General features: G+C 41.6%; 15 protein-coding genes across 15 annotated transcripts; 5 read left to right on the top strand and 10 right to left on the bottom strand.

The window, feature by feature from the left end:
- Positions 1 to 8,525: 8,525 nt before the first annotated feature.
- MELLADRAFT_70914 (uncharacterized protein) lies at positions 8,526 to 10,567 on the top strand (the record flags this gene model as incomplete). Its single annotated transcript, XM_007405524.1, has 6 exons — positions 8,526 to 8,641; positions 8,721 to 9,046; positions 9,149 to 9,428; positions 9,495 to 9,540; positions 9,945 to 10,216; positions 10,289 to 10,567. 5 exons carry the CDS (start codon positions 8,597 to 8,599, stop codon positions 10,025 to 10,027), a joined length of 780 nt encoding a protein of 259 aa, XP_007405586.1.
- A 3,229-nt stretch (positions 10,568 to 13,796) lies between these two features.
- Positions 13,797 to 16,463, bottom strand: MELLADRAFT_92398 (uncharacterized protein; the record flags this gene model as incomplete). The annotated part of the gene is made up of 3 exons (XM_007405691.1): positions 13,797 to 15,698; positions 15,760 to 15,987; positions 16,044 to 16,463. The coding sequence occupies 3 exons, from the start codon at positions 16,461 to 16,463 to the stop codon at positions 13,797 to 13,799; spliced, it is 2,550 nt and encodes an 849-aa protein (XP_007405753.1).
- A 1,804-nt stretch (positions 16,464 to 18,267) lies between these two features.
- Positions 18,268 to 20,130, bottom strand: MELLADRAFT_115361 (uncharacterized protein; the record flags this gene model as incomplete). Its single annotated transcript, XM_007405690.1, has 3 exons — positions 18,268 to 19,110; positions 19,179 to 19,639; positions 19,704 to 20,130. 3 exons carry the CDS (start codon positions 19,882 to 19,884, stop codon positions 18,751 to 18,753), a joined length of 1,002 nt encoding a protein of 333 aa, XP_007405752.1.
- A 1,739-nt stretch (positions 20,131 to 21,869) lies between these two features.
- On the top strand, positions 21,870 to 24,811 carry MELLADRAFT_76773 (uncharacterized protein; the record flags this gene model as incomplete). Its single annotated transcript, XM_007405525.1, has 8 exons — positions 21,870 to 22,265; positions 22,345 to 23,007; positions 23,072 to 23,208; positions 23,293 to 23,425; positions 23,506 to 23,669; positions 23,735 to 23,896; positions 23,989 to 24,324; positions 24,411 to 24,811. 8 exons carry the CDS (start codon positions 21,915 to 21,917, stop codon positions 24,661 to 24,663), a joined length of 2,199 nt encoding a protein of 732 aa, XP_007405587.1.
- A 13,762-nt stretch (positions 24,812 to 38,573) lies between these two features.
- On the bottom strand, positions 38,574 to 39,110 carry MELLADRAFT_59976 (uncharacterized protein; the record flags this gene model as incomplete). Its single annotated transcript, XM_007405689.1, has 2 exons — positions 38,574 to 38,617; positions 38,750 to 39,110. The coding sequence occupies 2 exons, from the start codon at positions 39,108 to 39,110 to the stop codon at positions 38,574 to 38,576; spliced, it is 405 nt and encodes a 134-aa protein (XP_007405751.1).
- An 8,809-nt stretch (positions 39,111 to 47,919) lies between these two features.
- MELLADRAFT_70917 (uncharacterized protein) lies at positions 47,920 to 49,264 on the top strand (the record flags this gene model as incomplete). The annotated part of the gene is made up of 3 exons (XM_007405526.1): positions 47,920 to 48,417; positions 48,503 to 48,634; positions 48,722 to 49,264. The coding sequence occupies 3 exons, from the start codon at positions 47,986 to 47,988 to the stop codon at positions 48,920 to 48,922; spliced, it is 765 nt and encodes a 254-aa protein (XP_007405588.1).
- A 7,238-nt stretch (positions 49,265 to 56,502) lies between these two features.
- On the bottom strand, positions 56,503 to 56,886 carry MELLADRAFT_102825 (uncharacterized protein; the record flags this gene model as incomplete). The annotated part of the gene is made up of 1 exon (XM_007405688.1): positions 56,503 to 56,886. The coding sequence occupies one exon, from the start codon at positions 56,884 to 56,886 to the stop codon at positions 56,503 to 56,505; it is 384 nt and encodes a 127-aa protein (XP_007405750.1).
- An 8,187-nt stretch (positions 56,887 to 65,073) lies between these two features.
- MELLADRAFT_92402 (uncharacterized protein) lies at positions 65,074 to 65,938 on the bottom strand (the record flags this gene model as incomplete). The annotated part of the gene is made up of 5 exons (XM_007405687.1): positions 65,074 to 65,099; positions 65,171 to 65,284; positions 65,357 to 65,523; positions 65,594 to 65,808; positions 65,915 to 65,938. 5 exons carry the CDS (start codon positions 65,936 to 65,938, stop codon positions 65,074 to 65,076), a joined length of 546 nt encoding a protein of 181 aa, XP_007405749.1.
- Positions 65,939 to 67,309: 1,371 nt separating this feature from the next.
- Positions 67,310 to 67,933, bottom strand: MELLADRAFT_92403 (uncharacterized protein; the record flags this gene model as incomplete). Its single annotated transcript, XM_007405686.1, has 1 exon — positions 67,310 to 67,933. One exon carries the CDS (start codon positions 67,931 to 67,933, stop codon positions 67,310 to 67,312), a length of 624 nt encoding a protein of 207 aa, XP_007405748.1.
- A 2,250-nt stretch (positions 67,934 to 70,183) lies between these two features.
- On the bottom strand, positions 70,184 to 70,749 carry MELLADRAFT_59978 (uncharacterized protein; the record flags this gene model as incomplete). Its single annotated transcript, XM_007405685.1, has 3 exons — positions 70,184 to 70,200; positions 70,294 to 70,537; positions 70,603 to 70,749. 3 exons carry the CDS (start codon positions 70,747 to 70,749, stop codon positions 70,184 to 70,186), a joined length of 408 nt encoding a protein of 135 aa, XP_007405747.1.
- Positions 70,750 to 71,586: 837 nt separating this feature from the next.
- MELLADRAFT_92404 (uncharacterized protein) lies at positions 71,587 to 73,319 on the top strand (the record flags this gene model as incomplete). Its single annotated transcript, XM_007405527.1, has 5 exons — positions 71,587 to 72,065; positions 72,137 to 72,216; positions 72,275 to 72,657; positions 72,764 to 73,076; positions 73,153 to 73,319. The coding sequence occupies 5 exons, from the start codon at positions 71,587 to 71,589 to the stop codon at positions 73,317 to 73,319; spliced, it is 1,422 nt and encodes a 473-aa protein (XP_007405589.1).
- A 1,893-nt stretch (positions 73,320 to 75,212) lies between these two features.
- Positions 75,213 to 82,269, bottom strand: MELLADRAFT_102828 (uncharacterized protein; the record flags this gene model as incomplete). Its single annotated transcript, XM_007405684.1, has 16 exons — positions 75,213 to 75,462; positions 75,540 to 75,658; positions 75,727 to 75,822; positions 75,882 to 75,956; positions 76,047 to 76,193; positions 76,269 to 76,385; positions 76,486 to 76,596; positions 76,679 to 76,881; positions 77,001 to 77,184; positions 78,007 to 78,258; positions 78,409 to 78,594; positions 78,669 to 78,802; positions 78,874 to 78,993; positions 81,399 to 81,513; positions 81,591 to 82,117; positions 82,224 to 82,269. 16 exons carry the CDS (start codon positions 82,267 to 82,269, stop codon positions 75,213 to 75,215), a joined length of 2,682 nt encoding a protein of 893 aa, XP_007405746.1.
- Positions 82,270 to 88,144: 5,875 nt separating this feature from the next.
- Positions 88,145 to 88,916, top strand: MELLADRAFT_102829 (uncharacterized protein; the record flags this gene model as incomplete). Its single annotated transcript, XM_007405528.1, has 4 exons — positions 88,145 to 88,191; positions 88,281 to 88,410; positions 88,529 to 88,705; positions 88,902 to 88,916. The coding sequence occupies 4 exons, from the start codon at positions 88,145 to 88,147 to the stop codon at positions 88,914 to 88,916; spliced, it is 369 nt and encodes a 122-aa protein (XP_007405590.1).
- Positions 88,917 to 93,249: 4,333 nt separating this feature from the next.
- Positions 93,250 to 94,752, bottom strand: MELLADRAFT_102830 (uncharacterized protein; the record flags this gene model as incomplete). The annotated part of the gene is made up of 5 exons (XM_007405683.1): positions 93,250 to 93,362; positions 93,620 to 93,765; positions 93,896 to 93,951; positions 94,251 to 94,348; positions 94,584 to 94,752. 5 exons carry the CDS (start codon positions 94,750 to 94,752, stop codon positions 93,250 to 93,252), a joined length of 582 nt encoding a protein of 193 aa, XP_007405745.1.
- Positions 94,753 to 96,821: 2,069 nt separating this feature from the next.
- On the bottom strand, positions 96,822 to 98,553 carry MELLADRAFT_102831 (uncharacterized protein; the record flags this gene model as incomplete). Its single annotated transcript, XM_007405682.1, has 5 exons — positions 96,822 to 97,217; positions 97,274 to 97,404; positions 97,913 to 98,040; positions 98,090 to 98,145; positions 98,215 to 98,553. 5 exons carry the CDS (start codon positions 98,551 to 98,553, stop codon positions 96,822 to 96,824), a joined length of 1,050 nt encoding a protein of 349 aa, XP_007405744.1.
- Positions 98,554 to 106,566: the final 8,013 nt, after the last annotated feature.

Raw genomic sequence — 106,566 nt, forward strand, 5'->3', positions numbered from 1 at the left:
CCTATTATGAACTATTTGGAGGACAATTCCAGCTTACCAATGCACCCAAAATCGAGCGTTTTGGACCGGAATTGAAAAAGTTATGAGTATTTTCAGAAATCAAAAGTTTCTCTAAACACTAATGAGCCAAATCTCAGTGCTTGTTACAGGTTGTAATTGGATGATTGTGAAGGTTTATTGTTAGTACACTTATCAATACGGACTGTAAAAATATGGAAAAATATGGAGAGTGAAGCTCTCACCGCAGGGAACAAGATGCATATTTTTATTCATTTTTTGCCCTTCTCCTGGCCTCTCAATATTTTTGTGTATCAATAATTTAATTTTCTGCCCAGAAAATATTATCTTTCTTGTAGTGTAAAAAACCCAGTGGGAAAAAGCCATACCCTCACTTCTTTCTCCTCGTCCTTTTGTATCTAACTTCAGCATCTGGATACTTTCTATTAAAATCATTCATTAATTGTTTTGCATTCTTGAGACCTTCTTCTGGTTCCCATGAATCATGTTCTTCACCATATCCCTTCCAGTTATTAATACTCTAATTTTCTTCCTCTTTTTCTCTTATCAAGTATTTCATTAATTTCAAATTCATCTTCATTATTCATAACTATTGGTGGTGGCGGCATTTTGTGATGTCCTGGTATCTTGCTTTCTTCGAATTTTCTTAATAGGTTGACGTGAAAAACAGGGTGTACCTTACTCATAGATTTAGGTAACACAATCTTGTAAGCATTTTTAGACACACGCGCTGAAATAACAAATGGTCCTACCCATCTATGGGCAAACTTAGCTGTGGGCCGTGTTGTTGATAGGTGCTTGTTGTTGAGCCAGACCTTGTCTCCTTTCTTCCAATTAGGCGTATCTCGAACTTTGCTATCATGTTGCATCTTCATTAATTCTTGAGTTAGGCCCATTGCATCTTTTAATTCACGTTGAACATTTTTGATTTGATCAATTCTTTGTTCCACCAGCGGTAAACATTGTTCACTGGACGGAACATCGGTGAAGTTGACATTGAATCCATAATTAGCTTTGAACGGGGACACGCCTATCGCCAAGTGTTCACTGTTGTTATACGAAAATTCAGCAAATGGTAATAACGTCAGCCAGTCATCTTGCTTGTATGCGGTGAAGTGCCTGATATATAATTCAACCGCTTTGTTCGTAATTTCTGATTGGCCATCTGTTTGGGGATGATACGCCGTTGAGGATTGGGTCTTGATGCCTAGTCTTCTGTGGAAATCTTTAGTGATACGTGATATAAAGATATTTCCTCGATCAGATGTTACCGTTCGTGGAGTGCCGTGCAACCTCCAAACTTCCTTGATCATTAAATCAGCAAGCTCTTCGGATTTCATGCTCTTCCTACATGCAACAAAGTGCGCCATCTTTGTGAGTCTGTCAACAACAGTTAGGATACTGTCATAACCTCCAGATTTGGGTAAGTCTGTGATTAGGTCGTAGCAAATGTCGAGCCATGGTCCTTCCGGGATAGGTAAAGGTTGGAGACTTCCAAATGGCTTTTTGGTCCTAGATTTTACGTGTTGACATGATCCACATCCGTCCACGTATTTGTTGATGAATGCTTTCATTGACGGCCAGTGATATGCGCGCTTTACCAGTGCTAACGTTCGCATTCTCCCCGGATGACCTGCTAATCTGCTATCGTGTCTAGAACGAAGGATGTGTAATTTCAAATCAGTGTCAGACGGAATAACAGCCTTGTTTTTGAAATATAAAATGCCATCAATAGTTTGATAGTCCTTGATATGCTTCGACATTGGCATTTCAGCACAAAGCCTAATCATCTCATTGATTTTCGGGTCGGACTTGCTCTTCATCTTTATAATTTGTAATATTTCTCTGTCGGTCATAAGCATTTGATTGTTATCTTCTTCTTCACTGTTGTTCTCTTCATCTTGTTCCAGCAATTCTTCTTCTTCAAACCATTTATCAATAATCTCTAATTCATCAATAAATGCATCAGCAGGCAAATTTTCGGGTTTTAGTAGCTGTCCAAATGTGAGCTTTGTTCCTTCAGCTGGGACTAAATCCGGTCTCCGAGATAACGCATCTGGCTTGGTGGATTGTCTACCTGGTCGAAATCTAATTTCAAAATCAAAGCTGCCAAGAATTTCGGCCCACCTTGCTTGCCGCCGTGTCAGTTCTTTGGTTGTCATCAAGGATTGTAAATTCTTATGATCACTATACACAATAACATTGAGGCGGTTTGGATTCCCCTCGAGATACTGTCGCCATTCTTTGAAAGATGCTACTACTGCCAATAATTCCTTGTCGAATATTTCATAGTTCCGCTCTGCCTGAATCAGAGATCTTGATAAGTATGCAATAGGATGTAGTTCATTGTCATCATCAGACACTTGAGAAAGTACCGCTCCTAGCGCATAGTCAGAGCAATCACATTCCAATACAAAAGCTTTGTATGGATCCGCAATTTTCAATACCGGGGCGGTGGTGAACGCAGTCTTGAGTGTTTCGAATGCTCTCTGACGTTGTTCATTCCATTCAAACGCAACATTCTTTTGTGACAGCTCGTGCAGTGGTCGTGCGATCTTTGAGAACTGATCAATGAATCTTCTGTAAAAATTTGCAAATCCCAAAAAGGTCTGTACTTCAGATAAATTTTTTGGGGTTGGCCAGTCTTTTACTGCTTTGACTTTGCTTTCATCCATCCTAATTTGATTCTTTGAGATGATTAATCCTAAATACGAAATTTCTTTCTTTGAGAATTTACATTTTTCAGGTTTTAACCATACATTTTGACGTCTTAATATTTCCAAAACTTCTTTCACGACCTCTTGATGATTAACTCCTGGACCGGTGTAGATTAATATGTCATCCTGATACGCAGCCACATTTCGGCCTATATGAGCTTTCAGTATATCTTGAATGAAGTACTGAAAAAATCCAGGCGCTCCCGTTGGTCCAAAGGGCATTGTTCGCGGTTCAAATTGGCCAGATTTACATATAAATGCTAGTTTTGCTTTGTCGCCTTCCCTGACCCTTAGATTATTATACCCATTCCTCATATCTAAACTCGTGAATTCATCTGCATTTAGTAGGCTATCTATTAGTTCCATTGTCAGTGGAAGGGGGTATTTGTTCTTTACAGTTACGGCATTGAGTCGTCTGTAATCGAAACAGGGTCGTAAATTTCCGTCTTTCTTGCCGGTAAATAAGACAGGAGCTGCCCAAGGAGAAGTTGTACGGCGAATTGTTCCATTTTTCAGTCCTTTTTCAAGCATCTCATTAAGCACTTCAGTTTCTTTCGGTGATAAAGGAATAACTTTTCCTGCTTGTGGCGATGCTCCAGGTATCAAATCAACTCTGAAATCATATGGGCGATGAGGTGGTAAAACGTCAGAATTGCTCTTTTCGAACATAGGTAAATAGTCGTGATAGCATTCGGGTACGAGTTCAGCCGCGTTCTTAGTAGGTGAGTCCTTCACTTGATCTGCTGCTATCTTCGCAGACAGGTTCCATGACGTTTTCATTACATCAATCATTGATTTTGTCGGTTGTTGTAAAGTTCGTAGTTGATCCATCACTTTGTTTTGACGATTTAGGCTTGAGTTGAGTCGTTGGATAGCATGCTGTGGTTGAAAAGAAAAACGCTTGCCAGCATGTTCATTCACATTTGAGATTGAAGAATGTTTACACGTACTCTGCGGGGGCTGTGACGAACTCAACTTGAATTCAACCCCCTTGTCATGGTGCCTAGCTTGCCTCGTAGGATCCCGTCTTTCGTGGTCCTCCAAGGGGTTTTTCGGCACCAACAAAGCTGCCTTACGGTCAGCTGCAGTTTCATTTCGTTTCTCTTGTTCCGGCAGTTGAATGTGTTCGTTCGAATTCGTGTGTGTTAAGTTTTCTACATGATGTAATGGCTTGCTAGCTGCTTCTTTTTCGTCATTTGAATAATTAGAAATATACGCACATTGCGGGGGTGTTAATGAGTTTTCAGGCTCCACCCCCTCGTCAAGATTCCTAGCATGCCTCATAGGCTTCTCCTTGTGGTTCCTCGAGGCTTTGTCCGGTCTTGACGAAGTTGATTCTACAACTGCAATGAGTGAATGATTTTCCTTGAGTTGACCGTTTTTCCAATCAATCTTTTCAAAATTTTGTCGTATCCAAGGCATTCCAAGAATTATGTCGTACTTGTCGCGCAATTCAGTGATTATGAAGGTGGTTGGTGTTGATTCAATGGAGTTGACACAGAGGTCAACAGTATGGGTGATTCTTGACTCGTGACCACTAAAACCAGTTACACTTCTGGTTTGAGGTAATGGGTCCATCTTGAACTTGTTGGCAGAGACAAACCGGTGGCTCATTGCTTCATGTGTAGCACCGCTGTCTACTAAGGCTCTTGCAACAATGGGGGTGGCACTCTTAACTTTGAAAATAGTAACAAAATCAATGATTCGCGTATCTTTTATTTCAAGTGAATTTAAGCTACTACAATCTTCAGTTAAGTAATTACCGCTCGAGTGTGGCACCACTAGCACTCCCGAGCGCCTCCATTTTTTGAGGCTTCAGCTCTTCCATCGTCCTTCTCTTCTTCCTTGACACCATCCACTTCAGCAACTTTACTTTTGAATTTCCCATAACCTCCATATCCTCCTCTACCTCTCCAACCTCCTCTACCTCCACGTCTTTTTCTAGTTGGACAGTCTCTAATAAAATGATCATCTTTACCACAACTATAACACATTCCCATTGCTCCTCTCTTGTTATACTCCTCATTTGATATGTTAACACGATAAGCCGAACAATCCATTGCATCTGGATCAGTAATAGTGGTTGAGGTTGAAGTTGTGTTGGTCGAAACAATTGGGTGGTGCGTGTTGGAGTCTCTTTTATTAATTTCATTATCAAGTTTAATAGCTAACTTTGCCATTTCTTCAACTTCCTTGAATTTGTCCCGTACCATATGCACCGTGATTTCTTTCTTTAATCCTTGCTTAAATTGAGATAGTAATACATTCTCAGGCCATTTAACTATCAACGCTAATTCCGAAAACTTAATCCAATAATCTACCACTGCCTTTGTTTGAGTTAACGCCCTCATTTCTTTTTCTGCTTTAGCCAATCTTTCAGAGTCAAAGAACGTCGCTTTAAATGATTCAATGAATTTTTTCCAAGTAACTTGTTTCATTTTATCTTGGTCGAGTAGTTGATCGGTAAAATTTTGGCTCCAAATACTGGCTTTCCCATCAAGGTAAGATAACGCGAACGCAACTTGAGCTTGTTCGTTCACAAATGCAGCAGCATTCATTTGCATATATAAGCAGACCTGATTAACATAAACTTCGGCTTTCTGTCCTTTAGTACCATCATATTTATTCGGAGTGGCGATCTTAGGAGGCTTTATTTGACTAATCGTTTGCGGAACAGAGGTCTGAGCGATCGGGGCGGAGCTGTGAGGTAGTTGAGTGGAGGTAGTGCGGGTTGTTTCAAATTGACGTAGTCGTTGTTCTGCTTCGTCACTTCTTCTCTCAGCTTCTTCTCGTTTCTGCGATTCTTCAGCTAAGCTTGCTTTGACCTCTAAGAATTGAGTGTTTAATTCTCTCATTTGCCGTAAAATCTCGGCCATAGAGGGCTGTTCGTGTTCTGGATTCATTGCGGTCTCTTCTGTCTCGTAGAATTCTTTTTCCGATGACTCCGAGTCCGTTGAGTTAGAGGGAAGCTTAAAGTTTGGCGTTTTGGAAGGATGCAGTGGTGTTCGAGATTATGCGGGGTATAAGTTATCTTCTTTAAATGTTACTTCTGTGGTAATACTGAGTAATCAACTTTCTTCTAACTTTGCTTGCGGAGTGCAGATTAAGTTTATACTTTAATTTAACTTTATTAACTTTGAAAATCTTTCTTCTTAACTTCTTTTAACTTTCTTCTTAATCGTTCGTTTTGATTTCTTCTTACTTTTGGTGATTCTTCTCTTGGATCTCTTTTGATGAGACTTAGCAATATGTTGTAGCTTCGAGAGGGAGATGCAAGAGAAGCTTTAAGGGTGGTCTCGTGAATATAGTAGCACTACAAGAAACATAACATTTTCTGGGCAGAAAATTAAATTATTTGTATACAAAAATCTGGAAAGGTCAGAAACAGAGCAAAAAATATGAAAAAATGTGCATTCTGTTCCTTGTTACACTGCAAAGATAATATATTTTTCCATGGTGAAAAATGATTGAAACCAGCAATTGCAATGGCATGCTCCATATTGGTCCAAAAAATCTGAAAAAATCAGGTAAGTAAAATTGTGTGATGTTCTTTCTGGTGGGAGATTTTGGCGGATACAGAAAAATTCTAGCACTCCGTCTGTTAATTTCCCAGATTTTTCGGCAAGATAGACAGAGATGCAGAACTTGCGCACTCATTTAAGCCTCCAAAATTAACAAGAACAAGCCAGAAAAAAAATCATAAGTGAAGGACAGCATTCCCTTTGTTGAACGTTTTTTTCGGGATCTTGCTGGCTCAGTATGTATACCATCACATGTGTATTGTTACAACTATATATATTATGCTGACATATGTACAAGGCTCCAAAATCACCCAGAAAAAATTTTGCAACACAACAAAGGTTGTGCCATTATGTGGAAAAAAATTCAGGATAATCCGTCCACATTTGATACATTGGTGACCCAAAATACATTTACAATTTATTTGGCAAACAGAGAACAACTTTTGGTGTTATACCTTGCATATATCCAAGACAAAGGCACCAAAAAATATGAAAAAATCACCAAACATCACAAAGGGCATTTTTGATCTGTTCTGATTTTTCCGGATTTTTTGAACTGCTGTGAGCTTCCAAAAACCAGAAAAAGTATCAGGAATTGCTTGCCGAGTTACTTCTGAGTAAAACACTCTAAGCAAGTTGAAAAAAACGTTCAAGGACAAACAGCATTGTATCTCTCTGCAATCTGTTTTCCAAGAATTTTGGGCTAAAACTGGGCCCTAAATTTTAGAAACAATTTTTCATCAATCATTTTAAAATAAATGCAATCATTTTTCACCATGGAAAAATATATTATCTTTGCAGTGTTAAAAAGCCTGTCTGAAATTATAAGTTTCATTAACTTTTTTGAATGGGTAATCAACACTTCAGAAGATTCTGATCTTCACAAGCAAGCCAAAGTTTTGAAAGACTGTGTTTTGAAAGACTGGTTGCATAGATTTTAGGCAGGATAAGATTGCATATAATTAGGGGGGCTCAAGTCAAGATTTTCAAGGTGTTTACTTGAAAAATTGGGGAAATCTTTTTACAGTACCATTCCCCTGTAGACGTATTTCCTGTTTTGTAAAACAAGATAGTAAGCAGTGGGCAACAGAAATCAACAGCTTCTTAAGAAACCATCAATCCATACCCTGGTTTCTTTTGGGGGGGTTTGCTACTTATTGTATCAGTCTTGACAATGATGCCTTTCTTTTCTTTTTCACTTGTATGTCTAGGTTTCCTTGTTTGATAGACATTTGAGTTTTCTTATCACTGTAAGTTTGTGCACATTTTCTTCTCCTACAAATTTGGGATGTTATCAAAGAAATTCTGAATTCATAAAATTTATACAAAAATTTATGAATTTGGGATTTCTTTTTTATGGTCAAAGCTGCAAAATTGCTCGATGACCTGAGCCCCCCTCTATTATGCACAAACACTGAGCCTCAAGTCTTAATGGCCTAGCCTTTGATTTGTAGAATGAATAATTCTTTGTATATTGACATTTATGCATAATTTCATGTGTTTTAACCTATCCCTTAACTACCTGACTTTGGGTGATTTGTGGAATTGCATAGCCTGGGTGTTCCCCCTAAATATGCAATTGTGCAGGTTTGACTGTAGCTCACAAGTGTGCCTTTTCTGAATTCACCAAGGCATAAAACATAATGGTAGAGGAATTGTGAGAAGTCTGTTTGGTGCAATTGGTGTCATTGCCAACACCTTTTGGCTGAAGGCTCTAACACACCATTGAATTTCAACACTCAAACAGATGTTATATGATGTTTAATTAGTCAACAATACCTTGAGTCTGGGAAAAAGATTAAACAAGGTCTGAGATGCAAGAACACCATGAATTTCTCATTCCAAGATACTGGCTGTGTGGGGCAAAAATGATTGGACACCGTCAAGGGGACACTGTGCACATGAAGTTTTTTTGCACTACATATGCAAAATCATTCCAGTTGATGTCAGAAATTATCTCAGGTAATGTCAAATATATGATTAAAAATGCTACATTATGCAGCAAAAAGGGTGAGCCCTTTCGACCAAACATCAAGTGCAACATTCAGTTCTAGACTCGGCGTGCACTTTGAGAGTGACCGGGGCGGTTTTGTCAATTGACCACCATGGCTCGGTCGAGATGCCCGGTAACGCCCGTGGCCCGATCCAGCCCTCCTGGTTTTGACTGTGACTGTCACTTGGTTTCCATCTCGATTAGTTTCGAATCCCACGAGTCTTCCAGCTATAGTGGCTCTCAAACCTGCCCCGGTTTTCAAAAAACCCAGTTGACCCAGTTTACTATTTACTCTATCGAATCATCCCAAACATTCTTCCTGAAATCGAATTCAGAGTTTAAGCGATATGGATGCTAAAGAACTCGAAACTTACGAATATCAACTCAGTCAGGTTCGTTTGTCTCATCTCTTATCATCTTCCATTCCAAAAGCTAAAATCCAAGATGTTTTCTCGATTTTGATACATTTAGGTCAATCTCGCTTTAGAAAAAGATTCATCCAATGCCGAATTTCTAAGTCTGAAAGAAGAACTTGTCAATTTGATTAGCTTGACAAAAGATTTCTTAGCTGCTCAATCAAGTTCAAAGAATACAAATCAATCGAACGATGACGCTAAAGCTTCTCAAACAGATCCTTCATCTAATCCATCTAACAAGAATGGTACTCAAGCCAAATCAACAAAGGAAAAGGCTAAACCTTCTGCATCCGCTACTTCAAACGTTCTTTTAAATCCTGGTGACACTTGCATGGCCAAGTACGCTGGTGATGGCAAATACTATCCAGCCAAAATCACAACGTCAGTTTCTTTTCATTACTGTTCTCGTTTTCTAATGTATGCTGATAACGTTTTTCGCATCGAACACAACATCCTTCATTTTGTACTTTCCCTCTGATCCAGGATCGGTGGGTCGTCAGATACCCGAATCTATACGGTTGTCTTTAAGGGGTATGATACCACTGAATTGGTAACGGCATCCGAAATCAAACCTGTGACGGATCCTAAGAAACGATCCTTAGTAGAAAATGAACAAGAGTCAGACAAAGATCGTAAAAGGAAGAAAAACGAAAAGAAGACTGAAAGTAAAGCGGCCAAAGCAGCGGAACAGATGGAAAAACAAAAGTCTTGGCAAAGTTTTGCAAAGAAGAGTGTTAAGAAAGGTGTACATATTCCTGGAATCGTGAGTGTCTTTTCAACTATCTTTTAGATGGTTTTAATTCTAATGTTGTTGATGTTTGTCTCACAGGTAGGTGAATCGATGTTTGCCTCACCTGATAATCCGTTTGGAAAGGGTATGTGGTCTTTACCTTTATAGATTTTGCCTGGTTCTCGCTTCTATTAAATTCAGATATGATCAATTGAACCCACATATCAACAATACTTCATACGCTCTTGGATTATTTCTTGGCAGAAGCAGCAGCAGCAGCGAGGCTACTATCTATAATGTTTCTTGTGGGGTGTTCCTCTTCTCTTCTCTTGGAGACTAAGATGCTTTGCTGAGCTATTTCTTTCTACATGCGCTCTCAAAGCTCAATTGGCTTGCGGCTTGCACACGAAGCCTCTCACTTTTTGATATCGAACAGTCTGGTTATCACTTGCACTACCCATGATTTCGACCATATATCATTCATTGCCATTGTTTTTGTGAAGCAAATTGACTGATCATGATTCCTTGTTTACTATTCTCGTTCTCTAGTTGGTGTCGTTGGATCCGGTAAGGGTATGACACAGTATGGCACGAAACAACGACATAAATTCAACGGGAACGGTGCCGAGTGAAGATCCGTTCAACTACCACAATTGGGCATCAACAGGCACGATTGAACCGGTTCAAATGTGCCGGTTGCCAGTCCCTCGTGGTCACACTATTCAAGTCGAGACTCAAAGTCACGATGCTCAGCTAATGGATCCTCTTTTGTGTGGGACCGCGCTCTACCAAAACAAATCCTCTCCAGTTTCTCCTATATGGTTTGTATGCTTAGTCTTTCCCAATGTTAACACTATCTTCTTCTTTTTACATTGACCATCCTATGGCCTTAGATGCAATACTACTTCTTTGGTATAGGCCATCAAGTCTCTCTTCAATCAAAAAATCCTTTAAACAAACAGGAGGGCTGGTTTCATCTATCAGCTATTTATGAGTATGATACATCAAGATCTACAAGCTCTTTATATTGCAAAAAATAGGAATGGTGAAAAAACTTTTGAGGATGAGTCTTGTTTCTTTTCCTTTCTTTTACAATTATCCTATTATCTTTCATGAACTTATTGTAGATCACAATTTGAATTGAAGTCTTTTGACACATTTAGCTGCTATCTACTTATCTTTTCCATGTATGCTGATTGTTGACATGAAATTTTGAGAGTGAGATGGATTGAATCTGATTTGCGTTTTGGGTATTTATGGTCTTATAAACTCAATCAGACTTATGAGCTATTGAACTCAACTTTCTTTTTGTGAGCGTTTCATTGCGTCTGATCACTAACGTCAGGTAGGACCAAAGAGAATGCAGACTTAATTCTTGGCTTGAAGAAGCTGCAGAAGCTTGACGACATCAAGGTTTTCAAAGTCTTCACTAACGTAGACTTGGTGAGGCTAATCTGGTAATGTAAAACAAAGTACATTTGGTAACAGGCTTTGGGACCAACGGGTCCTTCAAGTCCAAATCCCTAAAAGTATTACAATTGTTCACTTCATTTACCTGAGATAGATTCAATCTATTCCTCTATTCACATTCCGTTAGAGTCATCTTTGGCTCGTAAAGGGACTTGACGCCTCCGAGTGGGACTCGCCTTCTGACTAGGGTCACTTTAGACTTGCTCGTGGAACACAGGGCCTATGTCGAAATGACTATGTAAATAAAAGTCCAGTCTCCCAATTTCATCACTTCTATGTACAAAATAATGGCTTGCAACGAAAAAGGAAGTGGTCACACTAGGAAGAAAACTTAGTCACATGACTACAAATAATCTGTCAAACACATCTCACTGTAGATATCCAACAGAGTCAAGTTCAACATGTGGCTATGTTGGATCATGACACGCTCTCCCTTGAGTCTCGTTGTGACCTCCCATGAATTGACTGTGCGAGCCTTTCTTACTCCCACCCAGACCACAAAACCTCTCAATTCGCAACACGTTATAACAATCTATTTATTTTTTATCTTACCAAATTCAAGTCTCCCGATGGCCTTCCTAAAGGCATTTGTTTTTGCGGCTTTGATGGGTGGGTAAACTACGTGTAACGACTCTCGCCCCTATCCTGCGTCTTAGTAGACCCACTAATGCCTTCATTCATGGGTACAACCGTGATTTCTACTGCTTTTATCCCAGTCTCACACGATGCCATGTAAGTACATAAATCGCAGGTCCTTTTTTCACTGAATCCAATTGCTGAATAACAGTAGCCAACGGGTCACAGGTATCATCTATTGTGCCATCCGACAAATACTTTGCAAGTGTAGTCTGTCCAAGTAAACCCAAGGAAATATCGTCAAGACTTACGGATAGATGAAACTGACACGCTAAAAGACGCTAGGCATAAACTTTGTATAAATTATCATGTCCTAAAACCAAACAACACCCTACGGGGTGGCTAGCGGTCCACAATAATAGTACAATATAAAAAACAAAACAAAAACTACTCATAAGCTAAAGAAAGATAAAAAATCACAATAAAAAACAGTTAAACAACTATTTTATGATGTACATTCTAGAATTAAGTGTCAAACATATGTTTACCTGTATAACACAACAAACATTAGGAATAAAAAAGTAAAATGAAAAAGTTTTTTATATTGTTTTCTTAGAGAACACTACTTTTTCGAACTAAATATGAAATTAATTTTACCCAAATAATCTCCCAGGGCGGGAAGGGTGGGATTTTTTCAAAAAATACTTGCTGTTGAAGATTGTAGTTTGACGATATAATGAGGAAAAAGGAAACTTGATAAAAAGTGGTCAACGAGTAATGGATGGAATTTCGATGGTAAACAGGAATGATGTCATTTTTCCAAAGGTAAAATAGCCATTCAAACCCGGACCCGACAATTACTAAACATCCAAAACTCGAAGTCCCTATTTCCCGATATTCCAATCAGTAAATAAGCAAGTTACCTACACCTAGAAATATCGTCAAGACTTACGGATAGATGAAACTGACACGCTAAAAGACGCTAGGCATAAACTTTGTATAAATTATCATGTCCTAAAACCAAACAACACCCTCTCCGACCCGCCTATTATAAAAGCGTATTTAAAGAGTGGTGAAGAAGGGAGGAGTAGAAAAAATTTAAAACAAAGAGCCAGAATCAATGTCAGTTCAAGAATCCGAAAAAGCTCAATAACAAAAAATTTCAAAAAAAAGATGTAACGTAGAAATATGCTCTTCTTGTTAAAAGAAATGAACAAAAATTTCTATTCAGACGTAACTAAGATTAAAAAATCTTTTCACTAAAAAATGCCAAAGAAAACTTCCTTAAGAAGAAATCTAAGAGACATGGCAGACAAACTGCATTACACACTTGAAAAGGTTCAAATGAAAACTCACATCAAATAAAAATAACTGAAGCACCGACATGCGCAGGCTGACCAATCACGTGATTTTGTGAGTCTGGCAATCTTAACGCAACATGTCCACGAACGTAGATACGAAAGGCCTCTGAAGACCATCTTCCTGCAGACTGAATAAACTCCATAGAAGCACCTGACTGTGCTAAAGCAGTTGCACCACCAGACCTAAGAGAATGCCCCGAAAAAGACTTGTCGAACAGAGAATGAAAACGTGATAAAAACCAAGATCTTGACGGAATGGAACCATTCGAAGTTAAAAACAATTCTGATTTTGATAAAAATAATAGATCTCGAGAGCGTAAATATGATTTCATTCGAATAATTGGACATGCAGATGAATTCTCAAAAAATTGAATGATCACTGAAACCCCCGTGAACCCAGAGTCGCATTTCGAATAAGGAAGAATGTATTTAAGGAACTTTCCACAGACTGAAAATTTTAGAGAACAACGGCGGATAATTTTCTTCTCATTAAATAACCTTTTCAAATCTGGAATAGTAAGTTCGCCCAAACGGTGTAAACCACCAAAGCCTATGCTTAGCAAAACTAGAAACAAACGGTTGTCATGAGAAACACCTAAACTTGAAACAGCATGTTCAATCTGATTAATTGTAAGAGGTTCTTTTCGATGAACTGGCTTCGATAAAGTTTTTAAACATCCTTTCAAAGTCTTGTTCACTAATTTGTTCTTCGTTTCGCATCTTACTTTTGGATATTTGAGATTAAAAACGAAGTAGATTCCAGTTAAATAGATTCGAACTGATCTAGGGGAAATTTTTCTGCAAGTATATGAAACGTATTCACAAAGAGTATCACAATTAGGATTAAAAAGATATCCGAATTGCAAACAAAAACGATAAAAACTTCTAAAAGCAGATTTGTACTTTTGATAAGTTGAGATATTAATGATAGCCTTCTGATCTTGTTTGACTAATAATTTGATGTGATTAACTGAAGATAGTGTCGATGGTTTTATCAAAGGTCCCGACGCCATGATAAAGCCGGGTTATTAAAATGTTCTAAGTTTATTTCGATACCACCTGCTCCTAGAACAGGATCGATTTTAAGAAGAGAAATAGACGAAGGATAAAATTCTCTTTTCACAGCGTCTGTTAACGAATGAGATAAAAGATCTGCGCAGGTATTTGTCAATCCAGCAATATGAGCGACCTTTACTTCCACTTGACAATCAACCATCCGTTGAACAATGTAACGAAAAAGAGGACGAATGAGTTGGTTAGGACGGTGTGAATTAAAAAGATGAAAAACGTTTTTGTTATCAGTTTGCACATAAATCCTTCTTGATCCTGCGTTGATTCCTAAATCAATGGCCGCCAAAACAGCTAACAACTCTGCCCAAAAGATATGACGAGAAGGTAGTGGTAACTTGTGATAATAAGCTTTCCTTGAACCAGGCTCCCACACTCCAATACCCGTTGGACATGCGTCGACATAGAATAACGAATCAGCTTGAAGAGCAGACCAAGTTGAGGATTTCAGGACCAAAACTCCGTTGCATGATTCAAAATAATCAATTAACCACCAAAGATCGCCCTGATTTTCCTTATTAAGATGAATAGAGAGAAACCGTTCCGTCTTTCCACCCGTCTTTTCATAAAGACTTTGCAATGCAAATCTACCTAAGGGCATTGAGTTAAAGCCCCAAGATATCCAGCCCTGCATGGATTGCCAATCTCTAAGCGAATGACTTGGAGTAGACACAAACTTTTTGATCAAATCTATCATTAATAGCTTCTTGTCCGCTTCTAAATACACACTCATCTTCTTAGAATCTACGATGTGACCAATAATCTCTAAGACCGAACCGTGAACTTGCTTTTTCCAAACCCAAGGTACCCCCAAGATGTCAAAAACCATGAGTAATTTAGCTTGGGGACCTGGAATCCTGTGATCCTTAAACGTGATCCAATCGTCGGCAGCCGCAGCGGACCAAACGTCGTCCATCATACAGTTAAGAGACTTGATATGAAAAATTTCTTCCGCTATCCAAAGGACAAGCGAGAAAACTCCACACCAGATGTGTGGAGAGGCTGAAGATCCAAAAGTGAGGTTGTGATCGATTCTGAATTTCTTTTTGATGCGTAGAACTTGTCGAATTTGGTATTGAAGATGAGCTGGAAGAGTCCTAAAAGCACCTTCCACGTTGGATTTGAAAATCGTAACGTCCCCGTGTTTTTTCTTCAACTCGATTAAGAAAGGCATCCACAATTGAAGTGAGTCGTACGAAACTTTGATTTTGTCTTTATCAATTAAATCATTTGGAGACGGTTTGCCAAAACTCATATTCGAACAAACTCTCATCTTGTCCGAATCTTTCTTTGAAGTCATCAACAGAGGAATGACTTTCATACCAGGTAACAACGTCAAAAATTCTTCGGAATAGCGACCTTTGGCAATTTCCTCCTCACATTGTTTTTCCAAAAGCTCTTGGTTTTCGAAACAAGTTTTGTGATTCGGAATGTCCACAATTTCTGACGACGGAAGACGAGATGAAGGCCAAAATCCTTCCCTAAGACCTTTTATTGCCGACTTCACAAACGGTTGATTAGGATGGAACTTCAGTAATTGTTCCATCTTATCAATATTAAAAGGTGTTTGAATTGTAAATAAATAATGAAACCGTTTCAAAGCAAATGCCGCATCTTCATCTTCTTCTAAAGAAGGAGCGTCCGGAAACGGTTCCGCAGTTAAACTAGATTCGATGGCTGCTGAGAAGCCAAGAGGGTTCATACCATCCCATTGATACCCCCTAAGATACCTCTCTGAAGTATATTCTTCAGGAGTGATTGCATCCGCGGTGTTTTGCACCACATCCCCGGACATTCTGTAAAATACTTTTTGGTCAGCCACAACTCTCTCAAAGACACATCAAAAACACCAGAGAAAACGAAGAAAAGTAAGAAGGAAAAATACCAACACAAAGGTGTAGCCTACTGCAATCCGCATCTGAGAACGAACAGTTCTCAGGAGAATTGTATGCAAAACAGTACTGTTCCGCATGCTTGACTCCCTTCGCGCTAGTAATCCCCAAACCATTCTTATGCTTAAACTCAGGTGTGTAATGAGCTCCAGGAGTAGCCGGTTTTGACGTTGAAGGACCTGCCTGAAGAGCTCCTTTTCTACGAGAAGGAGCTTGGACAGCAGGCTACTCCAAAAAGTAAGTCACACATCCAAAGAAATATATCAATAAAGATTACTTACTCGTGAAAACAAAGAAGAAGCAACCGGATTGACAAAAGGCTGATTATAACGAGCGAAAGAAGAAGGAGCCACCAGATTGCTAGAACGTTGATCGTATGCACTACCAAAAAATTGCGTCTTAAGGACGTCGAAATCTTTATGGTTCCAATCTGCAAAGCAAACATATCTTCGATCGGCCACTTGATTCCTAAACGCTGCGTTGTAATCCGCAATGTTTCTCCAATTTGCTCTAATGCCACCAGACCAGAACTGAGATTTAATATATTTAGAATACTCTGAAATAAATTTTCCACAGTCCGGAAAGGCCATCTTCGTAGCTTTCTTGAATATTCTGAAGTAATGCTCCCACTCTGCCAAATCATCGTTTTCTTGAGTAAGAAATTTTGACACTTCAAGACCTTTCTCTTTTCCCGACGCCATAAAAGTCGCGTCTCCCTTCTTCTTGTTAAGAAGCTCTCCTTTGATCCTCCGAAGATCAATGTATTTTCCCAGAAGTAGTTCTTTTCATAGAACTTCAGGAAAATAAGCCGGCTTTCCATTTCGATTGAAACCTCTAACGGCAGCCACAATGCTAGACTCATATCCTTTGACGTCAGCAGCAAAAAGACGGGCCCCCGGAGTAAACTCGATTTCATCTTCAGTGGTTTCCACCTTCTTCGTAATGAAGGCAAATTTTTTGTTGTCCTTTTCAGATTTCTAAGTTGAATCAGATGAATTAGAAGAACTTTTTTCACGACGACGGCGAGAACGTTTCTTCCCCTCAGATTTTCCTTGATTGTCGAGAAGCAAGTTGATTCGATTTTGAGCTTCCACATTTTTTCTTGGATAGGACAGCCATCCTGTCTTTGACTGAAAGCACACCTGACTGAGACGGCGGACGATCTCCAGAAGATCCTTGGATTTGATCACCAGAGTTCGTAGGATGCTGAACTCCAGAGTTCCCATGCTCAGCCGGTGAAGCATGTCTTGAAAGGTCGGGAGGATAAACCGGGTTCGTTGGAGGAGCAAAGATATATAATCTATCTTGGTCTGATCTTGGAGTAGACGTGGGTCTATCTCCTTGGTTCGCGAAAAACCGGTCTTTTAGCAGCACTGTCCTTTCTAACCAAGTCATATGCAAATTCCGACCAGTGTCTGTACCAGTTTTTTGAAGAGTAAGGCAGGATCTTCGCAAACTGGTTTCTAAGCTCCAACATTGACGTATTGTTCGATCCATCTGATGAGAGATATGATTCTCGAAGCTCATCAATCTTGGCCGCAACAGTAGCAGCTTCGTCATAAAGGACATCATCACTTGACATAATCTATATCGGTCAACGATGGAACCTCCGCAACAAATCTCCAAAAAACTACGGTCAACAGCTCCAAAAAATACCACTAAATGTCTAGAACTTTGATAACTTTTTTCTGCTAATGATACTTTTTAGAAAAACCTTCTCTTTTTCAAAAAATACTTGCTGTTGAAGATTGTAGTTTGACGATATAATGAGGAAAAAGGAAACTTGATAAAAAGTGGTCAACGAGTAATGGATGGAATTTCGATGGTAAACAGGAATGATGTCATTTTTCCAAAGGTAAAATAGCCATTCAAACCCGGACCCGACAATTACTAAACATCCAAAACTCGAAGTCCCTATTTCCCGATATTCCAATCAGTAAATAAGCAAGTTACCTACACCTATAAAATTTGCAAAATGGCCCTTAAGAACAGGAGCTTGATATATTGTAAAAGTTGTAGGATAGATCTGGACAGATGCTCCGGTTTAATGGCCGAACAAATGCTTCAGTGGTCTCATTATTGACGAGTCGTTTGAAAAATGCTCCGGTTGGATGATCTATACCTCAAGGAGATTTGGGAAGACGGGTATTTGTGTGGTAACATGGGTTCCCACGCCGCAAGGTCTCCATGGCGCAACTGGTTAGCGCGTCTGACTGTTACTTGCAACGCGATCAGGAGGTTGGCAGTTCAATCCTGCCTGGGGACGAACTTTTTTTGAGGTTAACAGCTCTTTTCAAACAGCTGGCGATGAACCACCTTTAGAAGCTTTAGAGGCGTCGATGCTTTTGTCGTGCTCATCAGGGAAGTGCGTGGCCGGGAGAAGACTTGGGTCGTGTTGTAGCTGGGTCCGGTAAATTGCGCAACTTTCACAGTTTCTTGACAGGCTCTTTCATTCGCCATCTGGATGGATCTCATTGGGAGAGGTCTCGAAGGCTTGTGTGATTCTTTTTTGGTGACAACGCACGATTAATCAGTATCATAGAAATGTCAATAGTCTGTTTCAGCATCGAGTTGAAAATTGCAAAGGAGGATACAACTCATATGATAGATACTTAGAGAGGTCAAACAAGTTTATATACAGGCCATTGATAATGGAAACAACAAAAACGATGGAGATAGATCAAAATCCTATGAAATGTGCTAGCAGTAACAACCTTTAAGTCCCTTCAATCCTAATATCGTTTTGCAAAACTTTATTTACGTTTCCCTAATTGATTCTGCTATCACCCAAAATGAAAAAAATCGAAACCCATTTGAAGTAATAAAAATAAAGATAACCATGAACCCCAGAAGTGAATCAAGAGAATGACGAGAGAAAACCATCGAAACAAGATAAAGGCCAGAGAGAGTGTGAGAAGATGGAGTAGAAGACAAGAGCAGACGCTAGATACGAGAACAAGAACCCAATATATTTCCAAGCGGAAAATCCTATGCGGCCGATGCCCTCAAATTACCATACCAAGACTTTGCCCGAGTGATCACAGTGGCAGTGGAATTGGCCGCTTCGACAAGTTTGGTCTTCTTGCGTTCGACCATGGGAACGAAGTTGGTGTCTGGAGCAAGTTCTATTTGGATAGCGATGGGGCTTGACTCTGGAGTGTGGATCTGGTCGACACCCTCGGACGAAGATGTACGTGAAGTGGCGCATGAAGTGAGTGATGGGATGTTGCGGTCCATATTCGTAACTCGCTCCACTGAAGAAGCAGGTAAGAAGGGAGCGCAGATCAAGATGAGGTCCTTTTCATCCACTCGGAGCTCGTGGTCGAGAAGCATTAACAGCTCTTGTTCCTGTGGTGATGAAGAATATAACAAGTGAATAAAAAGGCCTGTAAAATCTCTGAAGGATGAACACGTACCATGAGGTTGACTTCGTTCAAAGTAAAAAGACCACTCCATTTGACCCAGTGAACGTTGCGGGGGCAGCAGTCGTTACAGTATTTAGCTGCGGCGATTAGGCATGCTAAGAAAAGACGGTGATAGGTGCATTGCATGCCTTTTGCAGCCTTGGCACCTTTGAGTCGCTGGCGAAGTCTGTCAAGGTAGACAAGTGTCATAAGAAGGGTAGGAGCTTGGGCGTTAGAGCGTGCAGCGGTTAGCTTGATGAAGGTGGCCAGAGATGGGACATTTGATTTGTTGGTTTCGTTAGTAGGTTCTGTACTGGTGGATTCTGATGATAGCGCGTCAGGTGCGGCTTCTTTCAATTTACGTGACAAGGAGCGTCGAAAGCTAGATTTGATGGGGGTAGTGGGTGGTGTAGGCAATTGCGCTGGGTCAGATGGTGTGGCAACCACTGCCAAAGTGCGCTCGGCCACGTATGCTAAGATATAAAAGAACAGACGTTAGTGAAAGGGTTTTCGAAAGGTGATTTTCAAAAGACGTACAAATCAACTCGTCATTCAACGGTGCCTTCAAAAGGCTGAGCAGAACAGGGTCGTGCATATACCGCGGAATGAGTGACGCGGGATGTCTTCGCTGCATGCTGGCTGGAATGATAGAAGATGACGGCGCAGAATCGGAGCCGGCCGACGCGACAGGTGCAAAAGTTGATTGTGTAGAGCTCATCTTGTGATAGTCTTTGCTTTAAAGGCACAATAAGTTTAACAGTCACACACGAGGAGTAGAGAGGGTAAATAAGCAAAAGGATTGAACAGGTTTAGATCACGATACGAGAGAACGATGATGCGAAAAGATTGAAGTTAACGAGTTGCTAGAGGGGTTGATATGGCTGAGTAGTGCAAGCAAGGTTTTGAAGTTTTTGTGCAATGGCAGAAGAGTGTTAGTGTGACAGATGTTATGACTAAGTTTAATGTAGGAGCCGGCTCGAGGGAAAAAGAGAAAGCCGAAAAGGACAACGAACGGACGGCTATTTGTAGGTGTGAGAATCGATGATTGGAAGAGATGGCCAGGATCTGCTTTGAGGCCAATAGAAGCGCGATTTGCCCTCAATCGCAATTTGGACCCGCGAGTCGCTGATGTCCGTGTGCTGGTTTGCTTGTGAGGGCGCGTTGAGGAAGCAGGGACGTGAGGAAAGGCACTGCCCCAGAGTAAATGAGATGGCTGCAATGGGTGTGGCGGGTAGAGTCGAGATGTTGAGTGTGCGTTCTAGCCAGGGTGTAATCAAGAGTTCAGGCGTTTTAGCGCGGGTCTACAGTCCATAAATGGATCCGCTTGAGGGCATTTGCTGGGCTCCCTGAAGAGGTCTGAGCTGGGACCGTTATTGTTTCGCGAACGAGATGGAAAGATGGCTTTGATTGCAATCCTGACCGACCCGAAAAATGATGACGTTCTTATTGTTTGGTGAATCCGCTATGTTGGAAACGCGAGGAAATAATCAATGGTGAATATTTATCGAGATTGGCAATGGTGGGCAGGGGTAGGGGAAGCAAGCCAACCATTGGTTGTATGTATGTCAAGAGATGTCAAGTCTTTCCATATCTAGTGTGCATTGGCCAGTAATGCTCGAGACCAGATACCTTCTTGACATGGAAGACCGGGCTTGACCATCCATCATCGAGATACCTAACTGGCGCATAAGGCAAAATTCAGAAAGACGCTTCACTTTCATTTGAGGCAAACTGACCATGCCACTTTACTCGTGAAGTTTGCGGTCTCAACCACAAGACTGCCTCTCGTGGTTCCAGCCTTAGCCTTCCACGGACAAACCTGATCAGTGAGGCGAGATTGCATAACTACTTGTTTCGATCGCAAGCATATTTCTGGCACATCCATGACTGCCTAGTGTCCTGTCATGACGCGCGCCGCATCTGAGCTCTGATTCGATAAGAAGCATATTTCATATTAGCATAGGATTTGGTGTGACATCACCATGCTTATAAAGGGAACTCACTGTAACAAGTTTTGTTGTGGACCACTCCACGAATCCTTCGATGTAATAATGAATGAATGAAAAGTTCAGATACCTGATTTCTTCATTGAAAGGTCTCTAAAATCAAATCCGGCGCAAAGTCCCACATTTTCCTCATGTGCTCATCATCGGCAAATGTAAAAGCTGAAGCTTGCGTGGGTCTGTGTGGTTCATAGAAGCTTTGTTAGGGCCTGTTTACTGCTGCTGACTGATGCTGACTGATTGTGAATGGTTGGACGCGTTCTCAACTTCTCACCTCTCAAGATGATGTACAAATTAGTTTGATCAAGTCTATGCCGTTGATACCCGCTCGTGTGCTCGATAGTGTGCTTTTGCTGTTTCCCCACCCTTTGAGATCTTGGCTTGATTCTCAAGAGCGAGAGATTTAAATAGTCGATGCAAAGTACACACCACAGCGTTCACGGTTTGCAGACTTTGTTAAGTTTAGGTTTGCATGCCTTTCCATGCCTGTTGCGCTCAAGAAAAGCTCCTTGACTTTGGGCATCGGACGGCCTCAAATGACAAACATGGAGTCATTCTCCCAGGGGTCTTCTGCAATTACTGGGCCTGGAAAGACTTGCACATGAGATATCTTTCTCGAAATTGTTTCCGAAATACCCTTCGACTCGGCTATATAACAGGAGATAAGCCCTTCAGTAGTTGTTGCATTTTACCTCTTTTTACTTGTGATAAGTCCATACACTATAGTGAATCAATCGTATCCAACATGGAAAGTTCTCCGTCATACTTTGAAAAAATAAGGGCCGAATTTCCCGAATTCAAACGACCAGATCTGAACTTGAAGACCTACAATCCTAGCTCACTTGCTGAGTTTCATCCGCTTAACAATCCCAATTGTCCATTTGGTGTCTTGGCCGGATCAGAAGGGCACTCGTTACCACAAGATGTCGTTACTTGGAATGAGGTGGGAAGTGCAATGGTCAGCGCAGCGTCCAGCCTTTTGAAAGTTATCGACTACTTTCCAACTTCGCGTCCACCCGTCATTGGCTTGATCGCATCCAAAGACCCGCTGGTGTATTATACAATGCTTCTCTCAATCATCAGATTAGGCGCAATTGTAAGTCAAAGGTCTGGTACTTTCTGGGGTAGATTGGACTTTCCTCGTATCTGACAAAATTCTTTCAATCTCAACTCAGCCTCTATTGATTTCACCTAGAAACTCAGTTGTCGGAATTGCACATTTGATTCGAGCAAGCGGCTGCAAGCACGTATATGTAGAATTTTGCCCCGACAGAACACCTTCAGAATCTCCTAACATGTCAGTTTCAGAAAAGCTCAGCCGAGAACAGATGGATGAAGTCCTTAAAGAGTTATCGGATTTCAATCCAATTACATTACTTGAAATTCCTTCAGCTTTTGCTCTTTTCCCTCGATTGGCTGATGGTATATCTTATAAATTCAACCATAACTTGTCCGACGAACTCAAGGCCGTTCCAAAGTTTGAACACACCGAATTTGATCCTGTCCTGTTCTTCCATTCCTCCGGCACTACCGGGCTGCCAAAACTTGTTCCTATCAACCGAATTACGTTTCGTGGTTCCCTAATATCGCCTGATTATGGTGAATTTGCTTGGACGGGAGAATTGGTCTCGGCAATGGCCCTTCCGCCGTACCATGCATTGGGAGTTCATGTATCCTTCGTTCTAAGCCTTTCACGAGGCGTTGTAGGTGCATTCTTCCGTCCCGAGCTTGACCAGTATGGGCGTTGTACAGTGCGAACACCAAACCCAGTGACGATCATGCAGGGCATGCGTCTCTTAGGTTGTACAATCGTGGTACTAAGCCCGCTTACTATCAGTGTAAGAATTGATACTCAACTCATTCTTACCCCATTATACTAATGACTTTTGGACTATACTATAGGAATATGCTCATGAAGCGTCAAGTCTCATGTTTCTGCAAGGAGTCAAACGACTGTGTTTTGGCGGAGCCCCCTTGTCGATCGAAGTTGGAAATCTGCTTTATCAAAAAGGCGTTAAGATGTCTTCAATCTTTGGACTGTAAGTTTTGTTTTGTTCACTTGGAGACACTCTCTCGGATCCCACCCTCAAAACCTTTGATTCCGATATCCGCGACTTCAGTAGCGAAGCGGGCGTAGTGTCCGTATGTCTTCCTGATCCTTGCTATGGTCCAAACTGGGAATACTTTGGACTATCCTCACAAATGAAGGCGCAACTTGTTGAACAAGAGGATGGTTTGTATGAGTTGGTGATTATCGTAAGTCACGGAACAACTCTGAATCACAAAGATTGAGAATGAAATGAACTCGGATCACACCTATGTGTTGTTACCTGTAGGCATCGGATCATCACAGGTGTTCTTTGGGTTTCGAACAAGAATTTGGGCCGCAGGTATACCATACATCGGATCTATTGGAGAAGCATCCAAGACTCCCGTTATATCGCCATATGGGCAGGCTTGATGATCAGATTACACTCGTCAACTCCGAGAAAACAAACCCGTAAGTGCTCATGTTTGCCTTTCTGACATAGAGAACCAAAGCTAAAGTTTGTCATCTGTACTCAGTATCCCATTAGAAACCATTATAGCAGCCGATCCAGCGGTAGAGGGCGCTTTGCTATTTGGGCGCGGTAAACCGCAGGTCGGTGTGATTATTGAACCACAGCAAGACCATGTTATCGATACTCAAGACCCCTTGGCTGTTGAGCGTTACATCGACTTGATCTGGTATGAATCACTCTCGCTGAACATTAAAATTTTGTCTAAAGGTTGTAGGGACTTCACTTATGATAGCTTTCGAACCTTGTCGAAACATACAGGCCTTCCATCGAAGCAGCGAATAAGGTTGCATCAGCGCATAGTAGGTTAACAAGAAACTTGCTTCTCATCACTGATCCAAGAATTAAACCATTACCCAAGACATCAAAATCAGCGGTAGCACGTAAGCCGACCTTACAGCTGTTGGCTGCAGAGATTGATGCGATTTATGAGAGAAATCCCATAGAGGATCATTCAGCTTCCTACGTCCCTCTGACGGACCCTTCAGGTCAAATCTCAGAAGCTTCAATACACTCAATTATTGCAAAGATCTTGAAAAGTGTCATGGGCAGAGATATCAAAGAAGAAGAAGATATATTTCTTCAAGGATGTGATAGGTCAGTAAGATTATATTTCTCGAAGTTTTGTTTTTCTTTCAAGGGTCCATTTTTCTAAAAAGTGAATTCTATTGGATTTCTTTTAGTGTTCACGTCGCTTCAATTCGATCAAAGCTTATCAGTTTGATCAAGAAAGGTACCCAGAAATCAATCACTGTACCGACTAATTTAGTTTATCATCATCCAACTATCTCTCAACTGTCCAAATGGCTTACAACAGTGTTATCTGAGAGCAATCTGCAAAATGCCACAGATCACCTAGCTCCTATTAAGCTTATGATTGATAGATATTCACCTAAGCCTGTGCTTTTTACTTTGAACAATTCGATAACTGTTTAACGTGCACCATCTTACGAATATCTGCATCCTTATCAACCTCACTCCCATTGTAATCTTCTTTGTCTCCATTTCTGTCATCAATCAATATCTGTCAAGCTGTTTGACTTCTTTCTTGGATCAATCAACATTTATATGAATTTATTACTTCAGTTGTGAAGTGACAAGCCAAGAGGCTCAACACAATTGACAACAGTCACTTTTCTTGTGATGACTCACTCTACCATTGAGCTCTAAAGCGCCACTTGTTTCACGTCGGTCAAAATCGCAAGATTGACATGTCCCCCAAAAAGCCCTGCTGAACAAGTGCCGACCCAAGATGACGTCCCGTGGCAATCTTCCATCTCATGGTAGATTTTCATGTTTGCTTGATGGATTTTTTAAGGACTTTTTCAAAGACTTGAGAGAGAGAAAAGGTAAAATAACAGTGATGTCATTGATATGTCTATGAGAGTCTCATAAAAATCAAGCTCACAAACATCAAAAACCCATATGGAAAAACCTGTCCAAACCCATTTGGATTTCAAGATTTCCCTGCAAAAACCCAAAACTCAAATGGGTTGGAACAAATTTTTCATATGGGGTTTTCATACAGGTTTCTAATGTTTGTGTACCCTCAGTGACTGGGTTCCCAGAGCCTGCGGAGGTAGCAGAAGTCTATTTAGAGAGAGCACCATGTAATCCATTCTACTATTCATGAGAGAGGTTGAGTCTCGCGATGAGACTCTAAATAATACAATTCTCAATTGTTTATTACATTCAATCCTTCTCCTCATGACTATCTGAGATTTCCACTTCCTAGCGTGTTCTACCATTGATACCTACAGTCCTTGTCCTTGGACCAGTAAGCATTGTGGTGTGGGGGTAGTCCGAGGATAGGAGTAGTCTAGGATGGGGACTAAGCTCCAACCTAGATACTCTTACCCCCGGACGAGAACATGCCAGAGAAGGTGACTTCTCAACCCCCTAAACTCACGAAGGCTACGAGATGTGAGCCTTGAGAAGTCGAACCCCCACCCTCTACCTGAGTGGACCAATGGATGTTGGAAAGTTAACTTATGCTAATCTTAAATGTAGATCTTTTATACCACTCTTGAGTACTTTGTGTATTCTCTCGGCTTGCTCTCTCTATGGCCGAGATCTCAGAAGGCATCTACGTTAATGGCTGAACCATACCCTTAAGGTCTCGTTCCAGCCCCCTTACTTTGTGGCTGAGAGTTTGTCTGCTCACCTATGAATGAAACGTACACTACGGATCAAAAGATTTGTAATCGTGACATGTTTTCCATCACCTGTTTCCAGCATGTTGTCCTCATATGTTGAAAACATCCCCAGTAAAAATGTAACGTAAACATACGTGATTAAGTTTCAAATATGTACGTTGTACATCAGGGAATCGTCGTGGAAATGTTTTTCTTACATTATAAAACCTTGACTGAACATACACTCAGTTCAAAAAGGAGTCGATCCGATGGGGTTATTTTTTTGAAAAATTGGTTACTGCACCCGCCTGCACGTTGGGGAACTGGGCTCGTCACGAGTTTGGGCTCAAGAACTCATCAAGGTGAGATGGTGATGAGGATGCATTACATCTTTGCATGCAAGGGAAGTGAGTGTACATACAACTTGTGGAGATCACAAACGAGACAAGAAATGAACCACAGCTTTTTATGGATCGGTGTATATAAAGGAGGCAGACTGAAAGGGTATCAATGAATGGAAGCTTGATTCGCTAGCAATTGCGACGCGATTGATCGATTGATCCGATTCTAGGTGACTAAAAAATCAAAAATTGAAGTGATACTTAGAACTTCTATGTATGAGGTCGAGCTGAAGCAGGAGACAAGGTTTATTGACCAAAAGCAAACCAAACGCTGCAAATGAGAGCGATGGAAATGATTGAGCGAGATGGGAAATGCGAAATGGGGGACATGTCAGCATCCAATATTTCATGACTTCATCGACTTAACACAGGTCTGAATATGTGGAGAATGGTGATGAAGAGAAAGAGAGGTCTTACCTGAAGTCGTATAGAAAGAAAAAGGAGTCAAAGAGTGAACAGATGTGAAAAGCAAGCTATGACTTTGCTGAAAGGTTAGTGATGCGAATTCAGCAAAGGTTTTCATCACTTGGTTTTTCAAAGTCAAGCCTCAGGTCTTGGTGCAGGCTTTTCAATCCGTTGGGGCAGTTTATGTTCTGGTGAGGTATTGAGATACCTCAAGAATATATGTTTTCAAATTATGATAAGAAATACATCAGCCTTACATATTTTCTACAAAAACACAAAATCCACATCACGATTACAAAACAGATTTGTCACTGCTAAGTAAGTCCCATGTTTCTCAAATGTCATTACTGGAGGTGTTTTGAAGACATATTTGCCCTTAAAGTTTGGACCGTAGTGTACATAATAGGAGTTTCAATGGGGTATGCAGATCAATTCACAGTTTAATTCTCATTAAGGTTCCCACCGATCTGCCCTCACTCGCCACTGAACATACTGGAAGACAAACTCTATACAGACATCTCATTCTTAAGGGAGGATTCTTGAACTCACTTTCACTCTAATCGTTCTCGTTTTTCATCCTTCTTTCACTATTCACTCAATCTTTTCTCGCCTGTCGCGTGTCCGAATGGACGAAGGACCCCCTGACCCCGAATTGCAGGACTTCTCAACTGCTCGGGACGACCAGTCGACGAACAACGACGCGATGGACGCGTCAGTCGTGTCAGACCTGACGGGTCAAATGACTGAACAGACGCCTAAAACGCGCCAATCGACTTTGGTCACCCTCACCCCTCAGGCACTCACGGGACCCCTCTCGAGAACTCCAGTTTCACTGGAGGGCTCGAGGAAGCGTCATCGACAGCGTGCCTCATCGCCGAGTCCTCTCGAGGAGGCCGAAGATATCACTGGCACTCCTCGAACGACTCGGATCGCCAAGCTATTCCCAGGTGGATCCGGCGCCTCAGCCAAACCCCTTGGGGTCTTGGTTGAACGCTTACTAGAGGTATCCAAGGCCACTCTGGTTCCAAAAACGAAACGGACCAAATCGGTCAACGTGGACATCGAATCTGCAGCAGATATCCTAGTGCTGATCGGTCTGATCCAGGAACAGGCTAGCATCACCGAAGCCCGTAGAGTGGTTTTTGATCCAAGCCGCCAAACCGCTCCTACCCCTTCCTCATCATCCCTCGCAGCGAATGCCCAGTTTGAATTCAGAAGCGATACGTGGACTGAAAAGTTTGACGCGCTAGCGGCCCAAGTGGACAAGCTCGTGTCAGCTGTGAACCCGGGCAAACAGCAGTCACCACCCCAACAAACACCAGGGCAAGCACAAAGCTCATATGCTCTAGCTGCATCACGACATGCGCCAGGTGCCTCCAACCCCCCCAAACAGAACCCGTCGAGCCACCGTGCTCAACCAAAACAGAACGCTCGCCCGAAGTCGGAAGCGTCTCTCACACTCAATCAGACCGACCCAGCGATTATTGTAGGTGAGGGCAAAACTATCCCCGAACTTATAAGGATCCTCAACGCTGTTCTGAAAGACAACGAAATAAAAACAACGCCAGAGGACGAGAACACCATAGTGGTCCGTAACATTCACCGCCACCCGTCTAATGACTTGGTGGTGTACCTCGAGTCTCAGAAGCAGATACAAGCACTGAGAAGCCAAGCGGCGAACTGGCTTCCAAAAATTTCACCGCACCTAGCCTTGAAACAGGAAGTGCACTCCATCATTGTACATGGAATCCCTACAACCTTCAATCCGTCTCGTCCTGAGGATATTGAACTCCTAAAGACGTGTAATGGCGATATCCTCGACAATGCCCTCTTTGTGAGGTGGCTGAAGAAAGATACGGCTGATTCGTCAGAGAAACGTCATTCCTCCTTGCTCATCGGCTTCAAAACACTCACCGAAGCCAATCTTGCAGCGCGCACGAAAGTGTGGCATGGGAGAGGTAGACACAGAACAGAGCTAAGTGGGCCTCCTCCCACCCGTTGCTTCAACTGCCAAGGTGTGGGCCATACGGCGGCCGCTTGTAAATTAGCGCCAATGTGCCCTTACTGTTCAGAGGAACATCGCTCTCACAATTGTCCTGTGAAAGGAAACTTGGCCATGAAATGTACAGCCTGTGCGCGAGGCAAGTTGAAACTTGACCCCAGCACAAACCTCCCAAGGCTCTTCAAGGAAAATCACGCGGATTTCCTACATCATCCATTCGCGCCAACGTGTCCGGTGAGGATCTCTAGTCGATCCCCACCATACAACCCTAGCTCATCACCATATTTAAATGTGGTTAACCAAGAAAACACAGCTCAATCTCAATGTTAGAGCAAAAAATAAAAGAAACACTAAAAATTAACAACTCAGCTGGCATTCTCCAATTGAATTGCAAGCATTCAAAATACGTTACTCACTCACTTTTTAACTCAGATCTCACATCCCTCTTTTCCATCATCGCGGTCCAAGAACCGTATGTCAACCCTATTGATAATCTTCCACTCAATCAGTCCAACTGGACCCTTGTCTGTTCCTCTCCAAAATCCCTCACGGAGGAGGACAGACCTCGAGCCTGTCTTTACATTAGACAAGACTTACACCCCATAATAAACCCCATCCATTCCCAATCCCAAAACCTAGCGGCTTGCACCGTCACTCTACACGGTTGCGAGATATTACTTGCTAGCGTTTATAATCCACAAAAAACTCTTAGTGGTTTTGAAGCCTTCACAGATATGCTCAGGAAGGCGCCCCTAGCCACCCAGCTCCTGCCCATCATATGCACCACTGACTCGAATTTACACTCCCCCCTCTGGAATCCTAGCCACAGCAACATCGCAGACAAGGACGCGGAAAAATTGATTGAAATGCTAACAGACTGGGGTCTCAACCTGCGCTCTCCAAAGGGGATCCCAACCTTTGGAGTCCGATCAGCCAACACTGAGGGAACCTCCATTGACCAGGTATGGGTCAATGAGGACTTCGATGACCTCACAATCACCTGCTTTATCGACGAAGACGATATCCTCAATCACCAGTCCGACCATCAAGCGATAGTTACCTGTTTCTCGACAGCAGGTGGCAACAAAACAGTATCCAACTCACAATCCTCCGAAAAGAAGAACTGGAGCAAAGTGGACCACGCCCTCCTACAACTCGAAATCACATCATCACTTCCAAAACTCAGAGCACTCCTCACGCGAGAGGATGTGGAATCTTTCGACGAAGAAATCCGATCCACAATTGTCAAGGCTCTGAACAACAACTCACCTCGAAAAGCAACACATGGCAAACACAAAGCATGGTGGCGACCGGAACTCCTGGACCCCCTTCGAAAGGAGGCGAACAGATTACGACGCCTAGCAAAGAAACATCAAAACAACGAATCACATCAAGCCTACAAGAAGGCGAGAAACGGATTCAACCACGCTATTGACAAGGCCAAAGAAAGTTCGTGGCGTCAATTTCTTTCCGGAGTTGATCACACAAATCTCTTTCAAGCAAAACGCATAGCATCCGGACGAAAACCCTCCTCTTTGGTCAGTACTATTATCACTGAGGACGGACGAACTTGTTCAACAAACAATGAAAAGGCAGCGGCCCTTTTTTCCGCCACTTGTGTCGCCACGTGCCCCTGCAGACTCGACAACACCAACAATCTTCTCTTCCCTCTCGCCCAATCACAACGTCCGACGGCGGAGCTCACCAAACCATTCACTGAAATGATCACAAAAGAAGCTTTGAGCGCAATTGTCAACAACAGCCCTCCTAGAAAAGCACCAGGCGCAGACGGTATCCAGAACTGGGTCTGGAAACTCGTCTGGGACCAAGTCAAGACACACGTAAGGTTTCTTTTTCGATGTATCGCCATCACAGGCCTCATCCCACGTGCATGGAAAACGGCGGTCACTGTGATGATCCCAAAACCGGGAAAGGCTGATTACACACAGGCATCAGCTTACCGACCTATAGCACTCTTAGTGACACTCAGCAAACTCTTTGAGAAACTGCTCACAATCCATCTATCAGCTTACGCCGAGAACCTCAACATGCTACACAACGGCCATTACGGAGGACGTCCAGACAGGTCAAGCCAGGAAGCTTTAGTACACCTGGTGACGTGGATCAAAAAGGAATGGTCAAGGGGTAGAGTTGTTGGCGCTCTATTTGCAGACGTCAAATCAGCCTTCCCGTCGGTCCATCATCCACGTCTCCTTGACACCCTCGAGAGGAAGGGGTTCAACACCCAAACACTCAACATTATTCACGATTTCCTATCTGAGAGGTCAACGGTTCTAACATTTAACGGCTTCCAATCTCAACCTTTTGAACTCAACCACGGGCTACCACAAGGCTCACCCTTATCCCCTCTACTCTATCTCCTATACAACTCCTCCCTTCTTTCAATCACTGACAACATCCCGTCAGCTACCGCTCTAGGTTTCATCGATGACGTGGTACTGTTATCCACCGCCAACAATACTCACCAGCTCAAATCTCAGATGCAGACCTTATCCTTCCGACAACAGCAATGGGCGAAGAATCACGGTGCGATTTTCGACGTCAAGAAAACGTTCTGGGTTCTCTTCAGCCTCCAGACACCCAACATGATCCCAACGATTGACTTTGCCAATAGGAAAGGCATTGAGCCGGCCTCCTTCGCCAAATGGCTAGGGATAAAAATTGACAATAAACTTTCTTTCAAACAGCACCGCCTCGACGTCCTCGCAAAAGGACAGCAGAGAGCGGGGTTCCTGGCTGGCCTGTCCAAGACAGGTTGGGGGATTCCTCCAAAGCTCATGAGAACCCTCATCACGACCACCATACACGCAGCGACTGATTACGGAGCCATGGCATGGCTGCCGACGGAGCCTTCCGTTTTCGTCACCGAACAACTCACCCACATCGACAACACTTGTGTCAGAGCCGCGCTAGGCGCACTAAAAACAACACCTTCGATATTCCTACGCCACGATCTCAACATTACTCCTCCAAAGGCACGCCTTCAGAGTAAAGTCCTGAGTTTCATGGCGAGATCATTAGCAAAGAGCAAATCTCACCCCTTCTTCAACCTGATCCAACAAGCACAGCACACAAACCCCAAATCCCACAAAAACCCCTTTCACCACTTTTTCCAACACCCACTCCACAAAGAATTCGAGGAATTCGTGGTCCAGCTTCCGGTAGATCCCGCTACAACGCTCATCAGGCCGCCAAACTATTCAACAGTTCTTCAATCCGATGAAACCCGAGCAACATCTGACGCACTCAGACTCCAGCCAACAGAACACCACCTGCTCATCTTCACCGATGGATCAAGGATCCCCAAAAAGACGACTGCAGCTGCAGCGTGGTGCGTCAACACACAGACATCAAAAACCCTCCACCTAGGTCACTGCGCGATCCCAGGGGATCTACCAAGCTGAGTACAAGGGCGTGCAGCTAGGACTCAAAATAGCTCTAGAGACTGCCACTCCCGCTACCCACAAGACCACTATCGTCCTTGATAATCAAGGAGTGGTCCAAGACTTAAACTCAAATTCATCCTCACCTTCCTCCCTAGATAACCGATGCCAGACCTTCAAAATCCTCAGGTGCCTACACCACAGCTTCCCGAACATGCGCATCACCGTGTGATGGTGCCCTGGTCACAAAGGCATACCAGGTAATGAGGCAGCCGATAAATTGGCCAACTCGTTAACAAAACAATCCCTGCCTAGCACGTTCACCAACACCCAGAATACTGCCGCATTCCTCGCAGCTATCAAAGAATGGAAGAAGTCACAAACGGAAGCCTTCACCGACAGCGAAATCAAACGCCTGGGCCACAAACCACAACCCAAAAAACACTTAGATGGCCTCTCCGAACTGCTCAAACACGAGGTTGCAACACTCACACAGCTAAGATCAGGTCACGCTCCGCTCAACTCTTACCTCAACAGATTCAAACAACCGATAGACCCAGTATGCGATTGCCAAGAGGGCATTGAAACTGTTGACCATTTCCTCTTTATTTGCCAGAAGTATGTAGCCCCTCGAAACAAGCTCGAGCACGACCTCCACGAACACACAGCCAAACTGGACAAAAGAGTCCTATCAAACCCGAAGTGCTACAAACTTGTCACTCAATTCTGCAACTCCACGTGGAGATTTGCAAACCGCTGGATCTGGGCAAAAGCCACAGATCAACCCCTCCCACCCAACAGACACCAACCACTCGAATAAATTCCATTTATTTTCCCCATACTTCATCGCCCTATTTTACAACATACGCCTTTAATCATGTACCCTAGATGAAACAGCCAACAGCAACCCTTTCCCCTGACACAGCCAGAGGGGTTTTACAGGTGCTGGACATATTTCTAGAGTGTTTGATAGCCTGACGGCTAAAAAAGCACTTAAAACAATGAAATAAAAAAAAAAATCTCATTCTTAAACTAAACTCTAAGAGTTCGATCGACTATTCATCGCTACCTAAACCATCCCTCATTCTTCTAGACGCAATACCTTCAACCATTCCACCATTTCCTTCATCTCTTTGTCACTAAACTTCCTCAAGTAGATTTTGTATGCGTCGGAAGCCCAGCGACCATTTTTCTTGATCTCATCCCTAGATGCCCCGAGGTTCCACCTTAAAGACGCGCCTCCTATCCTAAACGAGTGGCCGTACAATAACTTATGCTTCACAGGTCGGTAGATGTTCCAAAAGTCTCTCAGCTTATTGATCACATACTGCTTCTTATAAACAATCGTCTTCTCTCCTTTCTCATTGGCAAAACCAAATACTGGATCTAATGCTCGTCTCGGCCGGAATTCATAGAGGCGCTTCAGTACTCGGACAGGGTCCAACTTCGATTTCTGGCGATGTATGTAGATTGTCTGTATTTCACCTGGCTTTGCCGTTTTTGCACCGTGGATCGCAATCTTCACATACAAGTAATCGACTGCCCAAAGGACATCACCCCAAATCGGCATTCGCTTTGATTCATCATCGGATACCAACTCGCCAAGCCTTGCAGTACCCCAGAACGCTACCAGTGCAATGGCAAAGATTGCTAGGTCTTTCTCTTCGTTGAAGTTGATGTGTTCTGATAAAATCGCTAAGTCCGAAACCAGTACTGGTGGACGTAGTTTCTCCTCTTCTAGCAATTTTTGTTCGACCGTTTCGGATGCCTTCAGTAAAAGAGCTACTGTATCATCTCTATCGTAAGGGAAATCGTTCTGGTGGAATTTATGCCAAGCTTTAAGTCCAGCAATGTACGATCGCAGTGTTGAAGCCTTGACCGACTCGTCATCTCCGGCGAATTCTTTGTCTTTTTTGGAACCCCATACCACAAAGCCTAGGAGGACGTTGGGCGCAATTGGTAATAGATCGGACTTGTCTATGCCCTTTACTACGGCGTATCTCAGTAATTTCACGACACCTGAATTATAATGTTTTAAAGTGCCGTCCATCCAAGCACCTCTCAAGAAATGTTTCTGTATCTCATCTGAGTCTGATCTATCAACACCGAATGCGTCTTTCTTGAACGAACCGTATGGTCTAGTAAGTCTTCTGAAATCGTCTTTCTTCTCTTTTTTTTCTAGTCTAATTTTCGTGTCTGCTTTGTCTACCTTCTTCTTCGTCATGTTGTCTCTTCTGTTGGGTTTGGTGTAATTTGGAATAAAAGTTGCCGTAGATCTATCGGGATTTCGATTTTTACTTCTTTAAACCAGAGCAGGTCGGGCGTCAATTTCCCTCGCGAAAGATCATCGGCTTTGTTATCTTTTGATGCTACACGTTTCTGACGTATGTTACAGCCTAACTCCATGAGTAACCGCTGTATCGCCTTCCATTCGTTGTTCACATCACGATCCTTCGACTTCCGCTTACGAATCGCGTGCTCTGTCGTGGTGTTGTCAGTATGCACCCAGAATCTCCTACCTTGGACGTTCATGACTTTATTCACCACCAGTAGGCCTAGTCTAATGGCTACAGTCTCGGCCCAGGCGATACGCCTTCTCCGTTCTTTCCTTCCTTCCACCTCCCATTCTTTCGCAAACTTAAAGCATGCCCAGAAACTTCCAACTAGAACTCCAATCCTGAATATGTTAGGTACAGTCAAGGTGAGTTAGAATTTCTTTGCATCAGACATTGTCTTTGGTAGTTAAACTCACCCGAACGAAGATGCTGCGTCTCCTACCCACCCCACTTCTTCTGTGGTCGGGTTAGGGACAATCCTGCACGCATCAAATTTTTCCAAGCATGACTCCCACTCTCTGAGGTCTTCCACCACGTCTTCTGGGGTCAACCTCGAGGCGTGCATATTCTTCCACGACTTCTTCCAGCGATATAAGGAATTAAGGTATGCCGCCATGTGCGGCACAATGTGGACTGTATGACATAGCCGTCCTACAAATTTCTCAACTTGGGAGTAAGTCCATTTACTATCTTTCTCTAGGAATTGTTTGATCTGTCCAAGTCGTTCATCTAATTTTTCTTTTGGGAGTCTGACCGTATGTCTCTTTCCGTTCCAGATAAACCCAAGAAATTTCTGTTCTTCTGCGAACTCGTGGTTTTTCCGCGGGTTTGTCATTACCCCCATTGAGTTGCTAAGGTGAGTAATGTCTTCCAATGACGTCTTCTCACCTGGTCTCCGGAGGATGAGATTGTCGTATACCCACCTAAAGATGGCCGGGAAGTTAAGTTTGCTAATCATGATCTGCTTCCAGGTTTCTGCTGGAGCTCCGAAAACCCCGCAACTTGCTACGCCGCCGAAACCAACCGCTAGGTCCACCCAAAGCCTACCTTCGAAATCCTTAATAATTAGGTATTTCCTCTGGCTGTGGTGTACTGGGAGCTGACGGTAAGCTTTAGCCCAGTCAAAGACCGCCAGTTGCCATTCCCCTGGATTGTCGCGAAAGAACTTGGCGACTCTTTTGAAATCGTCCCAGGAGGTTTCGTAGTTCATCTTATCTACGAAGGAGTTTACTGACGGGATTTCTTCATCTTGTTTTGGGAAGGACAGGTCATTTATCAATCTCACGGAGCCGTCTCCATTCGTCGCGCTTCCCATTGGGTTCGAGCGAAAGAAGCCAAATCTGTTGTACAGTTCTTCGTGTGAATACGGTCCAGCAATCCTACCCGCCTTCAGTTCTCTAGCCAGGGTCTTCTCAATCTCAACTTTGACCTCCAGCGCTGAAGTGTGGTTGTCGGGTGTGTACCATTTGCGGTTGCCTAGATAGTGTTGGGGGATGCCTAGGCAAAAACCTTCCATAAAGCCGTCCATGATGTATGGTATGTCCTCTTTAAGTCCGGCTTCTTCCATTAGTTGTTTCCATTTGTCTGTCACCATTTCGCAACTGACCGGTTTTGGCCACTCTGTGACTCCTTTTGCTTTAAACAGTTTCCTTTTGCTCAAAGGTAGCCTTGTCCTTTCGTTTATTGTGGAAGAGGATCCATCAGAGGAAACCGAGCTATTTTCGTCTTCGTCTTCTCTTTCCTCCACCACCTCGTTAGCTACTTCGATCAGGGGCTGTAGGTCGAACTCTTTATCTTGTCTTGAATTCTCTTCATCTGCAAGCTCCGGCCATGTTTCGTCGGGTAAGTTGTTGGTCTTCCAGACCAACTTGTCTCTCTCTAGCACCCATTGACGAGGACCTTGTGGACTAAGGGCTATCAACATAATAGAGGCAAGAGAGGTTTGTCATTTCATTGTACCATCTATCTTTTAGATCTGATTCACTGCACTTCATAACTTGTTATAGGTAAGAACGAAAGGAAAACAAAGGGTGTCTTCGTACCAGCAAGGATTGGTCGACGGAACAAGCATTAAGTCACAACAAGCATGGAAGATAAGTACAACAAATTGGAATTGATCCACGTTCCGACCGTATCAGCAATGGGCCGATGGTTGGGGGGGAGGGACAAAGTCACCGGTTGATAAGAAGAAAGTGTGTCACTATCGTCAGTCATTTCCTTTGTAAGTACGAGGTGGGATCCTACTCACCACACTCCGTTATCTTGGGCTTTCCCTTTCCCTTTCCCCGTTTGCTTATTCACATGCTGATGTCCATGTGCCACCCAGTCATGGCCGCTCTGGTTAGAATACGCCGTGTTGTTCGGGTAATGGGGGCCGTGTGCCTGGTAGTTCGGCTGATACATCGTGCTCCCCTGAAAACCTTGGAACTGGTTCCCGTAGTAAGTCCTAGGTGGGAAATACGGTTTCTTTTGATAGAAGTTTCCTCCTCTCTTCTGTTTATTAAGCTTCTCACTACCTCCTATACCTTCTCCTTCAAGGTCTGATCCGTGACTATCTGGCAATTTGGAGGTGCTTGCCGCTGGTTGCGTTCTCGCCACCGGTTGGCCCGTATAGAAGTCGTAGCCGTACTTCTTCTGGCCAGGGGCGTACGGGTTCCCCTCGTACCTCAAGTCGCCAGCCGATTCAGCATCCCACTTGGCTCTTCTCGCCGCTTCCATTTGAACTCCATCTGGTAACACCACCTTTTCCACTTTCTTCCCCCTCTTCCCATTCTTTGTCCTCCTATACATGATTTGAGAGCGCTTCCTGAAGATAAGTGCTCTGATGATTAGGTGGTACCTCAGCCCCACCATCCAACATTTATGTTGGACCATCAACTGGTTCACTACTTCTTTGTGCTTGGATATATATTTCGCGTAAGCTTCATGTCCATACAGTTCAGACGCGTAGCGGGTTTCCAGATCACAAGCTAATATGAAGTCACCATAATTCATTTGCCTCTCCAGGTCTCTCTCCGAAGTGGCCATAATGAATTCCTTTTTGCTCTTCTTCGAACCATCATCTACTGCTGAGTGATAGGCGTCAATGTAAGACCTCTTGAAGACAGATAACGGGACGTATCGTTTGAGTTTTTTGAAGCACTTGTCCCATTGGTCTGGGAGATCTGGTAAGTCCAGTCCGGCTATCGCATTTAGTTCGAACTGTACATTCGCCTTTGACATGAGGTCATCATCTATTTCAGTATCAGACGAAGAATCCAAGGAACTCGAAGATTCAGACCCTGACGAGGATGAATCTGAAGAGTCAGAGCTTGCCTCTGAAGACGAGGAGTCACTGTCCGAGCTAGATGACGTAGAGCCGTCAGATGACGGGGAGGATCGTCTCTTTTTCTTTTTGCTCTTTGATTCTTTACCGGGTTTGTCGTTCCCTTCCTCTATCTTGTCTTTCCGTCTCTTATTTGATTTGCCTTTCTTTTTCCCTTCTTTCTTCCCCTTCTTCGATTCCTCCTTCCTCTTCTCCTTCTCTAACCTCTTCACCTCTTGCTTCAGCGCCTTCAACTCCTCTTCTTTCACCATTTCCCTTCTCAAGGTTTGGATGAGATCCATGTCGACCCCGTCTATGGCCGCGGCCAATCTATCCACTAAAGGACGTGTGTCGATAGGAGCCGTAGGGGTCTTCTTCTTTGCTGCTGGGATCTCAGCATTCACTGGCGCCACCACGTGGGACTCGGTCGCCGATGTGCTCCCTGGCTGGTTCAACAATCCTACTATTAGACACGTGTATCCTAGATAAAGTCAGTCTGTGATTGAACCAGTGTGCCGCTCTAGCTCTCAGGATTGAGACGGTGGGGGGGGATTTGGATATAATGGACCTGCTGCGACAACTTTGTTGGAGCCTCCTGGATTCAATAGTCTTTCCCGAAGTAATAGTCGAGACATCTTTCTAGGCCCACTTCGTGTCGAGGAGACACTGGCTTCTTGATAGGCCACCTTTGTTTCAGGTGAGGTCTACTCATCTACCAAGTTGGATGGGATGCGCCTGGCTAACCCTACATTCCTAAAGGTATAAGTGGGAGCTTCCATGCTACTACCATCTATCATCACAGGAGCTCAATTAGGCTGCAACTTCCAACTCAATCTGGATATTGACTTTTTAGGAATCATTATGCATGGATTACGGGAGCCTTAATACGGGAGCCCTCGAGGGCTACAATCTTGGTAAATACAGGAGCTGTTCATCACAAGCTACGACCATTGGAATTGGAGGAGCTGGCCAACCATAAGGATAGGGGGGGGGTGGTTATGGGGATAAGAAGAACCGATCTCTGGAATAACTCACTGTGATCGTGCTCGATCAGCCCTTCATAGCGAGTCTTGTTCTTCTTCAAGACTTGATCATCGTTCAGTAAGTCATCCACCTCTGTGTTTTGTTTCCCCTTCTTTTTGGTCGATGCTTTCTTCTTCTTCTCCGAATCCTTCTTTCCTCTTTCCATTTCTCCATCCTCTACTGACGATGAGATACTGTCCCTCTCTTCATCATCACTCACTTCAAAGATCAACTTTGCTTCAACGCTCTGTCTTTCTACCATCTTGCCAGCGGAGCTAGGGTCCTCGGGGTCTTTTGAGTCGACGTTCTTATACGCGGAAGTCGGGCAGGTTGTTTCTTCGATCGTAGTCGTGTTGGTCTGAACTTCCGTCATTTGAGTGTTCAGGGTGGTCGGTGTGTTGTTGTTCAAGTTTAAATCTCTTGAACCTGCTCTCCTTTCCCTCTCCTCTGCTTGTTCTTTCAACCTCAAGGCATGAGCCTTTTTCTTCTCTTCTTCTATCTTCATTGCCTCTGACATCTTCTTAGATTGAATCAAATTTGTCGATTTTGGTTTGAGTTTTCTCCACATTCACGAGTTAATCTGCAACGAGGATTTGTATTTTAATTTCAACTTCTGTTTGAAATCTTGAGTTTTTCGAAATTATGAGCTTGGCAAAGAATTAACCTTGCAGGTTGACAGGACTCGGCAGCAGAGAGAAATTGGTAAGAGAGAGAGAGAGGAGAAAATTTCCTCTTCCTCTCCTTCCAAATTCGTGGGTGGAGTCTGTGACATTCCACCACCCGTGATATCTCTGCCTCGTCTGTCACCTCTCTCCTTCCTGTGAATGGAACTCATGGTACCGTCACGGGCTAGGAACAATATCTAATATCCTTGTAGCACGTTGACGTGCACACACAAAAGACTTTCCTTAGACCCTGTAACAACCCATCAAAGAGGTGCCACAACATGCACATCTTTCCCTTATCACCTGGGAGGTTGAAAGTCAGTTGACCCCTGCTGACAACAAAGGATTCTGCAAATCCTTTGAACAAATCACAAAGCACAAAGGGTGCTCAACAACAATCTCAGTCCAAATTCAACCAAAAGACTTGGATTTTTATTTCAAAACTCTTCGTGTGTGCACGTTGACGTGCCACGCGGATATTTACATGGTGGAGCACAGGAGAAAACCAGCGGTAAATCTGCAAGGTGTCACAAGAACTGTGTGAAACATAAAGGTTCACAGAGTGGTAGGTCCAGGACCCAGTGGCACCAAATTCAGAAGAATGTAATATTTCCTATCTTCCTCATCCTACCACCCTCTCACCTCGGAGCTATCTGCTATCTTTCTGAGTCTTTTAGCATCCTGCTACTTATTCCCTTTTTTCTAGTTAAAGATTCTCTTCTCAAATTTTGCAAGGCCGCCCACTTGCCCCGGGGTTGAGGAGTCATACCTCCTTGAGCCTTACTCTCATTCTCACAGGCAATTTGCCCCACTGTAGTCTAGAACTATATAGGTTTTCTTAGCCCGGAGACCCCCCACACCACACATACATCATACTTACTAGAATGTAGGTTGTGTAGTGGTAGAGTAATGATGTGGGGTGATAGTACTTGTGATCACATGTCACAGGTACCATACCACAGACAGGATAAAGGTTGAGACGGGAAAGCTAGTTGGTTTCCCCTTCCTGACCATGTTCAACACAAACAATAGAAGTGTACAATGATTGTTGATTCATATCTGAACATTTAGCAAAAGATCTCACTTGATGAATCTCAAGTATGCTATACTAATTTTCCAAATATAAAAGGTGAGGTCTAGCAAAGTTTGGGGAAGAGAAAGACCCATCATGCAAAAGGTCAGAGAAGAAGAAGAATTCCTGCAATGACTGTATTAAAAACTCCATCCACTTCCTATTGCACCATCCATACTAATCTGCCTGTTTCTGTCAAAATTCTTTTATGTATTGTGATCTCCTAATCAGCCTTTATTATCAGTATGATGGCATCATTTCATGACAATCAAGCATCTTTTTCTTGTTTTTAAAAAAAAGTGCAAGATTCATTGATTGAATATTGGCATTGCACTATCTAAACAAGTTAAAGCATGTAAGGAACTAGTCTAAAAGAATAGCCAGTCATCTAGTTGGTACAAGAGTTAGAGTTGTCTTGAGATCATTGCACAAAGGTATATCTATCTTCATTTTTTTCAACAGAGAGTAAGTGAAAATTTGGAGTCTCCAAGAATAAGGCAAAACAGGGTTGGCCAGATCCATGATGACTTGTGCAGTGGGGCTGTTCCCAAGGCCAGGAATGTCATTTTTCACAATTGTGACAATGTGACAAAAGTGGCACTTTATAGCCACCATACACAGATCACATATCTGAAGACAAAGGTACATCCAATTAGGGCTATGACCTGGCCCTGCCCCAATGAAAAGTTGACAAATGCCATTAGTTGAAAGTAATATAGAGTACTCTGTAAATGGAAAGCAGAAGGAGCAAGAACAGGAACAGATGTCCAGAGTACCAAAACTAACCAACCGGGTACATTGAATGTCTTCACACTGTGAACATTATATGCATTATCCCCGAGTGGAAATGAGAAAATGATCAAGATTTTAGTTTGTCATAGAAAGATCTATCACTTCACACCTGAGCCTTAACACCCATGCACTACATATGTGCATCAGGCTGAGACAATAGGTGGCTTTTGTGCACATACAGGTGTGCTCAGTTGTCTGCTCAACTAAATAAGTAAATCACATGTGATTCATCATCTAACTTTTTTCACTCTGAAAAATTGTCCAAAACATCAACTACATAGACCTCCATATCAGGTGGTGGGTGCAGTGCAAAAAACACGCCTTGGGTGCGCCTAGGTGTCAGAGAATTTGGAAAATCAGGGGTCAGTGTGCCTGTTCAGAAATCACACCAAATTTAAGAAATGCTACATCCTGTCACCAATATTGGTGTTGCTGACCTCAGCAGTAGGACTTGTATACAAACTGGGAACTCCAAAATCAACTGTTGCTCACCTTTACATGGCAAAACTGTTGTGGTAGGTGGCTACAGCAACTTGAAAATTAGAAAATATATTGAAAAAGAACAACATCTCGGTTCCCAACAAATTTCTTTGGAAAAAACACGCCCGGCGCGCCTCCAAGAATATAAGCACACCCACAACCTGACCTCCATAGCCAATCAGGATCTAGTCATTAAGATAAGAGTTAACTTATGAAAACTTCCTAATAACGCCAATATCAAACTTTTCTAGACTCCAGGCCATTCAGACATAGAATTAAACAAAAAAAGCAGATGAATTAGCTAAAGAAGCTGCATCCAACATAACTAATGCAATCACAATCCCCACGAGCTTGGGTAGCCTCAAGAAAAGAACCCACAAAAACTTTAACATCAAAAACTATATATTCAAACCAGGTAAAAATCAATTCATCACTCACCCAAAAGACATATCTAAAGGCCTTCAGAATATTGAAAAGGTGGTGCTGCAGCCATCTTTTAGCTGAGAGCAAAGTTGTTATGGACAGGCTCGGGGTGTTTGTCGACGAGAGTCAAGGGGGTTCAGCTGAGCGTTGTATCTATTACCAAGCTTCCTATGAGGATTGTCGGATGAAGAAGGAACTGTACAGGCTTTGTATCTACAAGTATAAGATGGGTCTCTAGCCTGTGACATGTACGGTAGCTATGTCACTCAAGTGAACCAAGATCAGTTCGTAACAAAAGTATAGCCCGCTAAATGAACATTTGTTCAGGAGAAATCTGATGGAATCACCAATGGGCCCATTGTGTGGTGTGAAAGAAAATGCTGAACATTATCTTTTGTATTGCAGAAAACACTCAAGAGCGAGGAAGAAATTCAGAACACGCCTACGTAAAGAAAAGATCAAAGTCAACTGGTGCAATGCAAAGGAGCTACTGGACAACCCTAAAGTTTTTCCTTTTCTAGCAGACTTCATTCTTCAAACTAAAAGATTTGTTCATGTTCACACATACACACAGGACAAAACCCTCAAGAAGGCAACCACAAAACAGAGATAGGAAGTGGCACAGGATGGACAAAGATACTGAGGACCTACCCAACGGGTTCCCTTTCAGGTCAGTGTTCAATCCCATACAGGTTCGTTAACCTCCAAGCTACGTCTTGGGCATATAGGTTCTCGAGATACTGCATCAAACAGTCCCAGGACTATAAATACCAACCAGTTCTAGTACAGAATCATGTTCAATCCCATATTGGGTTCAATAGCCTGCATGTGCTGCCATCAAGGCTGCCACTATACTATACTATACATACTGTGACTATACTTGGTATAGTATAGTACAACTATACTCATCTATACTATACTATACTATACTGTGCAGTATAGTTCAACATGCTAATGGAAAACTTGTGAAACCCTTGTCCATGTATAGTTGATCAATTGATACTATACTGAGTATAGTTGAGGAAAGTATAGTTTTAACTATACTATACTGAGTATAGTATAGTACAATTTAAACTATACTATACCCAACTATACTCATACCAGTATAGTTTAGTATAGTGGCACCCTTGCCACCATGGATCCACAGGCTATCAAGACATTTTTCAAACCAGTCGCAGTGGACTCTAGAACACAAGTAGTACAGAAGGATTATGTTCAATCCCAAAAGGGTTTGGCAACCTCCAAGCAACGTATTGGATCATAGGCGCACAAGACATACATCAAATGGTTCCTTTCTAGCTCTTAACCTCAACTTGGCTCGTTTCATATATGGAGTACGCAAGAAGTTCTAGAGTCTAATGACTTTATAAACGGTCTTTACAAAGCTAAAGCCAGTTAATAGAGGCCTATTGATTTCCTTCAGGTGAGCTAAATGCCTAAAGATGATTTTTTTTTTAAAAAAAAAGTGGAAAATCACTATAAGGGTTAATAAGCTACAAGCTTGGGCTCCATAAGGTTTCATTTGCCATTCTGCTGTTATTAAATGTCTCAAGTTTTGATTAGATGGCCGTTCTTCTAAGGTGTACTAGTCTTTTTTCAATTTATATGTGTTGATAGTGTTATATGCAATTAAGCCAAAAGCACTTTTAAAAAAAAGTGTTACAGCATGTATTACATATGGATTCCCTTATCCAGATGAGCAAATAACTGAGCACACCTGTATGTACACCAAAGCCACCTATTTACTCAGCCTGATGCACATAAGTAGTGTGGGTGTTATGGCTCAGGTGTGAAGTGATAGGTCTTTTTATGACAAATTACAATCTTAATCATCTTTCCATTGCCACTTGAGGATAATGTATTTTCACAGTGTTAGTTTTAAGATGTGACTTATTTATGTATCAAGAGTAGTCTTTTCCAATACAAAGTCTTACCTTGATTTGATTTGTTTGCTTTTATTCTTACAAGCATCATCAGATTTGATTTCAGAAAATTGACACTACTTATACATTTTAGAATCATTCTTTGTGATAAATATTTACATTTCAATCAACAAATGAACTTGTATATTCATATCCATAAATGAAGTGTGGTTTTGTAAGTTTCAGCTTGTATCAGTTTGCACTTGGAACCAGAAAGCAGGTAAAGTTTGAAATGATGTGTATCCAAAAAGCATTCAAGATGATTGAAAGTAAATGAAGAAATAAAGGGTTGATATATGAATTAATTCTTTTGAGTTTAAATAGATTGATAGGATAGGATAGATCAACAGATCAACCAAATGGATCAACTAATCAAGATATTTTCAAGATGATAAGTAATAGAAACTTCAAACTGTAATAGAAACTTCAAACAAAGTGTAAGAAGATCAAGAAGAAATGAAGTACAGAAAACTTAAGACCATGATTTGTAAAAGAGTATAAAACCTACATTCAGATTCAGATTCAGATTCAGATTGGAATGGAAATCGATTTGGGTTGGGTTTGAATTGATTTTTGACTTTTTTCGATTTCTTATCAATTCCCATTCTGATTCTGAGTCTGATTTTGATTCTAGAATTTATCAATCTTCTTGATCACAATAATGATAAACTCATCATTAACTTAAAACGAAAAAAATCAAGATGCCATTATTAGATGGAACTCAAGTATCTCCATTACCATTACCATCTAAACTGACTACCTTATCAGCTGATACTGAAGTTTGGTCAATCCATCAAACTGGTGAAATCTTTTTAGATTATGAGTTAAGAGTTTTCTTTATTTTGATCATTGACTTTCAAGATCGTTAACTAATCGATAATCTCTTTACCATAGGTCTTATGCTAATCGATATATCTTTTATTCTCAACCAATCTTTAAACCAAATCATCATGTTCAAGAACCACAAGAACAAGCATCAACCGATTTACTTACTTTCTTTGATGCATTACAATCTGAAGATCAAGAATTAGATCGATTAATTCAAACTGAATTCTCAGATTCACTTAAATCTAGAATCTTGGCTTGTATAACCACACCAGATGCTCGTAAGTGATTTGATTTCTATTTAAATTCATATCTAACAACACACAGATTCTGATGTTTGATTTGATTTGATTTGATCATCAGAACGTGAACATTCGATTGATAATCTAACCAATCATCTTTACAAATTACACTATAATCGATTTCATAAAGACGAAAAAGTGATTGTAGATTTAAGTTTTAATCAACCACCCAGTCCATCTTCCACAATCTATACAGCCAAGATTGTTAAAGTCTTTCCACCTAAACCATTAAGAGATTTAGTTAAATCAAAAGGTGTTCAATCGGATTTGATTCATTTACAATCGATTGATCAATTCAAATTAAATTTAACTGAGACTTTAAAGATTGATGATTCGAAATCTTATCTTTATACCATACAACTTATTGAAGATTCTCAATCCGCTCATCATGATCAAGAAGATGGATTCGGTGGTAGTTTTATGGAAGTCGAACCTAAGAAACTCAGGTGAGTGTTTTCATCATCACACTCTTTATCTTCTTCAATCAGATCAAAGATTGACATTTGACTTTAATTCTCATCTCCATTCTCTCTCCAATCCAAGTCGACATCCTAATTCATTTTCTAAATCACTCTTAAAGAAATTCATTCAATCATCTCTTTTACCAGTCTCTACAACCCAACCTAATCCACGATGGAGAGTACCAGATGAACTGATGCAAAAATATGGTCTCATCAACACACAACCACCCATACCCATACCAAACCTATCAGCTCATGTACCCAGATCAAGACCTAAACGAGGACCCCCTTCAACCCCTACTTCTCGTCTGATCGATCACCCAGAAATCACCGATCCGGAAACCAAAAGAACCATCAAGAAACGTAAACGGAATAAAATCTCATCTACGCCTCTTATGGTCCATCATCCACCTACATATGAAACCTATTTACATCCACAATGTTCAATCAATCCTAAACCTCAAGAAGATCCACCAGTTTTACATGCCATAAACTTAATGGAATGGAAACCCAGTGATTCGTTTTCGAAAATCATTTCAAAACCTTCACCTCCCTTAGAAACACCTGATCATAAAAAGAAAAAGAAATGGAGAATGAGTAGTAGTAAGCATCATATGAAAGAAGACTTACGAGTGATACCTAAATCTATGGAAAAAGAAGTACCTAGAAAACTTCATCTTGAACAACAAGCTTCGAATTCGAATTCGGAACCATCTCTTTCGACACCTGTTGTCACTGAGAATGGTGAACCACTTCAGAGATCGAACTCGGTGAAGAAAACAATTAAATATCCTAGTAGGTCTTTGATTTATGAACCTTGACTGTTTATCGATTGAAATTTTTTATGAAAGAGCTGGCTGACCTGAACCGTATCTTTGTTTGATTATTCTTTATCTTTTGTTGATTTGGTCTCTGATTGAATTAGTTGAAGATTTAGATTTAGATCCCTTGACGATGATAGATGGAAGATATTTAAGAAGATCCAGTGGATTGATCCCAAGTTTACCGATCAAACCGATTCCAAGTCAACCAAAAGACCCTAAAACCTTTGAAAAGAGTTTGATGATTTGGAGTTTTTTAAATATCTTTGAATTGATAGATTGTAAGATTGAAGAATTAAAAGATCAATTAGATTTGATTATTGAAAGATTAGTGAAAGAAATCCAAGTTGATTTGTCTTTGAGATATCCTACTTGTAAAAACGAAGGAAATGGTAGTAGGTTTAAATCTAGATCTGTTTTACCTTTTTTTTCAAATCAACCGATTCAAGAAACTAAAGTCATGAAGATTGAAGCAAGAGAGTATTGGATAAGGAAATCTATTAAGTTTTCGAATCTATGGAGATTAACTATTGATCAAACTTTGGTTAAAGAACAACAAATTCAAGAAAGTAGGAAAAAAAAGAAATCTAAAGAATCAAGTTCAAGTCATGAATTAAAGGAAGATTGGGTGATGGGATTAGTCGAGATTATGTGTCAGAGAGGTGGGATTGAACAGATTGGTTGTATGGGTAGATTAATGCAATATCTGTTTTCCAAAGATGGGACATTAACTTTATTACCAACTGAGTCAGGTATAAATCCCATCATTCAACCTCAAGAACATCATTCAACTAATTCGATCAATCTTCCAACATCAAATCATCATAACAAAATAGAAGTAGAAAATGGAATTAGAATTGAAGAAGAAGAAGAAGAAGCAGAAGAAGAAGAAATAGATGAGATGGGGATTGAAGAAATCCAACGATATGGAGAATCATTGATGAATCGAAGAAAGGATTATCAGTTTATGAAACAGATTTTGAAATCTAGGTTTAGTGAATGGGATTCCGATGAGAAATTAAGTTTGATTAGATTCTTATGTGATTTAGTGATTGAAGGACATTATATTCGAAATTATATTGAAGATTGTGATGAGAAATTAACGATTGTTAGGAAAGAGAAAGCAGATGTCAATAAAGAGAAGAGAAAAATGTAAAGTTTTGAATTTCGATTTTTTTATGAGTTTCTAAAAAGCTAACGTTCAAAGGGTTTGCTTTTTTTTGGGGGGGGCGCTTATGAATGGAATTTTAAAGACTTGAAGAACTTTCAAAACTTGGGAATGGAAGTAAACCTTTGAACGAAACATCATTGAAATCTACAGGAGGAGATGAGCTAGATCCGATTACCCATCAAAGTTCGACTGTGACCACACCGATCTTACCATCCCCGACCCAACCAATCAACCCAACTAATGAAACAGAAGATCCTCAATCCAGTACGACATGTACCATAACCGACATCACGAATCTAGAAACGCCAGTAAGGATGAACACCTTATTAAATTCGAAATCGATCAAAGCACCTAAGCTTTTGATGAAGAAGCAAGGGCATCAAGAATTGAAGGATCCGAAAGAAAAGTATGAAGTTGAATTGTTTCGATTGAATCTAAAAGAAATCTATTTGAACGAACGATTTCGAAAGTTTAATGGAGTGATGAAAACCAAACCGATTGGGATGGATCGATATTTTTGTAAGTATTGGTGGTTTGATGGGATAGGTGGTAATTCGAATTGCGTGGGACAATTGTTTGTTTCAGGTCCTAGTATAGATGAAATGGATTGGGTTTTAAATAAACTTCATCATCATCGGTTTCATCATCATCATCATTATTGTCAATCTGATGAAAATGGAAATGAAAAACAAATTGGAATCGGACTTGGGGTTGGGGGATGGGCAGTTTATGATACTGAAGTACAAGTTGAGTGTTTTTTTTTCAGAATTGAGACATGATTGATTTAATTGATGAAAAGATGGTATTTTCTTTGGCATGGGAATCGTTTAGATTCAAGGTTTGTTGAATTGGTTGAATCCTAAGGGAAATCGAGAATCGGTTTTAAGAATGAATTTAAAAGATTGGAAAGAATATATTTTTGAAAAGATTAAAAGTAGATGTGATGAATCAAATGATCAAAAGGTAAGAAAAGCATTTTCTTCAAAACCGCTTGAAATTTTCATGCCTTCAGAAATTGATTTGACTTTTTTTTCTTTTGGTTTGGATTAGCATGAAGGTAATGATGGTAAGAATGGAGAAGATCATGAAGATCGTATGGAAATTCAAACTGATTCTTCATTAAGTTCACAAGAAGATGAACCAGAAGAACCAGAAGAAGAAGAAATCGAATATAATCAAAGTAGTAGTGACGATGGTGATGATCAAAGTAGTGAGAGTGAAAGTGATAGTAGTAGTGAGAGTGATGATTAACGATCTATAGGTTTCTTTCATGTTTCATTGATTTTGATTTTTCTGGGAAACTTGTGCAAGATTTTTTTATGGATTTCTCTTACTCAGTTCAATTTGGATTTCTTTTCTTTTCTTTTTTAGGATTGGGTTTAAATATTTTTAGGATTTTTTTTTATTGATTGAAAAAATCGGTTTTAATATACATACATCAAATCATTTGTTTGGGGAAAAAAATGTTTATAATTTGTGGGTTTTTTTTTTGTGGAAATTGGGAAGGAAAGAAAAAGAAAGATTGGAAGAATGAGTTGGAAAGTTGAGGGTTTACTTTTTTTGATAATTAATATATGGAGAAAAAAATAAATGAAGAATGAGGATTTTGGTGAAGCAGTTTAACTTCAAATGATACCATAAACTAATTGAAGACCATACAAGAATTTTTGAAGAATATCAAACTCATCCACTACTTGGACACAGTAGAGGGGAGTATTGAGCTATGATGAGAACTTTTAGTCTTGGTGACAGCTTTGTTTCACAAGGATAAGTTTCTCCTGGAGGGGAAAGAGCTAATTCAGGCATTTTAACCATCCAATGAAACCTATCCTAGAAGGCTCAGGATAATCAGCTTGGGTATTGTTAGAATACATATAGATTATCAAACTCGTCAAACACATTACATCAAAATCATATTTACATACAGTACTCAAACCTAGTTTATATCAAACTTAAACCTAATTTAAATTTGTATCACATTTAAATAGTACCGCTCATCCACAATCGCCACTTTCTCCTCATCAGTTCACTGAGGAACAAAGTGGCGTGTAAGTGGTTTCATAGTCTGTATTCTTTCAATCCGGATAGATCAATTGTTAATCTCTTTCTCCATTTCTCTTCAGACTTTGTTGTTTTCTTTCACCCTTAATAGGTGTGATTCTTTATCTTTGTCTTCGGTGTTCAGAACCGTAAAGACTGACGCCCGTTTACTGGCATCCTAAGGTTAGACACTATTAACTATATGAAATATTATTATCAGTTCACTGAGGAACAAAGTGGCGTACTTTGTTGTTTTCTTTCACCCTTAATAGGTGTGATTCTTTATCTTTGTCTTCGGTGTTCAGAACCGTAAAGACTGACGCCCGTTTACTGGCATCCTAAGTTACCATTCTGGTGACTCGAGTTTCTTTAGATTCTTGCATGGTAGCGAGAGAAACTCGAATCATCTTATAATTTTATGTCATCACCTGCCGAAGCACCTTCACCTGCCAATACCTCCGACGATTCTATCGAGGATCAGAACGAGGAATCTTCTGAATCATCTTTTAATTCTACTCATACTTCTCATACCGAACTACCACCTAGAAATACCATCATCATGACACAACCATCTACACAAACTCCATTACTATCTTCACAAAAAGACTTTGCCGTCGCTCTAAACATCAGCTTAAGTAAAATTCCCACTACCATCATCTTAGGAAAATCAAACTATAAACATTGGGCAATTGGAATTAAACGATCACTAAGACCTTTAGGACTCGACAGATATCTCCAATCACCTAACAGACCCGACGATACTACTGAGGAAGAACACCTAGCAAACAAAGAATGCATCATGAATTTTCTACTTAGTCGCATGGACTCATCAATGTCAGCATATGTAGAATCAAAATTACAAATTCAAATTGATGAAGAAATTGATCTTGAATACGAACCATCTAAATTATGGAAGATAGTTCGAGAAAACAAGGCCCCAATTTCCGAAGCTGCTCAATTCCAACTCGATAATCAACTGGATGAATTCCGTCAAGATAATCGAACAACTTTAGAAGCTCATCTAGCAGAGTTCAGAGAATTGAAAGATGAATTAACTTTAGCTGGTGGAGATTTAAATGATGGTCAATTAGCTAGGAGACTTATCAAATCACTTCATCCCGATAATCAACTTATTTTATCGAATGTATTTGATATGGTAAAACCCCTTACTTATGATGGTGTAGAGCAGTACATATTGAAGAAAGAAAAGGAGTTACGAAACTTACCTCAATTCGCTAATCTTCACAAAAATCAATCTTTTCATCCTGGAGCTCATTTCGTGAATCGTAGTAATAACCAAAATCGCAACAATCAATTTACACGACCCAAATGTACTGCCGACCGATGTGTATGTAAGTATGGTAGAGATGAGTGTTTTGAAAACCCGAAGAATCAAGAGAAGAAGATCAGATGGCAGAAGGATCTAATCAAGAAAGGTAGATGGCGAGGTCAGATTCCGAATCACTTACAATCAAGTAGTCAGCCTAAAACGTTTCAACATCGAAGTTCATCAAATGTTCAGCCAGAGACCAATATCGATTGTGATTTAGATGAATTAACTGAAGCTATGAATTCCATGAACGTATGAACAGATGATAGTCAACCAACCGTGTTCCATATTGATTACTTCTGCAGTAATAAAGCTGTACAGGCTAAAGTTCCGAGTAACTCTTTTGGACTAGCTGATACGGGATCATCTCATCACATGTTCAATAATCTAAAACATTTCGATCAAAACTCGCTCACCCCAAATCCTGATCCAAGCAAGAGACTTAACTTAGCTGGTGGTAATGATACACTTGAGATTCAGAAGATCGGAACTGCATATTTATTAGACGCTGATGGAAATGTTATGAAGTTTGAAAATTCATTATACGTACCTCATCTGAACAAGAACTTGATTGCTGCTGGTGCTCTTATCAAAAAAGGAGTCGTTCCTTCCATTAATCCCACTAAACCTCATCTATTTGATCTGCTTCTTGGCAAGAAAACGCTCTTCCGAGGATTCTTTTCCGGCAACCTCATGATAGTCAAACTGATCGAATGCCCTGTACGTCTGATTCCCTTTCAGCAATCATCTTCAATATCAATCATTCAATCTGACACACTAATCAATCTTCACAATCGATTAGGTCATCCGAATTTCACCTACCTCCGAAAAATGATTAAAGATGAGATGATTGAAGGAGTTCCTAAGAATTTTGATTTTTCTAAATCTGTTGAATGTGTCGCTTGTATCAAATCAAAGAGTGAACGACCCCCTTTCTCCAATACCCGACCTCGTGCTGAAAATAAATTAGATAATGTTCATGTAGACTTGAGTGGAATTGTGAGAGGATATGTGAACAGTGGCTATCTATACTACATCCTTTTTACCGACGACTTAACTGGAATGCGTTTTGTGTACTTCTTGAAATCAAAAGATAAAAATTCAGTTTTTAATTCATTATGTGCATTTATTTCATTTGCCGAGCGCCAGAGCGAAAGAAAAGTCAAATGCTTCACATTAGATCAGGGTTCAGAATTTTTCAACTCTCTTTTCGTACCTTATTGTAAGGAGCATGGCATATGGCTACACGAAACCGCTGCCTACACACCTGAGGAAAACGGTGTCGCCGAGCGTTCGAACAAGACTATCACTTACAAAGCAAGAGCTCTACTCCAACACTCAAACGTACCACCTAGTTTCTGCTTTGAAGCCGTCAATACCGCTGTCTATCTTGATAATCGCACCGTATCTTTAGCGTACAACAAAGGTATCATGACACCTTTTGAAGGATGGTATGGAAGAAAACCGTCAGTATCTCATATCCGGACTTTTGGATGTGGTGTAGAATATATAGTCAGGAAGAGTCAACGTGACGGCAAGTTTCATGCTATCACTCGAACTGCTGTGCTCCTCGGTTTTGCAACTGACAACTTCAACTATCGATTATACGATCTTGAATCCAAGAAGATTCTCACATCTCATGACGTGAAATTCCGTGAAGACTTCTTCCCTTTTCGAAAATCAATCAAATTCCAATACAATCATTTATTTTCAAAGAAAGAATTGAATGAACTTGAAGACTCACATCCTGGATTAGAAACTGTCATAAACCTTGATGATGACGACTATCCTATCCTCCCTAATCCTCGGCCTGACGTGAATCCAGTTGTTACATCGGAGTCTGAACCTCCTGATGTTAACACTGATAATATTCCAGCGCCTCAATCTACCCCACCTGAAACAACCGAGGAGTCTGAACCTCCTTCGGATGCTTTACAGGATGCGGAACAAATCCCCAACCAACAACCAACTATCCGGAAATCAACTAGAGATAGAAAACCCCCTGATCGATATACGCCATCGAGTCAGCATACTTTCTGGGCAGACATCAACGCATTCATTACCGGAGAAGAAGAGGACTTATACGCCTACAGTACCATGCCAACCGTCAGACTTGTGAATGAACCGAAAACTTACAAACAAGCCATGAAATCATCAGAGAAGGAAGAATGGATCAAAGCCATGAACAAAGAAATCAACTCAATCAATGAAAGGAAGGTATGGACCATCGTAAAGCGACCAAAGAACAGATCAGTAGTTGGTGGCCGATGGGTATTTCGGATTAAGCCCAATCTTGATGGCTCAATAGCCAAATTCAAAGCCCGATATGTGGCCAAAGGTTTCTCTCAAGTTGCTGGAGTCGATTATCACGAGACGTATTCACCAACCGGTAAACCTGCATCGCTCCGTATCATGATCGCTATTGCTGCTTTGAATGGATGGCCTGTTCATTCAATGGACGCCATATGTGCTTTCTTAAACAACAAACTAGATTACGAAATCTATATGGAGCTACCGGATAATCTTAAAGAAATTTACGGAGCTGATATGGTTGCATGTTTAGGAAGTACAATCTACGGTCTCAAACAGTCAGCAAAATATTGGAGCGACGACGTTACCGAGTTTTTATTATCAATTGGGTTTGTTCAATCTGAAGCCGATGCATGCGTATTTATAAGAATCTCAATGAATGGAACAAAATTCTCGGCAATGTACGTTCATGTGGACGACATGGCTATTACCGGAAATGAAATTGAAGAAATCAAGCAGCTCATCTCGAAACGCTGGGAAATGGAAGACCTGGGTATCTCACACTGTATAGTAGGCATTCAAATTAGTAGAACCTCTGAATATTCATACGCCATTGGTCAACCTGCTATGATTGAAAGCATACTAGAAAGATTTGGAATGAATAACTGTAAACCAGCCAGCACCCCACTTCCAGCCGAACAGAAACTCACTCGAGCTAGCGACTTTGATGCTCAAGATTTCGCTCGTCAAAATCTTCCTTACAGGAACGGGGTTGGATCATTGATGTACTTATCTCAATGTACTCGACCTGATATTGCATACGCTGTTGGTGTTTTATCTCAACACCTCGACCGACCCTCACGTGCGCATTGGAACGCCCTCATCCATGTCTTACGATACCTTCGAGGAACCACTCACCTATTTATTGAATACAGTGCTGATGATAATGGACTATCTGGCAACCAATCCTGGGATTGCCCATATGGATTCTCAGACGCTGACTGGGCCGGAAACAAGGACAACCGTCGATCAACTACCGGATATGTCTTCAAATTCTTAGGAGGAGCAGTAAGCTGGAAGAGTCGCCTTCAACCAACCGTTGCACTGTCCAGCACCGAGGCCGAATACCGCGCAACCACCGAGGCTGGACAAGAAGCAACATGGCTTCAAAACTTGCTCAAATCCTTTGGCTTCAACATCAATCAACCTACACGTCTTCACTGTGACAATCTCGGCGCAATCCATCTGACCTCTAAGACCATTTTCCACGCTCGTACCAAACATATTGAGATTCAATACCATTGGATTCGGGAGTTGGTTAAACGTGGAACGGTGGAATTAACCCATTGCCAATCTCACAAGATGATCGCTGATGTATTCGCCAAACCATTAGGTAAAGCTTCATTTCAATGGCTAAGAAAATCAATTGGACTTCATCATCGCGAGCCAACATCTTAGTATTTCTTTTTTGCTCTTTCTCTTTTCTTTTCTCTTTTTTTTCTTTTTTTTACTTCTTCCTTGCTTATATATAAAAACTGTGATCTCTTTCAGTATTTGACGTGTTTGAGGGGGGGTGTTAGAATACATATAGATTATCAAACTCGTCAAACACATTACATCAAAATCATATTTACATACAGTACTCAAACCTAGTTTATATCAAACTTAAACCTAATTTAAATTTGTATCACATTTAAATAGTACCGCTCATCCACAATCGCCACTTTCTCCTCATCAGTTCACTGAGGAACAAAGTGGCGTGTAAGTGGTTTCATAGTCTGTATTCTTTCAATCCGGATAGATCAATTGTTAATCTCTTTCTCCATTTCTCTTCAGACTTTGTTGTTTTCTTTCACCCTTAATAGGTGTGATTCTTTATCTTTGTCTTCGGTGTTCAGAACCGTAAAGACTGACGCCCGTTTACTGGCATCCTAAGGTTAGACACTATTAACTATATGAAATATTATTATCAGTTCACTGAGGAACAAAGTGGCGTACTTTGTTGTTTTCTTTCACCCTTAATAGGTGTGATTCTTTATCTTTGTCTTCGGTGTTCAGAACCGTAAAGACTGACGCCCGTTTACTGGCATCCTAAGGTGTGATTCTTTATCTTTGTCTTCGGTGTTCAGAACCGTAAAGACTGACGCCCGTTTACTGGCATCCTAAGGTGTGATTCTTTATCTTTGTCTTCGGTGTTCAGAACCGTAAAGACTGACGCCCGTTTACTGGCATCCTAAGTTACCATTCTGGTGACTCGAGTTTCTTTAGATTCTTGCAGGTATCCGCAGGGAGGACAAAATGTTGAAATCTAGCTGTGTTGAAGGCCTTTTGTCATTTGTGGAGTGAGGAAAACGTCTGGGAATTAAGAGGAGGGCTTTTTTCCTTGGGAGGTGGGTGGACAAATAAAAAGTTATTTTTTGGATGATGAAAAGACACTGAGGAGTGGCAGGAGTGACAGGATTGCTGAGCAATAAGGCTGAGCAATAAGGTGAGAGAGGAAGAGAAGAATGGTAGCATGGAGGAGAAAACGTTTTTCTCTCCCACTCCACTTACCTGTGCACTCTGGCAGAGCCACCCTGCCTTTCGTATAATGGACTGTAGGGTAATGTTGCCTGTTTGGGGTACTCTTGACTTCTGTTTTATTACTTGACAAGAAATGGGTCACTGGCTTTAGAAACTTTATTATCATGGTTCATGCTTTAGCAGCCACAGAGGCATGGTTTACTTGCATGATAGATAAATCATGAATTACGAGAAACAGACAGAAAAATTGAGGTGGAAGAATCTAGAAAAAGCGGATGTTCTGGAGGATATTATTTACCAAAAGCACTTTTTGCCCCATCACCGTTTGTCAATACTCATACTGACTTCCAATCTTTTCAAGGTAGAAGGAGATTTTCCAAGTTTCAATTACAATATTCATTATTATTGCACATTAATTGAATTTCCTATTGTCATTGATTTGAAAACAAGTTCATTGAGATTACCCATGTGATTTGTTTTTAAGAAATTTAAATGAAAATATTGAAAAAAAAAATCAAAAACAACTAATAACATCAAGATCAGATGAATCATTTATTTGACGTCTAAATTCAGTTTGAAATCAATTCATACCAAGATGGTCTTCAAATACATTCTTTTTTTCATTCAATCATCTCTGAAGCTTAATGTCTTTTTTAAAATATAATCTTATCATCACAAAGAAATCATTTCACTTGGGTTTTGACTTGTTCGCACAATACACCCGGTTTGAAGTTTTGACACCTTTTTTGTTTTTAGTGATCCCACACGGGTTCGCAGGTTGGCATGTCTTAACGTAGCCTGCAGCCTTATCACAATGCAATATTCCTTCCTTACTACATTTTGCCGGAATGTCTTTATTTGTAGTAGGATTCCAACACCCGCAGGCCGGGTGACCCTTGATCAATGTATTAGGTTTGTGACATACAAGTGTGTAGTCGGATTTCACTTTTGAAAGATCGGGCTTATTTCTTCCATTGGGCTTGGGTTTATTGACTGCCGCGGTTTGTTCGACAAGATGTAGCATCATGATGAGAAACGCCAATGAGATAAGAAGGCGGTTTCTGCTGAACATCTTAACTGAGCAGAAGATCAATGGCATCAGTCTATTTGATCATCATCAGTATGAATAAGCATGTTGGATGATATTTAGAGATTCTCCTCAAAAGTGAGCCGACGGCGAAGGCGTATTGATAAGATCATAAGCTTAAAGAAGATAGACTCACCCTCCTTCTACTAGGATTGATGGAGATGTCAAGATTCGAGCCTCAATGAGCGGAGCTGTAAAAAAAGTTCAAGAATTGTTTCTGGTATTTCGGAAAGACAATCTTCATGTCAGATTACTAATCTGTACTTTGTATTAAAAAAATCACGCAATAAAAGAAAATAAGCTCACCAATTGAGAGAACTTGTGTAAGAAGCGATTCGATCAGAGGTGATTTGAAATTGTTTAGACCGATATGACCACACAGTGGAAGTGAAAAAGATATAACAGAAAAATGATGTGAGAGAAATTGAAGACAACTTTTTGTAAAGTAAGAAGATTGTGACTGCCAAATGGTCAATGGGTTTATATGTTGATTGGTATACGAAGGAATCAGTAAACAAATTTGTGAAGGATTATTTCACGATTTTTACTTCAGACAGTTTGTAAAATGGACAGGTGAGAACGAAGAAGGATTTTAAAATCTAATCGAGCTATCTCTTATACGCTGTGGATCTAAAGTTCTTCTTGAGCTCGAAAATCAAGTATCTTGGTCACCAACAAGTCCTGGTGACATCAAGTCTCTCGGTATACGAGGTTGGTTGGCGGCTAAAAAAAAGGTGACCGACATCTATGAGGCGGAAAGATATGACTGCGTCCGAAGGAGGAAAATCCACAAAACAACTGGTTCACGGCCTTTGATTTATGCTTGTTGATTGATTCAGAAGCATACTCTTCCATTCATACTGGTCGATTGTGCCTAACGCCTATTAGAAACTGCCTGCCTCGACCCTTTGACTGTGACATGCCTGTATCGTCACGGTTGCTCTTGCAATGTGGTGGCCGATAGCTCGGATTTGACGCGCCAAAGTGTGTGATCGACGCGGGAGATGGGTTGAAAGTTGTCAGCATGGCATTCGAGCATATAGCAACCTATAGCAACCTATGGCAACCTTCTTTGGCTGTTTAAAATTGTCATTGCAGATCAGCGACCTTAACATCCACAACGGTTTCCGACTCTTGCGGGCTTTCGCCAGTCGAACATAGGGGGGTCAAAACGCGAAAACATGCTGCAGTGGATCCCGCAAGACCTGATGGGGGACGTCGAGACTGTTCGAATTTCAGAAGACAACATTTGCAAGGTCTAGGCAGGCTCTCGATATCTCGTGCGACCGACCCAAATGGATCTATTAGGAGCACGTTTCGGCACATCTTCGAAGTGCTTGCTCAGCTTTGATCTCATTTGAGGTGAAGATGTCTTTATCGCAACATGCACATGGCACAGGTCCTCTGTTTCGGTTTCCTGGCTGCGAGGTGGCTTTGCATAGCGCCCCCAGAGAGGACCACGGATAGCCCTCATAAAGGTCCATTATGTCAAACATTTTGGCTATGATTTGGCAATATACATTTTAAAAAAGCTCAAACTTTGGCCCATTTGGCTCTAGACAACAAGCAACATTCAAAACTACAAGATTGAGTGTTCTGGAGGCTTTCTCAATAAAACAAAAAATTGGAAAAAAAAGTCTAAAAAATTAAAAGCTCAAAAATTTGGCTAAATTTGGCTTTCTGGCTTCAGCTTTTACAACAGAGATTTTCATCAAAAATCACATTTTGACTCCAGCAAGACATCGAGGCTTAGTTGGCGATATCCAGGGCCCTCTCCACAGTCTACATGTCATGATCACTTTAGCCGTTCAGGAACTGTATATACGCAAGAATCAGAAATGGATAAGTAGGACATGTAATTTTTTAAGTGCTTTTGATTTCACATATCACACTATCTAAGCTATGTAGGTTAAGAGTAACTAAATTACAACTTTCATTTGTGTTCATCATTGTGATCAGGACTATCAAGCCTATTTCAAGATCCCTTTGTGCAATAAAACCCGCCCAAATTAAAGTCATTTATAGAAAGCAAAGATGAAATGAAATGAAACAGTAACATAAAATAATGGAAAATTGGCATAAAGTGTATTTGTTTGTCTAAATATGTTTTAAAGTAAATAAATGCCTGTGGCTTGATTATTTTGGGCTAAATATGGGAATAATGCTGGTGTATCTAATAATTTGTTTGCTGAATTTATATCTACTTTTATTTTTTCTTCTTTGTTTTTTTTCCTAAATGCTTGCCGTTGCTTGTTGAATCGTTTGCAAAGAATCAAAAAATGATTTGGTGATTCTGTCACTCTACAATTTTCACATTTGTCATCCTCTTCAACCCCTATTCTATGTAAGAACTTTTTGAGGGGGCATTGTCCGCATTGTAATTGAAATATTGTGGCCGCTTGTCCCTTTTCTAATTTATCTAATGTGTCAGCTATGCCTCTTCCTTTAGTTTTGAAATTCTTAATGGAAAACGCTCCCCTTTTAAATTATTCCTTTGTGTGTCATATTAAGACTCCCAGACTAACTGGTAAAGCCACTATGTTAGAGCTCCCCTCTGCCGCCTCTCTTGCCGCTTGATAGGACCCAGGAATGCACCTATAGAGGTAGGTAACAAAAATCCCAACCATTTGTTGGTGTGGTTTTTGGGCACTTAAAGACACATTTACAGCACCTACAGTAGTGCAAAATGTGTGCGAGTTCAAAAAATTTCATTCAAGCTAGCTGTCAGCCTCATAGCACCTATACTTCCTGAGTTAATTGTATGTAACAGTCAAAAAGAGCCCTAAATTTAACGTTGGGATCAGGCCTTGGAGGCACAATTTTTTTTGCACCAATTGATTTTCCGCCTTGTTGAGTGGAGTTGAGAGACTTGGAGTGGGCTCATTCAATAGCCCTACTCCATGTGCATCTTGTGAAGCGCTCTGGAACTTGAGACAAGGAGTGTTGTGTCATGTAGAGCCCAAAAACTGAAAAGCATGTTTTGTCACATACCTTTATAGGCACATTCCTGGGTCCTTGCTTGATCCACCTTTTCATTTAATTCAATGCCTTTGTGCCTGGGCGTCCAGTACAACGTAACTTTGTTGCTTGGTGGAATGGTCTTGTAGCCTTGTGTAAAATTGTTGCTATGTATTGTAGTGTTGTGGGTTGTGCTGGATTTGTGAGTAAGTCTAATACCGCTTGGCTATCACTGAACAGTGCTAGTGACAAAACCTTCCCTGGTGTTTCTGATAATGTTGTACTGTATTCTAATAACGGGGGATAAGCGCCATAGACTCCATTTTGTAGTTAGAAATACCTTCAACTGGCCCATAAGTATTGCTTATCACCCCATCTTCCATTGCTGCCACCACGCCTCCTCCAACTTCTGGGATGAAAGATCCTGATATAGGCTCCTTTGGACTTTTCTTCGTTTATTTGGATTGGTAACTTCTCCTTCACCATGTCATGTTTCACCCCTTTGTTTGTAAGCACCAACCAAGGCACGACTTGGTGGGGAAGTCCATGACTGAGGGAGGTGTACAGATGTGGGGCAGCAGATATGCTTATAGCGGGTGAAACCTCTCTAGGAGGTTGGACAACTCGCGGCTAGAAAATTTTCCTAGCAGCAAACGTCCACCACCCGCTCAGTCCTAGCACCACATCAGAAAGATTCACACCTCATCGCTTAAGTTCTTTACGTTCAAAAACATTTCCTTTTAAATTTTGAAATACCGCAACCATTGGAAGACAACACGCCACGAAGACACAACATCAACTCCTTTAAAACAACAAAGAGGGAAAAAGAGATGGCAACTTTCGATGAAGAACTAGCGGAATCGAGAAGAAGAGCAGAGGAAGCGATGAAGGCAGGCGCAAAAGGACCAGGAACAAGAAGCAAGTCGAGAGAAAAAGAAGGAGAACACGAAGAAGAGTCAAACATCACCTCGACAGGAGAAGAGCGGCGGAAAGAGAGAAGAGACAGTAGGAGCCCCGACGAAGAAGACGAGACAGGAGGAGACACGGGAAATCAAGGTGGAACGGAACAGAGCGGCAGTGGAGAGAGAAAGAGAGAAGAGAAGGGGAAAGGCCCAGGAGAGTTAGAAGCAGGCGGATCAAGCCAGAATGAACAGAACTCGGGCACAAGAGTTAGGATAAAGGTTAAAGGTAAGAACTGGTCCAAAGTCAGACAACACCACCCTGCAGAACTTCCCCTCTATTTCTATCTCTATTTCTATCTATAAAACTATTTCTATCTCTATTTCTATCTATAAAAATAATGATAAATAACAAGAAACAAAGTCAGATTCCAGCAATTGAGCTGAGGCACCAGGAGCTACATCCTTGGACAGAAAGAGACGAGAACCACTCACAGGAGACTCTACCGGCAATGCCGAGGCAACAGGGAGCTAAATCCCGAGAAATGGAGAAAGAAAACTATCCGACAAAAGTCGAGGCAGACAGAGCTAAATCTGATCAGAGAAAGAGAAAATGAAGAGCTCCCCTCAGCAACCAAGCGTAGCAAGCTTAAGAAATAGAAAGAGAAGCAGAGAACAGGAACTGACTTGCATCGGAAAAACCCCGTTTTTTGCAACAGCCGCAGCCCTACCAGAACCGGGCACACCAGGCGACAGAAGCAAAGACTTATGGTGGAAATCCATTGTCGAAGCATACGGTGGAGGAGACCTGGAACTAGGAAGAGCGATGATGCACGGCTTCACGATGATGTACGGTGACCCCCCATACGATCCAGAAGCTCTGAGAGAAAACAGAATGCAGAGGGTGGAGTCAACCCCAGACTTGCAAAGCGACCCGCGACCGGAACGGCAAAGATCGATGTCACTGATAGCCGGAGGAAGCGATACCGAATAGGTCCCACTAGCTAGAGAAGAGGAGAGCGAGAAGCCACCCAAGTCAAAGAGGAAAGATAGAGACATCAGAGATATGGTGGACCCGGAAAGCGAGATAGTGTTCATCGACAAACAATTCTCAAACACGAACCTCTTGCAACTATCCTCAGGCATCCATCAACGGATGACGAAGCTAAAAGCCTATGTTCCATTGACGGTCTTCAACCTCGAATGGATAGACAAAGACTACGAGAAAGCAAGCACCAAGAAGACAAAGTCGATGAAGGAGCTGCAAGAGGGAGACGAGGTGTTAACTTACACAGGTCTGACCCCGAAAGACGAACTGCTACTTAACTACGGCGAGTGGATAGATGCGATAGACCTCTTTATCAGATACGTCGAAGAGCGGTACCATATGCAAACGACCGCCAAAATGCTGAAAAAGCACAAAGAAAACGTGATTGAAATTAGGAGATCAACGGCATGCTGGATGATAGCATTGCATTACTGCATGAAAGTAAGAGACAATCCTATAAGACATTCCACCAGGAAGATGCAAGGAAAGAATATTGATAAAACATTTGCACACACACGTAGGTGAGGAGATTGTTGATGCAGATCGTCATAGGAGAGTCCAGAAAACGAGAGATGTGCAACGCAGGAGCACTACAAGAAGATCTTCTGAGAGCGGCAAAGGACAAAGCGGAATCAGGTGGAGAACGAAACTTCACAGAGAACCCATATGCAACGGGGCAGAAGACGATGGACTCTCACGTGCAGGCACAATCCACCACGAGCGCAGAGAAGAGACAGTTCGCCGCATCCAATCACGTCAAGCGGGAGACCTCTGGCCCGAGAGGAGGAAATGAGACAGGTTGGAGAGGACGAGGAAGGAAGCCAAACAGAGGCAACTGGCCAAACCGGGGAAGTTACCAGAGCCACTACGGAGCGTCCCACAGCACCCACTACGTGCCAAACGGATACGGAGCCTATCCCCCCAACCAGCATCACCAACCCTATGCCCCAACCGCGTACCAACAGCACAGGGGATACGGATACCCTCACAACAACATCAACGGGTACACAACGAACTGGCCAGACCAAAGCCACAGCGGAGCGTACACTCCAAACGCGACTATGGGAGAAGGAGGAAGTCAAGGAGGAGCCGGGGGGAAAACGTACGGAGGAAGCGGAGGAGGAAAAGGAAGCGCAGCAGGAAAGAGCACGCAGTGAGCTGAGATGAAAGGAAAGAGACCAGAAATGAAACTCCAGAAAGATGCTTCCCTAACTCCGATCCCCTCCATTGTCCTACAATCTCTCTTGTTTCCCAAAAAGCTCCAATTATTCCACAGACGCTATCCATAATCATGTCTCCGCCAAGTTGTACATGTGTTGTACGCCCGCTCCACCCACCTTTTGTCTGTCATAGAGAAGCACGTTATGAGAGGAAAACGTGCGAATGAAATAATAAAGAACAGATTTTGACTTACAACTTGGTTTGACCCCCTCTTTCGCCCGATCCTTTCACCTGTGGCGCCCTAATCCTTCGGACCCTACCCGAAGATAAACGTGCGACTACCTACGGGTAGCTCCCGAAAAGTATTTTGCCAGAACTGTCAGATCGGCCAGACAGATCCTGAGTCTCGACAAGAACCACAGTGAGAAGTTTTTTTGACTTTTCAACCTTCACAAACATGTTTTAATGCATTCTAGAGCCATCCTGAAGCTTTGCAAAACTTAAGTTTTTGACCTGCCAACCTTGAAAAATTCGAAAAAAAAACCAGACCTGTCTGACTGGGGGTCAGATAGGTCTGGTGGTCTCTAGCATAGCGCAAAAGTCCTCAGACGTGTCTGAGTCTGATAGTCAGACTTGTCTGGGACATATTCAAATCGTCAGACAGGTCTGGTTTTCCAATATACCCAGACCTGTCTGAGGAGAACCTCTGATAATCGCATTACCATGCCATCAGACAGGTCTGGTGATACTTTTCCAACCAGACCCCCCTTGCCGATCTATCCTTTGACCACCCAGTACAACTTCATCCAGGCCAACAAAAGCTCGACTCAATTAAATCAAATCAAAGACTTCACATCACATCTTCAACTCCTCAAACTCGGGTACCCACAACTCCAAAACAAACCTGTCACTGAATGGAATAACTCGATCGCTCAGATCAAAGAGACTGCCACTCCAATCTCGATAACTGGCATCAAAGACTCAAATGCGATCATTGTTCAACATACTCACCTCAAGACCCAGGCCTGATACTCAAACCCGTATGTACCAGTGCAAAAAAATCAAAGGTCTTCATTCAACAGTGTCTTGAATCCCTTCACTGAATCCCTTCTTACATTTGCAAAACGCGTGTAGGAATCGAATCATTCACATATCTCACTAGGTCAATAGACAATTCAAAATTAGTAGTACAACAATTAGAAGGCTTCAATTTGCAATCACGATCCTATGTTATCATCACTATTCAACATGAAATGTAAAGATCACAATCCTTGTATCACACACATATGATAATGACAAATGATGACAAATCCTAGCCATCTGCGTTGATGTTAAGATCAAACATCATATTCAGCTCAGCATCCTCCAAAGGATCAATTGGCTGAGCAATCGATGTCTGAGCATTTACAATGCTTTCCCATGCAATCCAACAATCTGAAATTAGCCCCCTCCAGCTCAAGGCTAGTCCTTCATCATAATCTCGGCCCAAATTTCAGTAGATCGAAGTTCCTTCCAATACATATGGTATATCAAAATTCCACTCCAACCAAATCCGAGTAAGTTCAAAAGTGAGTGAATCATACAATGCCCTCAACACACGGCTGCACTCTAACCAGTTTTTTTTGGTTATGCGACGAGGGACTGCCTCACTTGGTACCACCAACTCCAACTGTAATGCTGTAGTTGTTGGGTCCCAAGCTAAATTTAATCATATGAATGTCAGTGTTGAATTCAAGAACAATGAGCTTGTAGGTATAAAAACCACTGATGTTTCTCTGAAAGGAGACGTAATGCCTTCAGTTTCTTAGCCATGACAATTGACCACTCCATCAAACTACGCACTTCCTTTGCAATACGTCGCAGTTCCTTGTCACAGCTTCGTATTGCAAGGAATGCTTTGATCCCCTTTTGGGTGGGTATGTCCACAGCCCACTTCTCTTGTGGATGTTGAAGTCCACCAAAGTTCCAGAAATCATCGGTAATGTCTAAAGCTTTTACATCATCAAAGGATTTTAGAGCCAGGGGATCTGGAGACGGATACAATGCATTAAACTTTGATACCATGTCGTGGTAAGTTTTCCATTTTTTTTCAGTAATTCCTGTTTTTTATTCATCGAAACTTTCATATGTTGCTGAATTGAAGTACCTACATATCGATCATTAGATATTATAATGCATCAAAACAGGTGAAAACATGGCTCACCCTGCCCAGGCTCGTCCCACCGCCGTTTCAACTCAATAACCCCGACTTTAGCTTCGTAGAGGTTTTGTTTGGCAATCCGGATGCGTATAAGAGCCTTTCCTTTGGGATCTAATGCTGTTGTTTGATAAGGATTAGGAAGTCAGAATTGAATCAAATATATGCAAATAATCAACATTAAATATCTACCTTTAGCCTGAGGTATATTTCTGAACCTCTCACTACCAAGCTCGCTCACAACCTCCTGGATCTCCTCTTTGAGATAAACAATCATCCCCGGAAGACTGGCCAATTCGCGTAGGTCTTCTGCAGTACGATCCGTTCGCTTCCGCCGCCTGAGCCGAACCAGCTTGTCCCTATTACAACAACGGGAAAGAGCAGGTGAGTACATGTTTGACAATAATGATTCAATAAAGAAAAACTGACTTATGTTCCCGCAAATCTTCCTCAAACTCAATCAGCTGTTGCAATTGGAGCTCCAGAGCGCGAAGGTCATTATCACCAATGACCTGAGACTGTATAGCCTTCTGCCTCTCCCACTGTTCAGCAAAGTATTCTCGGCGATACTCACCATCCTTCTCAATCTCTTCTAATATTCCCAAATTTATGTCTTGAGTTTTCTTGGCGATGGTTGTCTTTGACTTGATTGATTGTACTACCAGAAATAAATGAGAACAATGAAAATGAAAATGATTGATGTATCAAAATCAGATCAGATCAATGCGAGTAGTTTGTGTCAGCTCTTACCAGAGTTAGCTCGAAGTAGATCATTTTTGTGAGATGCCTTTAAATCGATTGAATCCAACCTATGCTGCTTGGTACTATATCGTAATGCTGAGACCAAGGATGACAATGAGAACCAACATCGTTCACATCCTTCTCCGTCCGACAATCCCCAGCCAAGATTAAGACGTGGGTTATACTCCAACTGGCAGCCCCAGTTGTGTACATATGAGTGGAATACAGAAGTTCCAAAAACAAACTGCGCAGCTTTTCTCTCCTCCACAAATATTCCTCTCTAAAAGACGGGGACAGGGAAAACAAAACAAGCATTAAATTTTGACTAATCATCAACATACAATGATGAGTGAAAGACCTTCTCAATACCCTTCTCCAGGTTACAGCCAATATCATAGAGAACACCAAACGTTCTAGGTCGCACATCCTCATCCTCCTTTGCTCTGTCTAGCAGAGAATCCATCATTGTATGGGCAAAGTGAACTCTGGAAGTGATATATGAGAGTCTTTCCGAAGTGTGATTTTGTAAAGATAACAACTCACTTCTCTCCGCTCTGTTCAATATTGATAAAAGCCAGGGCATGGTCATGTCGACAGACCATGCCGAGTAGTCCTGTATCGTCGCATCCACGCCAAGTCGAGCCCGTCCTTGTATCATTCGCAGCGGTGTGCATCTGAGTGCAAGGATCCTAATTTAACAAAACAAATATGAGACTTATATGGCAAATTCTGTGTTATCTATACATACAAGCTCGTTTTTGTTTGATACGGTCGCACTTTTCACACGCCACTTTTCAACTTGCTCTGGTTTAACAAACAGCAAAGGGTATCTTAATTTGATCTGGGAGTTCTCTACACTGGCTGCTAGGTGTCTCCGCTGTTGAAAGTTACCATCAAGGCAAACTATGTGATCGGGTTCTTCGGAAGCTTCACCCAGTGGTCGAGGTCCAAAGCAGCGAGGGCAATTGGCTGCCAGCTGCTCGAGTTTGGTTAGTGAGAGTGCTCGGATCGTCAGTTCTTTCTGTAAACGTATCATATGTCGATATGCATCTATAGCTGATGAGAAAGGCCGGCGCCATTGCCGTGGCTATCATTAAAATGGATCAGCCCTGTTCGACATTCATCTTCAACAGACAAACCGACTTCTCACCTTATTTGTCCCTTCGCTAAGCATTAGCGCATTACTTGGATCAAGAAACTCATCAATCGCTCGTGTAAAAGGTTGTAATCGTGTGCCAGCAAACTTCCAAAGGATATGATAGAAGCGAAGTAAGCGTAATGAAAAGGCCGTTTTGGGATGAGTGGGTGTGCCACCCATATATCCCATTTGGATTAATCTGACCACGTCCGGCTGGCATGAACAGAACGTGATCACTAACTTCTTACGGCCTGGCATCAAGTTGGTCAATATACACAATTTGGCATCAGGACTAGGTGATACATACTAAATATGTCGACAACATCTACCGGTCGAGTCCTTTTCTTGGCGGTCAAGCAGCGGCAGTCAGGTTTCCAGTCAACATCCCAGGCTGCCGTTCCCCATTGCATGGTCATCTTGCTTGCTTCCATGAAAGCGATGAACATGGGGGTGAGATTGTTAGCCCATTGACGTTCCTCCCTGACACGACGTTCCTGATAAGATACGCTGGTTACATGCTGGACCACCTCGTCGTCTTCATCATATGAATCAGACGGATCTTCAATCGGACTAGGCCCACGATCATATTCTTCAGGATCAGCACGAACTTCGTAATCAAATTCAAATCGGAAGGGTGAATTGGGATCAGAGGGTTCGTTTCCACTCAATTTGCTTCCATGCCAATCATTTGCGTTTGGGTTCAACTGTGACTGTGACTGTGACTGAATCAAGATTCTGTTTCTGAGCTTGGTACATCGTCGATCGGCCCAATCGTCTTCATTACGTTCAAACTCCTCAAGCTCCTTCTCGGCACTGCTTTTGGCCTTTTTCAAACGTTTGCTGACGGGCTGACCTAGCGGGCAAGGGATTGGTTTTCCTGGGTCCACCATCACAAGTTGAAGTTGCAAAGATTACAATTACGACTGATTCTAGATAAGGATATTGATTTGGGTGGGTACAAAAAATCCTTTCAACAAGAAGTGTTTTTTCACAAAGTGACCGCTACGTCATTTTAACTATCCGTTGTTTAATAAACATTCTATATGGGACCTATTTAGACTAGTTTTTCAGCCAATGGGGTGCAATCTTACGCCTTTGGGATAGACCTGTCAGATTTGATTTGATCTTGTTTTACAGGTAGTGCACGTGTGCTTATAGGTCTCTCAAAAGTCCATTGGGTGTCCGAGGATGATGCTACTCAAAATACCGCTGGTGATTATGTTGGCACAATCACCAAGCCATCAAATGATGGCTTTTCATGTTTTGAACAATAAGATTTATAATCACCTTCACTTCATGACTGCAAACAGCGTAAAGATAGTGCAAATTTATACTAAGCATTGAGCATTGGTTACATCTTTTCCACCTCCTATGTTGAACATACTATGGGATTGTCCAAAAAGCAAAAATTTCTTTCATGCTTCAATGTGCAGGCATGCACAACACAGGTCTATGCCTGGTTTTTTAGGCAAAATGCTTATGTCATAATCAGTTTCTTGTGTGATCAAAACTGAGAAGTTAACATGTTTTTGGAATCAAGATCTTAATTACTAAGTGGTGCTCCAACATGCAAAAATCCAATTATAGTGTTGAGTGTGGGGTGAGGCAATGGTTGAAGACATTGTTTATGTAAATGAAGTAATTAAAAAAAGACTGCAACCATTTCAAAGAAGATTTTACAAGCTCCAAAAATGTGATCAAGAGTGTTTAATCAAAGATAGTGATTTGACTATAAGCTCAGTGAAACCACATTTTGGCTCATAGCATGGTCAACATTGCTTCTGAGGGGGTTCTTTGTTGATCAGAATGGTTCACAATGTAGTTAGAATGAGTGCGGAGGTTGATAAGTCCTTCTGGACAAAAACTTATTTGACTGAATGTTGTAAAGATGTTGTCCTTGATGTTAAAACAACAGATATGCACATTTCTGAGCGGAAAATTTAGAGAAATTTCAAAGTGTTTTTTTGATCAAACTTCATTAATAAACCCCCCCTAAAAAATGTTCAGGAAACAGCTGGGACAATCCCAGACACCAAAAGACAAAAATTGACCAAGATATGGGCTTGGAAAAATGTGTGCTAAAAATCAAATTGCCCAAAGGTGCATCAGGATGGCATTTATTCTCAGAAAGTTTATATTGAATGGAAAATCATATTCAATTTCCAACACTATTTATTATTGAACCTTTGAGTTTGAAGGAAAACCTGGCGAGATATGGTCATTTTGTGAGTTTTGACCCATGCCAAAACTTCACTAATTCGACTATGTGCTCGCCAAAACTCACTTTTTACGAAATTGATATTAATAAACTACATGTGAAATTGGATTTCCCACACTCCCTATTATCAAACCTTTGGGTTTGGATCAAAATTGAGTGAGATAGGGTCATTTTTAGCCTCCCAAGCTTTGCTCAACCTTCTCTAATTCCACTATCTGATCCCTAAGAATCATTATTTTGATAAAATCATCATAATATACTCTAGTTTAATTTGGATTTACTACATTTTTCATCTTTGAACCTTTGAGTTTGGATCACAATTGGGTGAGATGTGGGAAAATTGTGTCATTTGATCCATGCCAAAAGATTGCTAATTCCATTATGTAATCATCAAGACTTCATCTTTTTGGGAATTCAGCAAGGGTAACCTTCATTCAAATTAAATTCTGAACATATTTGATAATCTGACCATGAAGATTGATTCAAAATTGGGGAAGTTGTGCTTTATTTCGTCTATAGATTGAACCAAAGCCAAAACTTGGAACAAGTTTCCTGAGCCTGATTTTCGATGTGACCATCCAATTTTGAGGACCACATGACGGTTACGTAGTTCATGCTGTCATTGCGCCACGCTCTTGTGATCCTGACTTATTCTCATCAACATTTTTTGTAATGTTTTAGTGCTTTTTCGTGCTTTACATAGAGTTGATTCAAACTCAATATTGGTCTTTTATTCAAGCGGTCTCAACTTTTACAGAACATAAGTTGAATAGAAAAAAGCATAGGTAGGTGATTTCTAGACCCATGAAAACGGATAAAGGTGTCGGATACAACATGGTTCACTTTTATGATGATATGATACCTTTGATCCACCGGAGCTTTGATCTCATTGTTCAATTGTAAATACATCAGTTCTCATGGATCACATTCTCCGAAGTGCTGATTGATCAATAAATACAAGAAAGCAAAGAAGTGGATCAAAAGTGGTTAGCAATGGAGCGAGTGAAGACAGACAAGTGAAGACTGACATACCTCGCATCCGGGGTCCGATGCGTATCAACGTGGTTTTGTCAGTTTGTAGGCTGAGGAGAGCAGCTGTCAGTTCGTAGATGCAAGGCTTGGAATGATACAAACATACTTGGGGCTTGGTGTCACGCCAGGTGGAGTCCTTGTTCTGGAGTTGCAACACAGCTTCCTTCATAACTTGCTCGATTTCGATGGCTCGACTAGAGGTACCAGGGTTAGAGGGCATTCCACCAAGTTCTTCGTCGGCCCTCTGTTTGATGGATAGGTCAGTCAAAGATCATGATTATACATGTCCATATGGGCGGTTATTCTCACTTGGTATGTGTCAAAAAGATGAAGGTTCCGTTTCTCATTTCTGAAATGGTCGTCAATTTCAGATTTTGTGTTACAGCGAATAGCAGGTGGTGGATTATAGTAATCATATATGTGAATCATGTTTCCTGTTGTACTATCACGGATCATTCTCAAAGGATTAAACCGAACTAGTTGGGATTGTGCAACATGAAAAGGGTTGCTGGTTGTTGATGACTCGTTTTGTAAATAGTCGATTTACTTTGCTTGACATATTGAATTAACTTTGAACGCTGAAGTCGATGTTGTTAAGTATATTGTCAGGACATAGTGTATCAGTTGGGTCTGGGGGACATCACCTGATTTGATGGTGAAATGTCCACCTGGTGACACAAAGGGGGAAACCTTTACAGACCGGCGCGTAAAATGTACCAATCCACTCCTATGTACCGATACATTTCTATTACGCCTGTAATAGGTTTAGATTAATGACAATCGGTGGACTCATGATACATGCATCGACAAGTTGGCATCTCCCAATGAAGTGCGTGCAGACATATGCATCATACCCAGGGCTCTGATATGGAATTAAACTCAGTCATCAATTTCAAACTTAACTAAGTCCCTTGTTAAGCTTGAGCCTTGTTAAGCTTGAGCCGCTCAAACGAGGTTGAGCTTAACGAGGGACTTAGTTAAGTTTGCATCAATTTGAGAATTTTAACTCCAAAGTTCTTTCATTTTGAGAATTTACTAACTACTTAGAATTCGCCATATCCCTGGAATCCCAGTTTGTGACCAACTTTTACTACTTAACAACCCTCCAAAAAGCCCTGTGGCTCAGTCTCGTCTGCGGGTTCTGCTTACGTGTACCTCTACATATTCATTTCCCCACCGCCGCACCTCACCAGACCGGACCACCCTCATCCTGCATCCTTCTATTCTTTCCACTTGTCACGAGCCTCAATCATCTACACTCTACACTACACCAAGCTTAAGTCGCCTTTCTCAATGCCGCCTCGTCTGACTCGTCACTCTTCTCGCACAAATGGCGCTACTGAAACTCAACCTAATCAACTTGGTCTCAGGGATCCTTCACCGACTCGTAATGCCGAGAATACTCAAGCTGCGCCCCAGAAAAAGAAAAGGAAACAGTCTAAACGTGTTAATCAGACTTCTCCTCAAGAAAACGATAATGAAAACCTCAACAACAACAATCTAGACAACACCACTGCTGACAACCATCCACCTGATGAAGATGAAGACAATGAAGCTGATCGCCTTACCGTTGATAACTACAAGGAGCATATGGACGCCTGGAGTGTTGGTCGGCTCCGCACAGCCATCAAGAAATACAAGTCTTCCGGTGGTACCCGAGCAAGCACTGAGGTTCAAACCAAGGCTCGACTCATAAATTCAAAATACGAGCACGAATTGTTAATGCTAGCATTGGTAGATAAAGTCCAACTACGAACCATCAAAAAAGCAATGTATTTTTATTTCTCTTTGTCTTTTCCTTGTATTCACACGCTGAAATTGTGATGCTACCTTCTTTATCCAGTGACGAAGTTGCTCCTAAAAAGAACCCCTCCAACCTTGGAATGTATGTATCCTATGCGAAAGAATCTCTTGCATTATCTAGTGAGTTGTATGTCTTTTGGACTATGAGTTTCTCAATTTTCTGACATGTTTTATATAGTGCCCAACAGAGGACAGGAAGATGGTGGTGATATGCTATCCCAGAGAAATCGAATCAACACCGATCGCTGGAAAGCCCTATCACTCGATCAAAAAGCAATTTTTTCCCCTTCCCTATTCTACACGTTAGCTGGAGCACCGAATCCATACGCTGCAAGTGATAATGAAGATGCTGATGATGAAGATGAACGAGGAGACATCATAGTTTCAGTCCCAAAGGTGCGGCGCTTGACACCAGAAGAAGAAGCACTATACCGACCCATCTATGAAGAGATGGTGGATGACGACCGAGTATCGGCCAACATCTCAAAGCCCAAGCTGGGCCCTTCCGATGCGCTTCTCCAGAGGAAGTCACTCACCGCTTTTCAAAAGTTTGCACATGAGGTTGGTGATTGCTAAATCTCATCTCTTCAATGAATTGTCTATTTTTCTTACCAGTGTCTTGTCTTCCATAATTCTACTCTTTCATTCTTGTCTTTCATCTAATCAGCTTGCATGTCTAGCAAACCGATTAGATTTTGCGTTCTATCTTGTGGGATCGAGTACACTCACACCCGATAAATCAAATGCACTTGGATGGACACGGGAGTTCACTACCCACCAACAAGTAGCACGATGGGCCAACAAGACCAGCGGTTTGGCTCGGGTATTTGCAACATATGCGCAAGGCGCTGCAATGGCTGATGCTATTGCATCAGCCACTCATCCTCCTGAATTGAAGCCTAAGCGAAAACGTAGCGACAAGCCTCAACGTAGTGACCGGATCAAGATTCAACTTGGGAGAATGCTCGTTCAATTGACTGGTATGTTTGTTCAATTATCTCCATCATCGTTTGTGATGGGCAAGTATGTACATATTGATTTTGGTTCTTTTAACAGTCAAGGCGCTTGGCCGAAAGCCTACCCAATCTTTCCCCTTGACAGAAGACCCCAAGAGTGCCTTACTCAAACGAAAGGTCCCTTTGGAAATGGTCCGTTCAGATGCGTGTACGTTGTCCGAAGAGGCTCTGAAATTAGGCTTTAAGAAAATGAGGACCAAGGATTGAGAAAAGTGGGAAGATGACATCAAAGGGGGACATTTTCGGTTGAGAAATGTGGGAGGCGTTGAGGCAGTTGCCCTTGATGCAACTGATTTGATGCAACTGATTTGGCCGAAATCGATAGATCAATGGGTGATGAATGTGAGAATCTTAGTAAAGATAAAGACAAGGCTGGGGGTGATGGGGATGATGATGACGAGACACAAGAGGTGGACGACAATGAATGATCTGGGTTTTTGCTTTTTTTCTATTTCATCTCCTTTGTTTAGAATCTCTGTTGAATGATTTTGCAAATGAAGTCATTTTTCTTGTTTTCAGTCTTGCAATAAAAATGAACAGTGTGATTGTTTTTTTCCGACTCAGTAAATTGAGCTTTTGTCAAGACAAGATTGTTCAACTTTGCCATTGTGACAGACAGGTCTGTTGATCTTGTATCCGTTAGTCGAGTCTGGTTGCATGGTAGTGCGATTGTCGAGAGTTATCCTCAGACAGGTCTGGTGATCTTGTATCCGTTAGTCAAGTCTGGTTGTTTCTTGTCAGACAGGTCTGGTCACGAGAGTATCACCAGACCTGTCTGGTTGCATGGTAGTGCGATTGGCAAGTTATCCTCAGACAGGTCTGAAAGGTTCCGAAAAGCCAGACCAATCTGAAAACCAGACCTGTCTGACGATTTGAATATGTCCCAGACAAGTCTGACTATCAGACTCAGACACGTCTGAGGACTTTTGCGCTATGCTAGAGACCACCAGACCTATCTGACCCCCAGTCAGACAGGTCTGGTTTTTTTTTCGAATTTTTCAAGGTTGGCAGGTCAAAAACTTAAGTTTTGCAAAGCTTCAGGATGGCTCTAGAATGCATTAAAACATGTTTGTGAAGGTTGAAAAGTCAAAAAAACTTCTCACTGTGGTTCTTGTCAAGACTCAGGATCTGTCTGGCCGATCTGACAGTTCTGGCAAAATACTTTTTGGGAGCTACCCGTAGGTAGTTGCACGTTTATCTTCGGGTAGGGTCCGAAGGATTAGGGCGCCACAGGTGATGGTCCTTGAAACAAAAGAAAAGAATTTACGCTTTTGATCCAGATTCATCTGAGGATAGAATAGTAAATAAAATTTTGAATAAAGTTGATGGTGACGCTAGAAATGCAATCAAGAGTCAACTCTCTACACCATACAAGTGGGATATGTTTCTGATGGTGTTCAAAGATATTTTTGAAAACACAACAATCATTACCAAGAAAAGATACTTGAATAGACCACGGAGACCTTTTATTGAAAATAGGACCACTTTTAAAGATGATAAAATGCAAGGACCTTCTAGCACAAAAGTTCAACCAAGTACATCAGAAAAGAAACCTTTTAGAGCATGCCCAAACTGTGGAAGCAAAGATCCAAAACATCAGTGGAGAGGATGTACACCACCGAAGGGTTGTCACGTGAATTTCACGCGGAATACCTTTGCAGCGCGATTCCGCGTGAAAATGACGCTGAGAGTAAGTCTGTGTGATACACGCGGTGAGGAGCCATGTCACCGACGTAACGACCGACGTTTGGCACTCGCATACATCCCATCGTGGTGATGTCCCCTCCTCGTGAGTTCACGCTGAACATACAAGTGGGTTCTACACGCGCGGAGCAAACATGTCACGGACGTCACCTCGAACGTCTTGCACACGCATACGGCACAAAGTGACCATTGGTCCTCTACGTAAGCTGGCTGCGTGCGCGGCCACGTGCATTTCCATCACGCCGCCAAACGGGGGCAGCCACGTCTTTAGCTCACGCGCGCGGTAGTGGCGGTAGTGTACAGAGAGTGAAAGCGAATAGAAGAATTCATACAATTGCATGATTGGCAAGAGAAAGACAAGCAGATAATCTCCACATCAACATAAGATTCATAACATTAATCCAGGTGAGAAGGGTTTTGTTCTTCCTCCTCCACAGCCGCCTCCTCCAGACCCTGAAAACCAGACCCACTGCTCCCAACCTGATTATCATTACCCGCGGCACTTGCAAGCGCGTTATTGTTGCCTTGTCCGGCCACTAAAACCTGATCGACAAAGGGTGCTGGGAGGCCGGAAGCTTTGATTGTGGACCAAGTCCGCTGGCCAGTAAATGCCTCTCGGTCATAACGCGCAATTTGAGCAAAGTACCTACCACAGAAGGAAGTCGCTCAGTTTGTGTTCTGCCACATAGTGTGTTAGTGTGTGGTGTCGATTATACAACTTACAAAGACGCATCGCTCGCGGGCCTGGCGCGAAGGTCAGCCAGCACTTCGTCCATCAGCGTCCATTGACAGCGCTTCTTGTTTTCTGTTTGGTTGAGGTAGTAGTACACGGTGACATATCGCTACAAAATGGAAGAGGGTCAGGCACATGTTAACGCTCTCCAAGGCGATTGAGACAAACGAAGCTTACCATGAACATAATCCGTTTGACCTTAGCCCGCCCCAATTTTGCCAACGCATCAGAGTCATCCAGAGCTCGTACCTCGGGTATAAACATTCGGCCGACCTGAGGAAGCACATGTCAGTGAGTTTGACGCAGGTGTTACATCAAGAGTTTCAATTGACCTGGAGTGCCATCGATTTGGCAGCGGGTACCTTGAGTATACTTCCCTCTGGAACGCCCAGGATGTTGTGGAGGAGCTTGTTTAACGGTGTTTGCAAAACAAACAATCAGCCGCCGGCCACACTGACCGTTGATTCGTCACCTTTGTTAAAGTAGACCTGACTCACCGCGGAGCGCACCTTGCTGCGCTGATTCTTCAACGTGTCCTTGATGAATAAGTACATCGCCGTTGTAGGAATACATGCCTCACCCGCGATATAATCACCAGGGCCATGCTCATCAATATATTCGGCCTTGAGACCTTTGAGGTACTTCTGTGCGATTGTGGATTGAGTGAGTGATTATCGCCATTTCGAAGGTGAAAATGACGCCCAGAAAGGTTGACTTACAAAAGTGAGTACCTCCAAACTTTGAACCATGGTGGTGTGATCATCAGCAACAGTTTTGCTGTACGCCTGAAGGTCCGGGCGAAATATGATTTCGGCCACCACGTCTTTGAAAGCGTCCTGGTGATGGTTTTGACCGCGATAGAGAGAGAATTCAAGGTTAATGCACATTGGATTATACATCGGCGGAGGGGTATAATCCTGATGAGATTTTGCTCACCCGGATCACCTTTCCGGGTACCCACTTTGGACCAGAAAGGCCTTTTGATTCTTGACACGCAAAGACGAGGTAGGACAGCGTACCCAAATATTCTTCGCCGGGGAGTGTGTTCTGTGACCCAAAGAGCGTTTAGGTACGCATTGAGTCTTTGCAAAAAAGCCAACTACGAGAAGTAGTAGAAAAGCTGACTGACGTCGATCATCTTCTGCAAAACCTCTTGGTTCTCCTTTGTGAGTTTCAAAAGGTCAGCATACTTCTTAACACTGGCGCGTGATGCTGAGGCGCGTGACGACGCTGAGGCCGGTGGGTTTCGTTGCAGTGGTGGACGGAAGAGAGTGGCAGGAGCGGTCTGGGGGGAGTCAGCCGTAGCCGTAATCGACATCGCGCTATTTGACGCTGGAGAGAGAATGTAACGAAAAAAGAGGGTCAGAGAAACTGATTACGCCATACATGCTCCAAACCGGTATGTTCGGAGCAGGCAGGCCAAAAATAAACATGGGTTCCATGCCACTAACGTCTCAATTGAGTTGTTTCCCTTGGTTGCTGGGCGCCCAAATCGTCCTTGTCAACATTCATTTCTTCGCCAAACAGATCATCCCAATCGCTCATTGCGCCAAACGAGATCAAGGTGACTGCGTGTTCAAGGGTGTAACTGTTGAAAGAATAACGTATAGTTCCAGGATAAACGAAAGGACAATACTTTGGGGATCAGCATTAAGCAGGAGGAGGGTCAGGCGCGAAAGACTATTACCAAACAGATGGATCGCAATATAGAATCCTGAAGAAAGGCCAGGACCCCGAGGACTCGGGAGTCTTATACTATTGCAAACTTCTGTGATGGGCCATGTGCGCTATGGTAAGAAGACGCAGCAACAGTAGAGAGAAGGAATGTATATTTAGTCCGTCATTCCTCGCCTGCTTGAAATTAGGTTGCCGTAAATCTACACGTGATCAGAATGGGTATTGATGCAGGGGATCTGAACGGCGGTGATGGGTTTGTTGGGAATGAAAGATCCGTGAGGGACTTGCGGTTGAGCATTGGAGATGTCGAAAGTCGGCGAAGGGGAGCTGGGCGTGTGCCAGGGGGTTGGCCTCAGTTGCAGCGAGACAGCGGGCATGTCACCCCCTGTGACATGTCAGCTGACTCGCTGCAACTGAGCAGAAAATGAAGTTTTTCGCAACTGCAATGGACGAAGGAATGTGTCCCCAATGGCAAAGGGACCCATTCCTTCCTGACACGAGGAATGTGGGTCCTTGGGGTCTTAAAGAGCACCTAGACACTAGTGCATGGCTTTTAGTGTACTTGCGAAAGAGGTTTCTCAAAACGTGGGTCTCAGGAAGTCCGGACACTCATAATCCAGGTCAATCACGCTCCAGAAATAGGCATCATCCAACCATGTGACTCGTTATGTTTAACTACCACATTGCAAATATATGTGACACTAGAAAATAAGACACGTGCAGCGGAGGGGGGACATGAGGTGGACACCTTTGAGTCCATCAGAACTCATCCATGTCCACCAGAGGGTCATCATCCTCGGGGTGTGCTTCATCGGAACCATCCATGTCGATATCTTTTGGTGGACAACGTTTGTACCACACAGAAAGCCCTTCGGTGATGGACCCCTTCCATTCGTCGGCGGTGAGGGCAGACCACACAGCGCCGGTGACGTTTCGGTGGAATTCTGCCGAGTAATGAGCACCGGCATTTAATATGAATGAATTACAGGCCTTGTGTGTCACTTCTGGGCGTTTGTTCTTTGCTTCCAATCGCTCCAGGAAGTAACCCTTGGTGTTAGTGACCAAACAGCCGCCTCGATGGCAGTTATGCTGCACGTTGAGGACACACGTCACTTTCTACATGTGATAGCCCAAAGTCAGCGACGTTGAAATGCCCAAAGGCAACAATACTCGGGCACCTACTTGGGTGCAAATCCAAGTGTGACCTGAGGTCTCTTGAAGTTCTCTCATACCATAAAATGGGTCGAGTCCTGGTATAAGTTTGCACTTTTTCACTTGGAGAGCAACATCCATGGATCCAACCTGTTGCCAAATCGCACTGACTCTTCCAACACATATAGGCCTGGTGGGTGCCGGGTTGAAATCAACCTGAAATGGAGGTAGTTGGTTAGTCCAAAAGCGCTCATTGCAGCTTAGCGCGACCAATGTCAAAAGGGACCGACTAGAATAAATGTGCCTTCGAGCGCTTTTTGCCCGCTTTCGAGGGTGACCTGTAACGCCTTCTTCCACTTTTCATTGGGCCACTTGCTCAAGAGCTCACGTGGGGGTTCATCACTACCGGCCGTGCCTTTTGGGACTGCAAAATTCGGGAGTCAGATAAATAATCTCCCCTCGGCCTGGTTACATATATTCGAAGAAAGCACGCACATGAAACCTTGACTGTGTGCTTAGGTCCAAAAGCGCTTGGTAAGTGCTGCCCTAGCCCTTGTCGGATCACTTTCTCTTTGAACATGGCACGGAGACGGGTGGAGGCGGTTGCGCGTGTACCTAGTTTTTCATCATAGAAGGAAGATCCTGACACAAGCATACGTAACAAAGCCTCGTCGTTGAACCGGTTTGCAATATCCCTTCCAGGTGCATGGCGATTTGAATGAACCGAAGCCATGCGAGTAACTGCATTTAAAGACTCCATTTTCTCAGTTGCAAAAAGACAGGCGGGCCCAAAGCGCTCGACTGAATAGGGTAGATGTATGAGCATATGGAATTTTGGTTTATTTGTCCATTGGGCATTGAGGGCGACAAGTTGTTTCAAGAAGCGGGCGATGACAATCTTGAGGTCAGATATGTACGTTTCCTTGTTGAAAATTTTGGGTTGAAAAATATATGATGCTAAATGAGATAATGCAATCCAGCAGTGTCTGTAGTCTTTGGGTATAAAGTCAAAAAATACAAAAGCAGCGGCCTGGAGGACCACACGGAAATCTTTCCCAAGGAGGCTGTTGGCGTAATGGACCATATTCCAAGGTTGTATCGGGGCAACATTCAACCCTTCAATGGAGAAACTTTGCCACCGTCCATGGATGGTTAAGAGCTCAGCTGGTAATAATCTTGACACCACATCTCGGTATAGATATTTGGCGACTCCCAGTAGGACTACGTGTAGGGATTCCACTGGAGTGTCCAAATGACCATCAAATGCTAGGCAACCTCCTTGTCAGCCACACAGACGTGTTATGTCTTGAGAGAGAAACTACGCTCACCTGCCAGACGTAAAAATGGATTGAGCATATGTTCACCAAATTTATTTTCCACATTTTGACAATGACTTAAGATGGATGATTGGGAAATCTGTTCACCTTTGGGTTTGACCCTGTTGGACCGGTAGATCTGCTGAACCTCTTTTGCAAACGGTAAATTGAGAGAGTCGCAAGTACCGTATTGTTTTGAAAGATCATCAAAATGCTTGATGCTTTTCGGGTGTCGGGTCAGCTCCCATAATTTTTTGGTCTGCTCACTGGTGACCTTCCAGCTGCGAAAAGGAAGACTGGCCTAAGGTATTTGCAAAAGTCAGCCGTTGCAAAAGCACCGGGGATGTTGAAAGTGTCAATCGCTGCTCACCGGGAGCCAATCTTTGTCAATTCCCACAAACTTTTGAACATATGATTCAGTTTGTTTGTCGGCCCGCGACTCCACAGTTAGATCACAAATCCGACACGGAGATAGAGTCCCGGAGGGATTAGTCGTATTGGAAATCTCAGCGTGCATTGGGGAATCCCCCATGTGGCATAGAATGAAGGGTAATACTAAGACTTCTTGCTCAATGCTACAATCGTAAGCTTGAAAGCCTGTTGTGGAAGCGCAACTATCAGGTGTTTGAATCAATATCGACACATGTAAATGTTTATCAATAGACTCATAAACCGATTGCTCACTTCAATTCATCAATGAGCTGGTCTCCTTGTTCCAAAGCACTCGCAATGTTTGAAGTGCAGAGTTGGTGAATGTGAAACTCCTGATTGGTGAGGTTGGGACTCAAACCGGCCAATGTGCAGTAAAAAGACATATGCTTGTTCCACTTTTTCGAGATGTTACCAGAAGTATCATCCGAATACAACACAACCGGTACACTTCGAATGATCAAACCATGGGCCTTCACTCGCCAAGGATTGGGGAGGCCGATTCGCTTAACGCCATTTGGCGTTTTCTCTGAAAGACCAGCTTGTGATCAGGGTACGTGTTGTGTCAAATTGTAGATGTTAATTGCATTAATCTCACGTAATAATTGTGTACCTGTCGAGTCACACCACTTCAAACCATTATCCAATTGAATCCTTGAGAATGAGCATGCAAAGTGTTCGACATTGACGTCCAAAAGGTGTTCAGAATCAAACTTGGGCTCGGCAGCAACACAGAACGTGTCTCGCGCGCCAGAGACAATTGCCAAACACTTGGCTCGTACACCCAGTTGATCCTTATAAAAAAAAGACCGGGAGGACTACACGTGAATCTACCAGTTGAGCTGGTTCGTATATATAAAAGTGCTCTCCCTCGATTTCAACCATAGGGACACGCAGATTCGGTGGCAGTTCTTCACGCCATTTCTTGGATTGCAAAAATCGGTCGACAGTGACTTCTTTGTCGCTCTCCGGCAGAAAGACCATGTAGGGACATACTTCAGGATTGGATAACTCCTGGGAAAAAAAATTGACACATGAGCAGTGCGAGGAGGACCAAGAGGTAAAACCATGACTGACCTGTGATATGATGTTGGTTACCGAACGAGTAAAACATGGATTTCCCAGCGGACTGGTTCTCTCCAAGACCCTCAGGCCTAATCGGGCCTTGAGGTCTGTTCGAATTGCTTTGATGTGACCTATAAGTAATCCAAACATGTATGACGCTTAGCTCAAGTTGTTTGAACATGATGACTACGAGCGCGTGCATTGACTGACCAAGGTCGGGTAGAAAGACGTCTAGGATGTTTCTCAGGATAGTGCGTATACGTGTATATTCTGCAGTGGACATTAGGTTACGCCCCGTGCCCAACATCATCATCGCGGCAGCATGCTTGGAGTGGAGTGTAAACAGACAGGAAGTGAGCGATGTCGCCGGATGTTGGAGTGAGTCAGACAGAAGAGACAAACCTCTTTCTTTCGAAGAGGGTACCAGGGTAGCCAAGCGTCCGTGAGCGCTCTTTGTTCATCCTCGGGAAGGGGTGCGGTGGAGGATGTGTCTGAATTGGAAGTGCCATCAAGGAGGTCGTGTAGGTCCACACTGGAATCTGATTCGGGGAAGTCCACATCTTTTGGAGGGGAGGAGCCGTAGAGGGAATCAAGCTCATCGGATGACCCGTTGGGCTCATCCAATAGGTCGTGGGTGTGGGTAGCTTCGATGCCGTCGTCGAATATGCCGATGCCGGGAAGCCCGGCATCGGCATCTTCATGGACAGTGGCAGAAGGATCTGCGCCTCTGTTGGCCAAGGTGCCATGAGAGGCGCGGGAGGCTAAACCTGGAGGAGGCACAGTGACTGATCGGCTTTCCAGCTCCACGCGGACTCGGTCGATGTGAGTCTTTAATTTGCTGTGCTTGGTTATGTCAGCGAATGTTCGACCAGTACAGAGCTTGCAAGTCCATTGTCCCATATTCCCCCCCGAGGTACACTGCACAAAGTCTATGGGCATGAAACAAAAATTAGGGTCGGAATTGGTCATTGAAATGATCAATTGACAAGAACATTGTGATCGGGACAACGGTGCCCCGTAAAAGAAAAGCCTCACATTCAACCGAACGTGCTTGAGCCGGTGTTACGAAGCAAAAAGACATTATGATGGTATGGCCGTGTGGGGTCAAGAGTGTGAAATGATTGGGGTCAAGAGGAAATGCACACAATAAAGATAGCAAATGGGGCAAGCAATGCGGAAGTGGGACAGAGAGGTCTAAATAGCCGTCTTGGGAGGGCGAACATGAATGGCATGGTTGAACATGCCTTCCGACACGTCTGTTCTGAGTTTTCCCAATGACCTCTCATGCATCGGAGTGATCTTGCCCTGGAAGTGTTTGAAGGGCAAGATTGGTTGGTCACGTGGACACTATCGCAAGATAGTGTGTCTGTGACGCGTGTGTGGGCATTTTGGGAGCTTCGTGGAATCAGCGTATGATCGCCGTGCGCTTGCGTTACGTCCTAATCATCTCAGCTTCCTGTGGTGACTATGGTGCGGCGTTTGGTGCTGTGGAATATTGGTGGAACTCACGTGGACAACCTGTTGCGATGTTGATACGTTACTTAAACGGGAAGACTTACGTGTAGGGTGCGGGTCTGAAAAGCCCCCTGATCTCACGTACATTTGCCCAAATAGGCTTTGGTGGTGTAAGGATAAGAAGATAAATATGATTGAAGAAGACACGGGAGAGAGTGATAATATGAATGATGAATTTGACTTTCACGGAGGACAACTCTCAGGAGATTCGAGTTCAGACAGTGACACTGCACAGATGTAGTATTTTTCGGCTATGCAAAATGATTAGAATTAATGTCAAAAATGATTAAAAATGCTATGTTAATGCATAAAAATGCACCATTAATGCACCATTAATGAAAAAAAATGCAGCATCAATGCAGAAAAATGCAGTGTTAATGCACATGAAGAATGAATGCAGAATTCCACCTTTTTCAATGAATGATGAATTTGACTTTCACGGAGGACAACTCTCAGGAGATTCGAGTTCAGACAGTGAAGGAGAAAATCACCAAAATCAACAGCAACAGAATGTCTGCATGATTGATATTCATGAAGATAACGAGAAAGACATCAATATATTGCAAGCTGAAGCAGATGTACCTCATTCATGGCAAGATGACATGCAGATGGGGAATACAATTGATGCAAGATTATTGAAATCCAAACCAGCAGATGGAATGGCACATACACTAGGACATCACGCAATGGCTCGAGCATTAGTAAATAATTGTAAAGTACCAATGCTACTAGATAGCGGAGCATCATGCTCAATTGTAGGAAAACATTTTTTATCTGAAATAGTACCAGACTGGCAAGAAAAAATCATGCCCAGTAGTCATGTAAAATTCTCTGGAGTTGGTAGTAAACTTCATGCTTTAGGCGTAATCAGCTTACCTGTGATATTCCCACATGTTAAGCAATCAATCAGAATAAATGCTGAATTTGTGGTAATGGAGAATGCAAACAATAAATACTTCATCTTAGGAGCAGAAAACTTGAGCCAATATGGATTTGATATATTTCATAGTAAAGAAAGATATTTCACCATTGGTAATAATAACAAAAGTATCAAATTTGCCTTGATGCAACATAAAGAGATTTTGTCAATTAAACCTGATATTTCAGAAGAAACTTCAATAACTGAAGATGCAGGAAAACTTCGAGAAAAAATATTGGAAGCGGATTTTGGACCCAATCTTACTCACAGTCAGAAAGAAGATATAATTCAAATGGTAATTAAATACAAAGACCAATTTGGTTTGGGAGAACAACCTCTAGGAGTTATTAAGAACCATCCGGTGAAGATAGAACTCACAATAGAAAAACCTTACCCTCCCATCCTAAGGAAAGGTGCATATCCAGCTAGCCCAAGGAGCAGAAAAGAAATAGAAAAACATATTGAAGAACTACTTAGTATGGGCGTAATACGAAAAGTAGGTAGTGATGAAGAAGTTGATATAACTTCACCTGTTCTAATAGCATGGCACAATGACAAATCTAGGCTTTGCGGAGATTTTCGTGCTCTAGATCAGTACACCAAGCCTGATAGATATTCCTTGCCAAGAATAGATCAATCCTTGACTAACCTTTTTAATGCAAAACATATTACTCTAATGGATATAATGAACGGATTCCACCAGAACATCGTGGAAATATGTAGCAGGAAATTCCTCAGAATCATTTGTCATTTGGGAATTTTTGAATATATAAGAATGCCTTTTGGAATCAAAAATGCTCCAGCTTTCTTCCAAAGGATGATGGATACAGAATTTTCAAAAGAATTGAGGGAAGGATGGCTTAAAGTATATATTGATGATATCATAGTTTTTCACACTACGTGGAAAGAACATCTAGAAGCAATGGAAAAAGTATTGCTAAAAGCCAAAGCCATGGGGATGACCATATCTTTAAAGAAATGCCATTTTGGTTTTGAAGAATGTAAAGCCCTAGGCCACCGTGTATCAGGACTCTGGGTAGCAGTAGACCAAAACTCTGTAGCAGCAATACTACAAAAACCTTGTCCAAAAGATAAACAAGAGTTGAGTTCATTTTTAGGATTTACAAGCTACTACCGAGCTCACATTCCAAACTTTGGAATCATTACTTGTAGCCTCTACAAACTTTATGCTAAAGGTGTAGTTTTTGAAATGACAAAGGAAAGAATTGACGCAGTGAATAAGATAAAACAAATACTTACAACAGCACCAATCTTGTTTCACCCAGACTTTGAGAAACCTTTTAAACTTTATGTTGACGCATCAATTGAAGGATTAGGAGCAGCACTCCACCAAACACAAATAATTGACGGAAAACCAAAAGAAGGACCAATTGTCTTTATATCTAGAAAATTGACAGACACTGAAAGTAGATATTCTTCACCCCAACTAGAAGCTTTAGCACTAGTTTGGGCATTAGAAAAATTACACTACTACCTTGATGGTAGCTACTTTGAAGTAATTACAGATTGTACCGGAGTGAGATCTCTAACAAATCTCAAATCTCCAAGTAGACACATGTTGAGATGGATGATGGCAATACAAGAGTATAAACCATTCATGACAATTACACACAGACCAGGAAAATTCCATAACAATGCTGATGGACTGAGTAGAATGGCGTTGCCAAATGATTCCAGTAATCCAGCATGGGAACCGGAAGAGATGGAAAGAGACATTCCAGTGATGGGAATTAGTTTATGTGAATTATCTGAAGAATTTTTTGATGAAGTAAAAACCAGTTATGAAAAAAATAGTAACACAGCTAAACTTACCAGGATACTGTCTGCACGTAATACTGATTTGAAGCTGTCAAGCACTCTTGAGCAACCTTGGAAAGACGGATTAGCTCAAGGAAAAATTTCACTTGAATCTGACCTCATATACTTTAGAGAAAAGCATACAGCGGTTTTAGTAATAATAGCTACTGAACACATTCAACAAACATTGCACGTATGTCATGATGAATTTATGTCAGGACACCTATCAGAAGACAGGACAGTAGACAGAATCAAAAACACAGCTTGGTGGCCAAACTGGAGACAAGATGTTGAGGAATATGTAAATACTTGTGAAAGATGTCAGAAAGCAAATGAAGCCACAGGGAAAAGATTTGGGTTACTTCAAAGAATAGAAGAACCAACTTACGCATGGGAAGTCATTAACATGGATTTTGTTACTGGTCTTCCGCCATCATTAATCAATAATTACAACTGTGTACTGGTTATTGTGGACAGATTTTCAAAAAGAACAAGATTCTTGCCATGCTACAAAGAGGCAACAGCAATGGACATTGCACTACTTTTCTGGGAAAGAATAATAAGTGATGTAGGATTGCCACGAATTATTATCAGTGACAGAGACCCAAAATTTACTTCTGAATTTTGGAAAAGTCTACACACACTTATTGGAACAACTTTAGCTCTTTCCACTGCTTACCATCCACAGACTGATGGTCTCAGTGAAAGGAATATTAGTACCTTAACTGAAATCATCAGAAGGTATTGTACTGAGGGACTCTGTTACACAGATAAAGATGGACATACACATGACTGGCATACATTACTACCAGCTTTGGAATTAGCATATAACAGCAGCATACATAGCACAACAGGAAAGAAGCCTTTCGAAGTGGAAAGAGGCTATTGTCCTAGATTACCAAAAGACCAAATTAAGAATAAGAATGTTGAATTTCATTCAACTTCTCTAAGTTTCTTTGATATGCTGGGTAAAGCAAGAGCTTGAGCAGCTCAGTGTATTGAAGATTCTGTGACTTATAATCAAGAGAGGTGGAATAAAACTCATAAAGAACCTAAATTTGTAGTAGGAGAACAAGTTCTACTCTCCACCACAAACTTTACTAATCTGCAAGGACCTAAGAAACTTCAAGACCAATTTGTTGGACCATTTGTAATATTAAAATTCCATGGAAGCAATGCTGTAGAAGTAGCATTGACAGAGGAATTTGGGAGAAAACATCCGGTATTTCCAATATCATTAATAAAGAAGTTTCACGCTTCTGACAAGAGCAAATTCCCCGACAGAGAAATACCCAAGAATACTCCTATCAGGTTTGATACTGAAGGAGAAAAGATTTTTTCGCATATAATAAAACAAAGAGATACGCAAGTTAATGGTAAATCTACTACACTCTACCTTGTGAGATATAAGAATAGGAGTGCAGACGAAGATGAATGGCTACCAGCAGATAAAGTACCCAATAACAAAACTACCTTGCGAGAATTCAGAGCCCAAAAAAGAGCTCATAAACCTTCTGAAAAGAAGTAATGACCTCCTTTGAGGGTGGGGAATGTCAGCCCTGGGTACATATGTATGTACCCAAAGACTAACTTGTAACATAGACAACCACCTTTAGACAACTAATTACATGTACATACAGCTTATAAAACACATGTAACATGTAATAAAATACATATAAACATTAATTACATATACAAGTCCATGTAAAATCATATGTAATATGTAATAAAACATTATTTACACCTCATAACTCAGTGTCAAGAGTTAAAATGCTTATACTACATAATATACATAACAGGCATATGTAATTATGTAGCATTAGTGATAACCATAACTAATAGTACTAATTAAACACTAAACCACAGTAGTGATATAAGCAAATATCACCACAGTTAGGTTTGGAGAGAAGAGTATATAAAGCTCTTCTCTCTCAGCCTTCAGAGATTTCCTCCCTAAGAAATATTTACCCACTACTTTTAAAGAACAATTAAAGTTCAATTGAAGTACACATCAAAAGTCTTATATATAAATAAGACTAGTGATAAGCTTCATCAACTTTAATCAGCTTCCTGATTAAAAGTAGGTAATACAATCTTCATTCCTCTCTGGATCCTCTACTTCCCCCAAGTAGAAATCAAATTAGGTTGGTGACCTCAAATCAACCCAAGGCTAGTGACCTACATACAAGCACTTTGGTTGGTGACCATAAGAACAACCCCAGGTTGGTGACCATAAGAACAACCAGTGTGGTGATCTAGACCTCACTCTTCAACCTGTCAACTAGAAGTTTGAAGGAAAACCTTGGATCCAGTTTTCAATTATAATTAATTATAATTATATTTAATAAATCTCCTTTTAAGGAGTCATTTAACTGTAGTCTGTCTGGATTTATCCAAACAGACCAGTCCCCCTTTCATTTTCTCTATCTTTCATACATTTCCTTTGTAATTACATTATAAGTGAAATATAAAAGATAGATATTCAAACAATAACCACCATCTAGTACCCACTTAGTGAGCATTGAGTCCTCTTTAGAGCACCCAACCCTCACACAAGAAGAACAATTTGTGAACAAAATGTAAGAATGAAATTAATAACCCCTCAAAAAGTAATGTCTTTAAATACACCACAACTGATGAATGTGTTTTTTGTGTTTTGTTTTATTTTAGCGTACTGCAGTAGCAGAAGTTCAAAGGTTAGAAAATGAGATTAATAGATTATCAACTTGAATTGCAACATCACCCGAAAAAGTGAAATCCCCATCGAATCATTACAAAAAACATTGAGTTCAGAATTAAGTGCGATTAGCTCAATCTAATTCACATAATTTGGAATCTAGAATTAAATCAATAGATAAATATCAAAAAGATTTGGTTCAGTGTATCAAATTAGCAGATGAATGGGAAATTGAAACGATTATGATTGAAGGAGTTAAAAAACATTTGAATGCCCTTGATGAAGAGTATGAAGTTTAAATGGTGGAATTAAATGAAATTGAAAAAAAACATCTGTAGGTTTCTTAACCACACACAAAAACCTCATTCTAATTTACTAAAACTGACTATGATTTTGATTTGATTTTTTCAGCAAGCACAAAGAAGAACCGAAGTCATGCAAGACACGATCTCAAGAGTTCATTCAGGTATAGATAACAAAAGAAAAACAGGCATCAAAAGACAAAATAAAACACAAGAGAAAGAGTTGGAGGAAATGAGTTTACAAATTGAATTTGAAAAAGAATCACAATTAATCACAAATGAAAAGGTGAGGTTGATTTTGGAAGATAAAGATTTGGCTGAAGATTATATTAGGCATATGAAGAAGGGTCAGGCTTCTTATGAGACGCTTAGATCTGAACTTTATAAGTTTCTTTTACTTTCCTTTACTTTCCTTTACTTCCATTTTTTGTCAAGAGGTTTTTTTCAACTTGTTTTGTTTTGTTTTCTTTCTGTGACTTTAGTACATTATTGTATGAAACATACAACTGCACTTGCAGCTGTACAAACTAAACTTCCAAATATTGCAGATGGTAATAATATGGATGGTAACCCAAGGGAGTAAAACAAAAACTATTTATGTTACATACTACTTTCTTTTTCATCTTTTTTTAATTGTATTTTGACGTTGTCATTTTGTGTGTGATTTTGTGTATATGAGATATTTGTATTGGGACGAGACAGATGAAGCGCAGACTAGATAAACTACTGTTAGTGAAAAGATCTACCGTAACAATGTAACTTGTGGAATTGCATAAAGAGAGAAAAATATCTATCTAGATAAACTAGTGTTAGTGAAAAGTGTAGAGCGGAAGACAGACTAGAAGAACTAGTATTAGTTTAAAGCTTCAACAGAAACAAACAATTGTGACAAAGGAAAAGCTAAAAAATCTAGTAGGTGAAACATGACTTAACAAGAGTATACCCTGAGCTGGCGGCGGTGTACCCCAGTCCATTAGAGCATCCGCAATTGTTGCACTGAGTTGGTGGAATAGCTAAGTATTTAACCTAAAGATTTCAAAATTTACACAATGGTGCAAAATTAAGAAATCTTTAGTTATGTTTGCGACAAAAAATCTCCAGGCTGGGACAAATTTATCCCAGCCTAGCTCTTGCAATAGCTAACCTCCGTGCCCTCAAAAACACAACTGCCCTTCATCCACGCACCTTGTACACATCACCCATCACCCACAATCAACTTCCACCTTTCCTACACATCACCCTTTCACCCACCATCAACTTCATCAACGCAGATGGCTCAACAACCACCCGATTCCACTTCAAGGACTGCTACCATCAAGAAGCGTGGTGAAAATTTTGTGCCAGCTGAAGATGAACAGTTGGCGATCTCATGGGTCGCTATCAACAAGAATTGAACGTCCTGTTGGTCAGAAAAAAGCCAAACGTCAACGTGAAGAACACAAAATCAAAATCAAACGCACCAATGAACTTAAGTGCGCAACTGACATCCAGGAGCGAAAAGCAGTGGTGATGGAGAAAGGACATGTGCTAGCTGAGTGTGCTCTCAAACTTGAGGAATAGGCTAAGAAAATCGAGGGAGAGGCTAAGAGGAGCCAGGTGTATGCTGAGGATATGAACATGTTGATGACTTCAGCTGATAAGTGTCCTGATGATGAATCAAGGGAGCTCCTCAAACTGATGAAAGCAAGGTTATTGAAGAAGTATAGGGATGAAGCTCAGGGATAGTTAGTTGTATATTGATGATTTGTAACTTTCATTTCAAAGTAGCTTATTCACATTCTCAAACAAATAGGAAACAAAACATGAGATGAAATCTTTTTATTTTTCTTTTTCATTAGATTATGAACAATTAGGAACAAAGAAATTAGGAAATATGGAATGATTTTATGGTTTTATTCTTTTCTTTAATTTCTTTTGTATGATTTATTTCTTGATGATTGTATCTAAATTCTGATACTTGATCTGAGAAGGAAACATGAAATTGAGATGCCTTTGTATTAATTTGTATTAACCTTGCAAACTAAACATGTACCCCACCTCTTTTCATCCACATGGATATCTTCAAAGCTTCCACTAATTGCAAGTGGAGATCTCGATTTCTCAGCTCAGCCATCATGTCATAGTATCGAGCAAGAGTATAGCCAATTTGTGGATCGAGGCAATTTGGATGTACCTCAACATCATGTTGTGATTGATAATCAATGGTGATTTGATCCTTTTTGCTCTGATCTTTGACTACCATGTCGTGGATAATAATGCAACATAGGATGATCTTTGTCATATCTAATACATCCCAAAGCCAACATGGTTCTGCTAGTATGTGCCATCGTGCTTGAAGAACTCCAAAAGCACGCTCAATATCCTTTTGGAGTGCCTCCTGAAGGTTTGAGAACAATCTGCTGGCTTCATCAGTCAGATTATGGATGGACTTGATGAGGACTGGCCATGGGGGGTAGATCCCATCCGCCAGGTAATATTCTTGAGTGTAGTTGTGTCCGTTGACCATGAAATGAACCTGGTCTTTGGAACCTGTTCATTTCAAAACATTCAAACAAAAGAAAAAAAATTATTATCAAACTGGATTTATTTGTACAAAAGAGAACCTTGTACCATTAACAAAATTATCAAACAATGGGCTGTTTTGTAAAACATTGATATCATTGAGCGCCCCTGGTGTGCCAAAAAAAGCATGCCATATACGGAGGTTTTTTGAAGCAACTGCCTCAAGAACCACCAATGTGTACTTCTCCTTCCCTTTGTACTGACCTGCCCACACTTGAGGACAGTTCTTCCAATACCAGTGCATTCCATCAATACTGCCTTTACATCCAGGGAATCCTCGTAACTCATTCTCTTTGAATATAATATCAAGTTCATCGGGGTTTGGAGGTTGTAAATACTCTTTGCCATATATTTCAATTATATCATTCACAAATTTTTTCATAGATTCTAGAGCTGTACTTTCTCCAATCTTGAGGTACTCATCAACTGCATCACCGGGAACTCCATAGGCTAGTTGTTGTAGCGCAGCCGTCATCTTCTGGAAGGTTGAAAGTCCGAGTCTTTTACAGCAATCCTATTTATGTAGATAATCAGCATCATCAACTTCAGATACATAAACATAGAGACCTCACTCAACATTTTGTACCCAATAGATGTTGTGCTCCTGTAGGTCAGCAGCCATCTTGCTAAAAAGCTCAGGACTCATCTGAAACCTTCTCTCAAAGTAAGCTCAAGGGTATAGCGGTGAGTCTTGAAAGTAGTCGCGTCGTAGACTTTGGTCTGCAGCAATCCGGTCACAGTCAATGACCGTGCGTGTGTTGATTTTGTAGGTTTGTTCAGGTTGAAGGAAGAAAGAGAAGATCAACTTGTCATATTTGTCATCTTCTTCTTCTTGGATGAGTCTCAATTGACGTTGAATATTGGCTTTTGCATCCATGTTTCAAAAAAATTGCAAAAAAAAAATTGCAAAAACAAATTGCAGATGACACCAAAGATAAAGAGAGTTTAGCTCTAGCACACTTCAAAGCCATTGTGGAACCAGGCTTTGAAGTGTGGGGTAACTGTTACCTAATACACCGTTAGCTCCAACGACTGTGGGAATTGGCATTATATTACTTGGCTCCGGCTAATTTTCTCTAACTTTTAGTTAACTAACGCCAAATCTACCGCAAACGATTGCGGATGCTCTTAGACGGGAGTGGAACTGGTTGCCAGTGCAAGAGGCAGCCCGAGGCCTCGATACAGGAATTGAGAAACGGGGCACAGACTCGGGCATGAAGAAGGGTGGTACTACACAAGAAGAAAGTTAAAACTTTTTTAACTACCTTTCTTGCCACCCAATCCTCCATCTACCTCTAGCCTGCAACCTCACTCCAGAGAGTTGATTTCACAACTCTTCTATTCGCTACTTTTCTTTTTCTTTTTTTCATAAAATAAAATTAACAAGAATGGTACATGAAATTAACAGAAAATTTTTCACATTATACAAAAACTTTCATTCTCAATTAGCAGCCAAACAAGCTAAAGGAAGAAAAGAAGCACAAGCGGAAAAGGAGAGAATCCAAGCGGAACAGAGGGCATTACAAGCAGCATCTAGAGGAATCACTACCAATCAAATGCAGCAGAAACAAAACAAAAATTATATAGAGGAGGACTAGCATATTCCGCGGCGGGCGCCGCCTCAACAAACTTCACTTGTGACTGTCACAGCTTTCTCAAAATCCTCATTTTACTATCCAGTTTATACCTCATCTTCACATCTTTTGTTTTCTTGCAATTCCTCATCTCTTGTGTGTATTAAATTATTAGTTTGAGCCATCTTCCCTATCAATATTAGACTTGTAGTATAAGTTTATATGACAATTGTTCTTGTTTTGCTCATGCCCCATGATTCCCTTGCAAAAGGAATTCACAAAACACTGGTCTGCTAAACTTCATTTAAGTCAAATCATCAAATCTTGAAAAGAATGTTATACAACAGCCATGTGAAGTACTAAAAGCTTGACTGACTCAAGATCCATATATGAAGCTTCAGTCAGATAACCCACTTGACTCAATGGAAATTCAAGGCTTTGGTCTCATGCAACTCTACAAACACCATTTTATAACTTTCAGAAGTTATAGATTTGTTCAACAAATTTCACCAACCCTGGTGAAGACCCCATCAAGTCAGTAAATTCAATTTGAATGTAACTGGGTCAGCTCCCTCAAATAATGCATTGGTACAACATATCACACAAACTATTTGTTGAAGCTATATCCCATCAAGTTACATGATCATGTAATCCTATGGAGTTTGTTTCCTCTAAAACCAAACCTTCACAAACGTCAATGAATTAAGATCGTAGGATTAGCACCAAACACTTTGTATTTTTTACATCTAATCACTTCTTCATCTGAAACCTTGATCCAATTAATCTCTTCAACCCTTCTAACAGTGACTTAATGACCAGATGTATGATTTTCAAAATGAACAACTACTGGAACTAATTGATAACTTTAATTTGATTCTTTGGATTGTGTCTTAAAATCGAGTTTTCTGTTCTACAATTTGATTCATATGTGGCAGTAAATCCATTCATGATCAGGATCCCAGTAAAATTCACTTCACAATTGTTTTTGAAGATCTGGCCTTCCCTATAATAGGAAGACTAGCCATTTGGGGGCGGCGGGCGCCGCTCTCAGCCAGAATACATACCACATTTTGACAAACAAGCTCTACACATTGGGCAAAGCACAACATTAAATGTGTTGCACACAACCTCTACCATATGTAAAACTTCTGTTCTAGAATGAGCAAAAAGAGCCTCCAACAAAGTTTTCAAAATTGAAGGACATGGCATACTGTGCAAGGATGTGTTTCAAAACAAAATAGAAAAACAACCAGTGGCGCAAACAAAGTCTAACATGCTTAAAAGGGAGCAAACATCATTTTTTCACAAATCACAAACAGAAACTAAAAAGCCATAAGAACCAGACAGCAAAAGCAGCAATATTGTCTTTTGAGGCCAGAGAGGTTTGAAACCAAGACTGTGGACAAGTCCACAAAACAATTAGAGATGCAAGAAAACAAAGGTATGGTAGCCATAATCTGAAAAATATAATTACAAAAACAATCCAGCACATTTGAAGAAGAGATCAATTCTGAATGTGTGAATAAATGGCCTACTCATATGAATGATCTGCATTTTGGCTTTGCTTTATGGTGGATACTCAAATTGAACAACAAAAAATATATAAATAAAACAGGTTGTGGAAAATGAAAGAGATTCACATTGGTTGATATCCAGTGTTTGGCTAAGAACTGAGCTGGTATGGATTTGATGTACCTGGAATGATAGCTTTCTGGGATGACTGATGATCCATTTAAAATTATTATTGGATGCTACTGCTAAAACAAGCCCAGTATGAGGTAAATGTTTATAACCTGGGGCAGGATGAAGGCCATGAGGAAATCTAAATGAATCAAAAGTTAGACCTCGGGTTTCTTTCAAAATGCCCTTAAATTTCTTATGTATGGAGTGAAAGTGTGATTTTACTGATGATATTCTGAATAAACTTCACTTGAAGTTGGATTTGTAACCCCATTAAGCCTTTCAAGTGATGATCTTGAGCTTTTTGGGTCCAATATTGTCTTTTTTGGGAGTTCTCCTCGGACTTACTTGGGTCAATTGATTTGTTCATGGCATATAACTTGGAGAGATCTTCTTCCATTTGGACTAATAATGAGTTAAGACAGATTGGGTTGAAATCCAAGATCTTAGCCTTAGAGGGACCAAATTGGGGTGATGTATCCCATCCTGATTCTTGTATCACTCGGTTGCTATCCATGTAGTTCTCTTTTAGCTTGTCATTGAGAGAATTGTAATACTCCGTAGTGTCTAAAAATGCAATAATTGGAATGTTCAATCAATTGAGGCATTCCAAGTCCAATGACATTGAGTGAGAAAAATTAACATAACTGGTGATTTCATCTTGATGATCCTCTTGATGAAATCTCCTTATAAGTTACACGCTCATAAGTAGAAGGACCATTATTAGGACCAACTTCTTGAGCAATTTCAGGTGGTTGACTCCCACTTGGGCCGGATTTAAAGAATCAACAAATACCTGTCTCAGCTATGAGAAGATTCCCTGCAACCCAGTATTTGTAGTACTTTTCAGAGGCTAAGACTGCCCTCTTTGACCAATCTTGATAATGTCAAGTTGGCATAATTGGATAGATCAACTTGGTCAAGGATGTGAATATTGGGAGTTGAGATTGTATTAGGTAATATATTTGATTTCTGTTTGAAATATTCACATATTTGTTTGATCTGTGCATGATCCAAAGAGTGAAACCTGTGGGTACCAACAACAGTCAATGAGAACTGTTAGTACAAAAATACAACAGGAATCAGAGATAGTTGTATAGATCTGCTGAAGTTCACAAGATGATGACCTTGATAAATACCTGAAATGTTACGAGTCAATTGAAATTGTTTGCCTCTGATCAATCCAACAGCAATGAAGAAGGAATACCACTTAAATAAACAACACAAAAGGTGAAACTAAAGTAACTTGATTGAACCCAATTCACAGTTACATGTACATCCCCTGGAACACTCCACTGGGTACAACATGAGGGTCAGGTAAATAACAGCTACTATGTTTACCTTCCTGCATGGTATCTCAGGCTGTGGGCGTGGTGCAAATAATGCGCCTTTGGCGCCCCGCTAATCAACAAAATGTGGGTTGGCGCGCCTTTTCGAGAATTACGCCAAATTGTAGGATTTCCATGTCCTGTCACCAATATTGAAGACTTGGACACTCGCTGTGAGCTCTTATGACAGCTTTTCTCACCTTAAAAAGGCAATTTTGCCGTAGTACATGGCTCTAGCAAAACACACATAGAACAAATAACAATATCAAAGCGACTTTTTGGCTTTCGACGATTTTTTTTGTAAGAAAACACGCCTCGGCACGCCTAAAAAAATACTACCGCGCCCACAACCTGAATGGTATCTGATAATTTCAAGACATGAACTTGATCAAGATCACCAGATAGGTTCAAACTAAAAAGTGAATATTTGATATGATTCAAAGGTTCACTTGAAAGAATGTATGATAAATGATGATTTATGATCTTAGGATCTTTGAGAGGATCAAGGACAGGTCATTAAAACGTAAAAGGGATGACCATTAGAGAGAGATACGATTCAAGAGTTGGTCAAGTTGAGATTGGGCCTCTGTGGAAAGCAATTCCTATGATCTTGTCTTAATCTCACATCATCTTTTTATTACATCACAGATCAAGTGGCGGGAAAAAAAGAATCACTCTTCATCAATTTATCAAGGCACCAAGACTCAGGCCAAGACTCAGGAAAGACAGTTCATAACCATTTGAATTGTCACTATGTGTATCTTTTTTCTAAATTGAATTCTCAAGGAACACAAATACATATGAAAGTAAAACAACACAGAAAATTATATGTACACATATTAGTATAAGATCACATTAGTATGTACGAGGTATTGGGCGGCTCCGCCGCCCCTCGGTCACCTGGACCTGGTCGTGTCCGTAGTATTAGAGTCTTGGTAACCCCACCCGCCACTGGTATTTGCACACCATTGTGCTCCGCATACCGGCACTGCTCCATTGAGTCCAATTGTCTTACAGAGATCAACGTCGTATGTACATGATGTCAAGGCTTGCTCTACTACATCAGGCTGAAGGTAAACAATCCACTTCCAGGACCTTTACAATCCACCTGCGTCGCTGCCCTTCCATACTCACGACCTTGCCCATGCATGTCATTACTTCCCCCACTGCCATACCCCATCCCGCCTTGCGGCCTAAATCTTTCCCGTCGTATATGTAATACACCTTGAACTCCCTGAAAACCAAATTCTACAGACGCTTATATCAGCAATGGCATTGGACTCGTCAAATATAATTCGTCACGTACTGCCATGTCCCATTCCCTATGCATTAAGACCGCGACCCTCCACTCATCCCCATAGGCGTCCGTGCAGACTGGGTTGCCTTGCAGCACCAGGCCACGTCCCGAGACGGTCAAGCCTTCCAAGCCCGGAAGTATTGCTTGGCATTCGCTCGACATACCGTCCAAGACCATCCTCGCGCAAAGGTCTTCGCCACCCTGCACAACTACTCCACGCAACTTGCAACGCCCTTCCAGAAGGACCGATTCCCCGCTAGCGTCTTCGACCAGAACAATTGGTTCCACAGATCCACGCGTTCGTCCCAAATCAATTAAGGTGTCGTATTCCATTCTACGCGGGCCGTCATAACGTTGCTGAAGGAACTCAATCATGTTAGCAACAGGGGAGTTATGCAGTTGGCACGGCTTACCACGCCTACCACGTTCAAATCGCCAGACCATCTCAATGGCAGCCTTTCGTACGACCCTACACCTGATGACCGAGTGACGCTTTGCATTTCTGTTTCAGCCTTACGTGTGCTAAGACTTGATTCAAGCTTGACTGATCGAAAATTTACGATTTAATTGGATTGAGAAGTAGCAAAAATTGACAGATTGTCACTCAGCCATGACCCTTGGTTCCCTTTAAATGTGCTAACCTCACGTCGGCAAAAATTGACAACGAACGATCACTCAATCCCAAATTCATGACCCAACCAGGCCAATCATCAAATCCGCCCGCATCAAGCCTGCAGCACCTTCCGCTTGGCAGACCAGCCTTTCCTTCCAAGCCTTAATAAACGGGGTAGCTTTCTATCGCTCTCACGATCTAGCTGGCTAGTCAGTGACAGCCAAGAAGCAACCATCTCGTCACAGCAAATACCAGCCACCTTTCCATGACGCACAGTACGTTCCCTTTCACATGGATCAATCAATGTTTTAACCTTGCTTTCTTAACCGATCCGGTATTTCCTTCCATTCAGCCGTTTGCCGCCCCAATCAGCTAATGCTGTCATTTGGTGAGGACAGAGCAAAAGGCACCACATCGATTATCGATCAGTTGTTCCTACGGGCCATCACCCAGTCATGTTGGACGTGGTATAAAGTCTTCCGTGTAGACATGATTTTACGTCCGTCACCTACAAACACCTTACCATTACACCTTGGAACCAATATTATATCAACGACTTCAAAGCACCTGTATCCAATTTCCCATGCCAGGACCTGCCCCATCCACCGTGAGTTACTTCAACTCCCCCTTCAGATTACCCTTCTGACGATCCGTACCAGTCTCACTCCCGCGCTGTATTTGCAGATCTCCGATGTGAACATCGTGCGGTAGTCCTCACGATATCGACACAAACCAACCCACCGTGTTTGTTATCGCAGCGAACATATGTTTCTCATAACAAAACTTTCCAAATATGGATAGAGTTTCAACGGAGAGGCCCCCCACTTGTCTCACTCGTTCGGAACCCCTTATGTGCATCTGAGCACCCACTACTGTAAGCGTTTCTCTTGCTTCGTCCCCTGCCCTAATCGTTTGCGAAGAATTCAAGCAGCTAATTCGAACTTCCACACTTGCTACGCAGTCACTGCCAGATCGCGTGAACCAGTGCGAATCATTCACACCGCCTGGCCATGTCTGGGACATCTCCCAACTATTACATCGAGATTCTTGAAGACTACTTCCCCTTTGTCTCTGTGTCATGTTGAATCGTATGCGCTTGCTACCAAATGTAATGTTCTCACTGCCTTACAACATTAAATTCCCGCGGACATGCCTTCATACCTTCGTAATGAGACACCATCTGTGTATATTTCATTGCATGCAATACAAGCCTGAAAAGCCAGTTATTCATCACGGACCGCAATGACCAAGCGCACTTAGTCCAAATTCATTTCGCAACAGGCCAGTACACTTTTTGAAGCCTACTGATCCCGACTGTTCATACCCCTGGATAGTACTAAATCACCGCTAGGCATACATGTCAGGGCATCATGTACTACAGGTCTAAAGGGTTACGGAACACAACGTGATTCTCGACAAAAAACGTTCCATAGACAGACGGTCGATTTGCTCCTCGGTGATAATCCTCGCTATGATCTCATAATTACGGACTACTCCGTTATTATCTGGACAGTTGAACGCAACACCACAAAACGTATCTGGAAACATCTGATGTTAGGCTATGAAGGGAACCACTAGAGGACTGAATTACTCACTATCGACTTCTACACTTTCGTCAGGATCCTCTATCTTTGTCAGGATGCAGACTTGTGCTCCTTCGCTAGGTGGCACAACACGGTAGGCCATTAGATTACCATACAGTCACCGATACAATATGATCACCTATACAAATCCACCAATACAAAAACTCAAACCTAATTACAAATTTAGCTGTATCATCATTGTATCACTCAACTTAGTTCATACTGATCGCCACTCCGCGCGCGCCTCTTTTTCCTCATCAGTCCACTGAGGAAAATTAGGCGTGTGAGTTCTTTTCTCTAACATTATATTCAACTCAATCATATCAACCTTATTCATCAATTGCTCTTATTTCTATTACCTCCTTTTGTATAGATTGAATCTTGTCCCTCTCACCTTTAATAGGTGTGTAGTATTGTTGTCCTTGGTGTTCAGAACCAGAAGGACTTAGCCCGTTTACTGGCTTTTACCAGGTCTGTTGTTTAAGTTATGATTAATGATAATATCAGTCCACTGAGGAAAATTAGGCATTGAATCTTGTCCCTCTCACCTTTAATAGGTGTGTAGTATTGTTGTCCTTGGTGTTCAGAACCAGAAGGACTTAGCCCGTTTACTGGCTTTTACCAGGTGTGTAGTATTGTTGTCCTTGGTGTTCAGAACCAGAAGGACTTAGCCCGTTTACTGGCTTTTACCAGGTGTCGAGTTCCTTGAATTCTCTCATGGTAGCGAGAGTGAACTCGACTTTTATTTAACTTATGTCATCGCCTCCCAGCGCTTCATCTCCCGTGAACTCCAATATCGATCCTGACGAGACTACCGAATCTGATCCTCCTTCAAGCTCTGCCGAATCCTCCACTTCTGATCATACTATCAGTGCTCCGTCCAATCCTGCTCATACCGATCATCTAAATAGAACTTCTGTCAATATGAGTCAACCTAGCCATCCAACCACTCAAAAGGAATTTGCCATCGCGTTAAACTTGAGCTTAAGCAAAATACCAACCACTGTACTTTTAGGCAATAGGAATTACACCCGATGGGCCATGGGTATCAAAAGATCTCTTAGACCCTTATGTTTAGATCAGTATCTGACAACTCAACGTAAATCTGAAGACATGTCTGATGAAGAACATTTAGCGAATAAGGAATGTCTCACGAACTTCCTTCTTAATCGCATGGAATCGTCAACTTCAGCTTATGTCGAGTCTAAATTACAAGTCAAAACTGGTGGAGAAGTTGACCTAGAGTATGAACCCTCAAAACTCTGGACAATTGTTAGAAACAACAAAGCCCCGACGTCAGAAGCAGCTCAATTTCAATTAGATAACGACTTAGATGATTTACGCCAAGATAATCGTACAACCCTTGAATCACATCTAGATACGTTTAGAGAAATGAAAGACGAGTTGATGCTAGCAGGAGGTGAACTTACTGATGGTCAATTAGCTAGAAGACTTATTAAATCCATCCATCCTGATAATCAAATCCTGTTATCGAACGTGTTTGATATGGTTAAACCATTAACATATGACGGCGTAGAGCAATACATCTTGTTGAAGGAGAAGGAGATTAGAAACTTACCTCAATTCGCCAATTTATACAAAAATCAATCGTTCCGACCTGGAGCTCATGCAATTAATCGGACCAACAATCGTGGTAACTATAATAATCAACACACTCGACCTAAGTGTACTCCCGACCGATGTGTATGTAAATATGGTAAAGACGATTGTTTTGAAAATCCGAAGAATAAGGATAAGAAGACCAAATGGCAACAAGAATTGATCAGTAAAGGAAGATGGAGAGGACCGGTACCTAGTCACTTACAATCAGGCAACCCATCGAAGACTTTTCAGCATCGTCATACATCAGCCAACGTAGAACAACCATCATCAGAAGACCCAGGCATCAACGAATTGACCGAAGCTATGAATTCGATGAGCGTGACAACCAATACGGACCAGCCTACTGTGTTTCATACGGACTATTTCTGCAGCAACAAAGCCGTACAAGCCAAGATCCCTAGTAACTCTTTTGGTCTTGCGGACACCGGTTCATCTCACCACATGTTCAACAACCTGAAACATTTTGATCAAAGCTCTCTAATCCCCAATCCTGAACCCGATAAAAGATTAAATTTAGCTGGAGGAAATGAAACGCTCGCTATTGAAAAAATCGGCACAGCTTACCTACTTGATAATGATGGCAACACTATGATCTTCGAAAACTCACTCTATGTACCATTATTAAACAAAAATTTAATAGCCGCCGGTGCTTTGATCAAGAAGGGAGTCGTTCCTGTTATTCATCCGACACATCCTCATATATTTAGCCTGAACTTGGGTAAAAGAACACTTTTCAAGGGTTTCTTTTCGGGTAATCTAATGATCGTCAAACTAATTGAATGTCCCGTACGTCAAATTTCCACTCAGTCTTCATCCTCGGCAGTCGATCAATCATCTGATACACTTGAAAATCTTCATCATCGATTAGGCCACCCTAATTTCAACTACCTCCAAAAGATGATAAGAGAAAAGCTCATAGAGGGTGTATCAATTGATTGTGATCTTACCAAGCCTGTCGACTGTATTTCCTGTATAAAATCCAAATCTGAAAGACCCCCCTTCTCTCACTCGCGACCTCGTGCTACCAAGAAGTTAGAGAACGTTCATGTAGATCTGAGTGGGATTGTACGTGGCTATGTGAATGATGGATATCTCTATTACATACTGTTCACAGATGACATGACTGGAATGCGATTCGTCTACTTCCTGAAATCGAAAGATAAAAATTCTGTCTTCAATGCCTTATGTGCTTTCATAGCCTTTGCCGAACGACAAAGTGACCGAAAGGTCAAGTGCTTTACTCTGGATCAAGGTTCAGAATTTTTCAACAACCTTTTTGTTCCCTATTGTCGTGAGCAAGGAATATGGTTACACGAAACTGCTGCTTACACACCTGAGCAGAACGGTGTTTCAGAGCGAGCAAATAAAACCATAACTTACAAAGCTAGAGCTCTTCTTGAACACTCAAACCTACCACCAAGTTTTTGTTTCGAAGCCGTCAATACAACTGTATACCTTGATAATCGAACGATCTCTTCTTCTTACAACAATGGATCAATGACTCCATTTGAAGGCTGGTACGGTCGTAAACCCTCGATATCTCATATCAAAACTTTTGGTTGTGCGGTTGAATATCTCATTCGCAAAAGCCAGCGTGATGGAAAATTCCACGCTATCACCAGAACTGGTGTACTTATTGGATTCACCACCGATAATTTTAACTATCGTATCTATGATCTTGAACTGAAGAAGATTGTCACAACCCGCGATGTGAAATTCCGCGAGCACATCTTCCCATTCCGAAAGTCAATCAAATTTGATTACAGTCACCTATTCTCAAGGAAGGAATTGACTGAACTCAAAGAGAAGAACTCAGATTTTGAACCAATCATCAATTTAGATGATGATGACTATCCTCTCCTTCCAAAACAAAAACCTTCTAACAATACCCCAGACGTTACCCAGGAGTCTGAACCTCCTGGCAATAACGATGGGATAATCAATCAATCTCAATCATCGCCTCCACCAGAGAAAGCCATGGAGTCTGAACCTCCATCGGCAGAACCTCTTGGTGAAAATCGACCTACAGTCACTGAACAGCCTACAGTCAGACGTTCTACTCGGGAACATCGACCACCCAACCGATTCACACCATCCTCCAATCATTCTTTTTGGGCAGATATCAATGCCTTCATTTCTAATGATGACCTCGACTCCTATGCTTTTGCGACCACCCCTACTGTACGCCTAGTCAATGAACCGAAAACTTATAAACAAGCTTTGAAATCCTTACACAAAGACGAGTGGATTGCTGCTATGAATAAAGAATTGTCTTCCATCAACAAACGTAAAGTTTGGAGCATTGTAAAACGCCCCAAAGACCGAGCTGTTGTCGGTGGGAGATGGGTTTTTAAGTTAAAACACAACCTTGATGGATCCATTTCTAAATTTAAAGCCAGATATGTTGCAAAAGGATTCTCACAAGTGCCTGGAGTCGACTACCATGAAACATACTCACCTACCGGAAAGCCCACTTCTCTAAGAGTTCTTATTGCTATTGCTGCCCTTAATGGATGGCCTATCGAATCAATGGACGCGATATGTGCCTTTCTCAACAATCTATTAGACTATGAGATTTATATGGAATTACCCGATAACCTCAAAGAAGAGTATGGAGACGATATGGTTGCTTGCTTAGCTAGAACGATTTATGGATTGAAACAATCTGCAAAGTACTGGAGTGATGATGTTACAGAGTTTCTATTATCAATAGGCTTTCATCAATCAGAAGCTGATGCTTGTGTGTTTATACGCATATCATCTGATGGATCAAGATTCTCAGCTATGTATGTGCATGTGGACGACATGGCAATAACCGGAAACGAAATCTCTCACATCAAAGACCTCATCTCTAAGCGGTGGGACATGGAAGATCTTGGTGTATCTCATTGTATTGTTGGAATACAAATAGCACGTACTTCACAATTCTCATACGCAATTGGTCAACCTGCCATGATTGAAAGCGTATTGGAGCGTTTTGATATGATTCACTGTAAACCAGCAAGTACTCCGCTTCCAGGAGAACTCAAATTGACCAGAGCAACGGAATTTGAAGCCCAAGATTTTGCACGTCAAAACATGCCTTACCGAAATGGTGTTGGATCGCTAATGTATCTATCTCAATGTAGCCGGCCAGATATTGCCTATGCCGTAGGCGTCCTCTCCCAACACCTAGATCGACCATCCAAGGCTCACTGGAATGCTTTTATTCATGTTTTGCGATATTTAAGAGGTACAACTCATCTTTTTATTGAATACAACGCTGGAAATGAAGGTCTTGCTGGCAACCAGTCCTGGGACTGTCCTTACGGTTTCTCCGACGCCGATTGGGCTGGCAACAAAGATAACCGCCGATCAACCACAGGATACATCTTCAGATTTTTAGGAGGTGCTATCAGCTGGAAGAGTCGACTCCAGCCAACTGTAGCACTGTCAAGCACGGAGGCTGAGTATCGAGCCACAACGGAGGCCGGGCAGGAAGCAACATGGCTTCAATCACTCCTCATCTCCTTTGGATTCACAATCACCAAACCAACTCGCCTTCACTGTGATAACTTAGGTGCTATTGACCTTACCTCCAAAACTATCTTTCATGCAAGGACAAAGCATATTGAAATTCAATACCATTTCATCCGAGAACTTGTTAAACGTGGAACAATTGAACTACAGCACTGCCATTCTCATCGGATGATAGCAGATGTTTTGACCAAACCCCTAGGAAAATCGCCTTTTCAATGGCTACGCAAGGCTATTGGACTACATCATCGAGAGGCAACTTCAACTTAACTAGTTATATCAGGCTATTTTTTTTTTTACTTTCTTTTCTTTGGGTTTTCTTTTCTTTTCTTTTCTTTCTCTTATGTTTACTTTATCTACTATACCATGATATGCTGATTTGTTTGTCGTGCTTGAGGGGGGGTGTTAAGATATATCATTTATTTCAATCACGACAAACACATACCTCACTAAAACCATACAGTCACCGATACAATATGATCACCTATACAAATCCACCAATACAAAAACTCAAACCTAATTACAAATTTAGCTGTATCATCATTGTATCACTCAACTTAGTTCATACTGATCGCCACTCCGCGCGCGCCTCTTTTTCCTCATCAGTCCACTGAGGAAAATTAGGCGTGTGAGTTCTTTTCTCTAACATTATATTCAACTCAATCATATCAACCTTATTCATCAATTGCTCTTATTTCTATTACCTCCTTTTGTATAGATTGAATCTTGTCCCTCTCACCTTTAATAGGTGTGTAGTATTGTTGTCCTTGGTGTTCAGAACCAGAAGGACTTAGCCCGTTTACTGGCTTTTACCAGGTCTGTTGTTTAAGTTATGATTAATGATAATATCAGTCCACTGAGGAAAATTAGGCGTATTGAATCTTGTCCCTCTCACCTTTAATAGGTGTGTAGTATTGTTGTCCTTGGTGTTCAGAACCAGAAGGACTTAGCCCGTTTACTGGCTTTTACCAGGTGTGTAGTATTGTTGTCCTTGGTGTTCAGAACCAGAAGGACTTAGCCCGTTTACTGGCTTTTACCAGGTGTCGAGTTCCTTGAATTCTCTCAGGTTTCTTTTAAATGATGTGTATTTTGAATGATGTTTATTTTTCACTTACATATTTTTGGGTTTCACCGCTCACACTAATATACGCACATTGCGGGGGTGTTAATGAGTTTTCAGGCTCCACCCCCTCGTCAAGATTCCTAGCATGCCTCATAGGCTCCTCCTTGTGGTTCCTCGAGGCTTTGTCCGGTCTTGACGAAGTTGATTCTACAACTGCAATGAGTGAATGATTTTCCTTGAGTTGACCGTTCTTCCAATCAATCTTTTCAAAATTTTGTCGTATCCAAGGCATTCCAAGAATTATGTCGTACTTGTCGCGCAATTCAGTGATTATGAAGGTGGTTGGTGTTGATTCAATGGAGTTGACACAGAGGTCAACAGTATGGGTGATTCTTGACTCGTGACCACTAAAACCAGTTACACTTCTGGTTTGAGGTAATGGGTCCGTCTTGAACTTGTTGGCAGAGACAAACCGGTGGCTCATTGCTTCATGTGTAGCACCGCTGTCTACTAAGGCTCTCGCAACAATGGGGGTGGCACTCTTAACTTCGAAAATAGTAACAAAATCAATGATTCGCGTATCTTTTATTTCAAGTGAATTTAAGCTACTACAATCTTCAGTTAAGTAATTACCGCTCGAGTGTGGCACCACTAGCACTCCCGAGCGCCTCCATTTTTTGAGGCTTCAGCTCTTCCATCGTCCTTCTCTTCTTCCTTGACACCATCCACTTCAGCAACTTTACTTTTGAATTTCCCATAACCTCCATATCCTCCTCTACCTCTCCAACCTCCTCTACCTCCACGTCTTTTTCTAGTTGGACAGTCTCTAATAAAATGATCATCTTTACCACAACTATAACACATTCCCATTGCTCCTCTCTTGTTATACTCCTCATTTGATATGTTAACACGATAAGCCAAACAATCCATTGCATCTGGATCAGTAATAGTGGTTGAGGTTGAAGTTGTGTTGGTTGAAACAATTGGGTGGTGCGTGTTGGAGTCTCTTTTATTAATTTCATTATCAAGTTTAATAGCTAACTTTGCCATTTCTTCAACTTCCTTGAATTCGTCCCGTACCATATGCACCGTGATTTCTTTCTTTAATCCTGGCTTAAATTGAGATAGTAATAAATTCTCAGGCCATTTAACTATCAACGTTAATTCCGAAAACTTAATCCAATAATCTACCACTGCCTTTGTTTGAGTTAACGCCCTCATTTCTTTTTCTGCTTTAGCCAATCTTTCAGAGTCAACGAACGTTGCTTTAAATGATTCAAGGAATTTTTTCCAAGTAACTTGTTTCAT

The sequence above is a fragment of the Melampsora larici-populina genome (assembly GCF_000204055.1).
Source record: "Melampsora larici-populina 98AG31 unplaced genomic scaffold MELLAscaffold_4, whole genome shotgun sequence".
NCBI classification, from domain to species: domain Eukaryota; kingdom Fungi; phylum Basidiomycota; class Pucciniomycetes; order Pucciniales; family Melampsoraceae; genus Melampsora; species Melampsora laricis-populina.